We start from the raw sequence: 144,179 nt of genomic DNA, 5'->3' as shown, positions 1-144,179 counted from the left end.
AACATTCACATTATGCTCATGAATACTACTCTTCTGCAAGGTTATATTAAATAACTGCTTTACTGTCAGCAATCTGATAACTATAGCACACTCACACACTTTTTTTCTTTCAGAAATAACTAGCCTAACTGGACAGGAAAAAAACTTAACCAGGTAACAAGTAGAACTGAATTTACATATAGATGCCTGAAGAAACAGCAAAGTAGTGGTTCATTTCGCTTTGAGAGGAGTAGACTCTGTCTACATTTAGGGCCCAGTCCTTTAGTTCCCTGAGTGTTTCTCGAGATTCCTGAACCTGAGGATGCCCACCATGTCTATGGCTACTTAACAAGTTGTGAAGAGAAGATTGGTTTCGTATCTCTCCCTGTATATAAGGTGACAGCAAGAATTACTGGGTTTCACCATGTGTTTAACAATATAAAGGCAGCTGTAGACAGATACAGGCAATATCTCTCAAAAATAAGTGCCTTGGCATAGTGGAAATAAATTTCAGTTTAACCAAACTACTGACTACTACAGCTCTCTGATGCAACAACCACAACAATAAAAAGCCACAAAAAACCCAAAGAAACCCAAAACCCAACAAAACCTACCAAAACCCCCAACAAAAGCCACATTTCAGCATCAAAAGAACAGAAAAATTTTGTACTATGAGTAAAATTGATATCCAGAAATTATCAATGCATACTCAGATACATACTAAAGTGATTTGTATGTTTCTTAAAACTGGTTCTTGGGTTACTCAAGGTCTGCATACTGTTTTCCTAGTTACATTTTACTTCACTATCAATGTAAGTGATTGATCAGACAACAATTAAATACCTGTTGATCAGGTATGGATATGGTTTACCTGAGAATATGTATGTTGAGCCTAAGTGATAAAATAGGGGGGGGGGGTATTAATATTTTACCTGTGGGGCATCATAGAAAAGATAAGTAGATAATTTTCTGCAAAAATGGGAGAGAAGAATTTCTATACTTCTATTTTTAATTACTCTATCCATTCAGCAATTCAGTGTGCTGCTAAAAAGCATTTTTCCTTTATGTCTGAGGAAATATTAGTTCAAATCTGAAAACAACAGAAGAATAATTTGTATCTCTCAAATTAATATTTCAGCTCTCTGTCTTCTATATTCTACAAAAAGTAAATATCTCAACAAGCAGGTAAATTAAATTATTTTCAGGGGTTTCTATATCTTGTATGATACATTATTTCATTGTGGAGCAATTATTTCTGTTATTCTCTGTAACAGCTATAAGGTTTGGGTTCAAGCTGGTTTTTATACCACCACCTTGATAATTTTGTTTCTTTTATGCCCATCATCTACAGTTTAATCTCAATGGCTTTATGTGTAAATCTGAAGGAATATATTTTCTTTAAGAAATACTGTACCACATGAGCAGAAATAATCTGACTTCACCACCCTTTCACTGTTACAAGCTGTAATTTAAATACTGATGTGGACCACTGCTTTAACCACAGTAACACAAAAGATGCATAAAATAATAGTTTGATTATCCATATATATATACTGAAGAAAATCTGTATTTCCTTTTAGGCTGTTAATTTACTAGAAGCTTTTTTGTGGTTCTTGAATGTTCAACTTAAATGTTTAAATATCATTATTTGCTGAAGGGAATTACATTAAAGAATGATGTTAATCCCAACAAGAGCAGATGTCTATTTCTATGCTCCAAAAACCTCAACTAAAATTCACTTCCAGTAATGAATACTTCTAACCAGCTGCTTGCAAATAATAAAAGGACCAAGAATTTTTCACAGAAGAAAGATCCCAATAACCTATGAAGTGGTGGTAAAAATTATAATGTACTAACAAGTCACAGATTTTGAAAGACAAAGTTCTCAGTTTTATTCAGATGAATATTTCAGATGCCTTTCTTTTTTACTCTTCTTTCAGATGAAAATAGTTTGCTAATTTGCTATCAATTAATTGAAAAGAGTAATAAAAGAAGTATATATATTTCATCAATGCTTTAGTGACCCTGATTAACACTGACATAGCCTTTTCAATACAAGGTTTCAACAGAAATAATTCTTAAACTGCAGGTCCAAATCCAAGGAAACTATTCAGCAAGTATTTTAAAATTATTTCTTGTTTATTTACTCCTGCAACAATTTCTACTAGATTTATAGCTTTCTCCCAACACTGTAAGCCAATATTTGGATATTTCTATGATCCAGTGGGCTATGATATAGACATCAGAATTGCCTATTGACTATTTTCCACTACCTGTACAAAGACTGTCCAGCAGTCAAGACTGTCACTGCTGGAACCATGGTAAAAGAGATGTTCCGTATTAGCAAAAATCATTAATTATTCTTAAACACTTTTATTCCCTTTTATTTATATCTCAATAGGCTCAATTCTGCATCTTTTCCTTAGATTGATGTGGGGCCCTGAGTCCATCCCCCCTCCTGGAGGTTTGGTGCATGGCTTCAAGCACTCTCATTACCCTTTATTTCTGTCACTATAATTGGATGTTGTAAATAAAAACATATTGCTGCCAGGCTTTAAAAATACCAAGTCAGATTAATTAAAATATCTGTAATCTAATTCCTTTCTGTTGCTTATATAACAAAAATCATAAAGTTGCGATTTTAGTTCAGTTGTAACAAAAGATTTTTTTAAAGTATTTTCCTGCAATAGTGCAAAATGAAATCACCGTTCCTTTTTGGCTTCTGTGGAGTGCAAACAGGAAACTTCCTCACAGCAAATGAAAGTCTTGGCTTTAACTTAGTCAATTATTTTTGAAATACCTGTTAGAGCAAGAATCACAACTCACTTCCTCTGTGAGCCAGAAAAGCAATTAACCTTGCAAAAAACTGTGCCCTTCTTCATCTGCTTGAAACGCCAACCAAATTTTCTCATTTGAAGTACCAACAGAGTTATTAAAGTATTCCAAAATCTTCAAACAAGGAAACCTCCAGTCTGCTATGTGATATTCCTTGCTTTTTGCCTGAGATTTGTGAAATCTCCCTGAATTCCACTTGCATTCCAAGATGCAGAAAACAGCTCAGGTATAAGTTCCAAATCAACTCTCTGCTTCAGCCATGCTCACCCTGCATTCATCATGTCTTTTTGACCATTTGGGAGCATCACTTCTCCTATGCTGGCCTAGAGACTTCTCCTCTCTTACAGAAACCCATGATCACATTTGTCTAATTTCTGATAATGTCGAAATTATCACCTTTGTCCATCTCCTGTCCTCATGCTACATCACCAAGTGTTCTCAGACCTTTCCAGAATAAACTCGTGGCTTGTCTCCTGTGATTCCAGTTAGCTTATAAAAATTAAATAAATCAGAGAAGCTTCTGTGCAGCATGACAGTTACAGAGGCTCAGCTGCTTCTTAGCAGGGTCTTGCCCTCAAAGAAAGACAGCAGGGAACTACACCAGCAGAAACCTTGTACCAACCACAGTCTTGCTCTTTTCTGTGATGTAGTGCACAAATCAGTGCAGCTGATGAGGGAAATCTTGTTTCTGAGGAAAATTAAGTGAAGAAAGAAAGCCAGGTGTGATGGGAGATCAGTGTGACAGAAGGACAGGGAAAGACACCCTGAACTGGTGACAAATGACACTAGCATGTTTTTGCTACATTACCCTTTTGAAGAAGTAATGTCTTTTCAATTACTCTTCTTTGTTTCTTCTTCTCTGCCACTTTACTTTAAAAAAAGGTTGCAGAACAACTGCCTCAAAACAAAAATAAAAATTGAATGGTGAATTTTTTATTGCTTGTTCAAAATGATTCCTATTGAACACCTTATTTGAAAGTAGCATTGACTCCCCCTCAGGAGGAAGGACCGACCTGTTAAGAATCAGATTAAACTCTTTAAGAGAATAAGCATTCAGCAGTTTGAGCAACAATTTGAACCATCTGCCTTCCCCAGTGATGTTTCTCTTCCCCTGCACATACAGATCTGACTGACAGGTTATTTTTTTTAATGCTCTATCTCCTGGGCTGTAAGGCTTCCAGCAACTGCAATCACATGAAAATTAGAGATCCTGTCCCCTGCTTGCATTTTCCTTTCTCTCTTTTTTTATGAAGGATTTGGACCATCAAGCCCTCTTTTTTAAACAGTTTAGTTTCAAAAAAGATATCAGAAAGTTAAATGCTTGCACTTGTTCCACAGTTATTTTTCTCGTCAGTTTGTTCTATCCCTGCATAAGGGTTTGCATCCAATTCTGCCGAATATCTTCCAAGTAATACCTAAATAAAATTTTCAAACTTTTTTTTTTAAATTATAAGGAAGAGGAGGGGCTGTAGTATGCATGTGTATCAAGAATTCTTGCAGTGGTAACTCTTTCTGTAACTGGGAAACATAAAGATAAAAGGAAGTGCTGCAGCCATTTTTTTTCAGGAGAAAGCAGAAATTCACCAGAATATAGTGGCAGGTGTAAAAATGTATGGAAGAAATTACTGTAAATCTCAACAGTCTTGAATCTTTCAAATTAATATTTCACTTAAGATTAATGTAATACCAGATGTAGGGACCCTTCTCTGTTCAGAGGTTGAGCGTTCATCAGGTGAAAGCTGGAGTATCGCCCTTAGTGCACATACAGAAAACAGTTACCTTCCCAATGAAACTTGGGAATTCTGGTGCACAGGAATGAAGAGCATTTAGTTTTCTTCTGACATTTTCCTGTCCTTTGTTCTTTGGCTCAGCCTGGACATAGGGTTAAATTTTAAAATAAAATCCTGACCTATATTATGAGTGGGTCTGAAGAGAACTAGGCAAAAGAAACTAAGGGCAGTTTCAATTTCTCTCTGGAGGATTATCTTTGTTTTAACCAATGGAAGGGATGGCTTGTCTATGTGGCTGCCTAAAATTAAGGTTGGGACAAACAAAAAATCTAGGGCTGGGTAAAGACTGACAAAGTATGGGTGAAAGGAAACATAGCACACATATGGAGTTAGGAATCCATTGTTAGTCCAATTTATCTTTTAACAATTGAATAGTCTAAATTGTCTAGCTAATACATCACTAATAGTGAAGCTAATTCTTGAACATAATTTCTAATATCTGTCTCTTTTCTCTGTCATCCATTCAATCTCCTTCTGGCTCCAAATGCTGTCAGTTACAATCCTCCTCAAGAAGACTCGGGGACATGGAGGTAGTAACAGCTTTCCACTTATTCTTTTGCATTGCAGCAATCACAAATCATATTCAAAATGAAGGCTGCTGCCTTTAATTTTCCTTAGGGAAAGAAAACACACAGACAGTTTTAATATGATCACTCTGACTGTTTCCCACTACACTAATCTAACTTGTCAAAATGTGGAGACATATTTAAATATTTTGTTGGTTTCCCCTTATCTTTCCCATTATCTCTGCAATATCTACTGTATTGATCACTCAGTACACATAAGCACCATAAATACAAGACTAGCATTAGAATTAATTGCAGTAGAAAGAGAGAAATTCAGCTTCACATTTGAAAAGGCTATTTCCAAGGGTAGACTTATGCAAATTATCCCTCAGAAGAGAAGTAATTGGAAGCTCAGGTGTATGATCTTTGCTTGTATTTCCTTGCATATATTTCCTCATTTCCCATGTTCACTGTAAGAAGTGGTATCTAAGAAGTCACATGGGAAGAGAGTTTTGAGAAACGTCATACCACTGTGCTGAGCCCTTTGTCTTACACTCAGTCCTCTTCCTTGAAAAACATACAGAATGAAAAATACTTTTCTAATTCTATGCCTCAGGATACAAAATCACCTTGGGCACTCTAACTCTGGGGAACTTCATGAAAATAATCATAGAGAATGCTTTGATGTTCATTCTGAAAACATCCTAACAGCTTGCATTGTGTTTGGCAAAAATTTGGTAGTGGGGTTCTGGAGGGATGTATTATGGGAGAAGATGCAAGTGTTGCCCCCATGTAGAACACAGAGAGTTCTAGCCAGCTACAAGATGGACCTGTTTCTGGCCAAGGCAAGTCCATCAGCAGCAATGGTAGTGCCTCTGCAATAAGATATTTAAAAAGAGGCAAAAAACACTGAGTAGCAGCATCTGAGAGAAAGGAGCGAGAACGTGTGAGAGCAGCAGCTCTGCAGACATCAAGGTCAGTGCAGAAGTGGGGTGGAGGAGGTGTTCCACATGCTGGAGCTGAGATTCCTCTGCAGCTTGAGATGAAGACAATGGTGAGGCAGGCTGTGCCACTGCAGCCCACCGAATTCCATGATGGATCAGATATCCACTGGAGCAGTTAGTTCCTTAAAGTCTACGCCATGGAAAGGACCCATGAAGAAAGTTCATGTAGAAATGGGGGTTATGGGAAGGATTCTCTCTGGAGAAGTCAATGAAAGATGCTGTCTCATGGGTGGAATCCCACACTGGAGCAGAGGAAGATCATGAGGAGGAAGGAATGGCAGAGACACAGCATTATGAAATGACCACACTTCCCATTCCCCATCCCTCTGCGCCACTGGGTCAGGGGAGGAGGCAGAGAAATTGTGAGTTGTGAAAAGGTGAGCCCAGGAAGAAGAGAGGGGTGGGAAGCAGTGGGGTTTAGATTGATTCTTATTTCTTATTATCCTACTCTGATTTTGATTTGCCGTAAGCTAAATTAAGTTTTTGCATCACTTCAACCTTGAGAATGGTATTAACTTTCATTATGAAAGATGTATTAAGGCATTTAAATTCCTCATGCATTTTACATATGCTTTTGTATGCAAATCCAGCCTTTCCTAGATATTTCTGGAAAATAAATTTTAGCATTTGAGAGCTGAAAACTCAAAGATTTTTAGACCATTCTGTCAAGTAGAGGAGAGTGTACATGGCCCTACATCCCTCAAATGACATCAAACTCTGCAGCACCAAAATGTACACCCCAATACCAAACAAGAAACCTTTGACTATCCATAAGAGATCAAAAAGTAACAACTAGAGGATATCTAAGGAAAACAGGTGAGTTCAAAAGCAATAGTAGTGGTGTGTCTCCCTGCATGTACAAGGACTTTGAAGACACATCAGTGAAACTGAACATTTCTTATTTCATAAAGACAAGTGAATAACATTATTTCTGTAATGCTGTGGAAAGGCTTATTTTTTCAGTAGCATTTCCGAATGAGAAAAGCTGATTTCAGCTGCAACAGGATGTATCTAGCTACCTCTCTTATTTTTACAATAAGAGAAATTAACTAGATATAATAAAAGTTCTCAGGATTAAAATTCAGCCATTTTTTGTTCAACTATTCAGCTGGAAAACATCATAAATTATACAATAATTTTTATATGTAACTTGTTGGAGGGAACACAGGCAGAGACTAGTTAAGAAATAACTTTCCAAGGCTAGGTAACAATGTGCTTAAAAAATAGAAAGTACCTTGAGAACAAATTAAAACATGCATCAAGTAAGTAAAATATTTCTATACTTAATTTAGAAAGAAAAAAAATATTCTCATGTTCAATGCATTTTTCTTGGCAGATATTTTCTGTAATAGTGATTCTGCTTTCAATACAGAAAATAGCACAAAATGCAAAAAAAATGTTGCCTTTTCTCATTTCTTTCTTTCTTTTCCCCTATCCTTTGTTATTCTCTATGCCTAAAAATAGCTTTAATTATTATTATTATTTCAATGTAATTTTGAAGGTTTGCTTTGTCTTCAGTTTTTGACCTGCAGGTCACATTGTTGTTGGATTTTTTTTCACATTTTTTATCAGTGAAATCTTATACAGTTACATTCTAGACTTCTATTTCTAGAGAAAATTTTTCTTTTTTCTCAGGCTGGAATGTGAGACACTAATTTGCATCCCTTATTTTCAGAACACTGACTCATGCCACTGGGTACAAAATTATGTCATAATATGAGAACTACTTTTTTGCTTATTTACTACCTAAAATGTAATGCCAGATAGTTCACATTGCTACACATTAAATATGTGGAGATTTGTAATTCTTTGTTCAGCTCAACATACAGAGCTCTTGACTTTCCTGAATGATACTCTTTAGTTTACTCTTTAGTTTAGCCAGGCAGGTAGTACTTAAAAAGCCATGGAATAAATATATAGACATAGATGATATATACAGTGGATTTATAGAAGATTTGTCCTTATGTGTTCCAGGTCATATGATGGATAAAATTTCTCTGTGCAACTGCCCAAGATACATGGATGCCATAACGACCTTGAGCATGTAATTTTTCTTGATGTAATCATCTGCCATCAATTACTGCAACACTTTTCCCAAGGGAGTGTATAGCAAACCCAACAAGAGTCAATGGAATATAGTATTTTAAAAGTGCTGTGCATATGGTGGTAAATTGTAATGAAGAAAGCTCTGTACTTATGAAAAACACCACTGATATACTGATACTGAGAACTGCTCTAAGAAATGCAAATTCACTGCTTTTTTAAATTATAAAACCTAAAAGTTACAGATGACCACTTTGGCTGTGGACTGCCCTTTTATTTAGACACTTAGCCTAGTAGACCCAGTGTCTTGTGTCTTTACAGGTAAAGACTCAAATGCAGAGCTTTGCTTCTTACAGACTGGAGGTGAAAATTATATAGAGAATTACCAGTTGTAGCTCAAAAGCAATAGACCTGCTAGTGCTTGATGGGCTGGAGAAAAAAGGGAAAGGATGTAGCGAAAGTAGAAGTGAAAGTACGAGAGTGTCATAGCAACAGAGGCACTAACAGAAACTCTGGCTACCAGGAGCTGTAATACAGACACGGACTAGAAGGAATGCTTTGCTCACCCCATTGAGATTAACTCCATGGAGCAATATCCTCATGTTTTCCTTGAAAATTTGTGCCACAAGTCTTCCTGTTTGCTAGTCCATCTCATTACTCATGAGATAACACTGGACTGAAAGTTAAGAAGTAGCTGAGCTAACAGACTCAGCAGCAGCCTTACTAGCAGTCAAAAACTAAAGACAGAAAGTAGAAGGTGGTGAATGCCAAGTGAATGTCCTGGGTTAGAAAACCTTAAAGATTATCTAATTTCAAACCTCTCTGTCAAGAGCAGGGACACCTTCCACTCCACCTCAAAGTAAACATATTTTTCCTAATATCTAATCAAAACATACGCTCTTTCAGTTTGAAGCCCCCCAAATTCCCCCTTATCCTGTCTCACATACTCTTTTAAAAAGTCCCTCTCCAGCTTTCTTGTAGGTTCTCTTCAGGTACTAGAAGGCCACAATTAGGTCTCATAAAAATCTTCTCTTCTCCAGACTGAAAAATCACAATTCTCTTAACCTTTCCTCCCGGGAGAGGAGTTCCATCCCTCTAATCATCTTGGTGGTCCTCCTCTGGATTCAGTCCAACAGGTCCTTCCTGTGCTGGGGACCCCAGAACAGGAGACACTCCAAGTGGAGGTCTCGCAATCACATATATAAATGACTTGGTGGAAGATGAAGTCTTGCACAAAGCCCTATAGATTAAGGAAAAGGATAACATTTTAACAACATTGGGGTTTAAACATTTGAGAAAAAAAATTGTATCTGTGCTAATATAATGAAAAAAAATTCAAAATATTGAAGTTTCAAAGAAAGTTATCAAATGAAGTGGGTTTTAATTTTCTAAGTGGCCAATATGTTCCTCATCCATTGTTGGTTTTCATGCTAAACGCACAGGGCATCAACAGGCTGCCTGGAAAGATATGCCTTGGAGCTGACACCACAAAGTAAAATGACCTGAATCTTCAGAAGTGTCTCTATACCAGAAATAATATTCATTTGTACCTCATGCTTATGAGTTTATGAAAATTTTGTTATAAATATTTCAGTTATGAAATTGTTTGGAGTTATTACTCTTTGGATGCAATTGGCTAATATGATACATCTAATTCTAAGAAATTTTTTCCTTTGCTTCTAAAAGTTATTTTGTCCAGCTTAGTCTTTTGTGTTTTCTCAAAAGGCTACTTTCTGAACAGAGTAGTTTGCTGTCTCTGAGGCTTGCCTCACTTCATGGGAACTGGGGCAGTTTTGCCTCCATGCTCTGGCCAGCTCAGGATCCCCTTTGCAAAGGGCTTGAACCTCTCAGGTGTTTTCAGCAGTGTTTGATTAAATCAGCTGTAATCCCTGTATTTAACATAGGTACATAGTTTTCTAAGTAGTTTTCTTCCCTTCTGAAACATATTTCTTGCAGCAGATTTGGGTACATGTTGTATCTGTTATTTGGGAGTAGAAAGGAATCAGCTCTCTGCACCACAAACTTGCCAGGGACTTACAAGTAATCTTTTTCACTGAAAATGTGTTTCCTTGCTCTGTAGGTATATTTTTTATTAATAGAAATAAGAGAATTGCTGCATGAAGTCACTCTCCCACACACTGTCTGCAAATAACCATTGCAGCGGCCCTGCTTGCAACTGCAGTCACTGGCTTTCAAGGCTCCAAGGAGCTGCAAAAATATTTTTTGTGTCTTGAAATGTTGTAGAAATATGATGAGGGTTTTCATGTACCTAAAATAGATCCACACAAATTCTCAATGAGTCCCTGGCATGAAGTATTGCAGGGAAAAGCAGCAGTACTCCCTCAGCAGCATGTGCAGGTTTCTCTAGGTTGACAGCAAATCTCAAGTTATTTGAGACTTTTACTCCAGTTTATGGGTGAGAGACATGGTTACCAAAGCTAAAGGTGGTCTTTTGTCAGGAATTCAGACATTGAAACTGTGCTACTTTTCCAATCCCTGATATCAAACGTGTCACAGAGTAGATGTATTGCCGATTCAATTCTAATCTCAAGTAAGTTGATACAGTCAGACCTATCGGCTTCTTTTTCCCCCTCATTCACTAACATGGTTGTACAGCTATTCATCAACTTCTCTTCATAAATAGAGGCAACAAAACCTTTATACATATATCTATTTAGCAAAGTTGAGCCTAAAAATGTAAGAAAAAGATACACCTGCAATTTCACATTCTTAGGTACCTGAGAAATAGCAATTGTTTCAGGTGATTTTCTGGATTTATATGGGACAATGACTAGAAGGCCTATCTTTGTGAGCTAATGGTAAAGAGGAAAAAATGAAGGAGCAGCTGATAAACAGTTTTTAGGAACTGGCTGGTTTTCTAAACTCAGGTCCCAAGGAAGATCATTAAAAAACATGTAGGATATTAAAACTTCAAACTTTGGCTAAAACTCAGTAATCTCTAATTAATGAGTGTTATGAGATCTGTTGCAGCATTTGGAATGCCAGCAGGTATAGACCATCCAAGCTTGAAGTAATTATTGAACCATATTTGGTTATAACATAAATTAAAATAGGTAGCTTTCAAGAGAAAGGAGATTGCAATTTGTTACAATCTCCTATCCTTCCTGTACAAAATGTCATATAGATACACTTTTTCTATCACAGATAGAGAGGCATTAATTATGGGTGTTGACCATCTATGCTAATCTGTACTTTTTGTTTCACATAATAATTTGTGTAACTTTCCACAACCAACTGAATACTATTTTATTTGCAAGGAATACTGTTCTGAAAGGTCACCTCTCTAAACTTAATTATACTGAACAATCAGAAGGCAAACACCTCTCTCTTACTAAACTAGTGTTCTGCAAGATACAAGCTTATCCTCTGGCACTTTTTCCTTCTAAATTTGAATTATCTTGAAGTGTGTATTCGCAATAAAAATAATCCATTATTGATATGGAAAAAAATGAAAGAAATTTATCTCATTATTTTTGAGAGAAAGTCTTTATAGATTTGTTTATCATAGAATCCTTAAATCTTTCTGTAGAAGAAAAATCTTTCTGTAGAAGACACAGAATGACCCCATATCACAATTCAATATTGTCAGTATCATCAATCTAAAAAAAAATCATTCACTATATTCTTATTTTCATTCAGAACAATATTGTTAAATTATTTATGTAAAACATAATTTAAAAAAATTTTGTAAACCAGTATTTATGTGGGGGTGGTGATCAAAGTTTTCACCACATTATGAATTAAAAATTAAGACTACAGATAAAGTGATTTAACCTGCAAAGCAAACGGAGGTCAAGATGACAGCACCACAAGCAAAATTCAAGAAAATATATTTGATCAAGTTCTGCTGGAGCCCATAAAAATTACTTTGGTTCTCTAGCCCCATATTTGTATAACTGAGCTATGAAGAAACTGAGTTGTGGTGATTTCAGTGTGGTTAGAATGAGCCCAGAGAAAACAGAATATGAGCAAATGAATTGCAACATGACACATCTGTGGTGATACAGGTCAGCTTTTGTTCTCTGTTCTCACTTACTCATCTTTCATTATTAGCTTATATTTCAAGTTAAAAAGAGGGCTTTTGTTTCAGCCCTTCTCTAACACCCTGCTTAAACTTTGCTTTAGTGATACCTTTAAGATATTTGAGAACAAAACTGTAGAAACTCTAAGTAGGATTAAAAACAGTTGGGGTTTCATGGTATGCCTACATACCATATATTCAGACTAGAGTCTGGCAACTTTACTTAGTCTTTCAAATGCATAGTTTGTTTAGTAAGATGAGTTATGTAAGAACAGTAAAATTTTGGGGTTTACAGATACTGTTTTCCATCCTCATTAATGTGAACACACATCAATTATCATCTGAAGAGGTTAATGTCTGTTTCACTGAGGGATTGCTTGTGTAGAGCAATCTGGTAAAATGGGACTTCTTTCAAATCTTTGAGTGCTTGACAGCCCAAAGAGACTAAATCTGCAGCTTAACTACAGGCAAGATTGTAGGGTACTTGGGTTTCTTTTTGAGAAAGCTGAACTTTTTTATGTAGGTAACCACTCTGTATGTTCCACAAAAATGGTGCAAATACAATTTTGGAGTTGATGTGGAGTGGACAGTAGTGTTCAGTAGAAATGAAGAAAGTAAGGAGTCTTGTCATGCTGCACTCAAATACTGTCAAATAAAAAGTAGGGGAGAGAGAGAAGTTGTACTTAGAAAACACTGGTAACCTTATTACTATTATTTGCTAAATACAATTGCTCTCAATAAACCAAAACTCATGTAACAAACACACATCATTGACACTACATTAGCATCTGGAGAGAAAGGAGGATGCAAAAGACATGAACTTACTTTGTGTTCTGAAAGGTAATTTCTTCCATCTAGAACAAACTGAGAAAGAAAAGGAGAAGCTTATTCTGCCACTGTCAAGTTGTGACAAGGAATTCATGGAATGAACTAATCTTGTGATATCTCAATGTCACATGTTTCTTAGGGAGAAAAAAAACCCACACAACTCCCCCCCCCACCCCAGCTAAACAAAAAAACCCAAAACAAAACAAAAACCATCCCCCTACAGTTCACACTTTTCTCAGAATTCCACTGATTTGTCAATGGTTTATTATGTGATGAAATAGGCACTGACTCAACATGTTACAAATACGTATCTGAGTCCTTAAAACCAATGTAAAGCAAGCCAACAAATAATCCTGAATAGTCTGTACAGTCAGAGACTTAACATGTTTACAGCTGTCAGGGTTTATGAGTGGTATTCACTCAGACGTAATTACCTCAGCCTAAATTCTCATGCCTTTTAGACACAAGATGTAACATTGAAGCTAGAAAATGATTTCTTGCCAAAGTAAATTATGAGTGGCATCTTACCGAGAACCTATGAGCCTCAGATGGTCAAAAAGAAATTGTTTTACTACAACTCTAATTTGTTCTACTTATTCCCCCATCTGCACCCCCAGTTATTAATGCTTTACCACAAGCCACACTTCTCTTTCCATTTCTCTGAGTGCATACACCACTGCTGAGAGAAAAAAAATTTAAAATAGTGCAATTCCTGAATGAAAGAACAGTGCTAAAAAATATCTCCCTGAGCCTTTAGTCTCTGTTCTGAACAATTTGACACAAACTACACTGTGTAGAAAGAAGACATTGGGTATCTTTGAACGCTGTTTTTGTTTCCTAAAGGAGCCATGGAGAACTTGGCACCAGATTCGTGCAGTGTGGATGTAATGGTTCTCACTTCCACCAAGTTAATTACTTTGGCGGCAATATATCATCTAAGCTCAAGTTCTGCTACCACCTTATTACCACCTTGTAATTAACTATCTCCTAAAAACGGCTTAGTCTCTGGCTTTGCATCATTTGTAATTGAATCCACAACACCGAAATAAGTCATTTTCCATAGGCCTTAGAGTCAAAGGGGCAAAGAACTTGTACATCTGAAATTGAAAATAAAGTTGAGAATACAACTCCATGAGCTCATCTTTCAGCTGGTTTACAGCCTTTCTGGATCCTGACCGGTGTTGCTACTTACAACTTTTCATAGAATCATAGAATGGTTTGAGTTAGAAGAGACCTTAAAGTTCATCTAGTTTCAACCCTGCTGCTATGGGCAGGGACATCTTCCACTACCACATTGCTTAGAGCCCCAGCCAGCCTCCTCTTGAACATTCCCAGGGATGGGGCATCCACAACTTCTCTGGGAAATGTGTTCCAGTACCTCACCTCCCTCACAGAAAATATTTCTTTCCTAATATCTTATCTAAACCTACTCTCTTTCAGTTTGAAGCCATTCTCCCTTACTCTGTCACTGCATGCTCTTTCAAAAAGTCTCTCTCTGTCTTTCTTACAGGCTCCCTTCAGGTACCAGAAGGCTGAAATTAGGTCTCATCAAAGCCTTCTCTTCTCCAGGCTGAACAATCCCAGTTATCTCAGCCTTTCCTTGTAGGAGATGTGCATCATCTCTCTAATCATCTTGGTGTCCTTTCTGCACTTGGTGCAATAGGTTGATGTCCTTCCTGTGCTGGGGACCCCAGAGCTGGATGCAGCATTCCAGGTGGGGTCTCACCAGAGAAGAGCAGAGAGGCAGAATCCCCTCCCTTGCCCTGCTGGCCATGCTGCTTTGGATCCAGCCCAGGACACGTTTGGCTTTCTGGGCTGCAAGTGCACATTGTCAGCTCATACCCAGCTTCTCATTCATCATCATCCCCAAGTCCTTCTCAGCAGGTCTGGTCTCAGTCTGTTCATCCCCAACTGATGTTGATACTGGGAGAGGCCCTGATCCACGTGCAGCACCTTGCACCTGTTCTTATTAAATCTCATTAAATTCCCATGGCCCCAGTTCTTGAGCTTTTCCAGGTCCCTCTGGATGGCATCCCATCCTTCAGGTGTGTCAACAACACCACTCAGCTTGGTGTCATCAGCAAACTTGCTGAGGGTGTACCTGATCCCTTCATCTATGTCATTAATGAAGATATGAAATAGCACTGGATAGTATGGACCCCTAAGGGACACCACTTGCCTGTGTCCGTGCCATTTCCCGAGTACTTAGTTTTGCCAGGTAATGACTGAATGAGTGAAATGTTTGCAAGCAGTTAAACTTGCTGAGGATTAAATTATCCATTAAGGACATTGGTGGACTGTTAAGCTATTCTTCCTCTTCATCAATGTACTTAAAACAAGTATGCTATTCTGTTACCGATCAAGAGTACAATCTGAAGGTGTCTGATCAGCCTGGGCTCTGTCTTGAGGAATAGAAGTGTTCCCATCGTGGCTAAAGAAGAGTCTCAACCTCACAAGCTGCTACAAGCTCTCTGCATCTCCTATGTTTAATCAAGGGAAAAGAGCAATCAGGACCTGTTACATGCCAAAGCTTCTTAGATCTTGAAGCCCTAAATTCCTGCATAATAGGTAAGAAAGGAAATCCAAATAAATAAACAAAAAAACCCACCCATATTTTAGGGCATTTTAGTGGCATTAGGTGTCATAAGGACTGATTTTCTTCTGCACACTGAGAGCTCCATTTTCAGCACAGAATCAGAGTTATAAATTTTGACTGAAGTGTGGGGACCGACAATAGAGCCAAAACAATTGAGAGAAGAGTCTTAACAAGCGTCTCCACTCAGCATTTGCCAAGGAAAGGTTAACCATTTTTTATGGCACACAACATGATTCTGCAGATCCCTGTCTCAGATTCTGTGCTCTGCCTTGTCATTCTACTCATGAGTATGGACTAAATTAAGCAGCAGAGCATTTACAAGAGAGGTACTGCAGCACCAAATACTGCAGCATTCAGGTTGTATCTAACTTGCTCAGGAAGAACCTGTTAGAAGGAGTCATAGCTTTCAACTGCTCCAAAAAGCTGTTTTTCCTTGCTGGAATATTGTAGCAATAGAAAGGCTTGGTTTTCAGCCAATATAGAATTACAAAAAATCAGACCAAGCATGCAAAACTGCTACAAATTCACTATTTTCATGTACAGCACGTGGAGCTGGCCTCAGGCAGTCTGGCAAATCTGGCCCTGTCCAACAGTCAGTAAGTCTCTAAAGGCTGGCACACGGTGTTGAGTTTGGCTCCTGGGAAGGCTTTTTCTCCCCAGTGAGGTAGTAGAGAAAAGGGTAAGGAGAAAGGAGGCAGATTCATCTGTACATGTAGACTCTGAAACTTATGAAGACATTGGAACTATTTGTAGTTTCTACACGAAAAGGTGTAGCAATGACACCCCTGAAAAGAGCAAAAACATTGATTGCCTAACACTTTGCCCTAACACTTGAGAATAATCTGAGGCATGGGATCTTGTCACATCCTTTTGTTTCATTTCTGCAAACAAGAAACACACATCTGGGATTTTACTGCTTTTGAAACAGAAACTGTTCAAAGTACCATGACCCTCATACGCAAAGGAGTATCACTTCATGCAAGAAGTCTAACTTAACAACAGGAAAACTGGGAACAAAAGAATTTAGTAAGAATACCATCTTTATCTTCTCTTCATATCTGATGTCCAGGATATAAACATTTTAATTAATTAATTAACTTTTTCTTTTAGTCAGATGCCCTACTTTGGCATGTACTTTGGAAAAACCCCTCATTGAAATGAACAGTAAAATACAACAATATCCCTATCTGCCTGTTCTCCTCTATTTTAAACTAGGCAGAAAACAGCTTTCACGATGCCTGAGCAAAGTCTAATACAGATCACATCTAGTAGCCACGATAAGACAAAAGAGATCTTGATTCATTGAAGCATCAATATTTCCAACTATACTGAAAGCTGAAGTAGGATTTCAGGCAAAGGACAGCATTTCCCACAGATGGATACTTTGAAAATTTATCTCTGAATAGTTCTTCCAGCTGCTAGTAATTACTACTACCTGAGTATCTCAGGTTATACAAGCATGCTTTCACCTATATTGTCCTTTATTCAGTCCTTCTAAATGGAAAAGATTGCTTATCAGTGTGCAGGAGTTTTCCTATGTAAAAACCATTAAGCAGTAGTCTCAGCACTTATTAATCACTCAAATTCTGATGTTTCACTGCTGATTTAAATTAGATGAGGATATGCTTCATCCTGTTTCTTACTTTATCTATGCATAAATCCCAGTGCACACATACTATCTATTCCACTGAGCCTATCAAAATGTCAGACACTTCAAATGATACAGAAAAAAAATCTTCAAACAGAGAAGGTAACAGTCTGCTGAACTTCTGCAAAGGAGTTTCAGACAGTAGAAGAGTGCATTCAGAGAGAGAAAAAAAGCTGGATGCCAAGAATACTAAATTTAACTTTGATCTGCTTCATATCAAAGAGCACACATATTTTAATTAGATCTCAGGCTCAAAAAATATTATTGCGCTGCCAGACAGAATTAGAAACACTTAGTGTTGTCTTTCAGGAACTTGGGGATTTCCACACTTGCAGAAGAGCATTAATTACAGTAAGTAGTGCACCATAGCTAGCTATATTTTTGAAAAATTTGCAATGTGCTTAGTGTTCATGCCTTGCACCAGATTGAGAGCACTACAGAATGAATTTTTATTTACTGACAAAACAAATCATGGCATGACCATTAGCTATGTAGGTTTTCTTATGCTGCAAAGTACTCACAATTGCAGAGTAAACAAATATTTATATAAGTAGGTTTTGAAGTCTTTGAGTTTGAGTAGGAGAGGAAAAGTTTGTATAGAGATGTGATATCTTTTATGACATTAGCTGAAACAGCTAATAAAAAGTAAGACATACTATTAGAGCCAACTACCTTCATCACTGTACTGAACCATTGAGTGTCACATACTATTATTAGTTGTAAACTTCAGCCTACATAAACTTCATAAATCTATTGAATAAGACTGGAAGGAATAGCCTTAGAAGGTAAACAAATTCATGCAGTCAACATATTAGGCACAGGCTAAGTGAGAAGCCATTTGGGGAAACCTCTAGCCAGCCTTCATACCTCAAACAGTGATCAAATTTTCTTAAAAATAACCTTGATGTTTGACAAGAATATTCTGTTGGAAAGCTGCTTCAAATCTTCCTTTATATAATTTTTCAGTCATCCTATTAATGATAGCCGGCCCATACCAACATGCTTCCATGTTGTCATGACTGGGGTTTTTTTCTGGTTAAATACCTCTCCCTTCTCCTTTGTATGTACACAGTGAGTACTTAGAGAGTCTCTTCCAGCTTGATTTTGTTGAATTAAGGAAGTAAAGCTCTTGTAGTTTCCATTTGTATGTAACACTCCCTCTGTAACCTGACTACCTTAAAATGTCTTCAGGCAAGACCTTGTTCTGAGTTTGTTTCTCTTCAAGTCAGCAGAACAGTGCTATCTGGAGAATTTCATAACATTTTCACCGTCCTGCCTACAATACCATTAATACCCTGTTACTGCAAGCAGATCAGATATCAATCCCCAAAATTCATTTAGTAGTTTAGTTCAGCACTATAATATGACCCACTGCTGCTTCAACTTTGCCCATTCTCTCATCTTTCTAACTTTATTGTTTCTTGAATGAACCTGTTTCATACTTATTATCAGTTTCCCTCGGTAATGAATCAAAAATGCTATTTCATTTTTAAGAAAATCAATTATTTCTATTTGATACAAGTTAGCCTCAGTAATCCCTTTTTTTTCATTGAACCCCATCTTATTTTGTTAGCTTCTGTGTAGCTCCAACTTTTCATCACACTATAGTCTAAACTGTTAAAAAAGTCTGAAATTAAAGCAATGAGTTTTTTAACAGTTTGTATGGGGTTTTTCTTTCCCTTAAATATAATCTGTATTCTGAGGGCTCCCACAACAATAAATTACCTCTCTCCTAACCTGAAGTTGCCTCTCTCCTTGTTTTTTCTTACCAAAGCTATCGACACAAATATATTACAGGTGCACCTAAAAATTCCAAGTTACTAGTAGATTTATAACTGGTTATAACTGGTTTTAGCTACTTAACATCCCTTATAAATTATACAGCTGTCAGTTCTATCCTGGTTTCAGCTAGGGTAGAATTGGTTTCCTCTCAGTAGTTGTTACAGTGCTGTGTTTTGGAATCAGAATGAGAATGGTGTTTTGGATTCAGAATGAGAAGGGTGCTGGTAACACTCTGATGTTTTGGTTTTTTCTAAGTCATATTTGTCCTAAGTCTCATGCTCTGCCAGTGAAGAGGTACACAAAGGAAACTGGGAGGGAGCATAGCTAGGACAGGTGACCTGAACTGACCAAAAGGATATTCCACACCATAGAATAACCTGCCCAGAATATAAACTGGGGGGAGTTACCCAGAAGGGGAGCTGATCTGGGTTCAGGAAGGGAGTCTGGCATCAGTCAGTGGGTGGTGAGCAACTGCATGGTGCATAACTTAGTTTTCCCTTTTCGTTTTCATTAATATTATAATTTACCGTTATTACTGTATTTTACTTTATTTTCATTTATTATGTATCTCAACATACAAATTTTACTTTGATTCTCCTCTCCATTCCACCAGGGTGGGGGTAGAGAAAGGGGGTGCAGTGAGGGGTGCATGGTGCTTGATTTCCAACTGGGCTCAAACCACAACAGTCCAATACACAGATCTGTTTCAAAACCCACTCTGGAAACTCAGAAGAACTTAGTCCCTGCAAACAGTATGTATGTTTCAGCACTCAGTGTGCCAAATGTGAGAAGGTTAGTCAGAACACAAAGTTATGCAGCAACAGGGGTAGCTAAGCCTGTTTGGAAAACTCAGGTGATTTCCTAATTACAAGTTAATTTTGGTCAATAACAGCCTTGAATACCATATTATCTGACATTTATAAGCTATGGGTTTTTTAGATAATACTTTTATTATGTAAGATAGGCTAAGTAACTGCTAATGCCATCTTTCTTCAATTTCTTAAGGTGGAAAAACATTATTCAAAAGCTGTTTATGAGACTGCAAGTGGATGGAATCTCTCACAAGTCACGCACAATAGCTTAAAATTGTTGTTATCACAGAGTAGCAAATACATTAAGCAATTCCTAAATTAATTGCTTCAAGGTAGATACTTATTTCTTTCATTTGTCCCTCAACTTTTGATCCCAGTGAAACAGTATCTGAAAATAGTAGCTGGACAACCACAGCAATTTTATGAAGATATTTAAAATATCAATTCTGATTAGATAAACTATTAATATTATCTATAGTTCAGATATCTATCAGGCTGTCAATACTTGTATTCAGTCACAGATCATGCATAAAATTCATGGCAGAATGTGACTGCTGACTGAGAGATAAAAATATTAGTATCTACACATTACACTGTGAATTAATACATAGCATTTTAGGTGATTCAGCAAACCATTAGTAGTAACATTTATTTTTAGCATGCTTTCGTTTTCTACATGCTTTCATTTTCTTCTTGGATCTATATTGGGCATACTTCATTTGAAAGAAATTATATGTTTCCTCATTAACAGAATAATTAAAGACCACAAATATGTTTCTGTTTATGGCAGAGATGATGTTTTGATTATGTATCCCAAAATAGAGTGAAAGCATCTTGCTGGTAGGCCTCAGTACTGCTGAAGTAAAAGCAACATGTTTTTAATGGATATTCAAATAGAAGATACTCAAACTGCAAATCTGAATAACTTTAGAATATACAAGAGCATTGCAGAATTGCCTGATTACCTGTTTTGCATATCAAATTGGTAGATTTTATAGAGTCATAAAGGACTATTACTAGATAATACTCTTTCCAGTAGAAGCACAACACCCTGGTCCGTCCAATGCATGGATCGACTCTCTTATTGTATCCTGACTACTGAAAATGCACGCATGTAGACAAAGAGGTGCATGAGCCTCACATCAACATATGAAGACTTAAGAGTGATACCATTTCAAAAGCTCATTCTTCCTTGAGAAGCCTTTTGTGGTAGGATCCTCTTAAAGACTGGTAATATCATCCATAACTGAGCCAATCTGTCAGCAAACTGATCTATTGTAACATTAAACTTTGGCAATCCAAGTCTGAGAGTTGATATTTCAAGCAGACCTACTCACGTGTTTAAAGCCGAATTCATTCTGCAGTGCAGTTTTTCACAATCTGTGTAGTATACACAAGATTCAAATATTTATATCCTTACAGGACACACATTTTCTGCAAGCTCAAAGATATGCAATGACAAAGTAGCTGACCTATATGATGATGAACAATAGAACTAGTCACTATATACTGTAGAAGATATAGCTTTCTGAAGATTCAGTCTTTCTTTCAAAGTCTGTGTTCAGAAGTGTTCTAAATATTCTAAAACTATTGCAGTTATTTTATTCTCATTTTTCTTTGAACAGTTGGTCTCCCAAAATTAATTAAAATGCTGCCTTTCAGCTTTGGCCTGTTAAAATTTCTTTTATGTTTAGAACATAGTGTCAACACATCTGGCTGTCAGGTGAACAAACACCTACATTAAAAAATCAACTAAACTGGGTATTTTCCCATTAAGAATCAGCATAAATGTTAGTGCAATTCTGAGAGTGAGCTATGAGTAACTGAAAAAATATTAAAATATTACAATATTATGTTAATTTCTCTTTCTATTTCTGAAAACTCCTGAGAAATAGTATCAGGTCTTACCGCATCAATTGCTAAGTGCTGAAATATAATAGGTCAGCAAAAGAAATCATTTTCCTCCTTCATAATTTCTTCCCTCCCTGTAACTTCTACCCTGATTCCAGCAATCAGTGTGGCAAAATCTCCTTTTACCAAAATACTCTGAGAGCTTGACAAACAGATCATTCATCAGGACTGGAAGCCTGCAATTAACTTGAGTAGAATGACTTATGTATTTCATGTACAAAATTACTTAACAATTGCCAATATAAAAAAATACCGGCATATAAAATACCAGTATAAAAAACATTAACAAATTGTAAATCATATTAGATTTTTTTATACATAAAAGTCTCATAATGATGATATTACAAAGAATTCTCTCAGTATTTTGCAGTTAAATGAGACTGCTGTGAAGTTTTATGCTACCAGATTGAAAGAAAACTCTATCTTGGACCAGGAAATATTGGCTTATTTACACCAGAAAGAAAACAAACCACTGCCAGGATCAGAGTTTTTTGTTGGGTGAATGAAAAGGTTGAAAACTGCAAATTGCAGAATTAATACATAAAGTAATTGCTAGTTCAAATAGTCAAACCTCCACAATAATGTGCATACACACTCTTCTTTTGCCTACAAATGCTACCGGTGTAGGACCAAAGTAGGGCTTTTCACTCACCATGAAATGACCCCGCACAAGTAATCCTCAAAACAATAAATAATTGCTGGTATCAGGTTTTTAATCCAGACCCACAAGTCTGCAGTAGCTCAAATGAGAAATCCAAACTGAAATCCAAAATAGTGTCAGTCACTGTTGATTTATTTCAGTGAGGAAGAGACACTGAAAAAACAGCCCCGAAGTCAAAACTTGGAGTGTACTCTTCTGTGGCCTGAAGCCAAAAAACTTCTTGTACAAATCTTTGTGAAATAAAATTAAAAAATTTAAATAGGAATGAATGCTGTTTATGAAATTGATTAAAGAAAGGGTTACTTAAAAGTTGGTTTTGGTGACAGAAACTCCATTTTTCTAACAGTGCAACACTTACCTTTTCAAAAGGAGTGAGGCAATTTCATAAGATCTTTTTCAGAAACAATTAAGAAATGCTGGCTTCCCTTTGTGTCATATGCAAAATTAAAACTGAGGTGGGGTTTCAAACTGTGAGACAAAAAAGAGCTACTATAAAAAAATAGGATAACATTCCAGTGATTTTTAATAGCTTGAAAACTGGAGACAAACACAGTACTTTACCCATTGGGATTTGAGTAAAGCAAGCTGTAAACAGTGCTAGTCTTCTCTTCTCTTCAAAATAGAAGTGGACAAAACATGCCAAAAGTTTTGGATTCTTAAACATTTTAATGAGTAATAATACAAAAATATTAATAAGATTTCTGACAGTTGCATTATATATTTTGTTTCTTGGCCATATACCTAATTTATGTTTCTCAGATTAGGGCCTTTATTCTTGTTTTCTCCTTGTGAATAAAGAGAAAGATCCTTGCCATTCATTTGCCTCCCAGAACTCAGGATATAAGGAGAAAGTGGCAGCCAGGATTAGGCTTCTGACAAAGCTCTGGGAGATCTGACATGACAGCTTGAGGCTAATTTCCAAACAATTCTTTGGTTTGGGTCAGAGCACATAACAGTCCCCCCCAGGTGCCTGAAAACTGGATTTACAGTTTTCACTCTGAATGATGCACCAACATACTTTCCCTGCTGCAAGGCAGCAAAAGGAAAGGCAAATAAAATAAAAACTGTGTTTTGTAATAGCTCCCCAGTATTATTCAGCATGGAATACTATAGTGGGTACAACTTTGGGGTACTGAAAAACTACAGTTCCTTAAAGTACTGCAAACCCTCAAGACTTCATCAAGTGTCACATTATTTGGTGGTGGGAAGGGTTGAGTTAAACCATTTAAAAACAAAACAAGAAATATATAATTTTTATTCTTTTACTTGTGGAGAAAAGTTAAATGTGATCTCTGATGGCTCAAGAACATAAGGCAAAGAAAATGTACCCTTTGAAGTTCACGGCATTTATAAAGACCTGAGTCACAATTTTTATATGCTTGAAGTTGACAGTAATTTATTTAGTCCAGCATAAGTATGAGAAATGGTAGAATAAATAGAATGCAGTGGTTTCACTGTTATCATATACACTTTTAAAGGTATAATAAGTGACAGACAGTCTTGCACTCTGTCTTTACATATCAAAGACTTTTTTTCACTCAGCAAAAAACCTTTAATCAAGTCCCTATCTGGAGAAGTAAGGGTGCATAGACATGTGTGTTTCACAGTCTGTATACCAAATAAAAGTATTGTGACCTCACAAAGTGCTGTGACACCATCAGGGTTTTGGACAAGGCTGAGTAGGGTCTGTGACTCTTTAAATCAAGTTCTGGTTTTTTTGGCTGTTCCATCTCATGGAACAAGAAGAAACTTCCCTGTCTTCAAGGGACCACACCCCAGGGCACAGGATGAAAGTGCAAGATATCTGTGGGACTTATCTTTTTCTCCTGCTCCTCTAGGAAAAGATTGTCCTACCCAGCATATTACGAGTCCACCAGTGACCCTGCAGCATTTTTCTGGGGAATAGATTGCTACCAGTGGTGAGCGGGAGAGGAGGATGTGAGGTGGGCTTTGCTTTGAACTTCTCTGCTTCCATGAAAACTGCAGAAATTATATACTCATTCTAACTCAAGAATATGTAGGGACAGTATGTTGTAGATGATCCAGATTGGAGGGAAGCAGTCAGCACAAAACACTAGAACAGTATCGGAACAAGTTCATAGCACCAAACTGAACAATGCATTTAGGGCTGCTTTACTGTCTATCTGTAAATATTTACTTGCATTGTCTCCAGTTTTGGTCAAATTTCCACGGATATTTGAGCTCTTGGATGGCATTTCACCAGGAAATTAGCATTACCCCCTCTCAAAAACATGTTTACTGATCATGGGATTTTACAGAGGTGTTGTGATGTTATTCAGCTGATTTCACTTCTATCCAGTTGGCAAAGTAGTAGCCTCAGATGGTCCCCTGCCCAAATGTTCTTTATGCTTCTGAGGGAAGAAAGAATTCCACCCCTTATGGGACATTCAACATTTATTTATTAATTTTACTATAACATGGTCACAAAACACATGAAAGCTGGAGAAATAAAAGCAGTACTAAAAGCTTACAGTTTAAAAACAGTTCAAAGTCTACCTAGGTAACTTCACAAACATTTTTAATGGATGGGATTGTGATCAAAAAGGATAGGATTATGTTCAAACCTGAACCTGAAAAGACCATGCCTATTTGTACAACTGGAAGTAACAAGTACAATTCCCTGAATTATATCCAAATCCATATAAAATTGAAAAACCTGAGGCAGATATTTCTTATTGAGCTGGGATATTTGTGCAAACCACTTAGTCATGTAAATGGCGCAAAAAATGCTTCCAATTATTACTCAAAATACTGGAATGTGTCTTGGATTCTAAAGAAAAGCCATTAGGTTAATTCAGAAAAATATCCTCATTTTCATGCACACAGAACCATATGATTTAGAATTTGGGAGAATGCAGGAGGATTTTTGAAAACTAAAAAAAAAAATTTCAGGAACTGCAGTATTGGGAATTTTTTCCACATAAAATGCAACTTTTAGCAATTAGGAACATCTAAAATCAGTTCATAATCAAGGCTCTCTCAAGCCATACCTATAATCTGCCCCAAGTACATCTCTATGAGCACTTCAGCTCATATCAACAATAATACCCCATACAAGTTGAATTTCCCAGTTGTTGCTGTTTATGCTATTTTGGTTCACATTGCAGAGCAGACAAATTACAAGGAAGTAGATTCTTTCCAGATGAAATTAAACTGGAGGGGCACTCCAGAAGAAAACCAAATGCTCTCCACCCACTAAGAGGCATTCACTTCATAGCAAAAGATCTAGACTGAAGTAGACCTACCTGTAAAACAAAATTTTGGGTTATCAGAACAGTATCCTTCTGAAAATTTATGCTTATTGTGTTGTATCATCTATTAATGTGAAAATAAGCCTATGAACTACAGTCACTATACAAGTGGAGGACAGTCCTCTAGACTCATTCCTGGCTGGAGAACTCTCCAGTACTAAAATCAGACATGATTATCGTGAGATGAAACAAGTACCTTCTGTATTTGAAGAACTGGGAATATCATGTTTGTACTTAAATAAATTATAGATAATAAATAGTTTTTAAGGGAAAAAATATTTTCAAATTCTGTCAAAAAAAGTGACATTAATACCTCTTTCTGAGTAGAAAAATTGGATTCCCATGAATATGTTTCACTGAAAATCAGTTAGAGGTTATCTGGAAGGAGATGTAACAGACATTTTCTTCTGTAGCAGAAATGAAGGTGAGAATAGGAACATTTGTATTGTCAAATTCATTTATTAACAAAGTACAAATTTGGGGGCTAAGAAAATCAGAGCCTGCATTTTTTTGTAAGACCTGTAAATATTTATTGATTTTCATGTGCCTTCTACCTTTGAGTCTTAAGGTAGTATTTGCTTAGCACTTTCAGCTTTTCTATGTTTAGACTCTTTATTCAATCATTTGTTTATTTTTAAATGACATGTAATTAACCAGTACTAGGAGCTGTAATTTTACAAAATGGAAGCAAAAGTACAAATTCAAGTACTGTTGGTGAGTCTCATTATACAGTACCAAAGAGCAGTCACGTGCTGTGGCAACCCAAAGCAGCAAGTGGAAATCTCTAAAACATGAGCTGGGTGTGTTGGCTCTTAGGAAACTTTACAACACCCACTCATTTCATCCTTATATGAGGTGTTTCTTTTCAGGACGTATTCTAAAACCAGAGCAGACTCACAGGTATCATAAAACAGAATACTGTCAACTGAACAGTATTTCCCAGAATATGGGCATAATGTTAGTAATGGTATGCAAAAGCAACTATTTAGCAAATGATTGCTTTGATGGCTCACTTACAACCTGGAAATATGCAGCCCAGACATTTGACATCTCTATGCATTGCAGTAGGAATTCTAAAAGCTGTGTCATTTTCAGCTTTTTTCAAAGAGCAAGCACCAACATTAAAAGCTACAGCCAGCCAAATAGTGTAATAAACTATCATTGGTTTTATTTTAAATAATTTGATTCCAGAAATTGGCGCTTGATCTAACACAAATCGCAAGATCATAATAGTCCCATGAATCAGGAACTCTCATTCTTCTTACACTCTACTCAACAAACCACAATGAACCCTGGAAATCAAATATTTCCTAGTTAATACAAAGAAATGTTTGTTCCATAAGCAGGAAATAAAGCTGAATATGAGGGCATTACTGCAGGGTATTCCATCCATGAGCTCCACACCAACAGACTACCAGCCCAGAATTGCAACTGCATCCTGAGTTGAGAGAGATTGGTCTTATAACTGAGCAAGAAATAATTGAACAAAAGACTGAAAAAGACCCTAAAATAAAACCCTTTGAGAATAGGACTCTATAAATAGAGCTTGTAAGAGATCAATCACAAAAACTGTGCAAAGAGTGACTCTCCTGAAGAAAAAGCATTACTTTGGTTCAGACATGTTAGAGTCAAAATTGGTATTTCAGAACTGTTTCTTAAATTCTTTGAAATACATCATCTGCACCTAAAAAGGAGAAGATTTCTTTGAGAAAATACGAGAATGAAATGTCTTATTGCCTTGGGTGTCAACCTATGCTTGATATAACAGAGGTTTTCATTCTTAAAAAAACCATACAGGATATTTTTGGTAGCATAAGAAAATTTTTTTTAAATTATGGTAAACATGTTGAATAATAGTTCAATTGTCAGACAGTTACTGAAAGAGGTAAACCAGGCTTAAAAAAATTAATTTTTCTGGTGAGTGTATTTCTTGTTAAAGTTGAAATCAATTTAAAATCTTTTCAAATGACTGCTTAAGCACAGGATAATACAAGCATATTCTTTTCAAAGTCTGATGAGGCAACTTCTAATGTTCTACTGTTTTTAATAGGTAAGAAAACAAACTGCACATCCCAGAGACAATTCATGTAACTATTCTGTGTGTCTATTTCAGCTAAATTATTTTGTTACACTTTTCACTATGTACAGATTTCATCTTTGATTTCTATCTCCTACTCAAGCATCTTCTACAAGCTTCCAATATGGCCTTTCAGTTTTAAAACTTCATTTTCTTGTAAAGCTTTATGGCTCCATGTGGAACATATTAAATTTGCTGCTTGTGTAGTCCGCAAATAATTTCTTATTGTTTATTTGAATTGATCTTTAAAGTTGCAAAGATTAGAGCTTGTTAGCAGTTTTGCTATGAACTCTTTCTAGTCCATCAGAAAGACCAATGTAAAAACTATGTTTTCTATATAAAAAAGTTTCTCAAAATGAATTTCTGATTAGAAAGAAACATATGCAGAGGCCAAGAAATGTTTATGAGATGTTGAAAGCTCAAGATTATTGTGCTTCTCTAAAATGGAAAAAGAAGATGGATCTGGACTTCATAATGTAGGCAAGTGACCCTAGCCACAGGTGATGACAACTATCTGGATATATACTCAAAGCTCTATGCCTTCTACAAAAAGCTGAACAGCAACAAATGCATGTCTCTAAACACAGTGATTAAAATCCCATCCTGTGATATGGGAGATCCTGTTCCAAATCATATAGAATCAGCCTACCTTCATCACCTTTTTTTCTTCTAAAATCAGCCTGCCTCAGTCATTTCCTTATTTAATGAGCTTAACTTGGTAAAGAAATCCTTAGCTAGAATAGAAAACAAATAAAAGATGTAAAGGACAGCCTCAGGTATTTGATCCTTACTATAATGCATGTTTGTTGATAAATTCCCCAAAGTAAACTGTGAAACACTTGTTTAAAAATAGTCAGATTCACAAAAGGATAACAGCAGTCTTTGTAAGAATTTAAGGGTCAGGGAAAGCCTTGTATGCCTTTTGGAATCCTGACACTTGTTCAAGTACATTAGCAGCATGACATTAAAGAGCCATGTATGACAGTACTGTCATCTTTAACATTTCAAAACATATATTCCAGAGACTTCTACAATTATTCACAAATGTTAGATGACAGGATTTCTCAAATGCTTTTCCATAATTAGCTGTTTTCCTCTGCCATCAGGGAAGGAGAATCAACTGGGTAATTACAAAAAACTGTACAGCCCTTGGTCCTGTCACATGGATACTTATCAACTATTCCACTCATATGGCTTCACTGAAACCTGTTTCGGGAAGCTTCAGTGTCCTGGACATCAGTGTGCTTCAGTTAATAAAGCAGGAATACTTGGAAATGCATTCAGTTCATGAATTCTGGAATGATATGTATTGTCACCAGATGTCAACCACAAAGGTACAAATGCTCTAACATGTTTTTAAAATAAATTAGACTGTTATTCTAGGTTTCAGGTACTGCTCGATACACTTAATATCATGTTTATCTATTGAATGTTTCTCTTATTTTATGCTCTAAACAGTAGATAATGAAAACATTGATCGTACCCAAATTGAACAAATATGTGATGCAAAGAGAAACAATAAATTTTAAGTTTCATTACATACCATCTTACCCATCATTTCTAGGAAGTTTCCTCTCCTAACACTCGAAAACTTTTGCTGTAAGAGTCTTTCCATTGAATATAAGCTTCAGTTTGGATGTGTTTGTAAACTGGCCACTGGAGAAAGGCACTGGCAGAGTAAAAAGTTTGAAGAGAAAACACAGTGTTCTAGTGAGTAGCCCTGGGCTTAATTAAAAATATATTTAAAGCTTTGTTGGAAGCTATTTCAACCAACTATTTTTTGGAGTTTATACAACAGGGATTCGGTTGTTCCAAAACAAATTGAGAGAAGCATTTCTTCATGTTCAACACTTGCCATATAAACACTGGATACAGTCAATATTTAACAGGAGCAATACCCTTAACACTTGCCAAAGTCTCTGTGTGCCAAGTTAGGCCTTCAGGAAGGCCCATTTTAGACATTAGGTCATCTGTATAATGATGGAAGTGGAGCAATCTTAAGCATTTCATTTTCAAATTCATCTACTTGGGTCATGGCTTGGAAGACATAATGTGCTACTGCAAGTTTTCTGAGTAGAGACTTGTTTCAATTCTTCACTTTCACTTCTAGTGAAATCACTTATTGCAATCATTTTCAAAAGAAGCTGAGCAGGGGATGGTACCACAGAAACCAACCTGCTCATCAACCTTCCCAGCTGTTCATAGTACCAAAGCAACACAGTTCACATCTTCAATATTAATCAGCCTGTTTCCTAAGCCAAAATCCTGTGGCAGTTGAAAAGAAGATGTTGAGTTTAAGCATAGTATTGCTTTAGTTTTGATAATTTAAGATTATAAAAGAAATTTTATATGGAAAGGGAGCATTTATCATAGATTAGCCAGTCTGCCCTCTGGTTTTTGGGCCGTTATGATTGCATATCTTCAATATTTCTCTGTAATCATGAGTGAAACAGAGATTGTTTCTTGTTTTTAAAGAAAGCCAAAATTCTCAAATAATCAATATCTAAGGAAAAACATGACATTTATGTTTAAAAATAAATAATTGATTTGTAAGGGATTTAAGGTGATTTTCTTCATTTTGATCTTTTTGTCTTGGTGTACTTGCTTGTATTTTGCTCTTAATTTCTTCAGCTACTAAACTCGTGCAGCATCTTGAAGTCTCCACTCTCATTCCATCATTTGATCATACCAACAGCAAGGACCAAGCTTGAAATTAGAGCTGAGTTTGTTTTCCTGATTCAGTCCTTTGGAGATGACCAGGTAATTGGTGAATATGAATTAAATTCCTCACCAGACTCCATTCTACTACTACCGTTGGGTTTTAGCAGCTTTTTATTTGAAAATAAGTTTGTGTACTTCAAAGAATGCATAACATTTTGGGTCAATACATCTTCCTTCTGTCAGGCCTGGGAGTCAATGAAAAGAAGAATTTGTTCCAGTCTAAACAGTAGAATTCAACTATTAACCACATACACCCAAAATTATTTTCTAAGTTTCCAGTGAAACTTATAGATGGAATTTTTTTAATATTATTTTTTTAAAATTCAAAAGATAAAATCTTGTCCCTAAATTAACTGACAAGCATGATTAGGATTGCAGTTTCCTAGGAGAAAAGTGTTACTTAAAGTAGCACAGTTCTATAAATGACACTAAATTACTGAAGTGACAATCAAACAAGAGACCCTTGGGCCAAAAATATATAAAAATGAAGATAAAATATTACCAAAAAATATGTTTTAACACCTTTTGGGTTTGAGGAAGCTGGGGTTGTTTAACCTGGAGAAAAGGAGGTTGAGGGAGGACCTTATTGCTCCCTACAACTACCTGATAGGATGTTTTAGCAAGGTGGGGGGCGGTCTTTTCTCCCAGGTAACAAGCATTAAGACAGGAGGAAATGGCCTCAACTGCACCAGTGGAGGGTTAGATTAGATATTAGGAAAAAGTTCTTCACTGAAAAGGTTTGCAGGTATGGCAAGTGGTGGGATCACCACCCCTGGAAGTGTTCAAAAAATGTGTAAGTGTGGTGCTTAAGGACATGATTTAGTAGTGCATGTATCAGTATTAGGGTAATGGTTATACTCAAGGATCTTAGAGATCTATTCCAACCTTAATGACCCCACAATTCCATATTATTTTCAAATGCAATGTGAGACCTAGGAAAATAATGATGAAGGACCAAATTAATTAGCTAATATGACATAAGTGTTGTGAGGATAGAATTGGTAAGAGTATTATCAGGTATAAAATTCTGAAGTAGTTTAGAATTTTATTTTTAAATACATTCTTGGCAAAAGAAAGGACATTTTCTGAATGAGTGTGTAATTTTTTTTCCTAACCAAACAAAACTGCATCTGTTGCAAAGAAAGAATTTTAGACTATTTCATCACATTGGATTTATAGAATATTTTTGGTATCCTCTCTCAAGTAGTCACCATCTCCAGGAATTTATTTCCCTCTGGTGGTTCTTTTTTTCATTTGAAACACATATACAGAGATGGAACAAACCTAAGCTGTATACATTAGTTCTGTGTATGAAACCTAGTACTATGAAGGAATTTTTATCTCTCTGAATTGTACAGTTTTTGACAACTTTCTGACAACTAAAAACAGGGGTTCAAACCCCTCCATGGACTCTTGAACTGATTGTTCAAATTTTAATAAGAGGCAAAGTAACCTTTCAGAGACCTCTAAGTCTCTGACCAACCAGGGGTAGGCAGAGGGCATCTAAATCAATATTTCCCAGCGATCTTTCCTTGTTCCATGAAAATAAGCATATTCCTATGTAACTGGGCAGTTTTCTTTGTCAAATTGACTTTCCCAATTCTACCTTGGCCCTGAGTAGACTATCCCCCTTTACTTCTCCCACTCCCCTTTTTCTTTTTACTGCTGTCAGGCTTTCCTGACTCTCCATGTTCCTCTGTAAAATGCAGCTGCTTCCTTCTCTCCCCCACACCAGTAAAATTTGCTGGCCTCTAATTTTATCAGCCAGTTACCTTACTAAAATTAATGTGAAGAATGAGAAAAGACTGATCTGAAATGACCTCACCCCTATGACAGGAATTTTAACATGTGCTGAATGTCTATGAACATAATGCTGATTCTGTGCTCCTTTTCTATCTTGATTTCTCATTGCATTTATCACATAAGATTTCATGGAATTACTTGGCTCTGGAGGAAAATGTCCATATTTGAATGATAACTCAAAAGACAAGAATCTAGGTAGATGCCTAAATATCGCTGAATTTGTGACTGTGAATGGTTTCATGGAAAATTAATATTTTTTTTACAACTTTTGCATGAATAGAGAACTGAAGATTTTTTAAATGTTTTGTAAACACGTAAGTTTTTCACATTGCCATTACAGGTAGACAATGTTACAGGTACTTGTGCTAGGACTGGTTGAAATTGTGCTAACTGATGTATTTAGAGGGACTTGTATCAAATTGTTTTGAATAACTTAAATTCAGATTTACATATTCAGAGCTATTTTGACTACTTTTCTGACTTTGCAGTTCCAGGCATCTGCTGCATTGCATGATCTTTTCACATTACCTGAAGCAGATTGAAATGTCAGCTTCAGTAATAAGACGTGCAGAGTTTGTTGAGGAGCTGCAAAGTTTGGTTTGGCTCAATTTCTGACTGAGCAAGTTCTTCAACTGCTCAAGCCACTCTGTAGTTAGCCACGAAGTTGTGTCACCTCTAACATCTCATGCTGCTTTGCACAGCCTGATATATCTTGCCACCACCTCTTTTCCTAAGCTATATATGAAAATTATTACCTCTGAAATCCAGAATATTTTTCTGCAGTCATAAATGCACATTTAATAAAAGCAACAGGTCCTCTTCATTGCAGACTCTTTCTAATCTTTGTGTTCTGATTAATGGTCCACTCTAATCTATTCATCTCTACTGGGAGGAAATGGAATGAAGACCCTTGTATTTTATTAGACAGTTAGCAGTAGATGAAAAAAAAAAATAAACTCTTAATTGTATAGACTAAAATTTTATTTTGCAAATGGCTATTAATTGCCAATTGTAAAGCTATAAGCATTTCTTGACACCACTTTTAGCGTGTACTTCTTGGGAAAGCTGATTTAACCTCAAATGCATAGCAACACGTAGGAAGATTTACAACATGGAATTGGTGAAACAATTGCTGTTTTGAGAATAGAAAGCAACTATCTTTAGACACTTCAAAAACTCATTATAGTCTTTGTTCTAGTGCACATCTAGTGCATAGTTATTCTAGTGCGCATTAAGTATTGGGTTTTTCCCTCAGTTCCTCATCACATTTTATTGGAATATTTTGTTGGCTTTGTTCTTTTCCCAAAATCTCCTTTGAATAGTTTTTAGTAATTGTTTCAGTCAAAAATAGAATTGAAAGAAAATTAACTTCAGACTTCAATGCAGGCACAATTTTAGATAGATGAGTAGGTGCATTCTTTTTTCAAAGTCTGATACTGTCTACTATGGAGACATTTAAATTATATGAATATTATCCACAGAGGCAGATAGAAAAGCAAATAAAATTTTGCAAATTTAAATTCAGAAGGCTTTTTTTTGTAGAAAAAACTTAAAGAATATCTCACAAAATTGTAGCTTGGAAGAGGATATCATACAATACTGTCTTAGTAATCTAAGTACTAGGTGCCTGTGAAGTTGGGATTTTAGCCTATCATTTTAGAGCTGCATTACTCCTTTTAGTTGTTCGGTATAGCAATATGGTGAGTTTTGCTCTCATTCAGACTGGTTTTAGAGGGAAAATTAGTTACTACTAAATAATATATCAAAATATTTGAGAGGTGGAAAGTGTATTCATCAAACAATTGCTGAAATAGAATATCATCATAGCAACATGCAAAATATCGGATCTTTCTGCAAGCTCATGTGTGCTTCTTATGTTCTATAAAAGACCTGTTAAATTTTAAAATGTGCTACTTCATATTAATACACTTATTTAAAATTACTTTGCCTCTTGGCTCTGAAATTCAACGAATTACAGCATTTTTGAAATACAGTTACAGTTTGTGTTTGTAGATTACATTTTTACAGTGTTATTTACATCTATGCTATCCTTAAACTATCCTTAAACAATGTTAGCTCAAAAGTAAAGACCAAAGCAGACATCACATTATGCCTTAATATTTAAAGTATACATCAGGAAAAAAAAAAAAAAAAAAAAAAAAAACCCCAAAACCAACAACAACAGCCAACCAACACAATGGGTCATAATTCCACAAAGTATGAGGGGTCACTTATCTGTCAGTGACTGTATTTTCAGCAAATTGTTCAGAACAGCAATATTCTGAATGGTGGTTTTGGCTGTAGTTCCAGACAAAATTTGCAAACTATATGGACAAACACCAGCTGGAATGCTCCTTGGTCTTCTTGCTCTACTGTCAAACAATATTTTAAAGACAGTGAATTCTGCTCAATATCTTGCTGTCAATACTTTCTAATATTGCACTCACGCTGGTATTTAAAAGCAAGCTGTGCATTATTGCAGCCTAACCAGTTAAGTTTAATATCTCAGACAAATGTACAGATTAGATAGATTAAGAGTTTTACTAAGGTGCATTTAGATCAGTGATTACAAGCAGCAATCCAAATAATCCATGCAATGACCATAAATGTGGTCATGCAGCAAGAATAGGCAAGAATATGATCTCACTGCTGGTCAACAGGCCTACCTGTACTTATCAATGTGTCATGAATCTGGAGTACAGTTCTCTCCATGGGACAACATGCTTTTATTTCCACTTAGGCTGACATACACAAGCTTAACCTCAGAACTTCAGCTGAAATTTCACAATCAGGGTTAGGATCATCTAAAGATAATTTTATTCTTCTGCCTTGTTCCTGATTACTGTGGCATGAATTTTCTGCAAGAACACAATATAGTTGCCCCTGAATAAAGCTCCAGTATCTTAAGGTGTTATATATTTACTTCTTCGTTCAAATAAAAAAATTCTACCTTCAAAACTAATTTTTTATTATTTTATCAGCGCTGGTTTATTCAACATATCAGACCCTACAAGTAGAGAATAGCCTGATTTGAACATACAGTAAATTTATGGGGTTGTGAATTTCCTCCTGGAAATAGTAGTTCATATTTCTCTGGCTGTATGACCTCCCTGAAAAGTCAGGGAACTCTCACTACTTTTGTTGCAGTCAGTTAATATTTACTACACTGAGGAGTATGACTATAAACTTTTAAGTGTAAGCTGATTGTCTGCTTAGGCTAGGCTAAGTACATGCATAAATTTGCTCTTGATGCTTTCACTTACGTTTTTAAATAATGTCAAGTTTAAGTAAATAAGAGATGAAGATATAAATCTGTGAAATACAATAAACTTAATCGTATAATATATTTCATACACCATCTATAGCCAAATTCTTAAAAAAATGTTTTCTCATATGTTCCTTTAGAACCATATCTTTTGAAGATCTGTAAAAATTAACCTTGCAACAGAATAAGAACATCAGGGCTTTTTATCTAGAGGAATGTATCCACAGATGAAGATGCAGGGTATAGAATGGCCTATCAGGGGGACATTCCAGCTGTAGCTGGAACATCACTGGGTCAAAGAGAATCTTTTTCCACAGTATGGGATTTAGTTAGAAGCAGTCTTCTGACTGTTTTAACCTAGCCTATCTATTCACTGATCAAATTGTCAGTTAGAAATCCTTTTCTTCCCTCATTCCATCAAGCAATGTTTAGGAGCTGATGTGCAGCTTTAGTAGATAAAGAAACAGTGATTACTTGGGTGGGCTACAAAAATTCCTCTAATTTTTTAACTAACTTCATTTTCCAGATCAGAGATGTGAACTTTCAACAGAAGTGAGAATTAAGTTAAATGAATGAGTATGTATTATCTCAACTACAGTGCCAACACATTATTTCTTCTTCTTTAAAGCTCAGCACTTTTCAGCAACATTAGTGGAAACTGGCTTCTGGAACTGAATTGTTTTTTAGAGCCAATGGACCACTCCTTGGTTTCTCAGACTGAGAAAAACTAACTCAAGTCAGGGAAAATGCTGCAGCCTACTCAAGTTCAGGCTGAGGGAGCTGGAGTTGTTTAGCCTGAACAAGAGGAGGCTCAGAGGTGATCATGTATTGCTCTCTACAACTATCTGAAAGGAGGCTGTAGGAAGGTGGGGGTCAGTCTCTTCTTCCAGGCAACCACTGATATGACAGAGAGGACAAAGCTGCACCAGGAGGTGTTCAGACTGAACACAAACTCAGGAGGAATTTCTTCATGGAAAGAGTTGTTAAGCATTGGAATGGGCTGCCCAGAGAGGTGGTGGAGTCATCCTCTGGAGGTGTTAAAGAAATGACTGGATGTGGCCACTTAGTGCGGTGGCCACAAGCCACAAGCCCCCATTTGACAAGGTGATGATCAGTCGAAGGTTGGACTTGATGACCTCAGAGGTCTTTCCCAACCAAAATGTTTCTGTGAATCTGAAATGCTTCATAGTCTGGAAAACATAAGTCATAGATCAAGAATTTTCAATTAGGATGTTCTCTTGAATGCAATATGGTTTATATCTACTAGCGCAGAAGTTAATATAGGCAGATAAGAAGTAGGTTGAAAAATTAAAACAGTTCTAGAAGATAATTATATTTATTTCTCCTGATCAAGAACGCACAGATTGCACTCTGGAAGGCACTTCAAGCCACACTAGCTAGATTAAAAGAGGTTTCTGCTGTTATAAAGTTAATTATCTATTTATTTAAAACAAAAACTGATTCCAGAATGACAGCTTGTTTTTTAACCTTGTTTTATAACCAATTATTCAGTGAACAATTATGTACACTGAACTATGAAATATTGCTTGAAAGAGGGAAGCTCAATGATTGAGTTACTATGCAGCATAAAGTTATGCTGAGCTTTAATGTTAAGTTGAGGTTACCTGACATTCACCCAAATATGTTCATTAACCCAAATCAGGATGCCAGATTAAAATCTACCATAGGTATCCTGGAGAATTTTCAGGGACAGAAATATAATTTATTTCAGTCTTCTGTTTAGTACAAGTTATATTTTCTAGCTGAGGCTTCCATATTTTGGAGAAATATAAATTATTAACCCTAGTAGAAGGCCAGGATAAGAAATAAATCAAAGTAACTGTGTTACCTCCTCTTTAATCTCCTCCTTAATTATGTGGAGAACTTTTCTTATCTTTTTCACCTCTCCTTTAGCAGAAATTCCAAGATCATGTCTGGTGGAAACTTGTGAAAGTTGGAATATGCTTTGATTGCCCTCACCTACTACAGCTACTAGATAAGCCACCCTGTCAGATGTCATAGAGTCAATGAATCTTAAAATACCACTATGGACATTATTAGAAAAATAGGCACCTCAGGCTACTTTAAAGAAAACCTTGTGGTAAGCCACAAATATGCTACACAGTCTTATGAAAACAGAAGCCATAGAACACACAAAGGAAAGGAAAGGTGGTTTTATTTTAACAGTTTTAGTGCAACCACTGCAGAAATAATTGGCTCTTTGCATGTCTGTATGTGTATACATTTTACACACCTTTATATACAAAGCTATTTCAATTCTTCATCAAACACAGATATTTAGTGATGAATATGAATGGAAGAGGAAGCAGAGAAGTGATGCAATAGGTCTTCTTTTAGAAAACAGAATCTTGTACACATTTTGTTTTTGTAGATATGGCATATGCCACCATCTGTACAATATCTGAGTGTCACATAAGTATTCTTATGATTAAACTAGCTCCAAAACTGAAAAATTCCTTCATTAGGAGAGCAAGTCTTAGAAGTACCTTTAGTACATCATTTTGAATTTAGAAATTGCATGACTGCTTTTCCCAAGTCACTGATAAAAGCATCTGTGTCCTTTGAGCATATATTTCTGTTCATTTTTTGGGTCATATCTGCAATGACTTTTGCCTGTCATTTCATCAGTCAGAACTTCCCCAGATTTTTTCATGTTCCTCCAGATGTCTGGAATGCTGCTTAAAAATTGGTGCCACATTTCAGCTTAATTTCAAGCTTCTGATATTGAAGAAAATTTAAAAGATTGCATTAGCAAAATGAGTGGTCTGACTGCTCGATCCTTGATATCCTGTAGAATTCTTTAGTGTGGTCCAGCTCAGCCTGCCAGTTTGTTCCTATTCCTATGGCCCATTTGCTCTGTCATTGTTTGTCCTACCTGTGCTCTAGGTGTGAGGGGCATCCACCCATGGCTCCATAAAACTCAACATCCTCCACAGGTGGATGGAAAAAATTATATAATATCATTGTTATATCCTTATCTTCTCTGAACTTTTCATCCCTAGAGGCCTTCTTGAAAGCACCATGTTCTGCTGCATCTGTAAAAGGGATTTATTACTAGTTTTTAATGCTTTTCCAAAGAGACTTTTCAAACTCTTTCTCTCATGCTTTATATATTTGCATTTAATCTGTAATGGTTCATGATATTTTCTGCTTTTTTCATTTGGACTTAAATATAGCTTTTTGAGGAGTTCTTTTAATTCTTTAATTCTGTAATCCTATACTTTCTCTTTAGCCATGGTGGCTCATTTTGGTCCCTCTAAAGGCCCCCCTTTCTCACCAACCACTACAGTATGACTGCAACAAATTTTTAAGAACTAAATGTTAGTGAAGGATAATACACTGTGCTATACATTTAGTATAAACATGTTCTATTTCCTTGGATTTACACTTTCAAACACTTGAAATTAAATTCTAACAAGTAATGTTTTACTGTGAAAGAGGGGTCACAGCGTATTTACACTACAGCATGAACATGCTCAATAAGAAATTTGCTTATGAGACACAAGTCTTAAAAATAAAAATAAAAATAAAAATAAAAATAAAAAATAAAAAATAAAAATAAAAATAAAAATAAAAATAAAAATAAAAATAAAAATAAAAATAAAAATAAAAATAAAAATAAAAATAAAAATAAAAATTTAATCCAAGTAACGAATTGTTGTTAAATTACTTTTCAGTAAATATGTTTCTTCATAGCATAGGGAGCCAAAGTAAGCATGGCCTAAAATAAAACCAAGGTGAAAATACTGTAAAAGCATAAAGATATGGAGGTATAGGTTGACAGACAGGTAGACAGATACAAGACAGTTAAGAGAACAAGTCTCCTAATTCATTCTAATGTGTCAGAAAAATCTTGGGTTTAATGGCCTAGGAAGTTGTGACCACACTGGGTCAGATGATTCAGATTGCTCCAATAGTAACCAGCAAGGGAGCTAAGAGCCTCTCTCATAAAAAGCCTTACAGTTACTATAAACACAAAGTAATTCTGTCATCCTGGAAGCAACTCTTTTTTCAATCTGATGCTTCAAGCCACTGCACAGAGGCATTTAGTCTACCAACATCTAGTTTCCAATCAAAGTCCGAATTTCTCTGCTTGGTATGTACATATATATCCTTGCTATATTCCAGATATAACTAAGTATTAAACTAATCCTACATAATATTCCAGAAACTGACAAGGAGTATATATGTGTGGACACTTCATAGGATGGCTTGGGTCAGAAGGGACCTTAAGATCATCTAGGTCTAACCCTGCTGCCATGGACAGGGACACCTTCTACTACATCAGGTTGAGCAGAGCCCCATCCAGCCTGCTCTTGAACACTTTCAGGGATGGGGCATCCACGACTTCTCTGGGCAACCAGTTCCAGTGTCTCATCACGCTCACAGTAAACAATTTCTTCTCGATATCTAATCTAAACCTACTCTCTTTCAGTTTGAAGCCATACGTATACAGACATGCTCTCATAAATAGTCTCCTTCTTTCCTGTAGGATTCCTTCCAATACCAGAAGGCCACCATTCAGTCACCCCTAAGCTTTCTCTTCTCCAGGCTGAACAATCCCAGTTCTCTCAGCCTTTTCTCAGAGGTGCTCAATCTCTAATCAACTTGGTGGCCCTCCTCTGGAATTGCTTCAACAGGTTTATATTCTTTTTGTGCTGAGGACCCCAGAGCTGGATGAAGCACTGCAGGTGGGGTCTCACCACAGCAGAGCAGAGGGGCAGAATCCTCTCCCTTGACCTGCTGGTCTCACTTCTTCTGATGCAGCCCAGGATACAATTGGCTTTCTGGGCTGTGAGTGCACATTGCTGGGTCAGGTCCAGCCTCTTGTCCATCAACAACCTCAAGTGCTCCTCAGAGCTCCTTCCTATCAGTTCATGCCCCCAACTTGTGTTGATATCAGGGGTTGCCCCAACCTAGGCGTGGCATTTGTACATCATGATTTAGTTACAAGCTTGTATTATGCTCCACAAGTTATCAGAACATTTATTGAAAGGATTTGGTTTTGGACTACCCACCAGATAGACTACAGAGGCACAATCTGGATGCTACAGCTTTTATCGTAAAAAAACCCCTTATATTTTGTTAAAGAAGAGGCAAGCAGGAATTTAATTTTTTTCCTTTAAACTAAAAGATTCTAAATAGAAAAGTAAAAAGTTTAACCTAAAATAATAGCAACTAAAATGTAATTTAAAGTCAAATTACAATAACAGAGAAAAAAATGTAATTCTACTGACAAAGTCATGATTTTAGATTGCTTACAGCAGTGCAATCACTTTGCATTCCTTTTATTTTTCATTAAATGGGGACTGGAGAAATTATGCACAGATTTTAAAAATAATTATGTTTAATGTCATCAAAACTTGTTACAAGGATCTGATTTAGTATCATTTGTCTTAGATATGCAAAACTATGTTGATCTGAAAACAGCTCCCTGTTTGAAGCTGGGGCTGTTATTCTAGGAAGGAGCTCCGGTGCTAAGGCAGATCTACTGAACATGGTCACTGCCTGCTGTACCTGTTGCCCCTCCAGCTGATCAAAAGTCCTCCCTGTTGACATACTGGTCTGTCTTCTTCCACCTTTCTCCCTGAGGAGAGGATATGGCCTCCAAAATCCAGAGAGTCTCTTGACACAGCCTCTTTGGCACACCCAAAGCGCTGAAGGATGATACATAGCATTTAGTCTCCAAAGGGCTTAGCCCACCTCTCCTCAGAAACGTGTCACTGTTACGCAAGCAACACGGGAGAACCTGAACATTGCTAATTTTGGTCATTGCCAGGAAAGATTCTATGCTAGCACATTTGTTAAAAAATATGTAAAAGTCTTTCCCTGTTTCTTCTTTCACTTTAACATGATTTTAACTTGTGTAATTTTATGAAAATGAACGGGGAAAAATTAAGTCTATTGGGTGGCTTCATGCTGGCAAATATATTAGTCAAAAGCAGAGTTAAACTTTTTAGCAGCCCAGCTGCTTTAAAAGACTACACAGTGCTACTCAACTGATGTTGGGCAATTATGGGATAATCTTCAAGTTGCTCATAGCTAAAAATTAAATTAAATGCTAGAAGCATAAAAGAAAAAATGAAAATCTGAAAGAGGTTATTACTGTACTCCATCTCACGGGTTTTTAAGAACTTTATCTAATGACTATTTAATGTGTGAGGATGGCTCAAAGTTATTTCAAAGGAATTGCTGTCATATCAGGGCAGATGCTGGATCTTTGGCACAGATGTAACAAGAAGATGTGTATTTCCCCTTGTGCCCTGGAGACACAGTGCCTCAGTCTTGATGCATCTCTATATCTGTGCCTAAGCAGTTCAGCTTTTTATGTGCATTGTTCAAGACTGCTTGCTGAAGCAAAACTTCGTATTTCATGGGCATATTTGTGGGTAAGCAAACCTTTTTACTGATATGGAGCTCCAAAGATTTGGATAGTCAAAATTATATTCCTCTCTAGCCTTTTTTCCTCCCAAGCACATTAGAGTACCAACATATTAGAAGCTCCTAAAATTTCTTAGGTACAAATATAGCCATCTTTTCAATTTTACTATAAACATAAAGATAGGCAGGTGGCCTACTTCTTCTAAAATGACTTAATTTTATGGAAATCATCTACTGAAATCAAAGATTTGTGACTGGATTTTCAAAACTGTCACACAATTTGAAAACAAAATGTTCAAACAATGTATTTTGTGACCACTTAAACCAGAGGTATTTATACTCTTGTTGTTTAAAAGTACATCCAACCACTTCAAGTAACTATTCAAATACCTTTAGTAGTTTGGCCTTTAGACATTTCTCATGTTGGGAACTAACTTCTCATTTATAGACTTAAGATGTGTCTCTAAAGTAAACTACCCCAAAATTGATGCATCTTGGATGAAATTAATTTTGTTTTAAATCTCAGTTCTTGGTTGCACCTCTGACCAGCAACAAAATGATGTACAATACAGGTGTAAGGAAATATAGATCTCAGGTCCTGCTGAGCGTATAAAATTGTTTCCTTTTCCCCTCAGTTTTATTACCCAAAAGTCAAACATCACAAAAAGTAGAGTCACTCCTATCTTTGAAAAAGAATTTTTATGACTCTGTCTACAATGATACATATACATTCAGTTTACAAAGTTTGCACCTTGAATAATAATTGTTTTAGCAATGTTGCTCTTAACATCATCATTGACAAGATGGTGTTAGGTCATAGGTTGGACTTGATGATCTCAAAGGGCTTTTCCAATCTAGTTAATTCTGTGATTCTATTAAAATGCAAACATATCTGAAGTTCAACAACACTGGAAATCTACCAAATTAATATTAGACATTACTTATACAGAAACACTTTCTGTAAATTGGTGGGATGTTAATTGCACAGCATCTCTATACCTGTTAAACACCAACGAAATGAACAACTGAAAGATCAGAGGTAGACAGCCTGCTCAAAGATTCTCCTTCCTGAGAGCATACAGATAAAGGACAACTGTAGCTACAGGCAAAGCTTCCTTTACTAATGTAATGTAGGTGAGAGATGTTAGGCTACATTTCCATAGACACACTAATTATCACCAGCTAATGATGTCTTCCTTGGAGATACTCATCAGTGTCTTTTTCTACTTAATGACTCTAAATTATTTAAGGTAAACTTGATTTAGTACTATCTCCTGGTAACTGATTTCTTAATTTATTCACAGCTAAATGATGATTTAAAACATGTTAATAATTACTAAGTTTTAATAACTTGACTTTATTGAAAGACATATTCAAGTTTCAGAATTTGTCCATTAGAACACTTAATAATTTTTTCAGATGACATTCATTCCCACTATATTCTTGATTATCAAAAGTGGGAAGGGAGAAATGGTCATTAAAGTTTTAATTGTGGTATTGATATACACATTCCTTGCTACACATTCCTTAACTAAAGCAAAGTATTATATGCTTTTAACAGAAGCTTCAGTATTTGTTTAAGGCACTACTTTGTCTTACATTTTTCAACACATGCAGAAAATTTAATTTAAATGTAAATTTATCTCATTTTTCAGTTTCAGCTTGTGGAACAGTGTCGCAGATCTTTTTTAGGTCAGGTGCTTAGGAAAGAAATACTTTGATATGAGTAAACACAGAAAGTAGGACTACAAATTTCTGTAGTGAAGATGTTTGAGCTACTTTTACATACATAAAAAATGCTGGGAAACTGGGAGAACCTAGACTACTTAGTACATATATCAATAATATTAGTCAAATATGAATGAAGCTTTAGATAAAAGTACCTATTTTTTGTTACATCTGTGTTTTAGAAGTATTAATTCCTGTGCCCTTTGGTTTCTCATGAATATACAATATATAAGGAAGTGAATGCATAAGGCAACTCTTTTGATCCTTTGGACTATATCTACTGGCATTAATGCTAGTGCATAGTGGATGGAGAATCAGGATTCCAAAGAAAAGTATTTTATGACCTTCAGATCTGAGTGAGTGGTGCAGACAGGCTCATTATTCTCACAGATATAAGCAATGAAAACAAACCAATACTCAACTAAGATAAACCCTTTGACTTATCAGTCCCCCAAACCTACAAGAAAAGACCTTTAAGACTGTGTCTTATAAACTTCTTCAAATAATTTTTAATCAATTCCATTTGGAGATTTTCCTGAATCAAAACCACAGGAAAAACAGTGTCATTGTACCTAAGTATTACACAGACATCATTAAGCAAAGATCCTGAGCAGGGACCTGACAGAAAAACTACGGAATCTGTCCAAAGAGCTGTGCTGTGGGTTGAAAGCTGAATAAAAGTTCATAATTTGTGATTTACCACTTCAGTGTTTAGACTGGAGCAGAAAGAGCAATTTAATTAGTCAATAAATTACTTTTTATCACTTTCTGAAATCTGAACAGCTAACCATTGGGGGAAATGCCAAATCCTGAGTTTCAAATTAGCACAAAATAACGTAATTTTAAGTCTTCCAAGCTATATTATAGGGTTCTTTGTCCTATTTACTCCCCTCAGTCACAATGTATTTGATTTTTCATTACAGCACTCTCTGACAAAAAGACCAGATCTATGAAGTCTGTCAATTCTTTGTCCTACTTTGAACTCCTGAAGTCCAAACTTGGAATCGTTCCATGCACAATGAAATATTAATGTTCATGGAAACTTGTCTTTCAATCATTTCCAGACAAAGAAAACTGCTTTCCTGTCCTTTTCCTCCTTAATCTTCAACTCTTACCTTCTTTCAATTTAGTCTTGCTTCTCAGCTTCTAGAAGTGTCCTACATGAAAAAACTATTATTCACCCTCTTCAGAGATTGTACAGTATACCTGAAAAAAAAACTGAAAAAGGATAGGAAAAACTGTAATATATGCAATAAGTATTCAACAGTAGGTTAGTGTTTATACTTCTGAGTAAATCTCTAAAGTCAAAGGAAAAGAAAAGTCAAGATTTTCCTTTTGGCACCATTTTATTTTAACATGGAAAAAAAATTGTGCCCAGTAAATTTTTGTCATCAAGGACTATTTTGGTTTTCTGTTATGTGTGTTATGTGTGTATTTTAATGGAAATAAATACTTCCCCACATGATAAAAACTTATCGTTATGAAAACTAATTCTTCCAAAAAAGCCTCATTTAAACATTTTTTTCCTAAATAATTTGATCTAGGATAATAGGATTTAGTTCTTTCTCCTGACAATATATCTTGCTGAAGAAATATAGGAAAAGTTAACTTGTAAGTTTGACAACCAACAGACATATTTGCACAATGATCCTTCTGAACTAACAGACCATATAAGCAGTTAAAGTGCCAAATGGTATATTCTTGCACTGTTGTCATAACAAAAAAGATAATGTGGAATGTGTGTAAAGACAATTTCAAAATATTTGAAAGAAAAATTTTTCTGCAGCTTAGAAGAACAAGTGAGCTCCCTCCTTATGCACTTGGTCTCAGATGCAGGCAAAACTTTTTTAAAAGTTAAAAGCAGCACAATATGTTTTGAATGGCAATTGGTTGGACTGATTATAAATTTATGAAGAAACCTTACTGCCCTCTCTGTAAAAGAGAATGATTCAACTTTCCAAATTGCCCCCAAGTCAGCTGTCAAGCACTGACTGCAGAAACTCAGGTACAAACTATCTATATTGATCACGGTCTGGACAAACAAAGGAACTTCCTGCAAACTTCAGCGTGTTTTAAAATGTGGTGACATTGAGGCAACTGTGCGGCACCTTTGCTGGAAGGGAGTTTCATTGAGGAGAACCTTTCATACCCAACCCACTGTTTTAAAACTTGTCTTTGAAAGAGAAGGAAGTAGTTTGCAGAGAAATGAGCAGAGGCTGCAGTCATTTGACTCTCACCAAGTACATATTTTCAAGATGTCAGTGATAATCTTGAAGTGCCACAATATGATTAGGATACAATAAGGAAAACAAGAAAAACATTTCCTACACATGCCTGTGCAAAAAGACATGGTTGGAAGAAAGATTTATTGTTGATCAACATCTTTTATTATAGATTATATTGTGCAATAGATTATATTTTAATGTAGTTTTCAGAACATGGACATCTATATATCCATATCCAGTAAATATATCTGTCTGTATATGGTATAGGTATGGCTGATCATATGGAATGTTGAATTAGTGCAGCTCCACTGTCATTTTTTGACTAAATAAAGCAAACATAAATGAAAACATACATGACTTCACTAAACAAAGTAGCTGTCTCTAATGAATGTCTTCTTTAGCTGTCAACACAGTTTTCATACACAAATAACAGCATCTCTGTACAACTCAGCTAGTCATGTATGCAGTGATGGGTGAATTTCTTTGAGATCCAAGCTGCAGCTCTGAATACAGAGCAAAGTACTGACTCCACAGTTTTTGCAGTTATTATGACAAATTATTCATAAGCTAATAGATGTAGATTTAGGATGTGTGGTATAAAAAAACCCTGCAACATCTAAAATGACACTCAGACTTCTAACACATCTACCTGCCTAAGGTTACCCTCTGTCTAGTATTTGAAGGTTGAAAAAAAGACAAAACACACCATCAATTTGCCCACTGATTAAAAAAATACTGTTGAGGAAATGATAAAGTACAACTTCGGAACACATCATTTTCCTAAAATAGCTAAGAAGACCTCTATGTCAAAATAGCAACATGAAAGTTTTGCCTGAGGCTGGATATATCTTGCCAGGATGAACATCTTATGCTTAATGAAACAAGTGATGTACAGAGGAAGTAAAAGTTGAATATCAGAATTGCTATTAGACATGATCACTAGGGTTACTAGTAGAAACAAAAAAAAAATGGAAGAAAGAAAACCAATTCATTCTGGAAACTCCTTTTCCCATTTCCTTTCAAAAGAAACAATGAAATATTCACAGTTGTATTTCTGTTATACCTACACATAGGAAAATGCACATAAAGAAAACTCCTTCCTGTAACTGCCAATGAAATGCTGTGTCTGAGCAATAATACCACCCATAACTTCAGGTGTTGATTTAAGACAACACGAATATCCCTTTAAAGTCACTACATATTTTGAAAAATGTCACTGTGTATCTGTGCCTCACTGAGCATTTTATCAGTCCTGTCCCTGAAGGTGTACTCTAGGGGCAACATAACTGGAAACATTCAGAATCTGCCACTTTTTCTCAAAGTCTCCAAGGAAAAGATAGCTCTAATTTTGTTTTGCATAGAAGGAGGAAAAAATCCTGGATTTCAATCATTTATTTGGAAGATATTTAGGGAAAAAAATAGAATATTCACTATTGGTAAAATTTCCTGTCTGAATCTTTTCTATCTAATTTAGCACCAGCTGCTACACAATGAAAGTAAAGCCAGCCCTTCTGCAATTTCTATAAATGCTTTAACCAGCAAAGTGTTAAGTAGTTACTTATAGAAACAAATACCAAGTCAAATTACACAAAGCAATATTGCAGCTAAGTATCACAAAATTAATGAATTTTAACCTTGTACACATTGTAAAAGGTGCTTTAATTGTTCATGTAAAAAAACCCTGCATGCCTAATTGCCCTTTCTAGAAGTATTTACACTGACAGGAGAAAAAAAATGTGCTTTATGGGACCTATCCCAAGTAAGTCCTGCAAATTCAATCAGCCTCTGCAACCTGATTATGTATGTCCTGAAGGATATCTGTAAACTCTTTATTTACTCTGATAAGCAATAGGCTGTATCAAAACACCTACAACACACAACACAACAACTGAATTGCTTGGCTTAGTCTCTGAAGAAATCTTGAGCTTGAAAAAAAATTAATAGAGATTGCTTTAAAAATCATAACATCATTAAGAAAATCCTTACAACTAATTGTTTTCTCCAGTACAGAAGCAGAATAAGGTGTTCTGGTCTTTACCTTCATATTAGAATGTAGTTAAGTTCATACTCCTGTGTTTCAAGCACTGCAACATCTCAACTGACAGGGGCACTAGAAACAACCTTCCACCTAATTAGGATAAGATTTGCAAATACAAGGTTTAAGGGGTTAGCCTACATCTAATTACCAGTTTCATAAATTCTCAATGAACAAAAGGAACATTTCTTAAGTGTGCTGCAATGGCATTTTCCCTGTAAAATGGTGGAAGACATTTGAGAATGAATGGAACCATTAAATACACCTCTTTTTCACCTGTAATTTAAACAAAAGTAAAAATAAATTAGAAGGTCATCTGGAGAGATAACAGTTGATGTTCAAGCTGACTCTTCAGTGGCACCAGTGGAGGAGTGGTCGCATATAAGATAGAAAGGTGAGTCAGGGAAAAGACATTAAATGCAAGTTTAAAACATTTTATTTTAGAACAGGTTCCTGTAATAAACTCTAAAAGGAATATGAGAACATATTTGTTGCTAACTTTATACCTCTTGCGTATCATTTTCTGCTTAGCAACAATTGCTGCAGATATTGTCAGGTTTTGTCCAAAAAAACCCATCATAACTATTTTAAGTATGAAACTTTCATAACAAGGGAGTGAAATCTCAAATTCAAAGTATTTCCATGTAGGCACAATTTTCATTATGAAAAACATTAATTCTGAAGAATTTATCCTTAGATTTTGCTGGCCACAAAGTTCTCTATTCAACATATCCTGGAGCCCTTTCTCAATATAAATAGATAATAGCTGGACACATGGTATTTTTCTCCAGCTAATAGAGAGCTCACACAATAAAGCAGTTTGTAAATTATTCTTGGAAATAGACAGCTTTGTATCTTTTGTCAAAACAGGGCAGGAAAAATAAAATTGTGTGCATTTTCATGGAGAAACAGTAAAAGGAGTGGATGTAGAGTAATCAGTATATGCTTCTGACACTGTTTAATTACAGGAGAGAGTTTTGGAGTCTGGTCATGAGAATGTCATGAATAATTTACTTCCATTAATCAATTGTTAAGAATTGGTATGTAAATTACTATGCAAACTTAATTAGCTGCTTCTCTATTTTTAGTATTTAAAACCCCCCACTTTAATAATATATATCCTCTTTTTTGTACAGCAAATTAAAGGAATTATCTTTGTTAATATTTGATTTGACATGAAAATATTAAGGTAACCATGACAACAGTGTCAGGAGCAATGAATCAGCTGAATTACAATAATGACAACATGTAAGCAATGGAATGTGAGCCTTTAAGGGAGCAGCATGTTCTGACCCAGTATAACTACTGTGAGCACTCCCTGGCTTATGCTTTCTTTCATTTCTGATAAAGGCCCTTATTCCCAGAGGTGCTTCATGTAATCAAGCCTTTAACAAAGTGGGATGAGTCGGAGATATGTATAACAGCTATTCAAATTCATGTAGATAAGAAAGAACACACCGCTATAAGCCAGAGTTTTTTACTTACGAGTTTGATATAAGCCATTACGGACTGAAGAATTCTATGCTGTAATAGTTGTAGTATTTGAGTAAATTCAGATTGGTCATCAATTTTATTAAAATATACTGTGCTCCATCATTAACAGTCAAACTTCCAAGTCTCAGGAAAGCAAACACTTAAAAGAGGTTACTAACACTGGAAACAAAACAGGCAGTGAGTCCCAGGATCTTTGGTCTCTGTCCCACTCTTCTCCAATCCTTGGAATACCCTGATCATTTGTCTTGTTCACCTTGGAGAAGATTGAGGGCAGCCTGCAACATCTAGGATGGGGGCAGTGGAGGAAAGGTGGTAATCGCTTCTCTCTGGTGACCAGAAATAGGACACAAGGGAGAAGAGTGAAGCTGCCTCAGGTGAAGTTCAGACTGGAATCTAGGAAAAGGTTGTTCACTAGATGGGTGGTCACAGCATGAAGCCTTCCAGAGCTCAAGCAGCATCTGGATGATGCTGCTAGTCATATGGTTTAGTTCTAGGTAGGTCTGAGAGCAGCAGGGAGTTGGACTCAATGATTTTTATAGGTCCCTTCCAGCTTGAGAGATATGGTATGATTCCATGATTATTGCTTGCACAGGCTCAAGTGGGAAAGGACACAACAAAGAGCCTTTTGTGGATTTTAGTATTTTTATTTTTGACTGCTTTGAATGCAAGGTTTCAGTATCAACACAGAGTAATTAAACACAATTCATTAAATTTCAAAGAAATTTCTCTTTTTTTTTTTTAAATGAGACTTGAGGAAAATGTGTCCAGCTTAATATTGTCTTCAAATTTTTACAGCCACGAGTTGCAACACATTACCTAAGTCTGATTGTTCATTAATGTGGAAATAGCTTGCATAGCACATGATTCTTCTAGTTAGGGAATTACTGAAGCAACCTTTTTTTTTTGTCATCTAGCTAGTCCAAACTGCACATAGACGAAGAGTGGCTTTGTCCTGCCAAGGTACTGGAACTCAATAATCTGGTAGACAAGAAGACATTATTCTGCAGGGGAGCAGAAAGCCCTAGGTTGCCTTAATCTCATTCTCTGACCGTCCTTGTTAGTCGCACAAACACATACACATACCCATCCCTACTGAGCACAACCTCTTTGACTCTCAGACAAGCGGGGTCTTCTCCCTTTCCTGCGCAGACAAAGATGGGCAACATACAGACACCTGCACAGACTGATACTAGATTTTACTTTCCAGCTGCCCTGAAGCAACTTGAAATCACTGAGATAACTGCTAATTAGGAGGTCAGTTAAGTATTTAATATATGTCAAACCTTTGACCTACAATAAAACAAAATAAGAATGAAGGCATACCTAAGAACTGTATTATGGTTACTTGCCATCCTGTTCAAGGCACTTGCTGAGCAAAATACACTATATTACCTAAAAAATAATCCTATGTCAAATGAAAATTTCTTACTTTTCATAAGGGAAACTCAAAGCTTTAGAATGTAAGAATGATATTTCTAGGTTAGAGAAAGTTTATGGCCTTGCTTTTTAGAAATATTTTCTCATCATGCTTTACTAGCTTATATTTGGGTTACATGACTTTTGGTATGTTTATAGCATGGATAGAGACTAAATGAATTAATTAGTTTTGTATTATGAAAATAATTTGTATATAAAAATGAAAATTTGATAGAAACAAGCTAGTCACATTCTGAAAGAAAATCATGGAACTTCAGCTGCAGCTTGTATACATAAGATTATACGCAGGGCTGATCTTTCTCTCACATTTTAAGGAAATTTCTGGTTATTTCCAGATTTTTTTTGCTACCTTGCAATTGAATGCAGGCCATTCCTTCAGAGGAAGTTTCTAGAGTTTAAATTACAGTTCCTTCATACAATAAAAGAAAAAAACCACTAACAGCAACAAAAAAAAACCCCTATGACTCCAGTCAAAGGGGTTTCTCCAGCTTATATTTGACCATATTTCAACACTTTCTTTCAGCTTAAATGATATTAGTGCTAGACTAATTTGAAGACCACCCCCTCTTCCATCTTCTACTTGCACCTCATATAGGCACTTAGGCCAATAAACAAGATGACTCAGAGCAGTTTTCTACTTTCTTGGTAGAAAATACTTGGCGCAGGAGTGATTGTCTGTGGGAGTGTGCATTTATGCATGAGAAAGGGAAAAATGATCCCAGAAAAGGAGAAGGAGGATAAAAGGGAGGAAGATGCATCAAAATGGCATTACAGAATTTCAGCTCTAAGAGAGCTTGCTGGTGACTGAAATGTGGGTGATGGTATCCAGGCTTAGCTATACATAACAAAGCCCATAAATATGAGGTTCAAATCTTGTATTTTGTCACAAAACATGGAATTTTTATGTGAATCCAATAAAACAGGATGGCTGAGAGGCCAAATCCTCCCAAAGAGGAAGACACACAGGTTTTAATTCTCTAGTGAACTCTAGTAAAGTACAATACACACAACAAGAGTGCCTACCAATATTCCTGGCTCTGCATTTTTAGGCAGCGAAGACAGTCAGCATTCCACACAGCAGAGCAGAGGATAAAGTTCCCTCAGGAAATAGAGCTATGATAACTGGAACAAAAAACACAGACATGGAGAAGCAACACAACACAGGTCAGGGCAAGGCTGTATTTGGTTTATTAGCCTTCCAAAGATGGATATTCTTTGTTGCATGCTTGAGTAAGACACTTTTTTTCTTTTCCTTTACCCTACACAGGTGTCTAAGACTGGTAATTACTTTCTCACACTTAGTTCAAAACACAGGTCAAAAGACTCACCTTTTTACTTTAGCAAGTATGTCCAAACAGACCAGAAAAGTTAGTACATGGGAAAAGGAGAGCTCTTTTTTCTAAGTTAATTGATTTTGCTTAAGGTAGCAGGGAGGAAAGAAAGGGTGGGGATTTAAGAACATGACAATTAAAAAACCCAAAATAGAAACACAAATAACAGAAGATTTTCATTAATTGGATGAACACATCCAGGCGTTTTAAAATGCCTGTGAATAGCTCTTAGCCCTTCCCCCAGTCAGAGGTTTTTTAATGTTTAAGAGCATTAAGCACCTTTTTTCTGGTAAGACATTTTAAGATTCCTTTATATAATATATCCATATGCTTTGTCATGTGATATGCTTGATAATAATTTTTGAATTTATATTTTGCTTATATCAGTAACATTTTCTCAATTTCTTACACATTGTTTCTACTCAACTGGATCCGCTGTGTGCTCTCCCTAGTTTTGTGCTTTCTCTAATTTTTTATATTTGCTCTTTTAGCTTCACAGAATTTCATCTTCTCTTCGTACTGTATCTAAAAGGTCACTTCTTATAAAAGCATAGCACTCTCCTTTGTTTTGTGTTGGGCTTTTCTTTCACAAGAAATATCCAAAATATATATTTGCAGCAGTAAAAAAATAATTAAATAACTATTTCCAAGGAAAGGTTTTTTGGGTTCTTTTACATGATTCACAGAAAAGAAATAATGTTGAACTATGGAAAAAAGGACATGATATTTTGAGACAGTGTCACCATGTTCCATTGTCCTCTAGACAGAATGACAAACTTTGTCTGGGATCAAGTGAGGTCAGTTGGAGAGAAAAAGAAAGGGGGCATCTACTTTGTCCCAGATGTATCATCGTGTTCCACCTCATCTTTAATATCTACTTGCCCTTAGGTGCAAAACGGGAGTATTTCACAGAGTACCCATATAAGGTTTTTCATTTATCAGGAGCACTGGATAAACTCTGAGAACTACTATTGTAAGATGAGCAGAAGTTATCTCACACTGCAATTCAAATGGGAATTAAGAGAATTCATCAGGAACTGGATATTCAAAGTATTTGTTTTTCATGACATTTCATAATGTCTACTGGAGCCAAAAAATCCTTTTTCTTGAGGTTCTTGGTATTTCATATTTAGCACTTATTGTAATTTGATGTTTAAGAAAGAAGGTATTCCAGGGTGGAATAGGTTTATCTAGAACCCTGCCTGAACATACATTTTTACAGGATAGATATTAGCATTTATACATCCTTATTCGCATATATTGACTGATTGTTTAAGTCTTGATTTATGGAGTCAAGACTAATGCAACAATATTCTTTATGAGTATTTCATTTCCTTCAAGTTAAAATATTTAGTATTTCCTAATCTGATATTTATTTGGAGAAATCTAGAAGCAGGGAAAAAAATTATCAAATCTATGGTACAGATATATTATGTGTATATATATATATACATATATATATATATGCGTACAAAACTTAGATGAAATCTTCCTGATTGGAGATGAATTTTTGCACATAATAAAGTTTATGAACTGAATGAGTTCTACAAAACTGCAACTCTAAACTGCAGAGGAACCAAGAATTATTTAGCTACAGGAAACCTTTGACATTCATTATTTCTGGCATATCCCGCCATTCTTGTCCTTTTCAAAGAGCTCAGAAGAATTTGTATTCATAATGACAGTCTGAATGACCCTACTTGTAAAAATAAAATCATAGAAGAAACAAGAAAGTAAATATCATGTTTTCTAGGCATGAGACATCTGCAATACAAGAAGGAAAAAAATATCAACATGATGCAAGAAATGTCTCTGTGATAAGATGGGTTACAAAAAAAGCTTTTGTACTCTCTTTTTTTGTAGTCATTCAGCAGTGTATAGGCATAGAGTCAGCTGCTTCAGGTTTATATCTGTTTGGGCGTTTTTTTAATCCAGTGACCATGAAAATGTGCATGTCATTAGGACTATCTTTCAAACTATAGGGGCATTTTATTTTAAGGGGAACCAGATTTTCATAATAAAATAGTAGACATTTTTTTCTAATGCGACTCCAAAAAAGGTCTCCTAATGGAGCATATTTCTACAGAATTAGGTTTGTACTCATTTATTTCATAAAACTATATTTTTATCTTATTTTCAGAGTATTAGTTGTCCCAATTATTGAATTTTACTTATTAGGAAGTGCATGAATTACAGACATTTATTTTAAAATTATGTTTTAAACACTATTTCCAGCCCTCTAACTAGGTTAGGAAATGAGTAATTTATTCCCCTTTAGGGTCTGAAATTTTATAGCAGACTTCAAATGGAAAATATAAAGAAGTCTCAAAAAACAGGACTTTACTGAAATAAAGCTACTCATGTAAGAGGTATTGTATATGTTGAAACATTACCTGGACTGAGGTTGGTCCTTCCACCTTACTCATTTAAAAAAAAAAACAAAACAAAAACAAACAAACAAACAAACAAACAAAAAAACCCACCAATGTGTATATATCTTTCTCTTTCACTAGTATTTTTTTCTGTTGCAATTACTATATCATTAAACCTGGAACTTTTTACCTCTTTGCATTAGAATGACCTTGGCTATGTAAGAGATATTATAATGTTCTGATTAACTAATATTATATGCAGTTTCCAGACCACTGTAGCAACATTTACTTCAATGAAAATATTATTGCATATAGCAGCTACAAATCAGACTCGGATCACAACTCAGTGACTTATTTTATAAGCAAAACACTCCACAGTTAATATCTTTTCCATTTTGTCAATGTGTAAATTATTCCTTCCCAAAGAAGGCTAAATACAAAGCTAGGTAATGCACTGTTCAGAAAATATGCCATTCAACAATGTGGTTTCTCTAGATCACCAGGAAAAAGTTTGCAGCTGTGCATATCATGAGCTTATTTCAAAACAAGCTTTGGGTAGTCAAGTGATTCCACTGAATGGGAGAAAATTTGCAAGGAACTTCAAATTGATTGAAGCCCCCCCTTGCACTGGTCAGAATCAGCAGAAATTGAGTGAATGTAGTCCTTTTAAATCACTGCCATTAAACACAAGCCCCCCAGTAGCTCCTTTATACCGCTGGAAGAAACCACAGGTATTAGCCACAACTTAGGGAATTAGCTGGATGTGAATACCATGATGATGTCTGAGGGGTAGTTTTATTTTATTTCTCATTTTACCACAGAGACCAAAGCAGTAGCCTCTGAGAACTTCCTAAAGACAATTCAGAATTTAACACATCAATAGTAAAGCTTAGCTAAAACTTAGATTTTGAAGAAATATTCAGAAAGAGAAAATTCTTAAATGCCTTGTTAAAAGCTGAATGACCCATTATTAGTCATTGCTTCCATACTGAGACAGGGGGAATGTTTCTCCATTTAAACTGTGAAGTTATCAAAGAGAGTCTGGATAAACAGAATCCCTTTACAGTGAATTAAGGATTAGTTATCTTTTCATCCTTGTTTCCCACTTGCACTGTGTGCCTGCCTGTCCATCACCATCCCAGAATAAAAATTTGGTTTTGGTAGTCACTTTCAAACCCAATTAAAACCAAACAATTCCTACAGTGTCATTAAAAAGTATCAGAGTGGGGAATAGGGTTCCAAATTAGTGATTCTTGCCAAGTTAAGCAAAAGGCTACTGTGTTATTTCATCTCTATCAGACATCACAAAACCAGCTCAGGAAAGAGCAGACATATGAAGCAGGGAGATGCACTTTATGATATTCCAGCCCCAGTAAACAGTCCAGTCATGACATAAAAGACCTTGGGAAATGAGGTGTTATAAATTCCATTACTCATTAAGCTCTTTGGAGATTAATTCTTTTCAGTGACCCTTAGTTTCACCAGGTCTTATCACTTAGCCCTACAGATACATATGATATGTTATAAATACTAAGCTAGCTTAGAGTTGAATGCCTTAAGTGTTTCAGTGACACTATCCTAGGTAACTTCCTGATTTAAAGACATATAAGAAAACTGCTTAGCAGGCATTATAGTTTCCATTTATGCTAAAGAACTACACACACATTTATAACTGCACGAAGTAGAGCACATTTTAGCCACAGCTAAAAATATGTATATTATAAGTAGGCCCCACAGAGCAACCACTGGGAAAATGAACACAGCTATAGTTCCATCAGGAAGACCTTCTTCATGGAAGTGTATGGTTTCAAGGGAAGGGCAAAGTGAATAGTCACTCAGGCTAGACTTAGCATGGGACCTCTGTACTGTCCACTGCAGTCAGTTCAAACAGCTTCATCACACTTTCTTTCTACCCAGCTTACTACTCTCCATTGTGAATCGAGTTTCAGACTTTCATTCATTAAAAATGCCATCCTGAATGTTCCCCACAGACACTTCTGTGCTCTCACTGCAACTGCCGTGCAAAGAGAAAACAACCTGTGGGCCCCCACAACATCTCTCCTTTCTTTTCTATCAGAATTCACGTGTACCTTGTCACCTACAAGCATACCCAGTCTATTCCATAATCATAGCTGTCTTGCTGTTAATTTACATTAATAATTGCCTTCCACCAGTGACAAAAGCATCCTTGGATTCATTAATCCTTTAGCTCCTCATGAATACAGATTCTAGCATAATGAGGTCGGGGAAGATGAGTTGATGAGGGTAAAAAAAAAGGTTTAAAAAAACCAAATGCTCTACTTGTTTTCACACCCAAACAACTGGCAGATTGTATGTATCCATAGTCACATTACTATACTGTTTTATGCATGCGAACAATTCCACTCAAGGCAAAAAGATTATTTACTATCTCAGAAATAAATGTCTGCATAGTGACAAGCATTTTTGTTTGGCATATAAGGTGCTATATTTTCCCAAAGACCTTTTTCCAAGGTCCATTCTTACTTGTTTTTACCCTTTCCTGTTCCTCCATTTATGAACCACTGTCCACAGCCAAAATAAGGAGAGGAGAGGAGAGGAGAGGAGAGGAGAGGAGAGGAGAGGAGAGGAGAGGAGAGGAGAGGAGAGGAGAGGAGAGGAGAGGAGAGGAGAGGAGAGGAGAGGAGAGGAGAGGAGAGGAGAGGAGAGGAGAGGAGAGGAGAGGAGAGGAGAGGAGAGGAGAGGAGAGGAGAGGAGAGGAGAGGAGAGGAGAGGAGAGGAGAGGAGAGGAGAGGAGAGGAGAGGAGAGGAGAGGAGAGGAGAGGAGAGGAGAGGAGAGGAGAGGAGAGGAGAGGAGAGGAGAGGAGAGGAGAGGAGAGGAGAGGAGAGGATCAGTCTTCTCACTGGATTGTCTCTCAGCTGCTTAGCATTTTACTGCAGCTACTCCAGAACAGGTCCATGACTATAGCACTGACCTTGCCTTTAGGAGCAAGAGCTCAGTTCTGCCAGGTTCTCTGTATTCATTTTTCCCACTGAAATCGGTGACCATTAATAAGCCTCTTAAAAGTTCCAAGCAAAACTGATAAGACAATTAGGCAGTAACGCACATCCAGCTATTGTCTATTCTTACATGGTACCAAGTTTTAGTAATCAGTAAACATTTTAAACATAATCTTTACCCAAAATCCAGTATATGACCTTCCAAATTACCAAAAGAGGAATTTTTCCAATAGGGCCTCTTAGCTTCAGTTTGTGGAACACATTATTACACTTATTGTTATGAATTATCTAGATATAGATATATTATTGTAATTATATAAATATATATATATAAACACATTAGAAAAACACATCCTAATTTTTTTTAACACCTAAAACATAAATAAGTTATTCTTCTTTCTTCTCCCAAAAAGGTCATATTTCTCAACAATAATAACAACCTATTTTTTTCTCTGATAGAATCTTTAGTGAATATTCAGCTGGTCATTGATGTTCATGGATTATACTGATATAGAAAGTTTTCTAACAGATCTAATCCATCATTACTTGGAAGATTTATATTTCTAGGGTTGTGGACTGCCTTAAACAAAATAAATTTATTGGAAAGATGTCCTGAAGTTTATGTGGCGTTGTCCACCTTGAACAGGGATCAGATGAGTCACTGTGGTCGCTCCCAACCTCACCCATTCTGTGATTCCCCTTCTCCTTCTGTTGTTAATCTATGCACAGTGATCACAAACTACCAGAACAGGCATTTTACACAAGAAAATACATTCTGACAGTGTTTCCTGAGAGACACAATTCTTAACAATAGAGATAACAAAACCCTCAAGAAATTGTCATTAAAAAAACAAAACCTGTGATTCACCACCACTGAGACTAATACAGGTAAAGCAGACAGAGAAGGATTGAAAACATTTTTATATATCTCCACTGTTATTCTTCATTAACCAGGGTATAAACAGCCTAGATACGGAAAGAGAAGAGAAATTCAGAAAATACTCAATCTTCAACATATGAAGTTCAAGTCCATATATTTACAATGTGAGAGACTGGTTGTAATGGCAGCAATTTTTATACATGTTTTTTCTGCAATAATATCAAGGCTGTTACAAAAGTTTTCTACTCTTATCAGCTAGACAAAAATGTCTCTATTGGCAACACCTCCTCCTCTAACCCTTAGTTTCATCCTTACTTATGAAAGCAAGAATTTCAGGATGCAAACATAATTGAAAAAGGTAAGAAACTGAAAAGAGACAAATTATTTTTTTACTTGATTTGTTTTCTGAAATCTTTAATGCTGTTAATATCCAACAATTATTTGTGTCATTAAATTCCAAGACATGGCTACAGCCTCAATTTCAGGAAGTCCCTAACATGTGAATTATTAGTCTCAGCACATCTTTTCTGATGCTCTTAAGTATCTGTTGCTGTTCACTCCCAGACACACGAAATTTGCTGCATGTCCTTGTAGTGTGATTCATTACAGATTTTATTCTGAACTCAGTATCCAGAGATTTCAACAATGACCTTACTGTTTTACTTTCCCAATTCCCTCCGTCCCTATCCCACACCGGCACATAGCACCTTCAGTTTTGTGTCAGCTTTCAGGAAGTACTAGGGGATGTTTTTCTCTCCCTGGCTCACTGCTGTTTGCTTAAAGCCTGCGTGACTAGTACCATCTCTACAATAAGGCAAATATATCTAACAAGACCTGGCAATGAGATAAGATAGAGTCTTCCTCGAAAATTCTTCTTTATAAAGCTTTTCAAAGGACTTTGTAAAATTCACTATGATATGTGCTCATTCTTTCTTTGGGACCAAAATTGACAGTTGTACAAATAAAAACAAGTTGTGGGGAAATTAATTGGGAAACTTGACATTTTAGTGGCTAAATATTATGACTTCCCTTGACATCATATTTTTCATTTATATTTTTATTTCCTGAAACCTGAAGGGAGTATTCCTTATTCTTTTGCATAAATTATTTTCATTTCAACTCTAGGAGGCTTGTGTTTTGCATATTTAAATCTTTGCATTCTTTAAGAATGCCTTTAGCTACTGTTATGTTGCCATAACACAATTTAACTTCAATGATATTTTGAAAACGAATCTCTGAAATTTAGGAAGCAAAAAGGCACACAGTCATTTTAGCATAAGATTGTAATAAAAATAATCTTGTCAAAGTACTTGTTTACAAAAATTGCACTGCCTTCTATTTATTGTATTAATTCACAATAATTTTGAGGCAGCAGAAAGACGCAAACTCAATTAATCAAAACAAGCCCCACCCCCCCAAAAAAAAGATTAAAAATTGCTGGAGTTTACTATGAGTCAGATTAGGACACTCTGGGATCTTTAGATAATTATTTAATCAGAAACATACACACACATATAAAAAAAACCCAACCAACCTGTCGCAGTTTTGGAGATAGACAAGCGACTAGACTCACTGGGTTCATGCACAACAGCCAACTTTTATTGACTTCTCCATTACTTACATAGGTCTGAAGGTCCATGTGGTCGATCCCTATGGGCTGAGCCAGTGGCCACCCGGCCAACCAGCCAAGAGCTTCTTGCGTCCCCAGCGGCCTGGGCCTGCTCTCCCACCATCCACACTGGTTGGATTACATAACCCACCGGTCAGGGTACTTATGGAATTTCAGTTATATCTTCATTATTTCAGTTATAAAAGAGGGAGTTATAAAATGGGATTAATTATTATTGTGAAGTCTGCAGGCCAGCTGCTGACCACCACAATAATTCCCCCTTTTTGTTTTTAAATATAAAAGCAGCACCTGTCATCCCGTCTGCAGGGCCCTTGGAGAGAGGGTGACAAACAGGCCTAGGCCCTTTCAGCCAGAGATGTATCCCATTGTATCATTGGCGATGTAACAATCATATGCAAAAACTGTCACATGGGATTACCAGTGATACAAACTCTCAAAGTGGCATGCGGCACGCTTATTACCTTAAAGTTACAACTTAACAACTTAACTCTATGAACGCGGAACTTTGGAACCATGAGAAACATCAAGAGCTGGAGCGCCTTGATGGAAGAAGGCATGCGAGGCTTTTGCCTGTGCAGGTGTGTCTGGTTTTGGTGCTGTCCAGGCAGGGCTATCAGCAGTGTCGTGACGGTGACAATATCGTGGTGTTCGAAGGGGGACGATGGCTCTGGGTCTCTCTCGTGTCCTCTGTTGGTATACGTTCTGGGGACAGCTCCAGCAATAGCGGCGTCTGCTACCGTGGCAGCGGTGACATTAGGACTTCTTGGTCCACCGCTATTTCCAGGCGTGACACTTAAGCGGGGATCGGGCGCTTCTGATAGCGTGTCTGTATTGGGCGAGCGTTTTTGTGATGGCTGTGCAGGCGTGTTCGATGTAAGTTGCAGGATGCTCTGTTTCCACAGAAACTTCACAGCCAGAACCGCCAGGCTTGGTCACAGAATGCCTGCTAGTACCGGCCTGGCAGTGGCCAGAGACTTGGCAGCAGCTGGACGTGGTCCTGCAGTGGCCAGCATTAAGCGCTGCTCTGCAGCTGTGGGAGGCAGGGCATGGAGGGGCTGGAGGACACTTGTTTAACATAGTGTAGACGCCTGGGGCACCTCCCCATTTGGTTTGGTGGCAGCACTTTTCGCCAACTGTACGTCCCAGCATGGGTACGTGGTGTGGCTCCGCACGGCCGCACAGCACTGCATGGGGAAGACACCCTGGCGCGGGCCAGTGGCGCAGCCCTGGTTGGTCGCGGAATGCTCCCCAGAGGCAACATCCCGGCACGAGCTGGCGGTGCAGCCCTGCTCGGCCGAGGTGCTCTCCTGTACGCCCAGTGCAGCATCCATGCCTCCTGCTGACTCTCCGGTGTCCTCTCCCGCTGCCGGCCTCAGTGGGCAGCACCCGCAGTGTTCCCAGCATCATCCCTGCATTATTCTCAGTTTTTAATTGTTTTAGCAAGTCCACTATAAGCCTCCAAGGCTTTATCACATTAATAGCTGTCTCATCTCCTATGGAGGCCACTTCGATTATAATTTTGCCAGCCCACTTCCACTTTTCCAAGTCCAGGGCAGTCCCCTCAGAGATGTCTAGTCTGTGGCTCTTACACCATGTGATTAAGGCTGTTAAAGCCTGTTTGTCGTATTTTATCCCTTTTTTTTGTTAAAAAGGAAATCCATACCTGTAGTACAGGGTCTTCCGGTGCTGAAACCCATGCACCCACGCTGGCAATGTCTCCCAATTACAAAAAAGGAAAAAGAAAAAAAAATAAAAGGGAAGGTCCAGACCAAACACGGCTATCCTGCCGCTTTTCACAGCTAAAAGGCTGCAGGGCCCTCTCCCCACTGCCCCATCTGTCTCCCCACTATACCTGCAGCAGCTGTTGCATCACATCCAGGGGTCACCAATTGTTGCAGTTTCGGAGACAGACAAGGGACAATAGATTTGGCACATTATAAAGCTTTTAAATTACAATATTAATCTTAACAGAATCTCAGAATGACCAAGGTTAAAAGAGACCTCTAGAGGTCATCTGGTCTAACCCCACTGCTCCTAAAGCTGATTGCCCTGGACCATGACCAACAACACCCCTCACGAAAATTTCTATCCAACTTTATCTTGTAGCTGGCAGCCAGAAAGTGTGGCCTATTAAGAACTGGGTTTAAAACCTCAGGGAAAAGGATGGATTCCATGGGCTGTATACACATACACATGCAATTGTATACAAATATAATTTGATTTTACTTGTTAAAAAACGGTCAAAAAACTAACATGTAGAAAAGTATTACATTCAAATAATGCTATTTAATATGGTCTTACCCTCCCTTTATTGAAGAAACACCAGCTTTATATTTGTTTCAACGCTCCCAGCTATGCTTGCTCATGGCACAAGCAGTTTATATGATTACTTATTTTGTCAACAGGACCTTGTGTCATTCACTGCACTCAGTGGACAAAGAGGCAAAATTAAAATTAAAAGCACAATCAAAAATCAAATGCATCTTAGTTGTCAAGTACTTAATTTTACAAGCCAAATAATGTTACTTAACAGGGCTTTCATAGATAGAATGGATTTGCACAATCTAAGAAGAATTAGAGATTAGGGTGCCTGACATTTAAAATTCTACTCTGTCTACTCCCTGTAGCTATTTAGTCTTGAATAGACCTTGAACTGAATATTCGTAGAGTATGGTCCAGCAGGATGTTGTTCAGCATTTTTTCCTTGCTTTTTTGTACTTCAGTGAGCTCTTTCTCCCATCAGTAGCAAGAAGATTTACTCTCAGAGAACTATCATGTGTCCTAATGATGTTTTCACACTAGCATGACCTTTCAACACAAGTTTACCTCAGGTATTCTGAATTTGAAATGTCTTGACCCACAGTAAATATGCAAATTAAGCACTGCAAGGGAAGGGAAGAGTAAGAAAAAATATATGCATGCAGTCACACAAAGCCAAGAGAAAATGCTATTACATTGTTTTAGAAGCTCATTTGCCTTCAGAAAGGAAAATTGACATAATTTCCCAAAAATAATACATAGCATTTAAAATAATGAGAATATCAAAAATTCCCACGTGATCTGTTCAAAAGAGTTGAAGTCTCAGTTTGGGTTTGCATAAACTACTCCATATTATGGCTTGAATTTAAGATGCCCTTAGGCTGAAGTGCCTAGAGCAGACACAAAGGCCTGATGGGTTTGTGAGAGACAAGCCAGAACGTACCTGTAATCCTGTGGGTTTGGGAGCTGCAGTTTTATTCTTTAGTGTTTTTCTCATATACCTAGGAGTCAACCATGCTCTAATAGAAAAGTCTTCTCTTGACCATTGTTTTAAAAGTTGTCAGAGTATGCCTGAAAACCTTGTTTTGCAGAGACAAGGTGCACGACAATGTAGAATTATTTGCAGTACAAGTAAATAGTCGATTGGTTATATTAGATGCTGTGAACCAATTACACAGGTGGTTTCGAAAAGTTTTGCCAACTGGAGACATTAATTCCTGCATTACAATGGAGAATACCCATGACTTGTCTCAAAGCGTAAAACCCCCTGGCCAAAATATTTTCCACAAGTCTCACAAATCTACCTAAGGTTATAATTTAGTAATATCTATTCATGAAAGGTCCTAGACAAACAATTCCCTTGACTTTTATATCATACAGCCACAGATCTTCCCTGTATGGACAGTGCTTTGACATTAACTAGTTCTTAAGTGTAAATCTTCTTGCTACTGATGTGCAAAATACTCCAAGTAATAATTATTTTGGACAGAAGGATAGACTTCCAATTTTTTATAATCAAGGAATGCTAAAACCTCATCTTTTGAGGTTTTTAACACCAGACACAAGTACAAGTCAGTCTTTGAATTCTTAGTAAAACGCATTATTTTTCTGAATTTCATCTCTCAATGTTTTCAGTGTTTACCACTAGATAAGAGCCTGAAGTATTTGAAAAGATGTGCTGCAGGGCATGAGACATCCTCAAAGTTTGGAAAGCATTTTTCCCCTGGTTGTTTTGACTTGGTATAGTTTTTCTTTCTACCGTTCAGGAGTTTTAAAACATTAAAGTCTTTGAGAATGAATTGGTTGGTTCACTATTCTCCTTTGGTTCAGATGCACATCTGTCTCATTGCCCTTCTCTGTAAAATTTTATGCATAGACAGATTGTTGTGGGGCAGAAATTCTCCTTCCCTTTTCTCTTGTAAATCCTGATGTTAATAATGATGTTTTGTGTGGGAGGCAACCCCTTGGTTCATTATGAGTGCTCCAATCCAATCAGATTTCAAATTTAGGCTGATGAAATTATATATGTTACCAAAAAAATTTAAATAATATAAACTCGAAATAAAAAAAATTACAAATCTAGTTCTACAATTTTGCCATTGTAACAACTCAGGTTTAACAGTTCTTGCATTTATTCAGCCTAAATAAACCTACCTCACTAGGGATTTGAAATTTTACAAGTACTGTTGAATTGGAGACATAAATTTAGTATTCTTCTGTTATCTTTATCCAAGTAGGTAATTTTAAAATGGGAAAAAAAATTAAGTTCAGTACGAAATGTCTTTTCTAATGGGCTTTGGAAGGTTGCACGCCACACAAATAGATTTTAATTGACCTACTGATGAAATAGCCTTCCTCTATTTAAATAATTTATTAAACATACCACAGAATTCAATATTATAGGTGTTCAGGCAAAATTGAAGAGTTCCATTAAAATATATTTGCTTTTCATAGCTTTAGCTAAAAATTATCTTTATGAATTTTCTACAATTATTATTGTACTGCATTATAAATTTCTTTGAGGTTTCTTGAATTTGAGGTTAATTTGAATAATTTCAGTTTTACCACTGTTGTAGGTCACAAATAATTTCTCCTTGAAATTTTATGCAAAGTACCTATGCTTTTCTGTGTCCTAACTGTTTGTATTTTGAAAGAGTAATTTCCCCCTTAAATTATCTGATGATGGATAAGCAAGGTACAAAATAATTAGAACATTTAATTAATAAGACGTCTCCATCAGCCTTTATTCTTTATGAGAAGCACAATAATTCAGATGCAAACGTGAATTTCAGTGTCAGATAAAACATGTCATACAGAGATATGTTTACAGTAGTATTTACACTGGCAATTGATTAACTGTTTAGTTAATAAATTTAGACAGGAAAATATTTAATAAAGATATGTATCAAATATCTATTCAACTTTTCTGCACAAGTGAAGGAAAAATTCCCACCCATGCTGAGTCACACAAATTTATCAGAAAATAAGAAGTCCACGTATGGTCTTTGTCTGATTATAAGCATCAAAAAAATAGAAGTCAGAAGTCTCACTTTCTAATTCAGATTTGCAGGACCAGTATATCCAATGCTCTGGACAACTCTTCAGGTTATCTGTGGCATTAAAAATTAGCAAAATCAGTGAGAATGTTGCTTCCAAACCTGAATGCTGTCTCACCTGTGATCAGCCAGGAGATGTAGCAAAACACGGCCAGCATTTAGCAAGTATTTCCAAGAGGAAACACAAAGTTCTTAAGAGTCCGAAGTATTTCATTTAGATTCTGCAAATGTAAAAAAGTCCCAATCATAGGTACTTTCTATACAATCTACTTCTGTAATTAATTCTGAGATCACCAGGCATTTTTAGGGAGGCCCAAGCATTTATTATTGGATAATTCTTTTCATAGTGAGATCCACTATGAAAAAACAAAAACATCAGGCCTGCTGGGAGGCAGTTCGTACCTCTCACACAGCTGAGAGCTGCAGGGACCTACTATAGCTACCCACTGAAAGCACAGGAGAGTGATGAGAAATTTCCTACAAAAATGCCAGAAATGTATTATCTACGACTTGGCCAAATCTTGTATTTCATACCTGGATGAGACTAGGCATTGGGGTGAGCAGTTGTACTGAAAGGAAATTAAAACAGTCCAAAGATTTTCATGTTTTTAAGATTTTAACATTTAACCAGATGCATACAGATCATTCTTTTAAGACATGGAAAATAATACTACCTGACGGTATCAGAACTGCTTGTGTCTAGTTTTGTTCTTCAGACTTTTCTCATTGATCTTCATTTTGTCTTTGCAGTTTCTTTCTGAACTGTAGTCCACGCTCCAGTTAAACCTGATATGCTCAAGCATGATCTGCTATTTTAGCAAATGTTTTTGTCTCTAATGAATTCCTGTCCCCTTCACTACCTCTTCACTGCTCATAAGGCACACAAGTCTCCTGCTCCTTTAATTAGATTCTCTTAAAAAAAAAACAAAAAAAAACACCGCCACAAATTAAAAACACCACAAAACACCTTGCAGCTTTTTTTCTATATTTTTTTACTTTGCCATTCTCTGCTGGTTTTTTAAATTATTGTGCAGAGGTCTGCCCTTTAGATGTTCACTGCACATCACTGCTGAAAGAGGCACAGCCAGCTGTTACTAGGCACTATCAGCTGAAGATGTGCATATATATGTTCACTTAATCTAGAGGTGGCCATCCTTCGATATTCAAAAGGGCTGAAGATATGACTACACCATTGTATGTATGGTTTTTTTTAACAAACTGTGGAATGTGCCTCAGATTTTTCAGTCTGGTTTTTGCTGCTTTTTGCTGATTATCAACATCTGTTACAATGCACTCTGCACTGCAAAAGAAATGTACATAAAATGTGTTACAGAAGCCCTCAAAATGCAGAAGGAAAAGATGAAAGATTGCATTAATAATTTTAAAAACTGTACTTGTAAAGAAACTAGTGCCAGAGAAAATATGGTTTCTGGTGGTACTGTTAACCTGTGGCATTCCTACAAAACCCTGTACAACCCCAGTTCATCTTCTGGAGCCATCTCTGTTTGCACTGTATTGTCCCTGCAAGGCCTGCATGGATAAAGGAATCATGCTATCAAATATGTTGCACTAAATCAGGTTTTATTAGGACATAAAGCAATCCAAGCAGTATTCCCAGAAGACTATAATTCTGAGATGTGTCATAGTGTCTTAGCAAGATGAGAAAGGAACTTCTACTGCTCACTTCTCAAGCAATATGGAGAGATTAGATGCTTTACTTTTAGGGAACCTTAAAACAGAACCAGAAAATGAACCTCCACTTTCCAAATCATAGTTTTATGCTTTGTCATCAAATAATAGTATTTTCTTTCAGTGCTTCTTCAAAGTCTATTTACATGAATACAATTATATTTGCAATGTTAATCAAAGCCATACACCCTTTCTCCAGAAAACACTGCAATGCCCGAGGCAGCTGTAAGGACACTGTTGGAGTGTATATTTCAATTATTCCTAAGGGTGGCCATAACAGCAATAGACATAACAAGAGATTATTTTACTTTTCGATATTTTATCTGTGTATCCAAGAGATAGACACGTCAATTAAACCTCATTACTTTCTCTCTGTCCATGAATATTTCAGCATAACTCACTGTAAACAAATATTTAGTGGTTATATCACTCAGGTTGAAGTACCTTATATTATTGTAGACACAACATTAAGCTTCATTAAAAGCATATTTAATATCAAAACCCACATCTCTCTGTTTGATCTACAAAAAAAATATTTACACTTAAACTATTTCCAACTTTTTACTCAGCTATTTATTTCCTGCAATGTGTAATGCTTTGCCCTATAGATATTGTGTGTATAGGCTATAGTCTTTCTTTTATTTTAATTGGCTAAATCTAAGATTTTTTAGTACAGGAAGAAGGATCTTTGAACACATACACACCTATTTTGCAGAGGTATTTGTTTTGAAAGATATGATCCATAAAGAGTAAGAAATGTACTTTGCTAAATTACTGCTCTTGAATAGCCCACCTACTGAGCACAGAAAAACACAAGGTATAAATTAATAGAGATCAAGACAATGTAGAGAAGAAACTGAATTTTCAATTTTCACAGGGGATTGAAAAAAATGGAGGAGATAAGGCCCAAAGTTTAAAAAAGTAATTAAAAAATTAGAAATCTCCTACTGTAGACAGCATATGCAGAGACCACACTAACCATTTTGTTCTGCTCCCAAAGATTGTGCTAAGAGTCCCCAGCACACAACTCTGGCATTTCAGAGAATCAACTCTGCTCCTTCCAACAGGTCTAAATGAGTTGCTCCTTACTTTCATCCCACAAGAAAAGGAAACACAGCTGAAATATTTACATACAAGGATGTTTTGCTAATACAATTACTTAATTCATACATTATTATAAATAACTAATACATTTGCTAGTAAACTTGTATAGCACCATATGAGCATTGAGCTACATCTACATGAACAGCTATAGGTCAGTTTGCCAAAAGTAAACTCATTAATACCTATTTTCTGTACACATCTATTACAGTACATGCCTAGCAGAAAAAAATAAATCAGCATTTGGTATTAAGTATTTTTTTAATGTTGCAAATACTTTTGCTAGTTAGATAGTGCATATGCAATCTTTCAAAGTGCTAAGGACATGCCTACATATATGTTCACTAAAACTAGTTGTAAGATGTGAATTTGGTCAGTGGAAAACCTAGTAATATTTCAGTTTCACCTTCTAATCCTTGGGTTTAGTTATGTGCTAGTTATCCTCAATGCAGTGGTTCCAGAATTGCCTTTGCCACAGTAGGGTACATGACATTGACCTTTCCTACTCAGCTGGAGGAGGTTGCTCAGCTGGACAAAATGTCACTACTGGCTTTAAACATCTTTATTATAAAAATTATGCTGCCTCTAAAGAAGACCAAACAGCATGGATATAAGGCAGGGATTCAGCAAGAGCCGGCTTATGCTCTGGTAGACTGGGAGTTCCCAAAATATTGACATGAGTCTTTGCAGATATGCCTGTTTAAGTTCATGCTAGAGAAGTTCACACAGTAGACGAGAGGTCACATAAATTTGGGAGCATTAAAAAGATGAAAAGTTATCATTTTAACATACCACTTTTGCCAAGCAGGACTTTAGGGAATAGGAATGGGATAATTCTACAGGCACAGAGAAACAGGTCTTCAGTTAATTTTTCTGTCATGAGTGAGGAATAAGGACACTATTCCAGAATGACAGAAGATAGGACTGTGTGTGTAAACCTAAACCAGAAATGGTCTTTGAGGATCTGAAGTGAGAACCTAAACCTATGTTGGATAAGTTTAGCAGCTAGAATAACATGATGAAAGTGTAAGACCTGGAGAGGTAGTACCCACACTCAAGAGTCTACTGGACACTGAGAAGACAGCTTTGAAGTTACCCTAGTACTTTCCTGTTTGAAAAGGTCACTGAGATGAAGAACCATGTCAGAGATGGTGTCAAAGTTTAATAGCAGGACTTTAATGGCACCAAATCTGCTATTAAGCACAGCTGCGGTGAGCAGCTTCACATAGGAGAGTTCAAAGTTTCTAATTTGCAAAAGCTCTTAAAACCATTTTACTTCTAACCTGATTAGCACCCGTTATCCTATTCATTAAGCCTGCAATTCATGTCCTAAATATAATCTGTTAAGTCTTAGGTGCAATTTAGTTCTACATTCTCAGTGCAATTAGACAGCAATGACAAGGCTGCGGACTGGGGACTGCTTGTTATTTATTAATTCTGAGCTAGCGATTCTCTTTATAGCCCAGTGATAGAAAGCAGACCAAGTATTTTGTTTGGTACACTCATTTGTTGAGGGAGTGGTATGAAATAGAGAGAGAGATAAGAGTCTGCTCATCAATAAGTGACAGATATTTTATAAAAGTAGTCACAAGAATGGCAAATACAGAACAAAAGTGTAGAAGTATATACCTCAACAACAGCACTCCATTTTGAAACTTGCAAGTGGCTTTAGGTGTAAAAATAAGGTCTGGTGTTGTGAGCACTGTCAAATTGTCAGTATAGCCTAGAGCTCAAAACATGAATTCTTTGTGAATTAACAATGTCACTTTCTTTCCAAGAGAGGTGTGGGTGGACTTTCAATGACTTGGAAAGTGAGAACAGTCATGGAGTGCAGCATTTGATCTATTTCTAAACTGTTAAAAATACTCCTTTTTCTATGGACATTGCAAAATTTCTAAGTAGGTCTTTTCCTCAAAGGAACTGCAAGATCAGAACAAGGAGAGCACAAACCATTCTAGAAATCCTACCTTCTTGGCTATGCATTTGCACACAATGTGAATAAATTAAAAGTGGAACTGTCATTTTGAAAGTGAAAATACAAATTTATGCCACCTTTAAAGACAGAATCAATTTTGGAACACTGTTTGTAGGAGCACTGATTCTCTTCTCTACTATTTTTATGCAAGTCCTTCTATTTAGTTGACCTCAGCCTATATTTTATAAGATCACTAATCCTTCAAAAATATAATAAGTGCTTACTATGAGAATTCTTGTAAGACTTACTTAAACAAACTTGTTCTACTTTTAAAGGATTGGAAACCAATTACAGTATACAGATTCTTAGTTCTAAAAGAACTCTAACACCAGCTCAGGCAGGTGTCTTTCTGTCTGTATGGTTTATTCTAAATCTATGACTGTCAGATTTAAAATTTGATACTGCCCTTTCTTCCATGTTTCTATTTTATAACAAAAGCAGTAGTCAAAACCAGTTGATTGTTGGGCCAGTGAAGGCCCTGATGGCAGTATCAGGAATATTTGGTTGCACTTGATAATTCCAATGCAATAGATTTGCCCAAGGGATGTTGAGCTAACAGCAACATTGGATAAATTTATGTAATAACTCGTTTTTGTTATAAACAGCAGAAAGAAGAATATCAAATTAGCAAGTAACCATTGAAGAAATTAGGAATAGTCAGTGAGCTAAATGCCAAGATTAAATTCAGATGAATCCAAAGGAAAATTCAGGTTCAAATCTTTGGAAACTGAATATAAATTATAAAAGGGTTAGAAAAAGCAAAAAAAAACCTAGCAAATGCTGCCTTAATTATGGGTGTTAGATCTGCCTCTCTGTAGTGCCTGCCTCTCTGTAAGTCTCGAAGTCCAGATTCCGACTTAGATATCTCCCTGGTTGCAGTGTATAATGCAGTCCAATAGACTGATTACTGGAAGAGGGCAAAGAGTAGGACTCCTGCAGCACCACTTACACTGACTTTGCACCTGGCCTATTTGCCTGCAAGTAAGAGTAACCTAGCAAATGGCCTCTGCTATCAGCTTATACAAGTGAAGAGACAAGTTTGTCCTCCAACGATTCAACATGATGTCCTGGGTTGAGGTGTATTCTATTACCATCCTCATGAGCTGTTGAAATCAGGTGGGGCAGTGTTTCCTTGCCTCCTCCCCCCAGACTATCTTTCTGTTAATGGCCCATCATTGTCCTGCTGCATGACTCAGAGATAACTCCCTCCGGACTATCTTCTGTTAACGAGCCTAATCAACACCTGGCCTCATGACTCATTACCTCATTGTGAGATGCTCCACCCAGAGGGAGGAACCAAGCATCCCATCATGGATATAACTGGGACTCTGAGCATCAAAGGGACGGGCTCCACTGGATTTCCAGAGGACAGGAGCTACACAGCCACTGCTGGACTTTCTGAGGAAGAGCAGACCCCTTCTACTACAGGATCACCACTTCAGAGGATTGCAGCCACCATTCCACCAGACTGCTACCACTACCCCGCCTAATAGGGATTCAGGTTGTATCTTGGCTCTGTCAGTGTTTTCTTTTACTTTCTTTTCCTTTTCTTTAATTTCCATTAAATTGTTATTCTGACTTGGTGCCTCTCACTGGTTTATTTTCAAACTAGCACATAATTTGGCGCCCAACGTGGGGCCTGCTCTGAGAGAAAGTCAGAATTACAATTTTGTATTCACCATGGTGCTCAGCTTGTCTGCATGGGTACTGTATCTTGCTCTCTATATCTTTCCTCACATGGGGAACTACCTGCCTGTAGTATTACTCCTGTTAAAACCAGGGAATGGTATGAGAATTGCTTTAATGGTTTATTATGTCTATAGCATAATAACCTGCGAGGCGATGAATGCCATTCGGAAAATATACTCCATTTTGTTTGGCTATCCTAGTCTGGGCTCCTATTTCTGGGATCTCCTCAACAATCGCACCCAGCCCCTGGTGGGAGGAGTAGAGAGTGGTTTCTTCCAGCCTTTCAGGCCAGGCACAGCAGTTTTTGAAAATATTGAACTCCCTCTGGATGTCAAAGATAGCATAAACTTGCTGTCAGTTCTGCTTTGTCTTCTCTGTACAGCCTGCACCATGTACACCATGCTCAGAATCAGAGCTATGGCACAGCATCCTCAGGATGAGGGAGGGAAGAAGAGCAGAGCAACAAACACCATGTCTGCACAGACTGTCGCAGAGAAGAAAGAAACCAAATGCAAAACAACAGCGTCCATGTCTACGCAGACTGACACAAAGGAAAAAGGAACCAAACGCAAAGCAACAGTGTCCATCTCTACGCAGACTGACACAGAGGAGAAAGAAACCAAATGCAAAACGACAGCATCCATGTCTACACAGACTGACACAGAGGAGAAAGAAGCCAGACGCAAGACAACAGCGCCCATGTCTACGCAGACTGACACAGAGGAGAAAGGAACCAAAAGCACTGTCAGCATCCCCACGCAAACCATCACTGAACCAGAACAGCCTAAACCGATTGCAGTTGCCCCCGTGCAGAAGAAGAAATCAAAAAGCAAGTCAGTCCGCATAGTGACTGACGAGGATGCAGCAGGACCTTCACACCCAGCAGAAGAGGCAGAGCCAGAGATCATCACTCGGTCACTATCCCTGGGTGAGCTGCGTGACCTGCGGAGGGAATTCACACGCCAGACGAATGAGTCCATCCTGACCTGGCTGCTCCGCATCTGGGACGCTGCAGCCAATGACACTATTCTAGACGGAAGTGAGGCCAGGCAACTGGGATCTCTGTCCCGGGATGTGGTCATTGACCAGGGGATCGGGAGAACCCAAGAAACCCTCAGCCTCTGGCGGCGACTGCTTACAAGTGTCAGGGACAGGTACCTTTGTAAAGAAGACCTCCAGGTACACCAAGGAAAATGGAGCACAATGGAACAAGGTATCCGGTGCCTGAGGGAATTGGCTGTGCTGGAGATCATTTTCTCAGAAGATGAGAGATTTCCTAAGAGCCCAGATGGTGTCCAGTGCACATCACAGATGTGGTTGAGGTTCGCACGCCTTGGACCAGAGATATACTCCCGTTACCTGGCAACGCTGCAATGGAGGGAAGGCGAGGACAGGGTGGGCGTCTTGGTGAACAAGCTGAGGATTTACGAGGACACTGTCACAGCCCCATTTCGCACCCATGTCTCATCCGTGGAAACAAGTCTTTTGGCTGAGCAAGTCCGGAGCTTGGTTGAAGAAGGCCATCAGAAATTGAAAAAGGAGCTTAAGGAAGAGATTTATCACATCTCGCCAGAACCAACAAGAGTCTCTGCCATTAGGAGCCGGCGCCCCCCAACCAGGGAGAGAGGATACACCCCACGAGGTAATCTCTGGTTTTTCCTTCAGGAACATGGAGAAGACATGAGTAAGTGGCATGGAAAACCCACCTCCTCCTTAGCAGCCAGGGTACGTGAACTAAAAAGAGGGACAACTACCACAAGAAGCGCATCTAGAGTCAACATTGCTCCGGTCTCTCGCACACAGAACTCCAGACGGTACCAGAATGACAGTATGACTGATCCTCTTGAAGGGACCTCAGGAACATACTCACCGGAAGGGAGCAACATGCACCAGAACCAGGAATAGAGGGGCCCTGCCTCTAGCCAGGTAGAGGAAAGGGATAATCGGGTCTTTTGGACTGTGTGGGTCCGATGGCCTGGCACAGCTGACCCACAAAAATACACGGCTTTGGTTGACACAGGCGCTCAATGTACTCTGATGCCATCAAGGTATGTGGGAGCAGAACCCATTTCTATTTGTGGGGTGACAGGAGGATCCCAGCAGCTGACTGTACTGGAAGCTGAAGTGAGTTTAACTGGGAACGAGTGGCAGAAACACCCCATCGTGACTGGCCCGGAGGCCCCGTGCATTCTCGGCATAGACTATCTCAGAAATGGATATTTCAAGGACCCAAAAGGACATCGTTGGGCTTTTGGGATAGCTGCTGTGGAGACAGAAGATATCAGACAACTGAGTACATTGCCTGGCCTCTCAGATGACCCGTCTGCCGTGGGACTGCTAAGAGTTGAAGAACAACAGGTACCAATCGCCACAGCAACAGTACACCGTCGGCAATACCGCACCGACAGAGACGCTGTGGTTCCCGTCCATGAGATGATTCGTAAACTGGAGAGCCAAGGGGTGGTCAGCAAGGCCCATTCACCTTTCAACAGCCCTATATGGCCAGTGCGTAAGTCCAACGGGGAATGGAGACTGACAGTGGATTACCGTGGCCTGAATGAAGTCACACCACCATTGAGCGCTGCTGTGCCGGACATGTTGGAACTTCAGTACGAGCTGGAGTCCAAAGCAGCGAAGTGGTACTCCACTATTGACATTGCCAACGCCTTCTTCTCCATTCCTTTGGCAGCAGAATGCAGGCCCCAGTTTGCTTTCACTTGGAGGGGTGTGCAATACACCTGGAACCGACTGCCCCAGGGGTGGAAGCACAGTCCCACCATTTGCCATGGACTGATCCAAACTGCACTGGAAAAGGGTGAGGCCCCAGAACATCTGCAATACATCGACGACATCATCGTGTGGGGAAACACAGCAAAGGAAGTATTTGAGAAAGGAGAGAAAATCATCCAGATTCTCCTGGAAGCTGGCTTTGCCATCAAAAGGAGCAAAGTCAAGGGACCTGCCCAAGAGATCCAGTTCCTGGGAGTAAAGTGGCAAGATGGACGACGTCAGATTCCCACCGAGGTCGTCAACAAGATCACTGCGATGTCTCCACCGACCAGTAAGAAGGAAACACAAGCTTTCCTAGGCGCCATAGGTTTTTGGAGAATGCACATTCCTGAGTACAGCCAGATTGTGAGCCCTCTCTACCTGGTTACCCGCAAGAAGAACGATTTCCACTGGGGCCCTGAACAGCAGCAAGCCTTCGCCCAGATCAAACAGGAAATCGCTCATGCGGTAGCCCTTGGCCCAGTCAGGACAGGACCAGAGGTGAAGAATGTGCTCTACTCTGCAGCCGGGAGCCATGGTCTGTCCTGGAGCCTCTGGCAGAAGGTGCCTGGTGAGACTCGTGGCCGACCACTGGGATTCTGGAGCCGAAGCTACAGAGGATCTGAAGCTAACTACACTCCCACAGAGAAGGAAATCTTGGCCGCCTATGAAGGAGTCCAAGCTGCCTCAGAGGTAATCGGCACAGAGGCACAACTCCTCCTGGCACCCCGACTACCAGTGCTGGGGTGGATGTTCAAGGGAAAGGTTCCTGCCATGCATCACGCCACCGACACCACATGGAGCAAATGGATTGCTCTCATCACACAGCGTGCCCGTATTGGAAACCCGAATCGCCCTGGGATTCTGGAAATTATAACAAACTGGCCTGAAGGTGAGACTTTTAGATTATCTTCTGAAGAAGAGGAAGAGCAAGTGACTCGTGCTGAGGAAGCCCCACCATATAATGAGCTACCGGAGACTGAAAGACGTTATGCCCTCTTCACTGATGGTTCCTGCCGAATTGTAGGCACTAACAGGAAGTGGAAAGCTGCAGTATGGAGCCCCACACGGCAAGTTGCACAAGCTACCGAGGGACAAGGTGGATCGAGTCAGGTTGCAGAGCTTAAAGCCGTCCAGCTGGCTTTGGATATTGCTGAACGAGAGAAGTGGCCGAGGCTTTATCTCTACACCGACTCGTGGATGGTAGCTAACGCTCTGTGGGGATGGCTGGTTCGCTGGAGAAAAGCCAACTGGCAGCGCAGAGGGAAACCCATCTGGGCCGCTGAGATTTGGCAGGACATAGCCGCCCGAGTAGAGAAGCTGACCGTGAAGGTTCTACACGTGGATGCGCACGTACCCAAGAGTCGGGCTAATGAAGAACATCGCAACAACGAGCAGGTGGACCGAGCTGCCAAGGTGAAAGTATCACAGGTGGATCTGGACTGGCAGCACAAGGGAGAATTATTCCTAGCTCGTTGGGCCCATGATGCCTCTGGTCATCAGGGGAGAGATGCAACATACCAATGGGCCCGTGACCGAGGGGTGGACCTTACCATGGACAGCATCTCACAGGTCATCCACAGTTGTGAGACCTGTGCTGCAATCAAACAGGCCAAGCGGGTGAAGCCTCTGTGGTACGGTGGACGATGGTCAAAGTACAGGTATGGGGAAGCCTGGCAAGTTGATTACATCACCCTTCCCCAAACTCGCCAAGGCAAGCGCTACGTGTTGACCATGGTTGAAGCAACCACTGGATGGCTGGAGACCTACCCTGTGCCTCATGCTACAGCCCGGAACACCATCTTGGGCCTGGAAAAGCAAGTCCTGTGGAGACATGGCACCCCGGACAGGATCGAGTCAGACAACGGGACTCATTTTAAGAACAGCCTCATCAACACCTGGGCCAGAGAACACGGTATCGAATGGATATATCACATTCCTTATCATGCACCAGCTGCCGGAAAAGTTGAACGCTGCAATGGACTACTTAAAACCACCCTAAAGGCACTTGGTGGGGGGACCTTCAAAAATTGGGAAGTGAACTTAGCGAAGGCTACCTGGATGGTCAATACCCGAGGGTCCATCAATCGAGCTGGTCCTGCCGAGTCTGAACCCTTGCACACAGTGGATGGAGATAGAGTCCCTGTGGTACACCTGAGAGGTATTTTAGGAAAGACTGTTTGGATTAATCCCACCTCAGGCAAAGGCAAACCCATCCGTGGGATTGTCTTTGCTCAAGGACCTGGTTGCACTTGGTGGGTAATGCAAAAAGATGGGGAAACCCGTTGTGTACCACAGGGAGACCTAATCTTAGGTGAGAACGGTGTGTAGGGTTTCATTGTATATATATATATATATATGTATGTGTGTTTAGAGTTTAAGAAGGTATTGATTTGGGATGATGTAGATGGTAATAGAATAAGGGGTGGATAATGTCCTGGGTTGAGGTGTATTCTATTACCATCCTCATGAGCTGTTGAAATCAGGTGGGGCAGTGTTTCCTTGCCTCCTCCCCCCAGACTATCTTTCTGTTAATGGCCCATCATTGTCCTGCTGCATGACTCAGAGATAACTCCCTCCGGACTATCTTCTGTTAACGAGCCTAATCAACACCTGGCCTCATGACTCATTACCTCATTGTGAGATGCTCCACCCAGAGGGAGGAACCAAGCATCCCATCATGGATATAACTGGGACTCTGAGCATCAAAGGGACGGGCTCCACTGGATTTCCAGAGGACAGGAGCTACACAGCCACTGCTGGACTTTCTGAGGAAGAGCAGACCCCTTCTACTACAGGATCACCACTTCAGAGGATTGCAGCCACCATTCCACCAGACTGCTACCACTACCCTGCCTAATAGGGATTCAGGTTGTATCTTGGCTCTGTCAGTGTTTTCTTTTACTTTCTTTTCCTTTTCTTTAATTTCCATTAAATTGTTATTCTGACTTGGTGCCTCTCACTGGTTTATTTTCAAACTAGCACACATGATCATGGAGCAACATGATCACCCCAAAGCAGTTGTGAGAGTTTATCTTACTGACTTGTCTTTTCTTATTTCTCTTCTGAAATTGAGACAATAATAGCAATAACTATACTGGATAAGTCAGAGAACCTCAGATTTTGATAATAATAGATTCACATGAGACCAACAACTTTGATTTTTTTTTTTTAATCAGTATCTCTCTGTAAATAAAAGCCCAATACCCCTTAAAGTTTTGGGTTTGGAAGAGACAGGCTGAAATCTCAAGACAGAGGAATATTTTCAGTTTTTTGATTGAGATGGCGGTTCTCTCTATTATTGATAATAATCTATCGAATTTCAGAAACACAACTCTGGTATTACCCTACCAGTATAAAATAATTCAGCATGAGCTTCTGTAGTCTCAAACTAATCTGAGAGCACACCAGAAAGTATGAATCTCCTTTGAAATTTCATTCCCCTTCAGTCATTCTGGAGATGGAAGAATGTGGAGACAAATTTTGCAGACCCTTGGGGGACAGTTTTACAAATTCACTTCCTAAAGATGAAATAAATATTTGTGGGCACACTGCTTCAGGAACATAAATAACTTAATGAGAATATGTAGCTGTACATGCAAATAATTTCAATCACAGAACTCACCCTAAAATTTTGGATAAGCCTGTAGAAAGCTGTTTAACTGGCAATTTAGTTTTGTTATTAACCACTACATAAATATATAGGGATTTAAAAAAAAAAATTAATGGATTTTCTACCATTATATGTGCTAAATCCCATTTTCTTGGAAAATATAATATCTGTAAAGGGTTTGTTCAAGGACACAGCAAGACCGAACTTATTGATAGGAGTGTTCTTTCTGAATACGGGTAGGCAGAGATAGAGGAAGTGTGTTAAAATCATACTTATTTCTCAATAAAACCCCTCCTTGAGCAATGCAAGATGTAACAGAATCCCTCTCCTAGGCCTGATGTTACAAAATGTTTACTCCTAAGAAAAAAAAGAGTGTGTTTAAAAATGTGTACTTACACATTTTCTACTGTGTGGAGTTGAAGTTACTGAGGAACCTCAGGCAAAGAGATTTGATTTTGAGAACCTCAGTGACCCATCTATGCAGAAGCATCAGTCTGAGCCCCTAGACTAAAACCTAACCTTGGGTCCTACCTCCAAAAGACAGGAACACCAGAAGACCTCCAAAAATAGTATTAGAAACAGGAGATGCACTGAGATTCTTCCATATTGTCTTGGGCTAACTTTATGATGTGTATCCCATGTCGCTGCCCTCTGCCCAGAAATTAATTCTTGTGCCTTTCTATGCCTCTAAACTGAGCCTGAGAGGAGGAAGAAAAAACTGAGCAAAACTTTTCAAAGCAGTTTGCAGCTTGTTCAAGGTCACACAGAGATAAAGATTTTTTTTCGACTGCAGCAGGAGAGGGAGGAAGCACCCGGCTTGCTGCTCCCGGGTCAGTTTTTGGCCAGTTGTTCAGTTTCTCTTTTTCTCCGTAGAGAGACTGAGAGTTGAACTTTGTTTTTCCTTCCCTGGAATTTTGGATTTTCTCCCTTTTCTACTGGACTGCTTCAACATCAGAGCACATGGGAAGGACTTTCCACCGAGCGCAGAGGGCCTGGCCCTGGGCCAAGCTCCAGCTCTGAGGAGACCAAAGGGAGGACTCTAACACTTTCCTAGATTTTTCCTCCACAGCAAAAGATTTTATTATTTAGCATTATTTTCCTTTCCCATGTGTTTGTTAAATAAATAGCTTTTATCTCTTTCACTTTCCTTTGAGGAAAATTTATTTTTTCCTGAACCTGGTGAGGGAGGGGTGGTGACCTGCCTTCTCTCAGAGGATATATTTCTAAATTTGGCCAAACCGGCACACATATTTTCCATCTTCCCTCCATTATGGCAATCACACTTCAGGTACTTTTTGAGCCATACTCCCTGCTGACACTTCTATTTATTCTCTTTTTTTATAATTTTGACCCATATGAACTGGGAAACTACTTAACAGAAGGCTTTCATTTCTGCATTGTATGAAAAAGTGCCGCTTTACCTTTTAAACCTTCTACTTTTTGCCAGCTCCAAGATCTTGTGCTACAAGCAGATGAATTCCCCACAGATTTTCTTCGCATGGTATGAAATTATGTAAACCTCTATTGTGCTCCTTCTGCATGCATCCACTTTGAAAGCTGTGTCTTAGTCAGTCCAGCTTTCCTGATGGGGAAATTTTTCTCTGTTTCTCCCCATCCTTCTTGAAAACTTCTGTACCTCACAGTCCTTCTGTACCTTTTTTGAGAAACAATGTCCTACAATTCATTCAGCATTTAAGCTTCAAAAGCATTATGAATTCCCAGCATCATACTGATACGCTGTTTTGTATTCTGTTCTTTCCAGATAATTCCTATGTTCTCTTTGGATGGCTGCTACACGCCAAGTTGATATCCTCAGACAGCTACCCACAGTGACCCCAAGGTCTTGTTCAACCCAACCTCCTGGGCCTTTGCCACTTTTAAATTTCAGCTGAAATTTCTCATTCCTTTTATTGAGCTTTTTGAGATTGTTTTGCAACTGCTTGTACCCAGAATAATTTTCTGTTATCCAGATATGATGTAATCTTACCTGAAATTATGCAATTTACTGATATCAAGATTACTGCATGATGCAGACCTCACGTTTGATCTGTGTGCCATTCCACTGGTAGTACCCCTCCATTGTGAAAACTGGACATTCAACTCTTGTCTTTACTTCTGGTAGCCAGAGAGAAATCAAACTCTGTTATTTCCTGACAGCTTTAATTTCTTTGCAAGTTGGTTTTATAGTCTTTGCCAAAGCTCTTTGGGAGGACTTATCTAATGGATCACCCTCAATAACATGTTTATATGCCTAGTGACTCCATTGCATTTCTTCTTTCAATAGCTCAAGTCAGGATTGTTAATTGCCCCTTACACATGACAAAATGAGTTCCTGGCAGCCTGTATAAGCAGTTTTTGCAGTCAGTCATATATATACACTCTGAAAGTATACTTGTACTTTCTTTTCATCCAAAGGAAGTACTGCGGACAATGGATATTTCAATCTTACATGTGGATGTCTCTCATACCAGTCTCATAATACCCAGTTGTCATCTTTAAGGCTGAATCAATAGCCATATGAGTTTCACTTCATTATGGACCTTCTGAACTCAGCATCTACATATGAGTGCTAGCATATTTACATATGTCTTTTTTTATGTTTAGGAAAAGAAGCAGTGGCTGCCCACCAGTATCCTGCCTTTTAGAGCAAGAAACATGACTGACATAAAATGTCTGCAAATAAAAAAGTAATGATAGAGAATTTTAAAATGAAATATTTTGGTGTTTTCTATGTACAAACAATAATTTCTCAACACATCTATTTGAATTAAATTGTGTTAAACAAACAAAAATGTTATCCATACTGAAAATAGCACAAATATGGTGAAGCATTTCAAAGTATCATTATTACAGACGGAACAGTGATATAATGATGGAAAAGGCATAATAAAGACCAAGAGAGGACAGTAAGCACTGGATGCTTTAAAGTTAAAATTTTCTGAGATCCTTAGCTAATGAAAGAAAGCAACCCTTTGAATACCTGCACCAATGGACCCGTCCTATTCACAGACCATATCACAGTCACCCACAGCAGAGATTTTAGGCCACTGTTCAAAAGTGTCTACTGATTTTCCACAGGAAGGAAGGAAGGAAGGAAGGAAGGAAGGAAGGAAGGAAGGAAGGAAGGAAGGAAGGAAGGAAGGAAGGAAGGAAGGAAGGAAGGAAGGAAGGAAGGAAGGAAGGAAGGAAGGAAGGAAGGAAGGAAGGAAGGAAGGAAGGAAGGAAGGAAGGAAGGAAGGAAAAAGAAACAAACAAACAATTCATTCCATTCTTTCCTTTTTGTTAGTGATGGTTCATCACTTGCACTTGTAGGTATGGGATACTGGCATTTTGTTTAAAAAGAGTGCCCATGAGATACAGCTGTAGCTTGTGATGATGCATACTGACACATAGACTTGTCAAGACTAAAGTATATGGCCCTTCACACCAGAGAATAAAGTTTATGATACAATATAAAAAATGTTGATTGAATATGCAGAACTGTGAGCACCATCTGTTTGCCTTGTTTGTCTAACCTCATGGGTTTGTCACTACAGCTGCTAATTGCATTATGGTATTTTCATGATAGGCCACTTCTGCTTCAGAATTCATAAGGGCATATTCCAGTTTACATCTACTTAAGCTTCAGAATTACAACTAACTTAATTTTTTCTCTTTCTACATTGTTTTTTGTATGGTTCCCAGAACTGTCCTTTTTTTTTTTTTTTTTTTTTGGACAGTTATTACTGCCATGATTTACTTTTTAATTGAAAATCTGTGGATAGCTTAATTAAAATATGCTCTGTCATGCATGCCAGAAGCACTACAGGCTTAAAGTAAAAACAGTTGTAAGTAGAGACTTGGTTCTCATTCACATGAATAAAAGTTAATCAAGTGAGCTGAAAGCTTCATTCGCACACTATACCAACACAAGGAAGAGACTCATGTCACTTTCTTTGGTGAGTTGTTTTCTTATTCCTCCCTTTTTTGGCATACCATTGTTGGTGTTTGTAGGATGCAAATTGAACTATGCAATTGTTTTTCAACATGCAAATGCCTAGATGCAGATGTTTAACTCTACTCCCAGAACAGCAGGCTGTCATGTCAAAGAGGAAATGAGAATTTGAACTGACCATTATTTTTCCAATGGAACCACATAAATGTATTATTTTAAAATGACAGAAAGACTCCAACACTCTCATGGAGGAATCTCAGAAAACAGGTTAAAAGAACTACCAAAAAAAAAATTTAAAATGACACTAGAAAAAAGCCACTGACCATCCTCCCATGAATAGATTCATGTAACGTGTAGTCACTTTCCGAAAAGTACACAGCCAATGATGTAAGCTGCAATGAGCAAATAGGAGAATAAGGTTCTTTGTCATTCATAAGGGACAAATTCAACCTCTGTTAACATGGATAACAGAAAGCAGAGTCTCAGCTCTGCATTTTTTTCCTTTATAAGTGTAATTGAATATTCTATCTATTTCCACTGTGTCAAAGTGTGGAGCTAAAAAACAGCACTGCCTCTGCATAAAGAAAAGCTCCTGGGTGTATTGGTAGTTCCTCTAGATCAAGTGCTGCATATCACTGCACTTGAACTCTTTATTATGCTGGAAAAATACATTGTCTGCATCAGGCAGGAATGATTTTGGTTTTAATTTGTTTCAAATTAATATTCATGTACTCCACCAGAGTTCTAAAACAAGGAGGAAATAGCATTCACTTTCCTTCTAGAACATAGTCATTTACAAATGAGTAATACATTGACCATTCTGAAGATGTTCTTCATCTTTATAAATACATAACTCTGTTTGGTCACCTTTGGAGTCATTCAGGAAAAAATGACACTTAATCAGACCAGATAATTCAACTGATTTGTCCAATAAACAATTGCTTTTATTTACTACACCTCATCTTTTCATTTGAATCAGAGTTCTTTGATTTGCAGAAGCCCAGAACACAAAGGATCTGGGATCTGTGACACCTGCACATGTTTAGACCATTTTGCTCTCTTGTGCAATGAATGCCACTGCTAAAGCAAATGCTAGAAATGATTTGCTGGCAGCTGAAACAATCAGTAAATTCACACTATCCTGAGTCAGACCTACTGGGCTTCCATGACTGACATTTGCATCCAACAACTCATATTGGTGTAGGGATGTCTGTTTTGAATAGAATACTTTTTTTCATTATAAGGAATTAAGAATTTCCCTGCATGTTCAAGGCACCATTACACAGTTGTCTTTAGTTTCCAGGTTTGGATTTCTAAGAGCATGTTTATGAAATAAATTTTTAAGAGAAGTAGCTCAATAGGCAGCAGGGAACTTAGTCATTTGGGACTCGGACACTTTTGAATCTGCCACGTCCATCTGAATGGATGTTTGCAGGAGCTTTGTATCATACTGACTTCAGTGGCTCCAGCCCACAGCCTCTCGCAGTTAGTTCTTTTCAAAGCTCCCTATATGTTTCTAGAAGGAAAAGAAGAACAAAGAGTGAACAAAAATATCAAATCATGCATTGTGATAAGTCAAACTTAAATTTGTTCATCTTTTTTAAACATAAAAGAAGTTGCCGTTATTGCTTATTAATCCAAGACCAGAGGAATTGAAGCCCAAATATTTTATAAAATAAACAAAGTGCTAAAAATAAAATAAGTTACTTTAGACTTTATCAGCATGAGCAGGAATATTTTCCATTTAATTATCACTTCTGGAGAGCTTTCACCAGAGACCAGAGCTTTCACAGGAAGGTTATCAAGATGTATACTAGAAGTGAAGCATCTGCACAAGCTCAGGAGCATATGATGTGCCTGAATTGGTGACAGAAGAATTCTGCAAGCAACAAATATTCTTGTTTTGAGTTAAATATACTCATACAACCAGACCAAATTTTCTGATGGTGAGGTGTGTGGGGAGTATGGGAGAGAATTCCAGGAGAAGGATTGACTTTTGCCTCACAATGCAGAGCACTAAGCCCAGAGTTTTTTATGCTGATATTTATTTTAGGCTGAGTTATTATTTCTACAGAAATAAATTCTAAATTCAGCTATTTTTAAAAAGTGTAAGCAAAAATAGTTATTCTGAGGAAAAAAAATTAGATAATACTGTGTTCTTGACAATTCACATAATCATTTGGGTTGGAAGGGACCTCTGGAGATCATCTGATCCAACCCCCCCTGCTACAGAAGGGTCCCTTAAAGCAGGTGACACATGAATGCATCTAGGTGGGTTTTGAGTTTCTCCAGAGAGACTCCACAACCTCTGTGTTCCAGTGCTCTGCCATCCTCAACATAAAGATCTTCCTCATGCTGAGGTGAAACTTCTGGTGTTTTAGTTTATGCCCATTGCTCCTCATCCTGAAAATAGCAAAAAAAAACTTTGGACAGACCTGAAAAAGAATCGTATTTTAAAAATGGATGGTAATTAATGACAGGGAATTTTTATTTCTTCCTTTTTTTCTCAGAGTTTTGGAAAACAATACAATCTTGCTTCTTGTTCCTCCACCATCTAAACAGCAGAACAAATGCCTGCAGTCTCAAAACGTCTGACACTCTATGCCATCAATGCAGACCAGAAGTATTCATTGTTAAAATTAAATGTAATAAGAATGCATAAAAATTTCAGATGCATTAAAAAGTAAACTATCATGGACCAGCTAGAAAATAAACATGGGAAGTATCAATGAAGAGCATTTACTGAGACATTTCAATATCATGACCTTCTCTTAGAAAACTGTCCATTTACCAGGACCAGAAAATAGGAAAATTCTAACATTCATTAACCTTTCATTAAGTCCCCTGATTTCAGTAAGGAATTTCTGCTTGACTATCAAAACCAGGATGGCAACAGGAGCAGATTTTCTCTAAAACAAAGGTTACTTACTTCTTGGTAAGAGCCTTGGTCAGGGTAGCTCACAAGTACACTCCTTACTATTCTCACCTGATACAGAATCAAAACATTTCACCTCATGAGACAACACATCCTCTAATAGATACAGTTGCAAGCCTAGGGACAAAGAGAAAACAACCTCAGGAGGTACAATCCAAACCACATTCACCGTGTTGCCCTATTAAAAAAATTGCATTTAAAAGGGATTTCCATGTAAAAATCTAGTTTTGAAAGTCTTTTTACAGGCGTCCCCAAACTGAATGGTGAACACAGTTAATTACAGTTTGGAAGACAAGTAATATGGCTTATTTATCAGATTAATTATTTTTCAGAATCAAAGAGAAAAATAATAACAATATTTTAAGCTAAAGGTTCTAGAGCATAAAGAAGATCATATCTAAGGATGTCAGCCAAATTGTCCTCAGTGATTTCATCTCCATGACACAGTCCAGTACACCAGAGTCTAAAGAAGTTCGGTCTGGTACAAGACTCCCTCTTGCTATCCAGCCCTTCAAATTCTGTTCTTCAGGCATTCTTTCATCATTGAGGGGAAGGGCAGAGAGGAGGCCAAAACCCAAGTTCTTCCTTTACAGTTTCACAGAAAAGCAGTCATTGTTTACGTCAAAACAGTCTCTGATCGCTGCAGAATGGTGAATACTGTGAATGGGTCAAGGAATGTTGTATGCAAGCTCTTGACTCACATATCAGTGAAATCCCATTGACTTTAGCCAAGGTGCTGCATTTGAAGCTGAGGGAGTTTTCAAGTCATTTGATAGGTGCACAGCATGAGTTGGTATTTCTGCTCACCTACAGTAGGAATATTTTCCCTTTTTAGTGTAGCTGCACAGCATGAAATAAGCTTTCTCTGGACTGCTCTGCAGAGGTGCATCACTTCCAGCTTACATAAACTGGGACTTCTTGTACTCTTGACTGTGTGTGTCCTAACAGCCTTTCATGTCTAAGGTTGAAGTACTGAAAGAGCAAGGTAGTTATGGTTGTTTGAAAATGAAAGGATGTCCAGTTATGTAAAAATTATAGACCTTGTACTTCTGTCAAAAAAAAAAAGTAAGTAAATAAATAAGTTTTATGGCACTTCTGCTTGCAGTATGGGTAAAAATCCTTACCTTTTTTCCCCAAAACACCCTATATTTTACCTCGTTCTTCTATTCTTAAATGCACATGAAAGAACCTTTTCTCTTTTTCTCCTCCCTTTGGAAAACAAAATAAAAAATGTGAGAGGATGAAAGACAAAGCACACTGCACCAACTACTTTGCTTCTACATTCACAAAAGTGATCCTTTTTCAAGAAATCAGCTTCAAAGTTTTCACCATAAGAATTGATATCCATTCTAGTTGCTGTCCAGAAGTTATGTCACACAATTTTTAAAGTGACATTGGGGTGTCCTCACAGATGAAAACTTTACCTTCCCATTCCACTGTTTAGAAAATATTACAGTCCATCATATTATATAATTATTTCACAAATAATCAAACTGTCTGGACATTTTTGGACACTTGAAGGTCCAGTTGGTTTATCCACATTCAATTGATGATGTTTGTGTGTAGCAGCTTACAACTTTTCACAGGATTCCATATGTTGCAAATATTCCAGACCATCCAGTTCACTACAGAAAATCAGTTGGGCAAATAAGTATTTCTTCCTGTTCTCACAAGTCTTTTTGGTGTTAAATTAATAAAAAAAAAAAAAGTTAAAAGCTTTAAGTAACACAAAACCTAAGCTTTAATACCTAAAGTAATCAATAATCTAAGAACCTACATTGATTATGGCAGTGGTATTATGACACGAGATAAAGTATAACTACTAGTTCAATCCCCATCATATTCACAAAATTATACAGTCCTCAACATGAAGGATTAATGCATTGAAAAATGCATTAAGCTTTGTATAAATCTGTCCACATTCATAAACATCCCTACCATTCTGTAAAGTACTGGTCCATATTCTTTGCTTATTTGAAGTTTAACAAGTCTATCAGAGGGTATGGATATTGCTCATTTTTGTGTTTTCTACTACCTTTTTCTATCAGGAATAAAATAGAAAAGAAGAATAAAGCACACTAAAAACAATCAAACAAAGGGCTTGTAACATTTCGAGAATTATCAAAACCATTGGATAGCACTATCTTTTATACAACAGGATTCCTTGAGGCATTTCAACATTAACAAAGAATCAGTACTCTTCAAGTCAAATGACTGAATATTCATCCTGGTAACAACTGCATTCTATTACACAGAGAGAAGCATATGGTAAGTATTTATATAAGATATTCAGACAGATGCACACCAACATTCACTAATAAAAGGTAAATTAACACAGCATCTGCTGACAATTTTGCCCAGCATGCCAGGATTGTGCCAGGCAGAATCTGAGGTGGTATTGTAGGATCCAAGCTAATCTACCATCTACTCACCGGTACATTGGTCCCAGCTTCAAAACAGCAGTAAGTTGAAACTGCAAGTACAACCGAGGATCAGAGAGCAGCTTAAAAGCTGCTGAGGTCTAATATCACAGACAAAAACATACTTAAGATGCAAATCTGCACTAGCACTGCAGCTAGAACCAGCCCATGGCTGGTTATAGTTATTTTCCTCCTAAGGAGAAGATGTTGGTAATTAGTACTTGACTAGGTATTTCAAAACTTCTACACAAAAACATAACAAAAATGTAAAAACATAAAAAAAGTTTGATGAGCATTTTTTTTAAATGAAAGACAGGAAGAATGAGCTTTAGATACCAATAGCCTCAGAAAAAAAATCACTTAATTAAGGATAGTAAACATAGTGCTTTGGCCTATAATGACTTTTTACCAATAGTTTTGTGTAAAAATTTAAACCTTCACTGATTTTTTACTTCCTAAATATGTCCTACGTCATCATCTCTGCTACAGAGATAAGTGCATCCATCTCTCTATTTTAATATTCAGGACTTGTACAAATTTGTATTTACGATTAAGAATTATGACTAAAACATTTCTTGCCCTTCACTGTTGCTCTGCTCTTCATTTTTTCTGTTCTGACTTAAAGGAAAACCATATAATCATGGGATATCACAGGCTGGAAGGAACCACAAGAGATCCTTAGCTCAACAACTTGCTCAAGGCAGGGACACCTATGGGATTGACTTGGGATGTTCAGGCCCTTATCTAGTCTGGTCTTGAAAATCTCCAAGAATGGAGACTGCACAAACTCTCTGGGCACCTGATTCACTAAGGGAAGATCGTAACTCCATCTTCTTGACAACCTCTCCATGGCTGTCAAGAGCAGCACTCTGGGGCTGCTGTTAGGTAGCCCCACATGCATCTCCTCTCTGAGCAGAGGTTCCCCATCTCTCAGCCTTTCTTCATTGGGGAAATGCTCTTATCCCCATCTGTTCCAGGGGCCTCTTGCTGAACTTATTCCCGTTTTACATGTGTTATACTGTAGAGCCCCAAACTGGATACAGCATGTTGCAGGAGCACCATGCAATAGAGGATAATCCCTTACCTTCAGATGCTGGCCATGCCCCTTCTGATGCAGCCCAGGAGGCTGCTGGCTTTCTCTGCAGCCAGAGCAGGTGCAGGCACACCTTCAGCTCCCTGCACACCAGGACCACAGTGCCTTCGGCACACTGCAGCTCCCCAGCATGGCAGTCTCAAGCTGTACCACTGCAAGGGGCTTTTCCTTACCAGATATCAGACTTTTGCATCTGCCCCTGTAGAATTTAATGAGATTACTGTTGGGCTGTTCTTACAGCCTGTCTAGGTCCTTCTGGATGATAGCATTGCCCATGGTTATATCAGCTACTGGGCCCTGTTCACTGCTGTTGGGGAGAAGGGCTTTGAAGTTTGCAAGAGCATTCTTAGTAGATGTCACCACTGACATCCTAGAAACACTGGTTTGGATTTTCTGCACATAGATTAGCTTGACACTGCATCCATGTAAAATGAAATCTAAAAGAAAAGAAGTGTCTGAACCTTTCTATTTCTTGTGTTTGAACACTGCAGAACACTTTTTGAGAAGGGGTCAAGAGAAATCCAGCAAATGTCCAGTGCCTATCTAGTTATCTGTCCAAGGTTATAACAATGGGTACAGCTTGCAGCTCTTTGCCAAATTTAATTGAGTAAGAAGAATAAGTAATTTAAGGCTGCTACCACGATCTTGAATATCTTGTCATCTGAGCATCTCCTGCTGTCCCACTGCTGGCTCCTGAAAACTACTTCCTCAGGAAGGTACCTTCATGGCCTGTGCTTTTGAGGAGATACACAAGTTTTGTTTCCAGTAACTAGATACCTACATTTCCCAAAACACACACACTCCTCTTCCAAACACTTCTCTATTTTTTGCTATTATTCCTCTATGGATTCTCTCAAAGAGAGTACTCACAAACTCGCCACCATATCTCACTAAAGTCCCAGTTTGCATGCTGATTTTGCAGATAGACACCATAGAGCTCTGTTCTGCACATGTTTACTTTTTTTTTGTGTGGTTTCCAGCTATCTGAATTCCTGTTCACAAAATAAATAAACAACAGATATATGATGTTCAGGAACTTCAAGGATCACAAAAAAATGACAGGATTTTTCCTCAGGGAAGGAGACAATAGTCAGTGTTAAAAGAGGAATAATGTGAAAAATATATTACCTATTTCATGTTAAGAAATTATGTGGGCATAAGAGAAAGTGATTGAAGAATGAAAGACTTGAAATTTGAATTTGAATTTCAATTACTATATTCTACCATATGCATTATAATTTTAGTTAAACAAAGAAGGCATATGAAGCCATGAGAATACATGGGAACAGTCTGAGCAGAGAACCCAGTTCAATTATTGCAACCTCATTTCATACTATAGAAGTTTGTACAGTTTATCGGAATTCCAGCTATTTTACAATGGTGGTAAATGGCGGATCAAACTCATGCTGATAAACTCAATGCTTTGGGATATGATCTAATTTACAACAAATTGGTTAATTTGACAGAAATTCCAGTAGACATTCTGCGAAAAGAGACAATAATTATGAAATATCACAGCAATCTGTCTTATAAAGTTTGGATTCTGCTGATGATAAAAATACACAAAACTATACTTTGATCAGGAATGGAAATGCAGAATAGTCTCATTTGGATTAAGAACAGAAATAATAAATTGAGAAAAACTCCCAAAATCTGCAAGGAACTATCTACTGAGTTATCCCCAAAGCAGCAAAAAAAAAATCCATTATTGACAGTGCTTGCTGGGAATAATATCTCTTGGTTCTACAAAATGCCTGAGAATTTCTTTGCCAGGAAGTGCAAAGACTTCCATAATCTCTCTGAGGTTCCACTGCTGGAGAAGCAGTACCTTAAAGGGACCTTTCTGTCTGAAAAAGAACAGTTTTTATTAGATTCTGAAGGAAAAGATTTGGGTCATTCCTGAGAGACTTGTTGTCTGGGGAAAACAAGTGAACTATTTAAGGCTTCTCTGGTAAGAAACAGAAAAACTTATTTCCTGAAGACTCTGTCTCTCTCAACTTTATAAGTACCTTGTACTACTAAGCATTATACTAATCTTTTGTGCAATTCAGAAGTGAAAGAAAACACAATCACAAGCTGAACAAGGTATGTTGGGGTTTCTTTACATTAAACATTCAGTTATTTTAATCTCATGAACAGCTTTTAGAAATTTTCTGGTCAACGTTACATTTACTCTATGCTCTGATGTCAATGCATACTACTTATGTGACTTTTAATGCTGTACACATTTACACTGTACATTTTTGGGGAAAAGTAATAATTAAAGAAAATATCCAAATGTTCTTAAAGTGGTTACTGAATTTTTTACTTTATATTACCAAACAGAAAGTAAATCAGTTTGATGGAATTAATGCAGTAACTACAGATGCAGATCAATTATAACTTCCATCTTTATGCACTTTATATCGACCATCAAGATTACTATAGCAAAAATATGGTATTTCTTTACAGTGGTTATTATCACATTAGAAGAGCCACAACTTTACAAAAATGTATATGAAATAATAGTAGATGTAGAAAAATAAACAATTTCTAACTCAAACATCTTTGACAATTATTTCTATGTAACAATCTCCTCATTGGAAGTTTCTGAGTTGACAAGAAACAGTGGAGCACATCAGACACAGGGCTGACTTTATTCAGGGTGAGGATAGTCAGACAACAGAAAGATAATCAGGTTGGCTGGTTGATTCTGCATGGAAACAGGTGAGAACCTGCACATACACTATGCAGTTTAGTCAAGCAGGACTCCTCTCCCAGCATTTTCAACCGTTTTTCTAATAATAATCTGTCCAAATAGAATTGAGAACTGAAGTTCAATATACTACTTCCACACATAAAGAGGTAATTTAATTTCTTTTGGCCATTCATATGACACTGACACAAAGAAAAAAACACAATCTGAATGTTGAAGAAGCTCAGTTCCAAAAACCATGGTTCAAGATCAAAAATAAACCCAGGCTCTCACCTCACAGTAAAATTAATACAAAAATATACTGTACTAGGTCTGGCTCAGATGGAGATGATTTTCTTAATAGTATCTTTTGTGGTTCTGCAGTTTGGGTTTGTAACTGCAATTGTTGATAACACACAGGCATTTTGACTGTTGGTGAGCAGTGCTTGTGCCCATGACACATACACAAAATCCTCAGGCTCTGACAGAAGCCTTTAGGCTCATGGCCCAAAACACCTTGGGATCTCTCACAACAACTAGCATGCTTTTGTAAAATACAGTGATATCTGTTACGAATATTCTGCTTCAGACATCCTGAAATCATTCCGACAGAATGCTGGTTCCACTACCAGTTCATTCCTCTGATGAAAAAATGATACTGTCTTCAGATCATTAAAGCAGAAACAAGGGAAAAGAAAACCTGAACAGATTGCATATTAATTTAGGATCTCTCTTTTTACAAAGTAGTAAAGATTAATCAGCTTATTCTTTCTTCATTTGTATTCTCATGAATAATTATTAAATATTTGGTATTGTCTATCACACATAAAAAGAGGATGTAAAATTACTGGAGTATTTTTAAACTTTGAAAGTTTATCAAGTGATTATATGTCTTTCATAAAATTGTGCTATATCAGAAAGTTTTTTTCAAGTTGTTTGAAACATCATAGCTTTATAGAAACAAGAGATTTACTTCTCTCCTTTTAAAATAGCCTCATTAGGGAAATTATTTGTGAGCAGGTCAGTATTATCTGACCTAACAAATTCACAAACTTGACTAACACGATAAATTACATAGAAGGAAGGACTTCAGAAGTTATAAATAAAATTTCAATTCCCACAAGAAAATGTTCTCTTTGAATTTACCTAAGAACTCTTACCCATCTTTCTTCTACCTAGTTCAAATGATTATGAACTTTGCAGTGCATTATCTAACAGAGGTTTTCAGAATTTTTGCTGTTTCTACTGTCTAACTCATAAAATTTATCATACTGTACATTTGGAGTATTGATTTTCTGGGCTGTTTGAGACATAAAACAGAATAAAAGATGCAACTTATATCAACTGAAATACAAGTACCAAAGTAGTTCTCTTGTCAGCTACATTAAGAAAATTATCAAGAAAAAAAATAGAGGGTTTAGAAAATTTATCTCTGCCACATTCATTGACTTAACTATTTCAAGTTAGTCTTGATTAAATTAAATATTCCCTTCTGTGTCTGAGCATTCAGGAAAAATCTGGGGGAATAAAAACTAAAGAGCAAGAATTGGTAACAAAATACATCACCATTTACATCTGTATTTCTCATTTCTCATGTACCCTGCTTAACAAGTACTTAACCTACAAATCCATGGCTTTTTGGGAGTTGCTATCAGGTAACTCATGTTCTGATTTCAGGAAAACAATATTTAGAGTTGTTCTGGAGTCTTTCTTTTTCTGCAGTATATTCTTGTGCTCATATTGCAGCAATCAGAGAGGAGAGAACATGATATGAGAAGAAGGTGGCACAACCAAAGCTTGTGTGATCCTGAAAACAACAAAATAAAGCAAAATATGTTTTTCACACTTGGATATATCACACATCAAAATCAAACCACTTGAATAAAATAAAACATTCCTCTATCAGCTGCACCTAAACCAATGATTTTGGCAGTTTTGCTACAATTACATTGGCCAAAAAATCTGATGTTTAGGTCTTTTGGTGAGGTTTAGCTTTGTTTTAGGGAAAAATTTTGCATCATTACTTAAGTTAAACTATTCATAGTTCAGTGATCTGCCTTATATGTTCACTTTAGTTTCTTGCAATTATAACACAATCTTCAGGGATTTTTTTTCTCAAAAGAAATAACATCACCTTTTTATTCTTGACTTTGAACCAGCTAGAATTTTGCTTAATATCTCAGTTCTAAAAATTTCATAAATATCTATCAACTGCATACTGTACAAGAGCTGCTGAAATGGTACACTATTTCTTATATACCTAGATGAAAAATAAATGATGCAATTTTAATGACAGCCCAGGGAGCTTTGTTACTTGTCTGAACATCTAGACATCTGCTAACTGTTGTTATCAAGACTCTGGATGGCTCTAAGGAAGGTGTTACTGGATGAAATTTTATGACTCTTGGTCTAAAGAAGGTTAGAATCAGAGAATCAGGAAGGTCAGTTCCCAACTTAAACATTTATGAAGACAGAAACAATTCCTTAATTTCATGCACATCTGCTGAAGAGAGCAGATTGGATGCAAAAGGATAAGGACATCTCCACTCTGTCAGCAGAGCAGAGAAGTCATTCTTATGCACCAATAATATCATTTAAATTGTCATAATGATAAGTAGATGAGATCCTATTACAAGACCAAAAAACGGCCACATACAAAAAAACTCCTGCCCCGGTCATGTTTTTTCCTCCTAGATCATAATAAAAAACCCATGATACAGACCCTTGGGCCAAAATATGTATAATACAGCAGGTTCATAAAATGTGTAGAACTTTAAACAAGCGTGAGGCAGAGTGGTGTCTATGAAATATTAAAATCATTTTCTTAGAAGCATGGTCCTACAGAGGAGGATTCTATAGAACATAGTCTTCTAAGTTTGTCTAAAATTAAGTTGAAAATTACAGAAATACTTCAAACTTTTCTTGTTAGGTAACAGCTATGTCTCTGACAAATTTTAAAATGTAACTCAGCATATCAAACATGAGATCCATTATTTTTACATTTCAATTAATCCCATTCAACACAATTTCCTGTCATCAAATCAGAATGTGTAGTGTTCACTTAACTAATTTGCCTGCAAGCCAGCTCTTATTCAAAGGAAATGAAGGAGTAGAGAATGGAGGCGATAGTAAAGATACCAGTATTGTTAAGTGCAAGGTTCAAAAAGTCATGTACTTAGATGATATTGTCCTCCTTCTAGAAAAAAATCCTTTAAAAAAAATGTGATAATCTAATAAACCATCTAATGAATGATCTTATCAAATATAAGTATCAGTACTAAAATTTCTTAGGAAGCCTTCTCTTTTCATGACATGTCCCATTTTCAGTCATCAGAGTAATTCAGTGTTTTTCACTCAAATACATCCAGGAATAATTAAGTAAAATCCTGCTGTAATAACCAGGTAGTTTATCAGTTAATCCAATATGATTTTTTGTATCCAAGTATTGTCTTTTTTCAGAGGAAATACTGAACTTCCTCGATTTATTTTTATAAAGCAGAGGAATTCTGATCATCACATTTTAATTTCTTTCTATAAAAGATTCCTAGGTCTTCACTCCTGTTTTGATAAAAAGATAGCATTTCCAAAGTTAGCAAAGATAAACATGAATAACAGCGAAAACAGTAATGAAGCCATTTAATTTAATTAAAGATTTAAACAATATGAAACCAGCAAGGATAATGAAAAATCCTTTTAATAATTTTAAGTGGTTATTGGAATCTTAAATAAATACCAAACACAGTGTGAGATGGCTCTGTGAACCTGCAAGAAGATTGCTGTTCTAAAGCAACAAATTTTAATGTTTTTATTTTAGAATTCTTCCAAGGTAAAATTTTCTGAGACACAATACTTTGCCATGTTAATCTGGGTGCATCTTGATTTCTGTGTCAGTTAAAATCCAGATATTGCAAGCAGAAAATGCATAGTTATATATATCATACAGGAAGACATTGATTACTTAAGTCTTTAATTCTAAAATAATTTTCTGTTTCATATAAATTTACTTCCAATTATCATCATGCAACAGAAGCTTAATATAATAACATTAAATTACATCACAACACAGAAATATATATCGAAATATATATATATATATATATAACAGCTGCAAACTCCCCAAATTATTACATATATATCCTAGAAGTATCTCTTAGAAATGAAGTTGAATGAAAATATAATGTCACTAAAAAAGTTCAGCTGATAAATATGTCCACCCACAAAATCTTATAAAAATCTATTGAAATATAAGACAAAAAGAAATAAAAAGAGAGAATGTGGGCCTTACAATGAGTTTAACAGCCAGCTAAGTTGTAGAGCTGGAAAGCACAGCCATACCAAACTCTTCCTTGCAAGCAATGATTTGGGGGTTTTGTGTGATCTTCCAATAAGAAATGTTAAAATCTTTCCATTTGCACATAGTTTCACATATAATTAATATTAGCTACTGGTTTAGCAAAAGAGATACCCAAATTTATTTTACAAAGAGAAAAACTAAACAAAATAAAGGGAAAGAAAGTAGAAGACAGAATATAAGCCATGACTGGCCCAAAATTCAGAACTTAAGGAACATTTGCATTAACTCAACAGGGCGCAGATTAACTGGATTGGCTCAGGATATTTTTATTAAAATTAAAAAAGCAGTAAGTGAATGATGTGTAAGGGAAGAAACATGGGTTTGTTCACCAAATTTCAGCTATCAAAAAGTTTTGGTTTACATAAAGCTAATCTAGTTGCAAGGATTCCCTCTGTTCCATAAGGGAAGGCAGGCACCTCCAAAGCAAAATTCACCTCATCTGTCCAGTTGCTACAAAGTCAGTTAAGGTGTTCAGTTTTAAAGTGACTTAAGATGAATGTCATCTTATGAGGTAGCAGTAGAAAATTTTGAAATATTGAATAAAAAGTAATAAATTCTTGCTTGCATAATTCAATTTCTTTCTATATGCACCTAGACAGATGGAGAACCAATGCAAATAAAATGCTACAAATCCAGAACACTAAGTAGTCATTCAGGGACACATTTCAAGAATGGCCAGTATGTCTTGAACTCTGCTTCACAAAATCCTATGCTGCACTTCAAAGCAGGGATCTAAAGCACTTGGATTACTCTTGTCTGAATTGGGATAGGGTATGAGGCTGAGTAAAAAAAATCTATGTCTATGTCATATTTACAGAGAAAAAGAAGTAAGCTTCCATCTCTTTGTTGTGGTAACATGGGATTTGTTAGGCATTTCAGCAAGAAAAAAGTTTATCTCTGGGGTTCAGAAAGAAAAATTAGAACTAGAATAATTTACCTTTTTTTTTTTTTGTCTTCCTTAACTAGAGGCAAGTTGTTGACTCTAGTCCCAGAGGCTAGGAGCAACTTCAAACATTAGTTACCTAATTAAAGAAGGTCTGATGCAAAGACATTTGAAAAATATCAAGGCCTATAAAAGTGCAGTTTATAAAGTATTTTGATTACTGAGTGGCAATATATTACAAAGATAATGAGTTGACACACTGGGTATTTTTGGGTGTTTCATTACTATATCAAAACTATGACAAGACATAGACATGTTGCAATTGAAAATTGAAATACAATGTCCAGGGCACTTTATTTACAGCAGTGATGTTACTTTTTCCTTTGAAATTTGTCTGGTCACATCATTCACCCCGTTAATCACTTAGACTATTTTCAAGAATGGTTGTTCACATTTTTTTAATTTCCTTGCTGTGATATTAATGTTTAAATTGATCAAATGACAAGACTATTTGCCCAAAACATTTACTTTAAAGAAAATTGTAGGGTGTTGTGAAAACAGCAACAAAATGTTCATATGCAAAATAGCCAGATTTGAGAATAATTTACTGTCAGTAGTCATTTAAACTAATGTGATATTTCATCTTTGAAATGTCATGAAAATCAGGGAGGCATTCCAGGAGACTGAAAGAAGGCTAATATCACTCCTATCCACAAGGAAATCAAGGAAATTGTAGTCCTATCAGTCAAATGAAGCCCATGTTTAGGAAAAGCCAGGACAGATTGACCAAGGACAAATTGTGCTTGACAAACCTGACTGCCTCTCATGACAAAGGAACCTGCTTGGTTGATGTGGGGCAAGCAGTGAACATTGTCTACCTGGATATCTCCAAGGCTTTTGATATGGTTTCCCACGGCCTCCTCCTACAGAAATGTGGATGTGATGGTGTGGATGTGTGATCCATGAGGTGGGTGGGGAATCGGCTGACCGGCCACGCCTGCAGGGTGGTGGTAAATTGCTCCCTTTCACACTGGCAGCTGTCACAAGTGGAGTCCCCCAGGGAACGATACTGGGCCCAATGCTGTTTAGTATCTTCATCAGTGGTTTGGATTATGGGATCAAGTGTACCTGGATGGAGTTTGTCAGTGATACCAAACTGAGTGGGGCAGAGGACACTTTGGAAGGGAGAGACACCCTGCAGGAACACCTGGACAGGCTGAAAAATTAGGCTGACAAGAACCTTATGAAGTTCAATAAGGACAAGTGTAAGGTCTTGCACATGGAAAAACATAATCCAGGAGAGCAGCACAGGCTGGGGATCTCACCTGGCTAGGGAACAGCTCTATGGAAAGGGACCTGGGGGTCCTGGTGGACAAGCAGCTCAGTGGGAGTGAACAGTTTGTTGCTGCAGCAAGGAAAGCCAACACAAATGCTGAGTTGCATCAACAAGGGTGTCACCAACAGAGATAAAGTCACTATCCCACTCTACTCAGTTCTGGTCAGGCCACATCTGGAATGCTGTGTTCAGTTTTGGTCCCTGCTATACAAGAAAGATGTGGACAGGGTGGAGAAGCTTTGGGCAACAAAGATGACCAAAGGACTGAGAAGCCTGTCATGTGAGGAATGAATGAGAGAAGTGAGTTTGTCCAGCTTGGAGAAAAGAAGCTTAGAAGACACTTTACCATGTTCCAGTATGTAAAGGGTGTCTGCAAAGAGGGAGACTTGGTTTTTTCAAGAAGCCCTATGGAAAAGACAACGGGTGATGGGCACAAGTTCCTTCTGAGGAGATTCTGATTGAACATAAGGAAAATTTTCACAGTGAGAACAGTCATTGGAATAATCTTTCCATTGTGTGGGAAGCGGATTCCCCAAAGTTGGCCACTTTTAAGATTCAGCTGGACATGGTACTGGGCCATCTTGTCTGTACTGCGCTTTTGCCAACAAAGGTTGGACCAGATGATAAATGAGGTCTCTTCAACCTGGTGATTCTATGATAGTATAATTCTATGATTCATTGAAACCAGTTAAAAATACATTTTGGGTCTTTTGTGTGTAGGGGCAAAAATAAGCAGTATTTCATACTGTGGACTGCAACTGACAATTATATAGGTAAAGCAACAAGAATACATCTATGCCACATCAGAACACATTCATGTGGAGTCTTCCACATCGTTCCCCAAATTTCATGCTGTAGTTGAAGAAATTAATTTAAAAATTGATTGGCTTGTTGAGTTTTACAAAATGTTATCAATGTATGAAATACAGGTAAGCTTAAAAACTGTAATGTGGGATGTTCTTTGCAACAGAAAGGCAAATTTAGGTTCTCTTTTCCCATGTAGGTTTAACAAGTCTACACACTGTAAAAAAATACACTGAATAAGTTTTGACATTTGTGATCCCCAGCAATGCTGCCTAGCCTACGTCTCTCCGCTCTTTGAAAACTCCACGTTTGTCAGTTTTGTCATGAGCATGACAGTTTTCTGCTAGATATAATCCATTTCTTCCTCTCCATAGTCTTTTCCATGATCAGTTTGTAAAATTGAAGATGACATAGACTGTTTTGATGAGACCTTTTCCTGAGCTGGCAAAATTCAAATAATTAGGTTTAAGATGAGGAAGAAGTCATTCATGAGGGAGCAGGTATCTGATATAAATATGAAAATAAACTATATTTCACCCTAACAAGGTCTTTGATTTGAAAGCATCATATTTTGTGAAATATTGGCATAATCCTGGCATCCTTGGAATCAGACTTTCCATCTGTGACAGCACTGGGCTTACAAAAAATGTAAGGCCCTGTTCAAGCAGGAAATAACAACTCTTTACAGGCATCACCAAATCTAGAAAACCTAAAAGGAGACTGATCCATGACTTAGCATGCTGGGAAAAGAGAAGAGGAGAGAGAAAAAAGTTAGAAGTAAACCCCTGTCTGCTTCTAGCCCTGGCACCAAAGGAGAGTGAAAATATCTGTTCCTAATCTTGCCTGACTTGCCTCATCCCTTCCTAAAGGTCATGGATGGAAATACAAGATGTAATTTCCCAGGTCCAATTCTTTCATGTATTTCTGGCATTTCTTTCTCATTCCCTGTCCATTTGGATGGCTGCCTCCTCCTTCAAGCATTTTCTTGAATGAAGCCAGATTTCCTTTTTCTCCAGGGTTCATCTCATCTCCTTTCATCTAGTCTCAGCTGCCCAACCATGAGTTGGTTTTCTGCTTCAAACTAAAGTAAAATCTTTTGCAGTCCCCACCTGTGACACAGTTTCTTCCAGCCTGTCCCAGCCTTCCCATTATTTCTGTTCCTAATTCTAATGGGGGATTTTTTGGGTTAGTACCTCCCTACAGCCCCATTTACACAGCCATTGCACATCCTTCTTTCCTACACGGGCAACCCTACACCATAGGACTGATTTCTCCTTTCTTTTCCATGTTTTTTACTGACAAATTTCCTGCCCATTTTTGTTCCAAAGAACTTCACACCAGTGTAGCTTTGGTCTTCTCTGACTTACAGGCAGGCAGTTCCTCTCTGCCTTCTATGTGCCTGTTTTCTGCCATATTGTGAGGTTCCACTGCAGCACAGCCCTTGGATTGAAGCATGTTAAGTCTCTCTTCAAAGCTGGGCCATGTGTGATGTTCAAGAGGCATCCAGGATAGTGATGAACCAGCACAGACACTGAGGAATGGCTCTTCAGAGATACCAGCTACTAAGCCCACTGCAGATTGTACACAAACCATGGTGATTTGAAAGCCAATTTTTTAAATGCTTGCACAAGAAGAGATAAATGCCTTTCCTGGACACAAAAGACTGACTGTGTGAAGAAATTCAATCCAGGTACTTGAAGTCTGACAGAATTAAAAGCTTGTTAAATAGGGCCATAAAAATGGGAAATTTCAGATGTTCCTATTTACAAGGCAGGATAGGGGAGAAAGGGGGAAAGGAAAGGATCAGTGTCATCTCTGTCTGTAGTATACAGAGCTTTAACTTCAGTGTCTATTAACTGTGAACTTACACGGAAATATCATTGTATAAAATACAATAAGCCTGTGAAGCAGCCATGAGGTTTCAGGTTTCCCTACTGCTTTCAACTAGGCTTACTCTGACTCTTCTCTGAGCCCAGAGAAGTCTTTGTAGTGTGTGTCTGCTTCAGCAGGGAAGGCAGTAAGTTATTCCAGTTGCTCCAGTTTCAAATAGCATTGGATATTCTGCAGAGAAGGACAGTGGTTTAAGTCTCCTCAGGTGGAGAAAGCAGAGCGGAGACCTCCCACATTTAGGAGCAGTGTGCCTTTAAAGAAAAGCATGCCTGCGTGCTGCTCCTTTACACACGGTCCGAAAAACATTAATTTTCTCTGAAGGAAGAGATCTGGTTACACTGTGCCAGACACCAAACCCTGCATACATGAGCCAACTATGTGAATTTTCTTAACAACTTTTTTACCCTCAGATTCCTCAGCAGCTTAGTCCAAGCAGCTTCTCTATTGTGCCAAACATTCTGGTAGATAACAATAAGGTTAGGGGTTTGTTCTTCTAAGAGGAAGATGAAATATCAGATACTGCAAGTGTTCTTCAGTCTCACTGAGTAACAAGCAGCAGTGAAGATAGGACTGAAATAGATTCGCTTAGTTCTTGCCTGACAATTGCATTCACCTAACCTACATTACACATGCATGCCAAGAGACAGGCTCCAAGCATCAGACATATTTATCCATTAAGTAAAACTGGAATAAAAGATTTAGCAGGAATGACATAAACATGGCTTTCAGCAGCTTTGGTCAAAAAGAGCATGGTACAATCATCATAGTTTTCAAATAAAACAACAAAAAAAGTAGATATTTTAAAGATCTGCTGTAAGTCATTTCTATGAAATCTAACTCCTATTTATACAACAGATATTTCCCGTTGCTTATTCCACCTTTGCCCTTGTTATATTCCCTTTGAAAATTAAAAAGTATCTTTTATCTGACCCAGTAGATCAGCTAAACTTTCTATCTACTTTTTGACCTTATTTTCTTAGACCAGCCTTGAATTTACATTTTCCTTTTTTGCAATATTAATACATAGAGAATATGAAGTCATCTAACATGCCATTAATGTATTTTAATACCATACCAATACACTCCCTTTGGATTAATTAAGAAAGAAATATGAATTTTCCACTGTATAGGAATTATGCACAACCTTGGCTTTATAAAAAAGACAGACAAAATTGTTGATGCAATAATTTTGCAATTCTTTGATAAAGTTAAATATAACTGCGGCAAGATGGCATTGTTTTCCTACAAAATCTATATTAAGATAGGAGCCTGCAAGGAACTAATAAAATAAACACCAGGGACTTTGCCAGACTGAATCCCACTAGTCAACTGTAGTTAAGAAAGAAAAAGATAAAGACTTCCTCTAAAATCAAATGTGATTTGATTAGAAGCATGTAAATCACAGCATAGCCATGTCTGAATACTGAATGATTTAATGAATACTACTTCAGGTCATTTGTTCTTCTCTTCCATGACACTGCGTTCATCTTTCTGAATAGTCCACATAGAATCATACAAATACTGAAACACAGAATCACAGAATATTCTGAGCTGGAAGGGATGCACAAGGATCATCTAGTCCAACTCCTGGCCCTGCACAACACTATTCCCTGTGCCCAAGAGTGTTCAAACACTTCTTGAGCTCTTGGTGTTGTGACCACCTCACCAAGGAGTCTGTTGCAGTGCCCAGCCACCCTCTGTTTCTAATATCCAAACTAAATCTCCCCTGACACAGCTTCAGACCCTTCCTTTGGGTCCTGTCACTGGTCACCACAGGGAAGAGATCAGTCCTGCCTCTCCTCTTTGCCTCATGAGAAAGTTGAGACAACAATGAGGTCTCCCCTTAGTCTCTTCTTCTCCAGTTGAGCAGACCAAGTGACCTCAGTTGCTCCTCACACAGCTTCCCCGCAAGGCCCATCACCACCCTCATAGCCCTTTTTTGGACACTCTCTAATAGATAAGTCTTTTTTATATTGCAGTAACCAAAACTGCACACAGGACTCAAGGTGAGGCCGCCCCAGTGCAGAGCAGAGCAGGACAATCCCCTCCCTTGCCTGGCTGGTGATGCTGTGCCTGATGTCCCCCAGGACACAGTTGGCCCTCCTGGCTGCCAGGGCACTGCTGACTCGTGTTCAACTTGCCATCAACCAGGACCCCCAGGTCCCTTTTCACCTTGCTGCTCTCCCTCATCTTATTCCCCAGTCTGTCCATACAGCCAGGATTGCCCCATCCCAGGTGCAGAATCCGGCACTTTCCCTTGTTAAACTTCATGTGGTTGGTGACTACCCAATCCTCTAATTTATCAAGGTCTCTCTGCAGAGACTCCCTGCCTTCAAGGGAGTCAATATCTCCTCCCAGTTTTGTATCATCTGTGAATTTGCTTAGTGTCCCTTCCAGTCCTGTGTCCAAGTTATTAATGAAGATGCTGAAGAGAACTAGGCCTCAGATGGATCTCTGAGGAACCCCACTAGTGACAGGTCCCCCATCTGATGTCACCCCATTCACTGTAACCCTTTGTGCCTGACTCATGAGCCAGTTGCTCACCCATCCCATGATGTGTTTATCCAGCTGTGTGCTGGACATTTTGTCCAGAAGAAGCCTGTGAGAAACATTATGGAAAGCTTTACTGAAATCCAAGAGGATAACATTGACTGGCTTCCCTTGATCAACTGCTGGGTTACCCTGTCATAGAAGGAAAACAGGTTTGGTAAGCAGAACTTTCCTCTCATGAAGCCATACTGGCTGTCACCAATGACTGCATTGTCCTCCAGGTGTTTTTCAACACCTCCCAGAATGATCCTCCATAACTTTACCAGGCACTGAAGTGAGACTGACATGCCTGTAGTTTCCAGGGTTCTCCTTCTTGTCCTTCTTGAAAATTGGGACAAGATTCGTCAGCTCCCAGTCAGCTGGGATCTTGCGGGATTCCCAAGACCACTCAAAAAATCAAGAGAGGCTTTGTATGACATCAGCCAGCTCCTTGAGGATTCTTGGATGAATCCCATCAGGCCCCATAGATTTTTAGGGATCCAGCTGGAGCAGCAGATCCCACAAAATTTCAGGATCAGCTGGGAGTTGAACATTCTCACAGTCATGGTCCTCCAGCTCAGGGCACTGAAACCCCCTTGGTCCATCATCTGTGTTGAAGGCAGAGGCAAAGAATGCATTAAACACCTGTGCCTTGTCCCTGTCCCTCTTTGTGAGGGGACCATCCTCAACCTGTAACAGGCCAATGTTATTTTTACACTGCCTATTGCCATTTATATATTTGAAAAAACTCTTTTTATTGTCCCCTGCAGTTCTGGCCAACTTCATCTCCAATTGAGCTTTGGCTGTACAAATTTTCTCCCTACAATGGCAAGAAGCATCTCTGTGTTCTTTCCGTGTCACCTGACCCTGCTTCCGCTGGGCATACACCTTCCCTTTTTCACCTTATTTCCGAGACAAGATCCCTGTTTGGCCTAGATGGCCTTCTCCTTCATCTGCTTGACTTCCGACATTTGGGAATTTTTGCTCCTGTGCCCTTAGGAGGTGATGTTTAAAATGTAATCAGCACTGGTGGACCCCACCACCTGTAAAAACACTACTTACTAATTCCCTGAACAAGCTGATGATGTATGTTCTCCTCATGTCCAGAGCTGAGGTTTTGCTGGCCCTTCTGTCAACAGAGATTTTAAACTCAATTGCTTCATGGTTGCTGTGGCCAAGATGGCCACCAGTCTCCACTTCACTCATGAGATCCTCTCTGTTGATAATCAGTAGATCAAGGAGGGCATCTTTCCATGTTGGCTCCCATAGAACCTGTTTCATAAAGTTGTCATCCAGATTTTTTAGGAATTTGCTGGCCCAGGCTGTATAAGGGATGTTCCCAGCTAATTTTTGGCAAGTTGAAGTCCCCCATAAAGACAAGAGTAGTTGTCCCTTAATTCCTCAAAGAATAATTTGTCAGTGTCATCGTCCTGGCTAGGAGGGCTGTAGTAGTTTCCCACAGTGACACCCTCATTATTTGTTTGCCCCTTGATTCTTATCCAGAGGCCCCCAGCTGTGCCATTGCCAACTGTGAGCTTCATGCATTCTAGAAAATATCAGTAGACACAAGGATCTCAAAAACTTTTTTGAAATTAAGCATTTTCCAAGCAAAACAGATAATGTGTTGGAAGAATGACATAAATGCCATTAAAAGCACCAATCAACTAAACTCCACACACAATCTTCCATCACAGATGTTCAGAACAGATTCAAGGACATGATAGATGTGGTCTTTGTACAAATAGACTATCACAAGAACAGAAACTTAAGTTCCATCTTCAATGACCAGTTTTGTTAGATTACTAGTCTTAATATCTTCCCCCTATTTATTGTGCCACTAAAAAAAAAAAAATACTATACTATTTGACTATAATCAAAAAACAAAATAAAGAGCATCTAAATACAGATTTATTTTTTTTTATAAAATGGTCAAAGCAATTTAAGACATATGCTTCATAGAGGATTTGAAAGAGAGCAGAACTAATTAATGCTTGCAGTTGGTAGCACAACTTGTATCGTAAATATACGTGGGCTCAATACAAATCTTCCCAGGTTTCTCTCCACAGTGAGAGGTTTTATTATTTAGCATTATTATCCTTTTCCTGTGTGTTTGTTACATAAATAGTTTTTTTCTCTTTCACTTTCCTCCAAGGAAATTTTTTTTTTTTTTCCCCCAAACCTGGTAGGGGAGGGATGGTTGTAACCCGCCTTCTTTCAGAGGATATATTTCCTCCAAAATTGTCCAAACAGGCACAAATAGTGGCGCCCAATGTGGAGCCCAGGATAAAAGCTGGGCAGGTAAAAAAAGGCAGGTTACAACCCATCCCTCCCTTACCAGGTTTGGGAAAAAAAAAGAAATTTTCCTTGGAGGAAAGTGAAAGAGATAAAAACTATTAATGTAACAAACACACAGGAAAAGGATAATAATGCTAAATAATAAAACCTCTCACTGTGGAGAGAAACCTGGGAAGATTTCAGAGGCCTTCCATAGGTGTGGTCTCTCCCCTCCTCCTTGGAGCTGGGTCATGGTGGGCCCACCTCCAGGACCTCAGGGAAAAATTCTCCTGATGTGTTCTGATGTTGAAACAGTCCAGAAGAGAAGAAGGGAAAAAACCAAAGTCCCAGGAAAACAAAGTTCAACTCTCCGTCTCCCTCCGGAGAAAAGGAGCTGAAAGTTGGCTGAAGAGCAACAAAGGTGCTTCCTCCACTCTTGCTGCTGTTAGAAGCAGAGAGTGTGGGTCTGTGTCCTTGAAAAAACTGCTTTGAAAAGTTTGATTGATTTTTCCCTCTCCCCCCTCTCAGGCTCAGTTTAAAGGCACAGAAAGGCACGAAGTTAATTTCTGGGCATAGAGGAGCGATAGGGGATACAACATCATAAAGTCACCCCAAGACAGAGTACAATCTTAACATCATGTTAATACAATCACCACATAAAAACTGTAGTTGCATTGCACATAAATATTAAAAATTCTAGGGTTGCAAAGTCAAAGATTAACATCCTGGGAGAACACAGAGAGAGAATGCCAGTGTAAGAAAACACGTTATGGAATTGTGCCACACTATTTTTAAAAAATGATCTGTATTCAATACAATGCATTTAAATTAAAATGAAAGGAAAAAAGGAAGTTAAAAAAAAAGTCCATGCAAGGAAGTTAAGAGTTATACTGAAATTTCAAATCTGTCACCTGGACATGCTGATGAATATGACTGAATGAATTTCAAAAAAGCCATAGCTCAAATCAAGGGCACACATTCTAATTAACTACACTACATCAGGGAGAAGAAATTAAGAGTTACATTGTGCCCAGCTGTTACAAGGAATGCATGAAGTTCAAAATCAGCTTTGCCATTCATAAAATTATCAAGAACTACCACTGACTCCTGTGCCCAGGGAAATGCAGAAATTGCTTGGTTCAATTATTCACTTTTCTGAAGAGCAGAGGCACAGAAAGTATTACAGCCTCTGATGCTGATACAAGAGCTCAGTAACCTGGGAAACTCTGAGGTATAAGGATGTAACACAGAAACATACTGAAAAGAATAATATCTGCTAAGCTTCAAATTAGTTCCAGGGACAACCTAGCTGTTCCTGCAAAAGAATGGTATTTAAATGTATGGATCTGTGTCAGGAATTTATTAGCTAATAAGATAAGGTCTGTTATGGGAAAGGGGATGGAGTCAAGGAAAAAAGGAAAGCAAGAGAAAGATTATTTGGTGGCAGAGAAATATGTGAAAACGTAGAAGAAACTTGGAGGAAGTCGGCTGTGAGGAATGAGACAACTCTTTGTAGAAATTAAAACAATCTATTAAAACAGAAAAATTGAAAAATTGCAAAAATTAACAAAATATAAAAATTTGGGATCCTAGTGGCTCAGGAGGTATGCCCCAGGAGCGCAGGGATTCAGGAGCTTCAGGCTTAGGCAGCTCTGAACCTCAGGTAGAGAAAAAAACTTGCAGTGCTAGGCTGGTCAAACAGAAATATATATTTCTAAAGGCCCCTGAAAAGGAGTAGGTTTCTCCAGCACTGAACTCAGCAAGCTGGAGGGGAAGGGGAAATGAGAGTGGGCGTGTCTTTCTCTTGCACCTTTATAGCTTTTGCTCCGCCCCCAGTCCGCCCACAGCCCGCCCCTTTGGTTTAAGGTGATTGGTGTTTTCCCTTTGAAAGATTACCTCTGTCCACCAATCATTAAAATTCAGGTTAGCTTACAGGGCTCCACAGCTTAATGGCTGTGGGGGCTGTGCTGTTTGTTGGAACTGGGGTTTTGAAATCTTCTTTGAAACCAAAGTACAAGTAAAAACATTAAAAAAAATGCATCCAACACATCTTAAAACACTTGTAAAAGTATACAGTAAACATAGGAAAGATAGCTCTTATGGTGTACAAGTGATAAATGTTTGAAAAGGGATTTTAACTGGGGAACTTTTAACTGGGGAATTTTACTGGGAAGGGCACAAATGAACAGCTTGGAACAAGTGAAAACCAAAATAATAAAACTTGATTTGTGTACCTGGGCTGATGGGTTAATTTTAACATTCAATTTAAAAATATTTAACTCAAAATTGGTTAAAGCACTTAATATGCAAAGACCAAGCACTAATAGGGATTTTATGTATGACATCTGCAGAGGAGAAAAGACTTTTCAGAGGGAAGACTCTAAAACCCAGTTTGGTATCATCCCTTGAGTCCAAAAATCTCTCTCTGAATTGCCTCAGGTCCTGAGTGGCTCAGCTTTGAAAAAAGAGAACAGGTGTCCTTTTATCTGCAGAACTCTCATCTCTCTTATCTTTTTGGAAATCCACCACTTTTGGAGGGTGCCCACAACCTTCTGCAGCCCTACACAAGGTAGAAAATTCCCAGGAATTTTTAAGGTTATGATGTTAACACAGAGAGATTCCATAACCATTTTTTCAATGCAAGTATATTAGGGCCACTAAGAAAAATTTAAAGCATGACACTTGCGTAAGTTTGCTCCCCAGGAGGAAAAACATACAGTGCAGGTAATCTTAAGTTAGAAGACCAAGCAAACCAAAATTCAGATATTGGATTCATCTTCTTGTCATATGTGACTAGATATGTATATTACAGAAATTCATTAATAAAATTGCCAGGATGTGGGACGAGGATTAAAGACAAAACTATATACAAAGTCCAGTTAAAATCACTTTAAAAAAACCTAAATTTGCTAAAGTATTTTTTGTCCAGTATTTTAGTAGTTTTTAGCTAAAAACTTTGTGAAGAGAAAGAAAGGAGGGGGGGGGAGAGAGAGAGAGATGGAATTTACACATTCACAAGGAAAGACCTCAGCTTCCTCCACATCTTCAACATCAGGCTGTCCAGGAAACTTGTCTATCACTGCTGACTCAATTGTGAAAACACACTTAGACAGAACAGCTAAAATTGATGCTGCCTTCAATTTCAGGTCCTAGCCTTTTTCTGAAGGTTCCCACTCCCAAAGCAGACACAGCAGAAAGAGCAAGGTGTCTGCTCTTGAACTGCCACAGCCAACATCCAAACATACAAATATAATCTGAAATCAGTCATCCAACCAATTTCAGCTTGGCTGTAGAAACTAAGTGGAAGATTAAGCAGAATTCAATCCTCACTGATAATAGACCATCAGCCCTCAGGTTCCAATTACATCCTCACGTGTCTGCCTGTACCACCTCCTGTAAATCAGTCCAAGACAAAGTCCTTCCATGGTTTGAACACAAATATGAACATACAGCACCCCAGCTTTCTAGACAAGTTTTTTTCTGAAAGCTCTTCCTGTAGACTGAATCTCACTCTTTAACCTGTCATCTAGCCCAGGTCAGAGGCAGCTGTACATGAAATTCTTGTAGTCACAGCTGCACGGCTGAACATTGCCTTGGAGCCTGCCAACAGTGAGCGATGAAATCCCTACTGGAGTCTTTCTCAGACTACACTTTGACCCAGTTTTCCTTCCCACACAGAACTGGGCATGGAAGATCACCGGTGTGTCAAAGTGATCTTCTTCCCATTTTAGGATTAGGATATATAACCAAGGCATGCACTCAGGTCCTGGCTCCTCCCATATTTCCAGAATATCCTTAAGCATCCTGTTTGCTCTTTCAGTCAAACACAGAAATATAAAGCTACTTTAAAAGTTACAGAAGAATGCAAAATTTGGCTCAAACTCCAGTGTGGGAGAACAATACTTTTTATTCTTGATACATCACCAGAGCTTCCATTTGATGTCAATTAAGAGTATAAAGCAAGTCATATTTAATTTGGTTTGTTGAGTTGTTAGTAAATATGGAAAAATACTTGCTGGAAATATTAAATATTTTTCACCGATAGAAAATAAAATATATTTTTTAAATAATCAAGCTTATTTTAATTTAAATAAATGTTGATTTTTCTTATCTTAGTACAGTATTGGCAAGATAATAAAATTCAATCTTTTTACTTTAATGAGTTTTATTTGTCATGCTAGCAAACATTAGTTAACCAAGAAATTGATTTTCTACAGTGGAATTAGGTCGTAGTCAAACACTCCCAGTGTATTCAATTTTCTACCTCTATTGAAATCCAGCCATTAAGTTTTTAGAAATGCGTGCACTGTATTTGTACCCTCTGTAAGCAAGACAGATACAATAATTATTGCCTTTTCCCAATTTGCTCTGTGCAACAAAAAAGTGAAGACTTTTTTGCTCTGTTTTTATAAGGTGAACTTGCTATGTTGTCCATGGTCTTAGAAAGCAGCTTTTCCCCACATTGTTCTAAATAAAGGCCACATATGTGGGTGACCAGAACTATAAAAAGTAGTCTAGTGTTTTTCTACTGCTTGTTGTGGTTTAAATCCAGTTGTCAACTAAGTCCCACACATCTGCTCACTGATCCCACCCTCATTCTGGTAGGATGGGGTGAAGAATTGAAAAAAAAGAGGAAAAACCTTATCTCTGGATTAAGATAAGAATGGTTTAATACTTGAAATAAAATGTAAATTATAATGAAAATAATAATAATTTATAATAATGATAATAACAGCAATAGTGAAATTAAATGAGAGACAACAAAAAGAGAGAGGAATAAAACCCAAGAAAGACAAGTAATGCACAATAAGATTGTTCCCCACCCACTGACAAATACCCAGAAAATTCTGAGCCACCGTTGGCATCTCCCAGTCAGTTCCCCTCAGTTTATGTCCTGAGCATGACATTGCATGGTATGGTATATCCCTCTGGACAGTTCAGGCCAGCTGCCCTGTCCTGCTCCCTCACAGCTTCTTGTGCACTTCCTCACTGGCACAACACTAAAAACTGATTCATTGTGTGTCTACCCCATAAGAGGACTGATAAAAGTCTGGCTGACAAAACTGTCTCAAAATGCTTTTTGAATCCATGCTAAAAGTCTTAAAATACTCTACCTACAAAGCACAAAAAAAAGTAGTTTCTCCATGTATAAACCAATAAAAGGTATCAATTTCTGTGTCTGAAAATAAAATTTAAAAACATTGTTCCAAGCCAGATTTTAATAATTTATTCAAAGGGAAATTTATATTTGTATTCCACTATGTCCCTGTGTGGATCATTTGTGGTAAGGAAGAAGCTTCAGAAATTTATGTTTGATGCTAAATCTCAATGACCAGCTCTGCAAAGTGCTAGAATTGCAGAAGACAACAGACACTCTGAAATTCCCTCTGTTGTGTCTTTTCTCCCCTCTCAAACACTGACAGCTGCAAGACTCTGGAGAGAAGCTTAATCCCTGGAGCAAAAAGAAGTGCTTCCCATCACTTCCATGACTACACAGGCTTGTGTACATGCACACAGACTCAAACTCAAAAAATGAAGCATCATTCTCAAAACTAAAACCTGAAATTAAACGGAACAATTTTTACTATTGAAAAATTATGAATAGTGTGACAACGACATTATTCACTCTGAGGCTTTATCACTCCTTTAGAAACTACTTTTTTTGAGATCAAATAAAGAAATGAGCTAATATCGGTTATAATATTGATTATGGTGTTGAGACAGAAGTTCTGCAACTGCCATTTGTTTTATTGAACCAGCAAAGTAATGTTTTATCTTTTGACTTTTTATGCAGGGGTTTTGTATTATATGAATAGCTGAGAGGTCATAAGTATAAAATGACTCATAAGGAGAATTATTAATGCTGGTAAATTGGATAGCACTCCATAAGATATGACAAAGTAATTACTTTCTCAAGAACTCCCCACTCTTCTCAATATTCACTGATAATATGCTGTGTCCATTTCTTTATGAAGTCTATGCTATAATGTATAGATGCTTCAGATTTTTCAAATGAAGGTACCATCCTGTATAAGCATCCCATTTTCTTTCCTATGTAGAAATGTATTTTTCCTACTGCATGCACTTCAAAGATCTATAAATAAATAAGAAGATGAAACAACATTTACAAATGAGTGTGGAGATCTCTCCTCTGCGTGCCAATAAACATGAGACCAGGCATTTCTCAGTGGAAGCAGTGGATTGTTTGGCAGATGGCTGCCAAAGGTGAAAATGGTGCAGATCTGAGGTAGGTCACAGGCTGTAAACACTGCTGGCTTATCTATTGCAAACTCTTTGTTTACCTCTCCTCCTTTATTGCTTATTATTATCCTAAATTGCATTGTCTTTCTAATTTTATCTATTTTTTCCCCTGAACACTGGTTCTTCCCTTAACTGTGAAGTGTCCTTAAAAGCTCAACAAGCTGTATGTTCTGTGGTTCATGTTTTACTGACAAAAAAATACATCTAATAATGCCAGAATTTCCTAGGTCTTATTGGAATATGCAACCCATGATATATTATAATTCTGAATTAAACTGCAGATAGAAAAGAACTTCAATTTGGTGTAAAAAAATTTAATTTTTTCAGTGGTTTTTTTTCTAATTTCTCCTTCTTCCATGTTGGGCATAGCTTACATTACAAGGAAGAATCATGCAACAATGTTTTTGATTGTTAGCATTTTTGAAGGTAGATGAGATGCACAGAAACAATAAAATGGAATTAAAGTATGAAAAATTTCCTGGTTTTGAAGTCTGATCATGCTCAAGGTCCTAATATATACAAGGTGTTTCAAACCCCAAACAGCAATGAAAAGAAATAAAAATCAGTGCAAGAGTCACTAGAGTCCATGCATTCCAGAGAGTAAATTTTTATTGTGGGAGATAATAACTTACAAAACACATGAAAAAAATTGGTTTTCTATGGCCAAGAAAATAGTACTAGTTTAGAATATTTAGTTTAGAATATTTTCTGAAGATACTGGATATTGCATACCAATGAAACAGTAGCTCCTTTGCCCAAATTTTGCACATAGAGGAACTGAGGCAGAGAAAAAAAAGTATCTGCCTTAGCTGATCTGTTTTTTCAGCAGAAGATAAAGAATCTGGAGTTCAAGAGCTCTGAGCTCTAATGCAGACACAAGAGAGACCCTGCTCTGGGTACATGCAGTGCGCTATCACTAAAGTTCATTTTGAATTTAGAGTATAAGACTTCTGTTTTAGGGACCAAGCAGGTCTCTAATGCTTTCAGATATGTTAATAAAAAAAGGAAAGTGAAATGGTATAAAACAAAAAATAGATGTGGCAATATTCATAGGCTAACCTATAGTTCAACAAAAAATGTTAATTGGGCCCTAAAGGAAGCACATGTGCCCTCAAAGGAGAAGAAATACCCACACATAAATATCAAAAGATAAACATTAAGTCAAGTTTTACAGAAAATACAAAAAGCAAAATTAAAATATATCCAAACAGACATAAATAAGATCACAGCTGCTTGCATGAGGACTGATTCTGGCTCTTTGGTAAAAGCATCAGACAATTAGGAAAAAAAAATACAATTGCAGGTGCTAACATTTAATGCATCACCTCAAAAATGTTTTAACCTCCCTATCTAAGAAAATGTCTATAACATTTAAGAAACAACAAACCCCATAACAAAATATTCTTAAATACTTTAAGCCTGACATAAACAATACACACTGGTATACACAAAAGTTGCAAAGCAGTCTGAACAGGGCAAAGAGTCCTTTGATGCTTCAAGCACAGGTGCAACTGAAATCCTAATATGTAGGCAAACTGCCAGTCAGAGATGACTAGGAGTAACTACTGAGATACAAAGAAAACAGCAGGAGAAGAGGTTGGAACTGAAGTAATTTGGGTGGAGAGTGCTGGGTCTTGGCAAGAGAGAAACGCTCCAATAATGCAGCAATGGCTCAGTAAGGCAAAAAGACTATGTAGAATTTAATTTAAATAGAATTTAATTTTAAACATTTGCAAGCGGAAGCTTTTCACTGATTTTTTTTTTTCTCTCCTCACGTACTTTTTCAACAGAAAGCATGGGAGTTTTTTTCCATTTTCAAAATTTTCTCTCTCCTCAACATTTTCCATGGTCTCCCTTTATCCAAGACACACTCTTTGGGTAATAAACTAGGGGACAGGAAAAGAAAAAAGGAAAGGAGAAAAAAAATCAGAATTATTGACAACATAAATGGAAATTTTTTTAAAAAGTGGCATACTCTAACTTTTTAAAGATATCCTTAATTTCTAATTAAACAGAGAAAAATCAAAATTTATTAAAACAAATTACAACATGCAAAAGTTTTTCATTAAATGATGTGTTAATTTTTCAGCTCTTAACCTAAAACTTAGGTTAAAAAACAGACTCTTTAGGCAAACAGAGTAACCTGTTGGGTAAGTAGGAAGGAGTGTGCAGGATACATGCTGGTATTAGCTATGTTTTTACATAATTCCAGATTATCATTTCTTAATTAACTTAAAAAATACAGTGAACAAAAACCATCATAGGGTAAATTTGCAGCTGAACAAAAAAAATTTGGAGGACCAGTTAAACATAATTTACTGTCAGAGTGGATTAAGTTTTTCAAAAGGAGTCCTAAGTTCTATCCTGGTTTGACTCTGCTCAATATTTTTATAGAGGTTTGAATGACGGAGCAGCAGAAGGCTTGCAAATATTTTGTCACAGATTTCAAGACAATAAGGAAGGATATATGACAGCAGCAAATCAAACCCCAGCAACCGTTGTAGAAGGTGCTAAAGATTGCAGTATTTTAGGTAGACCAAGCCAATTCTGTTTCAAAACATTGTTACAGCGTATTTAAAAGAGAAGTTTTCTAACTGTTCCAGCATCGAAGAAGTTCTGAACAACAAAACAACCAAGGCATCCTAACTGAAAGGTGACTGTAGAAGCTGCTGGTAATAGGTTTCAGAAGATGATGAGAACTGCAGCTTCAGCACAGGAGGGTAACTGCTCCCACCTGCCCCTTGCAGGGACTAGCTCAAACCTGAAGCCCTGGCTGCCACACACACTGGCCTCAGCATGAAACCGCTGAACACTGAAAAATGGTATATTGCCCACAGAGCAGGAGTAAAGGCTGTCCTTTCAAGAAAAGCAGGTCAGAGGGGTCTTTGACCCAGTCAGGTTGTCACTTTATTTAGTAATACCGAATCAAAGCGTGGTATTTAAGAGGACGAGTTAAAGCTGGAAACTACACACAGTCACAGCCTGTGCTGCACTCTGTGACATACCAGTTCCTGACTCACACACATGCACACAGGCTCACAGCAGCAAACAGCCCACTTGGGGACTCACAGCTCAGGGAAGTACCACCAACACTGCACAACTTCTATCTTACTTAAGCAAAATACCTCTACCATTTGAATACTGAAACTGAAAAGGGCAAGAGGGCCTGCACCATACAAATGGACCACACAAGGATTACAAGGGCAGAATTTAAAAGAGGTCATAACAGCACACTGAAATGTTATTTACACTGCTTCTCTAATCCCATGCTGTTTTGGAGCAAGAAAGGCCAGCCTTGCTACAAAGTCTGCACAAGGTCGCTGAAATCAACAGGGACACACACAGCTGACTTCTGCTGATGTTTAAGCCTCCAAAGACTTTCCTCTTTGAAGTCCTTTCTTGCATTAGTCTAGAAGCCATAGGTAGCAACAAAAACACTTTCTAGCAGAGTCTTCAGGAATACATAATTCACTAGATACACTTTACAGGTTCTAACAGCTTTTTGCTGGACTTTTCCCTGAGCCAGTCAGGCCGTCAGCTAGCTCTGCAGAGGGGAACTGGGTTAATTAAAGCAATTATGGAATGCATTCTACTTATACTGTCATAATGGCTACTTTTGTCATTAAAACTTAAATCCAAAGCTCACAGAGATTAATGATGAGCTCATTTCCATTTCAATAGAGTTATCATGACTGTAGCTGTTGACAATTTGTAGTGTTACTCTCTTCACAGAAAACAAAGTCCTATTGAAAATGCCCTATCCTTCCACTTACTTGCAAGAAAAAATTTCTTTTTTTTCTCAGTCTTAAAAAAAAATAAATCTATGTTTTCAAGTTATACCTGGTTAGAGCCCAGTTCCCAAAAACTAGACAAATATGATTGTTCCAGTAACATTTGTATTGTTTCAGTGTTGTGAATGAAGTCTTGTACATACATTGTGATTAGTAAAACACCTGAAAGTCAAATTCCCTGGAACTGTCTTTCGCACCAAGTATCCTCACTCACTCCCCTCACAGCCCCTAAAGTGCAATGGCCCTCCTAGCAGAATTAACACAGTTTTGCTGCGTCCCAATGTTGCTCTTATCAAACAGGAGCATCTGCAACACCCGGCTGAAGAGACATGATCCCTGTGTGCACATACTTGGCTGTGTGGATGGAAATAACCCGCCCCACTTACATGAGGGAAGGAAAGGCAGGGGTGCATACAGAACAAAAATGGAAAAGCAGGAGTCAGAGAGAAGTCAAATTAAAGCTGGAGGAGAAAGCAAAGAAGCGAGCTCCTTATAACAACCCCTTGAGTAACAGCTATTTAAGACACTCACTTTGAACCAGGACACCTGTGATTCCACATTTCTCCATATCCAAATAAAAAACTGTAACTTGAGTAAAAGCATACACTTGCGTGTGTCAGAATGAACGCACAGGTCTAGACCGAAGAAAAGAAAATAAAACAACAACAGAAATTAAAGAATAAACTCACAGAGAAGAAAAATGTATAACCTCCAGTGCACCTCAAAAGGCCTTAAGCAGATAGTGCTGGCTGCTGACATAAATTCTTCAGATGTCCTGGCAACAAGGAAGCAGAAGGAGGGAGTAAGTCTCATTCACTGCCACGTGAGTTCATGTTGCTGGCATTGCAGGTGGAATATTTGGTAAGAAACATCTGTAGCTTTGTGAAACCATGTCAGGCTTTGAACAGAGCAGCATGTGTAGGAGGAGGAGCAGGCAAGCCTTCTCTATAATAGTTCAGAAAAAATCTGTGCAGACAGTTCTACTCTGCAGCAGCACCCCACAGGCCACTAAATATAGGACTCTATCTCGCAAAAGAAAAATATTTCTCAACGATTTGAGCAGCATTATATCACTAATATCTACAGAAGCTCCCTAAATGCAGAGTATTCTATACCCATGAGAAGTCAGAAGGCAACTTAATGTCCTTGAGAATACAGAGTACAAACTTCTACAATGGCCAACACATCTCAAGTGGCCAAGCAGAGTGATTTCAATCAAATCCTTTCTCCAGAATTTGTAAGGGAGCTCCACTGATGATGCTTTCTCCATCTCTCTGCATTTCCTATATTCCAATCATCTCTAGTCTTCAGTCTCCATAACCTTGCACATGCCATGAGAGCAATATGATTGAGGCACATGAAATAATGAACAGGAGGTGAATGGAGGTAAAATTTAATATTTCTTACAATGTGAGAATGGGAGAATAATCAGATAAAAGCAGTATTTCTCCATACAACAATAAATAAACCAGGGACATCATTGCCACAGGATGCTGTGAAAGCTAAAAAAAATTTTTTAAAGGCTCAAAAAATCCGCCCCAAACCCAATGCTTAAATTAAAGGAAGGGAAATCCACTAAGACCAAAACACACTTGTGGATACAGCCTCACAAAAATGACCCTCACAGATGGTCAGAGGATGGATCACATTCAAGAGATGAACTGCTGCAAGCTTGTCCAAAGGACCGGTTGTTACACACACACCCACATGCAGAGCAGAGCAAAGGTACCTGGCTAAGCTGATCAGAGTTTTCAAGCAGTACAATAATCCTTTGTATGCCACTGTCTCCTCCCCTCTCCCATTTACCAACACTCTGCCCTTCAGCTCTAGCTGTAGCAGCCAGGTTTAACTCTTTGTGGAAGGAATCTTTGTGTGGAGGGAATCTTCCCCAGGTGGACACAGTGATTGGAATGGTACAACATGAAGATGCCAGTGTTGTATTTGAAAGCACTGATGATCAATTCATCAAACCCCATTTAAACAATCTTGCAGCAAATGCACAGCCCTGCTTAACTCTGTAGAAAGCAGATTATATATATATATATATGTATATATATATACATATACACACCATAAAAATACCATATATATATAGATATATAGCTGCACTACGTGAGTTAATTCACCACTGTTTCTGCAAGGTCAGGATGTTTATTAACTCATCATTTCAGCATGAAATGGAGGAGAGAGACATATAAACTAGTTTCATCTACAAAATCATAAAATTAAAATCTAATCATTCCCAAGAAGCTCAGTATGCAGCAGTGTAGCTCTCCTATGTCTGACAGGTAACGTTAGATCAGCTCTGACATCAAGCTTTACTTCACTGCCACAGCTGTACACATCTGCACAGAGCACTCTGAGGCTGAAAAGCAGGTTTGTGGCTGTCTTCAGTAACCGAAGGAAGAGAATTGTTCCTTCTCTCACTGTTTACAAACTGTCCCTATAAATTAATCATTTTTTAGACAGTAAGCAATAAGAAGCAGCAACTTAAGCTGTAAACATGAAGTGGGATCTTACTGAAAAGATCCCAAAATTTTAAGTGACTATAAGTGAGCAACATCTGAAAGCTGTTACTGAAAAGGTTGTTTATATTTTTATTTCTTGTATGCTGGGAATACAAAAACACATTGTAAAACTTACAGCTTTTCATTTCATAATTGCTATTACAAGAACGTACATAATAGATTATCTATTTAGTCCCAGGGTATAGTAGACAGTAGATATTAAATTAATATTATTAAGTTCTTCTTTTTGTCTTAGGTCATGCAGTAAAGTAATTTCTGCACAAAAACACATCTACGCATGATCTAAATAATTTTCATGCTTATCTAAATTCAGAAGTGGATTACTGAAAATAAAATGTATATCAGATTAAATTATAACCAGACAAGTTTTCATTTAAAACAGATTCCAGTGAAAAAGTTTGCTTTGATGGAAAGCTACAGATTGGCAAGTGCAAATGTCATCCTATCCTCAAGCAGCCTTGTACAAGAATAGTATTTCTAATGATAAAATACACTCCCTGCTGTCCAAATCAGCACAGAATATTTTGCTTTCCTTTCATAATACAAAACTTAGGGGAAGCTGCCCTCATTGTGGTTGCCTAGCTCCATCTAGTGACCAGAAGAGGTCTAGAAATTAACTCTACAACAATAATTAATCATTTGCCACTGGTGAATAAAATTCATAAATCCCAAAACTCTGTTCCTATTAATTTTCAATTAGTGGTAAAGTAAGTTTATGTACTCCATAAAAAACCAGAACAGATTGTCTCCAGCATGCTGAAAGATATGTTAGTGCATTTGTGCAAGGCTTGTAGGATGTGCATCTCATACGGAGACCCGGACAAGAAGGAAAGGTGGGATGTCAAGAACAACATGAATTTAACAACAAAAAGTGCAAGGTTCTGCACCTGGGGTGAAATAATCAAAGACTCCAGTATAGGCTAAGATCTGTGGGCTGAGGAGCAGCCTTGCTGAAAGGGACCCAGGGATCCCGATGGAACATGAGTCAAGAAAGCACCACTGCAGCAATGAAGACAAATCAGATCCTGGACTCCAGCCACAGGGGAATTACTAGTAGTGGTAGAGTTCCACTCTCCTCAGAGCTTGTCACGCTGCACTTGGAGCACTGTGTCCTGTTTTAGTCCCTACAATTCAAAAAAGACTCAGAGAATAGAGAGGGTCTACAGAAGGGCCATGAAAATAACCAAAAGTCTGGAGAACTTGCCCAGTGAGGAAAGACTGAAAGAGTTAGGTCTTGTCTTCCTGGAGAAGAGAAAACTCAAGGAGGATCTCATCACAATATTCCAGTACTTAATAAGTGGCTACAAAAAGCCACACAGGACCACACAAACAGGTCAAGGGGCAAAGGGCGCAAGTTGCATCAGAAGCAGATTTATCTTGATATGAGGAAAAGTCTTTTCATAATAAGAACAATCGATCGCTGGAACAACCTCCCCAGGGACACAGTGAAACCCCTGTCACTGGAGGTTTTCAAGACATGACTGGACAGAATGCTAGGTAATATCATCTAGGCTCCCTTTTTCAGTAATGGTTGTACCAGATCCCTTTCTGTGGAAACCAGTGACACTGTGCCAAGACATCACTGGCAGAATTCAGGATTCTGCAGTTCTGCAGTCAGCAAAAAAAAGATGTAGGAGAGTGAGGAAAAAAAAAAAAAAGGAGTCAATTGATTGAATTAATAACGTTAGTTCTATTTAAAAGAAGAAAAAGAACTGCTCCTTTGGAGTCAAGTATAGTATTCTAAAAACAGGCAATCATTTCAGAACCTAAAATGTTACAGGGAACTTCTTGGTTTAGACAGACTGTAGATGATTGTCACAAATGTTATCAGGGGTTATCAACCTTGCTGAAAAGGAATACCCCTCTCTTGTTGGGGACATGCACAAGGAATATTCAATATTCAGAGCAGCATCTACAGTACAAATTTACTCACAGCAAAACATAAGCACAAGTACTACTCAAGACACAAAGCCTTTAAAATAGTGGACTTTAATGCATATTTCTCATAAAGTGGGGTTTTTTTCTACCTATAGGCAATAACACTTGAGATTTTTAATCCACAGCTCAAACATGACATGCTCAGAAATCTATCTACTAATTCTTGTACAGCAAAATTTTATTTCAATAGAAGTTTTAATTTAATTCTCTGTAGGTAATATTTAGAGATTTCTTCATAAGTTATAATTTACTCACATGTTTCTTTTTTATTCCCTTCTGCCATCTAGAAATATTGATAAATGTCTTTAGCATCCTCTCATCTCTTTAGCAGAGCTACAGAAAGACCATTAGGGCACAGAGAAATGTTTGAGAGAAGTGTTTGATAGAAGTGTTTCCTTGGGGAAAAAGGAACAGGAAAATGAAAAGGAAAAGGAAGAAAAAAAAGAAAAAGATGAAAAGAAAAAGATGAAGAGGAAGAGGAGGAAAAGAAAGGAAAAGGCAAAAGATGTGGTGAAAGAAATACATAATCAGCTCTTACTTTGTGTGTATCCATAAGCCCAAATCACCCTTTAAACATTTTGCCTGGGGGGGAAGGCAGGCAGTCTTTAAGAGAAAAAATTTGCTTCATTTGCACAGCATGGATTGGCAACAGACTACTGCTGTTCAGTACTGCTACAGCATCTGAGGGGTTGGAGTAGCTCCCAGTGCTGGAGATATCAAAGGGAGAAGATCCCCCTACAGAAGATGCCCCAAAGCTTGCATAGCACACATCATGCAAGGCCCAAGGCTAATAACTGTGTTCTATATTTATCCCTGTGGTCTTATGCTTTGCTCTGTCACCCTAAGAAAACCATGTGAAGCCCCATGACTCAGATATAGCTGACTGATAAAGCTCCTTTTTGTTATCCCTCGCTTTTAGAAGCATGCTGTTTATTTGGTGTATGGAAGCCCTGGCTACACAAGGCAGATATACATGAACAGAGCAAAATTTACAGGCTTCTACCCTTCTCCTTCATTTGCTATGACATTCACAATCTGCTTTCAAAGCAGCATCTCTGCAATAAGGAGAAGTGAGTAATTAAATCCAGCTAAAAAGTCCATTTGGAAATTATTGCCTCTGGTGCCCATGTACAGTCACATAAATCTACTTTCAGACCTGGCTCTTAGGTAAAATCTGTGCCTGAAGATCTTGACTGATTCCCTCACAAGAAGTTATGGTTTGTTACTGGATTAAGGTTTTTTAACTCACAAGGAATTTAAGAACACACCTTATTCTCTACTTTCCCCACAGGAACTCAGATAAATGCCCTTCTCCATAAATTTCATTCATTTAAGAAAGCAAAAGTTGCAACAAACATGTGGCAGTCACTCTGTCTTGCATGTAACACAAAGTTATTTATAGAAAGCTACTGCAATGAGATGGTTCTGCAAGTTTTAGTACCAAGGTGAATTCCTGACCTGCTCCAGATACAGTGTAAATCCTTACCACCCTCACTTAACCAATGTAGCACCATCTCAAGGCAAGAGAGTGAGTATTTTTCTTTACCTATTCAATGCTCTCTGTAACACCTCAAAACGTGATTGAACAGGCACGCAGACAGACAACAGATACCAGAACCACATCTCTTAACAGCAAGAACCTCTTTGAGAATGTCCATTCAGAGGGATTCTGCTGATGGATCAAACCTGCCCACAATACAGAAAAAGGACATCAACAAGCATCTAACCTCTGTTAACTACAGCAATTGCTTTTTATTTTCCTTTAGAAGAACCGGATGTTTGTCCTGTACAAAAGGTACATCCTTTTTTTGTCATACAAAAGTTCTTTTTAATCAACATTCTCAACAAAATTCTCAGTTACTTACTGCTCATTTATGCAACAGGAACAACCATTTAATTCCACATTAAGCTGGTCCTTCTGCATGATTGGCTGGACTATTCTTGTGAGGCCAGTTTCTGCCTGTATAGACTTTTCCAGGTAGTTCTTCCAAAGTCCAGGCCACTGTTTACCTCCTCTGGGGTAATGGGATGACTGCCTAGTCCCTAAATCCTCACAGCCAGGCTCCAGCTTTGGGCACCTTACACTGACTTTCTCCTTATTCCATACCTCATCGCCATCTTCACAGATAATTTCGTAGTACTAACGGTGCTTATGGCACCTTAGCCCACTGAACTCAGGAGTTTCCAGAATTCTGGCACCTTTTTTTTTTTTTGGAAGTATGGCACTTCAGATCCAGATGTTGATCTCTGGAATTTCATGCTACCAATTTCATGTTAAGATATATGGAGATAAGAATGAAGTTGTGTATTGGCACTGCCAATCAAGGTTCTAAGCACTGGTAGAGGTGAGACTGAACAGGCCAAATACCAGGTATCTCCAGTGTCTAAAGTTCAGCTTTGAAGTGCTTGTGCTACCTTAAATATATTGTAGCTAGGGGTAGTGGTAATGTTCATAAGAAGAGGTGCAGAGAATGCCTTCAGTAGAAAGAGTGCTGTGAATAAAAACACTGATTTTAAAACAAAATTTTCTAGGCATTTGTTTATACATTTAAAAAGTATGACACCAGTTGAAGTACTGCAATCTTGAGCTAAATGTTGTGATTTGATACAAAAAATGACAATTGGTTGAAGCTTCTGCTTTTGCAATCAATTTCAAATTAACATATGTTTAACGCCAATGAATTGTAGCACTTAAACATTTACTACTTATAGGGTCTTAAGTGAGTTCATCACAGTTATATTGATCTACCCAGTCACCGAATGATGCCAGTAAGGATAATCCTTGCTTGATTTGTCTTTGTTACTGGAACAGGTTTATGTTTCAATCACATATGACTCTCATGGAGGCAGTCTTTAACAATAGATTTAAAATTTTTCACCTTATTTACATTATTTTTCTTTAAAATTTGTTGCTTATAATTCATTTTCCTCCTATTTTTACCAGTTTATCTTTTGTGCTCTTAAAAATAGATAATTTTAAAAAGAATGCGAATTATATATGTTCATCCTCTTCTTCCAAGTGATTTTTTATATTAGATTTCCCTGTTATATTAAAAAATCACAGGCAACTTAGACAAAAACATCTTGCAGAAAAATGCAAGATTTAAACTATTTTATTAGTTTAAAAAATATCAGAAATTAAAATCAGCTTATTCTACTCTTACCTATTGTGCACATTATTTCTCAGGTTCCTCTTAAAATATCTTACATAAATATTCTTATTAAATTCAATGTTAAACAATGGCATCATAGAAATTAATCCACTTGCATGGAAATATTAAAAGTTAATCGAGATTTATGTTCCAAAATGGAAAAAGTATTCATGTGATTAATAGTCTCAACTACTGAAAACCACATTCTTTAGTATTCTGGATTACCTGTAAGTTTCCTTTGATGGAGAAAAAAAATCATAAAAGCAATTCATAATATGTTTGCAACCGAATTTCTGTTAGAACTGTCTACTTTTAAAGAGTTGGTCATGCTCATGAAGACTTGCAGATATCCCAAAAGGGACAAACTGCAGGGTTGCAGGATTCTTAAGACCCTACATTTTAGCCACAAACCAAAAAATTAAGTTAGAGATCTGCTGAACAGGTCGGACTTCGCAAAAGCCATGGAGATCAATATCTGGAGGCCCATCATTAACACAGCTACAGTCCCAATCCTCCAAACCAACAAGTCACATTGAACTCGAGGTGCTAAGGTATTTCATCAAGCACTCACAAACGTCACTCATTAAACTTGCATGTCAAATTACTTCAAAATAATCAATCTCACTTAGATTTCTCTCCCAGCTGCATTTACAACAGCCATGTGCTGCCCCAGACAGGTTGCCACACTTACCTTTTGTCTCCACAGCTTGCCAGTACCTTGCATTTCAGTTGCTATTTATAGCTACAACTTCTCTCTTTTCTCCTTAAGGAAGCTGCAAGTTCTTCGATAGTTAATGAAAATCAATCAGACAATCAGACTGTTACCTCTTTCATGTACATAGAAAGCAGTTCTTCAGCTAAAAAAATAAAAAGAAATGGGGAAAACAATCTGCCTGCTCTTAAAACACATTTCCTAGAAAAATCAAATTCTAATTATAATTTAACCTCCTTCCAAAGTATAAAAGTAGCTGTTTCAAAGCACCAACCCATTAATAAAGAGTTTCTACAAAAAGTACAGTGCACACTGAAAATTATTCTTGCTCTTAATGTTGAATTTAAAGCAGCATCAGGCCTGTGGTATACTACTGAGGCTGATTATGGCATGTTTTGACATCGCTTCTCATTCTGAGTAATTCCATAAAATGAACATAGGAAATTTATATATTTTCCTATTTCTCCTTTGAGCTTTTGGACTTCAGGCATTCCTCTTCCTAAGGTTTGTTTGCCCTCCAAGGAATAACTGATTCAGGATCCCACAGCTCAATCCAAAACAGTAAACAGCTAGAGACAGGACTTAGAAGGAGAATCCCAAAGAGAGCTAGCCACAATTACAAACCAAATGTATTAGTGGCTGAAGAGTGCCTCATTCCATGTGTCTGTCTCACCCTCATCTAGACACAGAAATGACTGAGCATGGTAATGCCTTAAAAGCAAAGGATACAATTGAGTTAGCCAAATAAATTTTTCTGTACTTCTCCACACTACTGATTTATCTGGAATTTTCTATATGGCAGCATTACCTATGAGGACAGAGCCTCTCTAGTTTTCTGACCATTTCTCGCCTAGTGCTGCATTTTAAGAAAGGGGAAAGAGACAAGGGGATGTTTAATTAAAATCAAAATACTTTTCTTCACCTCAGAAATATTGCCATTTCTTTCTTTTGATGCCTCAGTTTAAAGGAAGGAAAAAGACAAGTGGGTGCCTGCTGCTGCACTGCTTTTGTTATCACCACAGTCGCTGCCATAATTGCACTTTCAACGTCTGTGTCTGCCTCCACCGCTGAGACTGTTACTAAAATAATTACAGCAGCATTGACTTTTCTACCCTTTTTCTAAGCCTTGTCTGTGACATGCATTTAAAGTGTTTTATTCCACCTGCTTCCAGGCAAGACCAGACACTTTCCTTGCAGGGGAATAACAGGCCCAAGAGAGCTCTTGATTACTACACAACATTTCCAGCTTGAGTGAGGAAGCAAGGCAGGGCACAGGCATTACCTGTGCACTTGTCTTCTTCATTGCTTATGAACTGGGCAGGGCACAGCTGTGTCAACACATTCAATCACCGGTTACTGCTGGTGGCATTGGAGAAACTGCTCTGCTGAGCAAGGGAGAACTGAGGGATTAGTCTCAGGTACACCATTATGCACGTGATGACTGCCTTGGTGGAACCCATTGCTGTCACTTGTCACATAGGTTTTGTAATGCCAAAGGTCTGTTTGGGCACTTAATGTGCAGAAATATGAGTTTCACTAGTTAAGGACAAAGTAGGAAATTAAAACACCACAAACATATCCATCTTTCTCTGGCTCCTCAGTACATGTATGACTTTATCTGCGTACCAGACTGCAGTAGCCTTGGGTATATGTCCTAACAAAAGTTTGAAGTTACATTTAACTCTGCAATAAGAGATCCCTAATCCTCTATTAGGAACCTTCATTAAATAAAGAGGCATAACTCACACTTAGAATATGTAAATATAAGTTGTATTTGCTCTTCCAAAGTTCACATATCTTAGACTTCTAGTTTTTCCAGCACATGTAGATGTGGAACTTTAAGTACTTGGTTTAGTGGTGGACTTGCCTTGAATCAATGATATTAATGGCCTTTTCCAACCTAAATTATGTTATGATTCTATGGTCCTATGAATGAATTCATAGACAAGAGAGAGTAAACTGTCAAACAAGGTGATATTTTTCTGCTTTGCCTTAATTGAGCTAATAGTTAGAGACCCATGAAAGAGAACAGCTTTTTGAATATTATCCCATACACAGATAACCATATTTTTGTGCCATTTTACTGTCCAGAGGTACCAGTCAATTAATTGTGAAAATTAAAGAAATTGACAGTTTGATCTGAAAATAAATGAAAAAGCCTACTAATTTGATAAAGTTCTGATGCTTGCTTAGAATGAAAATAAAATAACCCAGTGATTAGAAATGTTTTGAAAATTAAAGCTTTTTCACTTAGTATTTGAAAGAATAACCTATGAATAACATGAATACACTTCAATATTTTTGTGGGTCAGTTTATACCTCAGCCCACATAACTAATCATATAATTCTGAGACTGAGACACTAGTTTGACTCTTGTAGTGCAGAGACCACAGGGTTTTTGTACACCTGTTTGGCTGTTTTTTTGCCAAATCAGGTTAAGCAGAGCAAAGACAAGGCTTTTTTTGCCTAGAAAATGGAAATGCAGAGTATTCTGTGAAAATGGATTATATATCAATGGCACACAAAAATTCTACCTACTGAGAGAGCAGTACATGTGTAGAGGTCATCATACACAGTTATGTGCTAAGAAGCCATAATCTTTGTAAGTGATGTTACTTTGGAGACCATTTATTCTATTTTACATAAGAACAGCTAGTAGTAAACACTTGTAACCAGTTTGCTGCTCCAACTCTTCAGGCACCTGCTCTTTTATTAACTTGCTCCCGTAGGGACTGCATAATTGTTCAGGTTGAGGGATTCACAAGTTATGGTGCATTTGCACTTAGGAGTTCCTAGTGTAATATTTGAATATATGAACATTTATAGCAAAGAACATAAAGTACAATGGAAAATGACAACTTTTTCCAAACTTCTCTGAGCATTTTACTTCATTTTCCTTTTTGCCCAGACATTAAAAGTGCCAATTAATAACTTGATATACATCGTTTCTCTTAGTGCTACCCAGGATTTTTCAAAGATACCTCATTACTCATCTATTTCTGGGACATGAACATTCACTTGATCAATGTCAAATAATAAAGGTTGCCATAGTTCTGTCTTAGCTGACATGAAAATAACTAATGATTTCATTAACAAAATAGATTAAAAGCAGTGATAATCAGTGACAGCTCATTCTGTAGTGGCATCTGTATTGATGCATCTCTGGCGTCTGAAACACTAGACAATTTTCTTTTATTAAATGGAGTTAAAAGAGATTGGCACTATCCTGGTTCCTTTAGGCACCTTCCAGGGAGCTCCTTCTAACACTGTTAGCAGCATGTCAAGCCCAATACTGTTCTCATAATGAAATGTTATTAACACTATGTATTTCAGTGGTAGATTACCACGAGGTGTCTGAAGGGCTGTTTATTTTAGGTTCAATTTCATTTTCCATTTATAATAATAATATAAAGCATATCTGGAAGCTTTCCTTTATCTTGAAGCTGATTACATCATTTGTACCTTCTAAGTATGAAATCATACATTTTCACTTCTGAGTGAAGCACAGCTGTGTGTCAGGTGTAGGGCTTTGGGGTGTGACTAAGCGCCACACATATACTGGGACCAATGTGAAAATTAAATTCATCTGTGGAAATTAGTTCAAATGGTGCTTAGATATTTGGACTGTCTAAGGTCAAGGGTAGTGAAGGCATAGGTTAAGATCCCAGCATTCAACGAGATACTCACACAGATCACAGTATCCCTAAATTCTGATTCTAATATATTGCAGCTTTGGCTGCTTCAGCCATCATGAGCATGAGTCAGTGGATTGCCTGGGCACAAGCTAGGAGCTCTGCCATACAACACTGCAATATTAAACAGATTTCTCTTGGCTGCTCTCAGAAATAAATAAAAATTTGAGATGTAATATAACTCAAAATAAAGAGTCAATTTAATAATGATAAGGACTGTTCCCTTATGTTAACTGAGTGTTAGACTAAAAAAAGAGAGCAAGTTATCTTGCAATCAAATTTTAGATACATTTTACTATTTTAAATACCTTGACATCCACAAGAACCCTTACAAAGGCACACAAATTTATAGAAATCATACACTACATAATACAATAATAGAATCCAATCCCTAGCAATTTTACTAATTCAGGGTCATCTATTTAGGTATGGATGTTGACACACATTATTATAGTGATATCCGCTGGACCCAAAACATCTTAAATTGACATGTTTTCCTTAGTAGAACACTATTTGGCAAAAGTTCCAGTACTTGATGTTTAATATTCAGTATATCAGAAATGACCCAATGTATCTAACAGATAATTACAGCCAGTTACAGCAGACTTTGGTAGATGTGCTCTTATGAATTGTTAGCAACGATCAGCTAAATGCAATTTTAAAAGATGTGAGTCTTTGAACATTTGCCTTTTAACTTACTGCAAGTAACTCAAGACACATCCACTTAGTTTTCATATGTGCCTGCTGCTATCACTGTAACAGAGCTATGCAGCAGGGGAAAGGCTAGCAGAGGGGTTATGGGCAACCTACAACAGCTGAGAATATTTTCCAGTTTCTGATCAGAGCTGAAACTCAGGAGCAGTCCCAGGTCTGCATCAGAACCATATAGACTGCAAACTTGATCTTTGACATTAGCAGGAGAAAGCACTCAGCACACTGTGACTCAGCCTGAGCTGGCTGAGGCTTGTTTTAACAGCTGCACAGGGGGCAGGGGCCACTGCCTGACCTGTTTGAGTTTGAGTGACGGGAAACCATATGTGTTTAAGACCTGAGAGCCCCAAGGAACCAGTGTGCAATGAACAACAGTCACCTGGGGCAACACAACTGGGAGAGGCCAGGGGCAACTTTCAAACATCAGCTGGGAAGCAACAAGAAAGAACAACCTGTGTTAAGAAAACATATAAAAATAACCCCAGGCAGACCATATAGCCCGGAGAAAGAAGCTCCAGGGCCTTCATAGGCCCAGAGAAGGCCCTGGAATGCCCTTGTTTTGCTGAAGGAAAATCTAAGTACAATTCAGATGCAACCTGAAAGTTATCAGGAGAAACAAGGGTGAGCCATTCAGAGCACTGGGATTACAGGATGCAACACTGCAAGATATGCGCATCAAGAGATAAGCCTAAAAACAGCCAGACTGGCTGAAAGAAAGAATTCACTCCACATAAAGCTCTACCTGCCTTATTAGATAACTTTTTTGGAAAACATCTCCCTGAAATTAAATTGAAAGATGTATGCAGGCAAGTCTTACATTCTCAACTATGCAACAGCATAAACAGCTTGCCCAAGGTCACATAGAAAGGATGAACTGCACCCACCTCTTTCAAGCCCTAATAACCATGTACCATTTAATGAACTTACTAATCATGACACAACTATTAATCTTTCAACTGCTGCTCAGAGGTGCTAGTTACCACATTTTGAAAATTTCCCACTTTGTTTCCTTCCTTTAGTTGAATACCACTCCAGCAGTAAAAACTCATCAAGGTATGTAGTAACAGAACAAGTGGGAATATCTTCAAACTGAGAGTAAGTTTAGATTAGATATCAGGAAGAAATTATTTACTGTGAGGGTGATGGGGCACTGAAACTGGTTGCCCAGGAAGGTTGTGGATGTCCCATGTCCAGAAGTGTTCAAGGCCAGGCTGGATGGGGCTCTCAGCAACCTGATCCAGTAGAAGGTGTCCCCGACCATGGAAGTGGGGTTGGAATGAGATGAGCTTCAAGGTCCCCTCCAACCCAAGCCATTCTATGATGCTTTGACAGGTTGGATCGACGTGATTTAATGAGGACTGTTTTCTCTTCATGTAACTCAAATAAATTTAGTTTTATCTAAGGGTTATATTGGAAATCACTGATGTATATGGAGGAATCATGCTCGTTTCAAAAAGTGACAAGACACAGCTTGAAGGATATTGAGGACAGGAAACCACTCAAAATTTGCATTGCTCTAGCTTGTTATCTCTGTTCCTCTTTAAAATACAGGAAGACATGAGAGTAGCCTTGTAATGGATGCTGCCCCTGGTGTGATGCAGCCATATCATATCACTTGCTTGCTTTTCTAAAAATGAGACATTCAGTACCAGCATCCTGAGTGATGCTCTTTGGTGTGAGAGAAAGGTTTCTGAGTAGTTTAAACTTTAACACATCTCTAAGAGACAGCTGACTTCACCTCATCTTGTGAAGTCTGCACAGGTAATGGGTCCTGTTCCACAGGATAAGTCATCACTGGCTTTTATAAGCCAGGATGGGCTATAAGGTCTTCCAAACAATTTAGGCTGACATTCCTTATTATCAAAACACCCTTTGCTCACATTTCTGGAAATAGCATGGCGATTCCTGAAACAAGAGATCTTTTAAGCAAAAGTCACCGAGCAATGTGAGCTTTTGAAGTGTTCTGCAAAGCTCAGAAACTAATTTGCTCCTCTTCTCAGGAGTGGATATACTTGAACTCATTGTAGCATTGGCATGTTCCTGACTCCTGGGTCTGCCCCCACTAAGGTGAAAATTCCCCCACCCAACAAAGCTGTAGTGAGCTGTACACACCAAGAACACATGGCACACCAGCTAAGGTCGGGGGAGAGAGATGAGCAAAGACTCTAAAGTTTGACGGTCGGTATTAATGTATAAATATAGAGCACACACTGAGAAAGTGTCTGTGTATCACAAACTGTTTGTCTTTTATTTCTCTGGCTACTATAGCCACAGTCACAAGAAATCATAGCAACCAGAAACCTAGTATAGGGAGAGAAGATGACAACTTTCTGTGATTTCTCATTTATATGTATGAAACAAAGATTCATCAAAACTGCAAATAATTGAGAATACTAACACTGAATTAACATTTATATGAAAAGTTTTTTCAGATGGGTACACATCATCACATGGGGATGCTGGATGTGGTCAGGGCTTTAAAGTCACGTACAATCTTTTTCTAGTAAAGCAGACATTAGATGTCACTACACAGATACTTTTCACACCTATCCAGATAACAAGTTTCACATATTGTCTCTACCACACATATAACCCCACTCCGCATCAAGAATTAAAATAGACTGAAGAGAATTAAATGAGAACATTGTGTCAAAAAGGGACTGCAGTAAAAGTAAGTAACTTCCTTTGGAATTCACACCTACTTGAATGTGTAATTTTACACAGATGGAAATTTGCTGAAGTTTAATAAAGAACAGCTCCATAGAAGTGATGTCATGAGGAACAAAAGAAGCATAGTGTGATTTACATGTACAGAAATTAAATCACTAAAATACTGAGCAATAAAAATTTGCATAAGAAATGGGCTGGTATAGATATTTTACCATTCCTTAGTCTTTTGCATCTATTTGCAGTCTTCTAATCTTTCTCATTTAATCAGCCTCACACGGACAGGAGATGCACCAATGAGAAAAGTGCACTGCAGGGCAGAGGACTTGCTTGTCTTTGCCCTTCATTCATGAAGTGACATCCCTGTATTCTTAAGTTCATAACTGATTCATTCTGATCAGCATTTAAGAGTGCATTTAGCTTTAAGCATACACTTGAGTAATACTGAATTTGCAAAATTTAATTTGCATGGTCCTAAACAGAGACGATTTCCCAGCTCTAGTCCCAAGTCTATAAAATAAGAAACAGCTCACAGAGGTCTGTCCATGACTAAGTCACGCACTGCTCACACCACAAAGCTCAAGTGCACAGTCTTGTAGAAACACAAGTTCATATTCTGTAGGAAGCTATTTATTTTTTCTTGCTACTTTATCACCTAAAACTGACTGAAGTTACCTAATGCTTTGTAAAGTCAGCCTTTTACGGACTATTCCCCTCTCACATAGTTCTCGTTCAACATCCTGATATTGCAGTTTGACTACTAGAAACAAGAAACCATAGTTAAAACTACCCAAAACATAGCTTGCTATCATGTTTCAATTATTTTTCCACACTGTTCCTTTAGAAAGCATTCAGGAAAGTTTACCTTTTGATGATGCACGTCCATCCTAGAAGGAAGAGGGGCAAGCAATGAATGACAGAAATAATTGCATTTCAAATTTGCAATTCCAACTAGGAAGTCAATATAGAGGGCATTAATATAGAGAAAAAAAATCTATTCTCCCTGAAATAGTTCCAGAAAGTACAATATTCAGTTCTTGTTGATGCACAAAAAACATCTTTCCTTCAGACTGGACTCCCTCCACTCACTCATATATTTGTTTTAGATTCTTCAAAGCCATGCATGTTCACTTATGTTGCTATGCTACCAGTGTAATACATATGGTTACCAAGGCAACAGGTAATAGCACTGTGTGTATGTGTAACATGTTAATAATGTCAACACTCTGAGCATAGTATTAATATAAAAACTATCAGCTTACCTGGAAAAATTCTGGTTTTAGACTATTATTCAGTTTTTCAAGTTTCAAGTATTTTATGTTCAAGTGTTTTGGCAATCCCTTGACAATGAATTATTTAATTCTAAAACTTTGCCATTGCAAATTGTTGGTGCCATTTTTGGGCTAGATATGTTTCAGTAAGTGCTCCTTTCAGTACTAGAAAACCAAGACGCCAGTTCACAGTGAAAAGTATTCATGGAAGTGCTGAGCTAGGAGCAGTATATGTATCAACCATTTATTTATGGCATCCCTTGAAGGATTCTTATTCCCTGTAATCCAAATTTTGGAGAGGAGAAAGCAAGGGGTGAGAGTTATTAGCTGCACTATTATGTCTTTTAACCATTACAGAATTCTGAACAAAGCTCTGCTAAAAGAAATTTCAAACAGGGATGTGAGGTACCCACCAAAGCTGCTCTATCGCTCCCCTCCTCATCTGGACAGGTGAGAAAAAATATAACAAAAGGTTCATGGGTCAGTATAAGGGCAGGGAGGTTTCACCCACTGATTATGTTCATGGGCAAAATAGACTTTATTACCAATCAAATCAGAGTAGAATAATGATAAACAAACCCAAATCCTAACAACCCTTCCCCCTACCTCTTCCTTCTTCCCAGGCCAATCATCACTCCCAAATTCTCTACCTCTCTGTCGGTGACACAGAGGGTAGGGAAATTACTGCAGTTCCCTTTTGACATAATCTTTTCACCTTGATCATCTAGCCCAACCTCATTAAACACATTTTTCCAGGCATATAAAAACATGTCATGTACAGCAACAACCATGTCTTGTACAATTTTGGTTTGCATTCCTGGAAATAAACAGCTCAAAATAATAAGGAAGTCCTGAGCCTTGTACAAGTAGAAATATGGGAGTGACATAACACTGTGAACATGTGAATCTGTACATGCATTCTTATCTCCTGTGAAATAATGAATATCTTTTCCATGGTTAAGAAAGAAAGGTCAGCTGTCAGCTTTGTACAGCTACAAAATGACTGAGTCTCCAGGGAGATTCAGCAAATATGGGACAATCAGGGCTGAGAGAACAGTGTGAAAACACCTTCATTCTCAAGTCAAACATACGAGGAGAGGCTTGTGAAGGCCCATCAATTTTGCAGGCTCTCACTACAAGAAGTTTTAAGGTGATGACTAGGGAATTATTGGCAGATCTTTCAGAACCACAGAATGAAATGGGAATGGAGAAAGAATTTGACAACAGTATGGAAAAATCAAATCTATAAAGGTTCCAAACCAGATGTTCATTCATTTGCAGAAGGGTCACACTTCCCACTCCCTTAATGAAAGCTTAGTTATTACAACAAGTCTCTTTAGTTGTATTTTTCAAAAGAGGCAAAGTATCTGACTCGATCACAAGTATCTCCAAGAAGTGACTTTTATTTGTCACTGCAGATTTGGGTTATTTACACAGTTCATTACATACTGACAGTAAAGAATACACTAGCAGGACAGAACTGTAGCAGAAATGGCTGTTTGGAAAAACAGCAATTCCAGGCAGAACTATAAATACCCCTGAATGATGAACTGTGTATTCAATTCTTAACTATACTGAAAGATGTGTGAAAAGTCATCTCACTTGTATCTATAAATTTCAGGATTGGCTACAAAAAAATTTGCCCAGGCTCCAAAATATTCATTTTGACAAAGGTATTAAATAAATCACCATCTTCAATTTGGTTCTTGATCCATCTGCTCCAGGAACATGGTTTGACACAGCTGCAAATTCTGCTCATGGATGATCTAAGCCCTCTAATTTTTGAGACTGGTTTTCACATACCTGAGAAATATACAGACGTCTAAAGGATGGCAAAAGCAGCAGATCGACAGAAAAAGGCTGTTGTCAGCTCTGACAGAAATTACTCCAGATTTTGAAGATCTGACTCTGTCTGGCAGAAACATAAGTGAATAATGTTTCACTCGTTAGCACTACATTCATTAGGTAATTTAAATGCCACAGGTGGGCTCAGTGCTTTCCAATGCATACGTGAAAAATCAGTAAGTCTCCACAGAAACAAGCAAGCATCAGACTACGCAATTTTACCCTCTAGATCAATTTTTGGATGTTTTATATAAATAGAAGGAAAGGAAGCTCTTTACAATGGTGAAGTAAAGTGATTATTATAATCAACATATCCAGTGGATGTGATATTAAAAAGAAGAATATCTTAGAGAGTTTGTTTATAATTTAAATAAATTCCATGTTGCTTTAAATAAACCAGGTGGCAATCTTCAAGCTGTGCTGCAGACACTATAGAACTCACAACAAAAACAAGGATGTGCTTCAGATACAATTTCTCAGCTTTGGATCCCATTTCAGCTCAGAAAGCAGAGAATGATTTCAGAATGAATTAGCAGTGTCTGCACACATTCTTTAGTTAAAATAGGAAATTACCAAGAGGACAGAGTTTGAATGGCTTTATGCAGGTTGACAGTCACCACTGAATTTCTGGAGCAAATTGCTACAATTTCCATTTTGTTTTCTTGATGTGCTATTCCATGGCCTTCTGACTTTGACAAGCTTTCTCTGCTAAAATGATACAGGTGTTTAACCACAGGTAGTGAGCCCCAAATTGCTCTACCTTATGAAAAAGATCATTAGCTTTTGATCAGTGAGTAAACGCACATATGACTGTAATTAAGTTAAAAATTCAACTAACTTATGGGATGAACCAGGTGTAAATATCTTAAGCCTTCCACAATTTAATTAATTTTAAAGTAACTGAATGAAAAGATGTAGAACCACTAAGTCCATTTTTGCATTAAGAGAAGAGCACCAAGTTTCAAACTCCCCTTGCAATTTCAGAAACTCCTCTTGAAACAATAGGTATGCTTCCAGTTCTTCAAAGGTAATATTTGTCTATTGTCTACACCAAAGCATAAAATTTGCAAATATTTTTATTTCAATTTACCTAGAAGCTGTCCTGTTGGTTTTGGTTTGTTTGTTTTTGGTTTTTTTTCCAAAAGCAATGATGTTATTCACAGAGAACCTAAGCAGGAGCAATTAAATACCAGTTAAGTAGCTCAGTCACAAAGTCACACTGATACCACTAACTTTGTACTAGTATATTAAACAGCATCAAGACATTTGGCCATAATTATCCACATTGTTTAATTGTTAGCATATTCTTTGGTATTGTTTTGGTCCATGACAATGCTTGGGCATGGTTCAAGGAAAAGCAGATCTGGTAGTTCTTACCAACACCCAATTTGGACTTGGCTATCCTGCTTTGAAGAAGACACTAAAAATAGTTCTAATTACCTGCAGACATAAGGAACAGTCTCTCCACAAAATTAGTTACAAAAACATACATGCTAGATACAAAAATCCAGTGTTCCCTACAACAAAATCCCAGGGGACTGAGATTGTCTCTCAGGAGACAATCAAGGCAAGGAAAACAAGTGCAAAACTCACAACATCCTATAGCAGCCTCCAATTCACTCAAAAAAATGAAACCAAAAACCAAATCCCTATCACCTAGTGACTGGAAAATCAACTTGGGGTGCTCTTTGCATCCTGGAACAGCAGCCAGGAAATCCTGCAGCCTTGGGAGGTAAAAAGACCAATGAGTACAAAGGGACACCTGGCCTTGGGTAGGATCTCTGAACCCCCTCAAACCTCCTCTTAGGAAATAAGCAAATCCTTACAGATTATTCAAGTAAAGGAGGTTTCCTTTAAGGCCATTGTACCGCACCAGAAAGAATCCCAAAAGGCAATTTGGAAAAGAAATGTGAATCAGACCCAAAATTCTAGTTTTTAGGGCATTTGGCTGGGAGAAAGCAATCCCAAACTTGAGGCTTTGCTGCCTGGACACATGCTCAGTTACATTCAAGCTCTTCACTGATGCAAAACACTGAAGCACTCCCTGTCCCAGGCAATTTTCTATCACACCAAGTGACACTTGGGATGTCCCCTGACTTCCTGAGTCTGGATGAGTCAGGCACACAGGCTCCTTTCTTCCTTCCTCAAACATTCAAAATACCACTTTATGAAAGTGAGACAGTAGACATCAGTTCTGTCAAGCAAAAGAGGAATTAGGCATGAGGTTTCTGTCTCCAAGAGTACCAACACACCAGCCCACCTTGGTGCTGGTTTCTAAGAGCACAAATCTGACCCTCACGAGAGTACTCCAGGCTGCATACACAGCCTTTCCTTCCCTGCCTTGACAGCCCAGGAGGGTAGGGAAGAGAGGCCCAGGAAAGGCATAACTGAGCAAAGTGCTGCAGCTGTTTATCTGCCTCATGGGGCTGCCTGTCACCAGGAGACGGCTCCCAAGTGGCTCCATGAGCAAAATCCAGACTCGTTTCAAAGTCATCCCTTTCCTGCCTTCCTTCCTTCTTCTGCTCTTCAGGGATCTGCAAGCTGTTCACATGATCAATCCATTGCATGGCTTTTGTTTTCCTCTGGGAATGGTATAAGTGTCTTGCCTTGCCGCCCTCTCAGTACATCTCTGTTTTTCATCCCTCATTTGGGCAGCCTCCCAAAGTTGTAGGAAATCAAAGTATTCCCATGAGGGAATGGGGTGGGATGGGATGGCAGTTGCCCTGGAGCTCAGACTTGTTGGGTTGGACTACCTAGTGTAGTGAAACAGGGACAAAGCCCTTTGGCACAGTGAGGAGCCATGTTGTGCCTTCAAATCCTGAAAACTCGGCTGCCTGGGTGTCCCTTCTCCATTTCATGGTCTTGCATAAGAACAGCATCAGCAATAAGTAGCACCTGACCTTGCTGGCAGTGCAAACAAGGGAGGGAGCAGCTGAAACAGCTCCACATTTTCACCTCCAGAATGGTCTGTTGAGGTAGTGACAAAAGCTCCCTGGAGGAGAAAAAAACCACATCAGTGCAGAACCATATTTTCAAGGTCATTGATGAAGTTTCAGAATGTTATATTATGAAAATGAAGTGAAAAAGACAGATGTAGCAGTATGTACAATTGACTCTGTGTCAACAAGGACAAAGCTTTTTATTGAAATCTATGACAAGGGGGTTAATAAGCTCTACAAAATGATAAGTACTTTTCAGTTGAATGCACCATTTGAAAGTTTCAGGGTGAAATAGCATCCTGGAAGATGTTCCTGAAAAATTCCCCAAAGCAAGGAGAAAAAAAATACTCTCTGATTAGTAATTTGTTGCATGGCTTGAACTGCAGCAACCAGCATGTGTCCTTAAGAGTTACTCAAGAAGCAGCCAAGCACTGTGTGTTAGTCATTGCAGTTCTACATGGCATCTGGGCTCGACCTTATTTTGGATCCAGATATCCAGAGAAAAAATTGCAGTAAGTCACTTCCACTGTGCTATAGATAAGCTTAGATTAATTTGTCTCCAGGTAACCAGCACAAATAGCATAATACAAGCATGACAGTGATGAACTAGACAAATTATGCATGTTTACATCATGATGCACAAACTGTTGGCTTGTTTATATTTTTTGTAGAGCGTTTTTAAATGTCCTAACCATGATGCTTAAGAGTACAGTATTTTTTTCTCAGTGACTTTTTATTGTTGTTCAAAATCCAAGAATAATCAGAGATAAAGCAAGCATTCAGAGATGTTAGAGAACTGCTCCCACCTTCTGAGCCAGAACTATGTCATTTGCTTTTCAAAGCACTCTGATCAGATTTCTGAATTCAGTTCATATGAAACAGTAACCGGCAAACCAAACACTGTAACTATTTGCTTTGCTGAAAGGGGTTTAAGGTTGCATTGGAGGTTGTAAGAAACAACGAAGAAGAGAAAGAAAATAATTTATATTTTAAAATAAACCAAGAATGGTCACAGAGCAATAAATGGCACAAAAAGCAGTACATCAAAAAGGGGACTGAAAGAAATGCCAACAGAACCACACTTACACTAAATGTCCCCTTTGCACAATGATAACAAGCAAAGGCTGAACTTGACAAGGCTGAAAAGAAGTTTGACAGCCTTAGACAAGAAATGCGAGATGACCTTGGCTGCACTGATTTGAGTAAGCAGTTGTAGACAGATGGCCAAAAGAAAAATATCTGAGTACTTTCAAGTATAAAATATTCCTGGGACAGTAAAGACAATATTGCATTTTATAAATGAGGTCTGAAGAATCAAACTAGATGTCACAATGTAAAAAATACCCAACATTATCTTCAGAAATAATCCAAAATATCACAGTGTAAACACAAAAATATCTGGTACTGGGTAGAAGATATCCAATCATAATAATTGCAATTCAGATAAAACAAAAAGTAATAGAGCTCTTGTTCCTTGCCCATCCTTGGTAGAATAGTAAAGAGGATATATTTGGATGACAGTGGAAATTTTATCATATCTTTTTCTGCAGTTAAATTAATGCATAAAAATCACTTAATAGTATTGAAAGTCATTATATATTAAATTTTAGGAAAAAAAATAATTCCAAATAAAGTGGATTAATTGCTAGAAATTTAGAGTGAAGGGGAAGGGTGTTACTCTTGGAGCTCTGTTCTAGGTATCCTCAGCTACAAGATACATGAACTGTTTTGTCAAATCTCCCCATTTTCTTAGGCCTCAACTTTCAGTGATTTCACTCGACAGTTTTCTTCAGCAACAGTGTAAGCCATGTTCTCTTTTGAATCTGCAGGTGCACTCAAGTGTTTCTTCTGTGCATGTTTCCTTGCTATGCCGGTAACATACTCCTCAGCAAGTCTGGATTTCAAAGACCTTCAGTGAAAGAGCCTTTAATGTGCCCCAGGTTTTCTGCAGGTAGTTAGATCAGCTTCAAGATAGATGGGGGTACAAACATTATTATCACACTGCCCAAAGGTGTGCAGACTTCAAGTAAATTTGAAATCATGACTTCTGTTTCTCTCCTGTCTACCAAGAACTGCAAAGGGCTTTTTGTGCTAGAGAAATATTTCACTTACGACTTTCATTTATTAATTAGAAATCTGCAAAAATGAGAGGATAATTTTTAATATTTTGGTTTGCAGAACTTCCTCCACAGCAGTGAGCCCTCACTATTAATCATTCATTATACTCTGCTCATTCAGAGTCTGTGGATGATGTGCCATTATAGTTAAGTTTTTTTTCCTCAAGAGTGACTTGCATTGCTAAAAATATGCAGGAGGGAAACAAAACAAATTGATATTTCATCCTGCATGTTGTGCTTGTTCTTTTGGAAAAAAAATAAGGACCCCAGAAGTAACATAGTGTGAAAGTATTTTAAACTTAATGAAAGCTCAACAGCATCTCAGAAATAATTTTGCTTTTTCTTTCTGAAAAACACCTGGGAATTTGTTTCAGGTCCCCCAAAAATATATCAAAGTACTTTTCAGCACAAGACCATAAGGGACTTTTTAGGTCAAGCTTCCTTAGATTTACTTGCAAGCCAACTTTGCATCATTCATATGTATCAAATATATCATCAGTCCACTGTTTTATTTCTACAGTCCAGAAATAAAACTACTTTCAATGTGTTTTCCATTAAAAAAGCTATTTATCGTGGTCTAAATAAGCCTTCAAATGTATTTTGCATTATAATTCTAGAACTAAACATTAATCATAGTTGAAATTATTATGGCCAACTATAGTTTTCTAATTGTCTGTGCTGTGAGAATTCATGACCTCCATATGACTAAAAGAAAATAATGTCTTTAAATGACAAACTGCTGAAGGGTTCTTGCCAACATTCTTCACAGAGCTACCAGACAGTATGTTTTAATTTCTGTTACAGAAAGATGCCATAAAGAACATTAAAGCACCTGCGTAAGGTTTACTAGAATGTAGCAATGGTGACATGATAAATGACCTTACTTTTCACAGCTTTTCAGACTGTGGAAAATTAACTAGGGTACAAATGCATGCCTGCACCAGCAAACTATGAAGGTGAAGACTAGTGGTGTTCAGAACATGAACAGAGATGGACAAACACCAACCACAGAGCCTATTCCAAAAAATAAGTAAGTTAAAAGACAAAATTCTGTAGTTTGCTGCAGGTTTGACATCTAATTCTGGTGACAAGATATATGATGGTACAATGTAAGCATCCTAACTGAAATATCCAAAACCCAGGTTTCTGCCTTATTTCTCTTTTCAGGGGAATGAGGAGAAGGAGAAGCAATGGAGAATGGGATGGGAAAAGGAGAAAACAGCTACAATTTCAGCTCCACGTCTGGAGCACCAAAGCATAAAATATATTCTCTATTGACCTGAACATAACATTTGAGAGGAACTGTAGCAGCAATAGAAGTCAAAATGAATGCCACACATCTGCAATTAATATTGAATAGTACTGCTGTTAATTATGTATACATATCTTGTATGTATGTTGAAAACTAAAAATAAAAATCATATTTTTTCTGTTCTGTTGAATTCTCAGGCTTCTTAGAACACAGGCTGTGGGGATTGGAAGGGGTCTGTTTCTTGATTCTTAACAAAAAATGCATAGCCCTGCTTCTTAGGTCCAAAAACTCTCTCCAAAACTCTGTTTTCTATACATTTTACATTTACATATTGATGAAAATATGTGTATTATAAGTTTAAGACTCTTGTAATTATTTTGGTATTTCTTTTTATTTGTTTCATCCAGGACCAGAACTTGCAAATAAATATACTTGTGCTTTGAATTCACAGGTTAGAATCTCAGTACTGCTCATTTTGAATTTCTGCTAATCCATTTAAAATTGCTTCTGCCCTAGAGAGGAGCCCTTTCTACAGATCAAAAGCCTGAGGAAATTTGCAAGTTATTTCAGATGTAACAACCTCCTACCCAGCTGTCGTTCTCACTCTTCCGCATTTCTGTTAGCAAACCAAGTTCTAAATACATCCAGCAGTATCAATATCTCAAAACATATTGCTGTTTTGTGAAGGCATCTAAACATAAAAGCTGAATGCTGTGATCAATGGTGAAGAGTGAATGATACTACAGTGAAACTCCCAACCTGTCTGTGACTTACATTTCTAGTGGTTGAGCCAATTTCTCTATGATGAGAGGTATGAGCAATTACTGTCTGTTACACATTTTCATCTAAGAGAAAAAAAATCCATGCAGCCCATAAAATAGATTTTCAAAGCATAAAAGTTTAAGGTCTGCTGTCAGGCTTTGATACAGTAAATGGTTTTGCCTGGCATGAAAATTAAAAAAAAAAAAAAAAGAATGACCTGTTAAAACCAATTATTGTTGTCTAATACAAAACATCACTCTTCAGGGCATGAGCCAACCAAGTCACTTTAAAAAGGAATAAATGTTCACTATCAGATTTCTGTTTCCTTCAGCTAAAATCCAGATCCTACTCTTTGCTCAAAAGAGTGTATCAAATGGAGCTATCACATGTAAATACCAGTCTCCTAGGCAAATGTGGGACAGGGTAGTCAAAATTCGTATGTTTACTTTAGATTAAGTTCTTTCTAGCATAATTGAGGCAATGAAACCAGAAGTGGAATTAACTTGTGTATTTATATGTTTTAAATTGTCACTTCTTTGCTGAATCAATGTTGTACTTTTTACTAGAATGAGACTAAAGTCACCTGACATATCTCCTTCATAGAATTCATACTTTTGTAACAATCCATATCTAAATTAGAAAACCACAGCTATGTTAATTTTCACCTGTTACATCAATGAAACAAGTGAAAAGTTATGTTTGGCTGACCACATTAATTCCATTCTCTGGAATTGCCTGGAAGTGTTAATGCACCTCATCTCCTTGTAGGTCCTACTGGGCCACTTATACCTAAGTGGATCCCCTTTTGATCTGCTCGAGATGAGAAACTGAATACTCTGTGTAGATAATTATATATAGATCTCCTGGATAAAATAGCACAAAGGTTACATAAACATATACATTAAAAAAAATGAATACGTGTATTTTTTTACATATATCCAGATGTAGGCATGCTTCTGAATATATTGTATGAATACAAAGGTACTTAGAAAGCAGTAAGAATTTGCTTATTGAAAGTCAATTAATTTTTTTAATAATTATTAAAAATCACAGTAAGTAAGTATATGGTGCATACTTTAAACTACCTTTATTAGGACTGGTCATAATTTTGAGTTACAGCTGTAGTGATACCCACAGTGTACACTTTCTCTTGCTACAGCATCTGAAAGGCAAAACACAGTAAAAATATGTGAAATAACACATATGTAAAATAGCACAGAAAATAGAACTCTAATGAAAAAATTGACCACCTAAAAACATTTTTCAGATGGATACACAATGAACTAAACCACCTCGTCTGCCAGATTTGGGAAACGTGGTAATTAAGATCTGTGATAATCGTGGGAGAAAGCTGACTGCTTCACACACACAGCCCTTACACATACAGGCTGCTCTCCATAGTATTCCACTGAGAAAGCTGAGCTGTAGAAAAGATTCATTTTGTAGTGAATACTTACAACTCAAAATGGGGGCAGGGAGAGTTGTCTTAAGAATTTGACTGACTCCATTTCCACCAGCAGAGGCTTTACAATCAACCTCCTGTTTCTTAGAGTTTCTTTTCACTTTGCAAACCTCTGAACACATTGGAATGTGACATTTACTTGAAATATCTAAGTGACTCTTCAGTGAGTCATTCTGCAAACTATGTTTTTCTTCAGCCTCTCTAGGATACACAGCCCTAAGTTCCAGGAGTAAAATACAAGGGAATAATCAGCTGCGTTTCCCATCATTACGATGCTGACCTTCATTGCACTTTCACAGAGAGGTCTGATTCAGTGATTCCAGCTCTGTTTTACTGAGCATTCACCCTGTGCAATACACTAAAATGTATTTCCTCTCATAAAATTTTTTTTTGTTTGTTTTTCATTCCAAAGCTATAGAGTATTCAGTTGCTTTTTTTGCACTTAATACTAAAACAAAGGGAAAATTAACATTACAGTGCTACCAAGGACCAAAGTGTCTCCATCCACTCAGGAAGTACAGTGAATGTACTCTATAATCATCCTTTGCCTTGCAAGACATACCCTCACTTATTCATTCACCAGAATTAAAGGTTATCAATCTTTTTTTTTTTTTTTTGCATCATCTGTATCTCACTGGATAAAAAGTAGTCCTTTGATCACAGAATAAAATTTCCTCTCTGTGGCCAGAACTATGCAATTATGTATATTGAATATCTAAATTCTTAGAGTCGTGCCCATTTTTAATTCTCCAGAAAAGAAGATAAATATCTGTAGCATTAATCTGTTATCCACCTTTAAAACAAAAATTCTCATCGATTCTATTCACAGAAACACAGACTAGAAATTGAAGATTCATTTAAAAAAGAAAAAAAAAAAAAGGTTTAAAAAAACAGTATTTTCTACTGAATTTTTTTCTAATACAAAAGACTTTCTATTTCCCAAATAAGGACCTACAAAACCCACCCCCATCTTCCTTCTCTCTTTTTATATTTATCTCTTCTCCTTCCCAGTATTTCTCTTTTCCTTTGTCTTCTACTGTTTTTGGGATAAATTTTACGGATCAGATTCTGCTTTGATTTAAACTTTGTGTGGCCTTGCCACCTTTTAATCAGGATAGAGAGCATGAGCATCACAATTCCAAAAATTCTGCAAGGAACAGTCTGCATTGCAAAGTGACTTGCACTGAACAAAATGCAGCTGCTGAAGTGAAAGGCATCACAAAAATAATCCCCCTTTTTTTTTCTTCATGCAGCAATAGTAGATTTTACACTGAAAACCAGAAGCAAATATCTCCTTATGTCCTTTAGACTGGATGCAGCAATCATTCAGACATCTGCTCAACCTTAAGCACACAGTCATTCAACAGAGCACTTTACCTAAATTGATTCTTCATTGTCCTACCCTTGCATAAATATTCTTAGCTACTTGAGATGAATTCCAAGCACATGTATCAGTACTGCCTGTGATTCCACATACTTAAGTTTTTGGGAACCCTCTACTTACCACGCTCTAACAGCAAAACTACAAAATGAAAGAACTTGACATTTTATATTGCCACCTATGAATTAATGTGCATTAATTATAGTTGCTTTAGGGGTTTTAATCATTCAAGTCCACACATACAGTCTTAATTGTTACACATATTTTGAATATTTCATTTATTGATGGCTCAAATTAGCACTAAAAGAAAGTCTTCCTCAGTACTTTATGAAT

The 144,179-nt window shown here is 37.6% G+C and overlaps 1 long non-coding RNA gene across 1 annotated transcript; it reads right to left on the bottom strand.

The window, feature by feature from the left end:
• Positions 1 to 89,904: 89,904 nt before the first annotated feature.
• LOC138109800 (uncharacterized) lies at positions 89,905 to 142,167 on the bottom strand. Its single transcript, XR_011150708.1, has 3 exons — positions 142,089 to 142,167; positions 133,892 to 134,000; positions 89,905 to 93,102 (listed from the first exon to the last, which is right to left on the bottom strand). It is a non-coding gene; the product is annotated as an uncharacterized lncRNA (long non-coding RNA).
• Between the last annotated feature and the right edge of the window lie 2,012 nt (positions 142,168 to 144,179).

The sequence above is a fragment of the Aphelocoma coerulescens genome, chromosome 4, assembly GCF_041296385.1.
Source record: "Aphelocoma coerulescens isolate FSJ_1873_10779 chromosome 4, UR_Acoe_1.0, whole genome shotgun sequence".
Taxonomy (NCBI): domain Eukaryota; kingdom Metazoa; phylum Chordata; class Aves; order Passeriformes; family Corvidae; genus Aphelocoma; species Aphelocoma coerulescens.
The sequence above is the reverse complement of the archived record's forward strand: the minus strand, read 5'-3'. Positions and strand labels throughout refer to the sequence as shown.